Genomic DNA, 108,915 nt, shown 5'->3' with positions numbered 1-108,915 from the left:
ACTCTTAACTAACTTTTCTTCCCTTTCTGACACCTTTCCACTTACCTTACCACTCCTTACCCTGATTATGTTTAAATATAATAAATTATATTTATTCCTCTTACTGGCTCTAAATTTTACATCTCATCCCAAAGAATTCCCTCTGTGGGGACTGATACAGATGTAGCCAACTGTTCTTCTCAAGAGATGAACTTCAAACTTGGAGGCAAAGTATAAAAACTTGAATGAATCCTTGTTCTGCAGAAGTGGCAATACCACCTTTGGGTATTTCCCCACCCCAAACAGCATGAACAAGGCTGTCCATGGCACTGTTCTGCTGCTGCCTTCACTGCCCATTTTAATGGAAAAATATGCAGGGGGAAGTTCTGATTTCTGTTACCATGCTGCACAAGAGCTCATGAACAAGACTTCATTTGCAGGATAACTATATATAGAACAAAAGACAATCAGGGCTCCGAGGAATTTACAATTAGAGATGAGACACAACACATGTAAATTTTCTACAAGGAAAGTAATGAGATAATAATATTGGCCAACATGAGAAGTGCTAATCATACAATTATGACCAAGATTTTTGTCCGCATTGCTGTAAGAATTCATTACAGAACTTTCAAAAAATGACCATGAAAACAAACAGTTTGATCCAAATAATATAATTCTTTGCAATTAAGGGGGAAAATCTTGTTGGTGATAGTAACTTTGACTGCAATGCAAGTTCTAAAGATTAAGGATGCTTTTTTTACTGTATCTGACATAATGTAAAGCTTTATGCACAAAACAGCTAGCAGAGAACAGCAGTAAAATTTATGTGAAGGAAAACCTGGATCCTTCAAAAGATGTGATAAATACAAATGTCAGGTCAGCCAATCAATTTTAATTAACTGGAAATCAGAATTGCAAGGACAGACTGCATTAAGTCTACAGAGTGTTCATGTTCTGGTACTGATGAAATAAAACTGATAGCTATGAGATCAAAGTACAATGAAGAGGTAATGTTAAGAACTAAGAAGTACTTATTTTTCACCAGTGTTAAGCTTAAAGACATTTCAGTAACAAGTTCTTTGAACAGCTTTGATAAAGTGATCAATACCACAAATGCAGTTATAGAAATGTGGGGAGGTGTGTGGGGTTGTGCTTTTTTCATTTCACTATCTGTCTTCCCTACTTGGTAAAGCAGCTACCAGGAGATTTCTGATTTGGGAGGCAAGAGCCCCCAAGCCACAGAGCTTGATCTCCTGAGAGCCCAGGGGAGGAGAAGCCCTGAGTGCTGGCAGTGGCTCCTCGAGGTCCCGCTGCTCGTGTGTGCCAGAGCGCTTTGAGCAGATGAGGCCTCATCCCAAGCTCAGCAGGTAAAGGCACCTGCATGAACCTGCAGGCACGCCCTTCCAGGAGGATATCAACACTCTGCAGTGCCTGGCACCTCATTCCATCTGCTCATCCCCTGCAAACGCCAAGAGAGGGAAAGGAGCTGCTCCAAATGGGAAGCTCAGAAAGCAGCATAACTGCAGTGATGGAAGGAGCCTCTGGCACCGTTCTGTACAACAAGGGCAAATATCTTCTCTGAAACACGTACCAATATTCTCCCTCTCTTTCCTCCACCCTTTCCACAGCCCTTGGGAAATCTCTCTCCTCCCACTCCTCACAGTTTCCTCCTGTTGTTCCTCTGCTGCTGAATGATCCTGTTGCCTGAGCAACGGCAGCTGAGGAGGGGAGCAGGGAGAGGAGCCTGGCCCAGCCGTGTGCTCTGGCAGCAGCTCTGACCCCTCAGCAGCAGCCTCAGGAAATGAGCGGCTCGGCTAAGTGAGGTACAACACCCTTATTAGGTGCTGGGCATTTTGCAACTACCTTATATTTTTGTGCAATTATCAATAAAATAACCTAACACTCATGGCTGTCAAGAAAGTAGTTGTTAAGCTTATCTACACATCCAGATTACATTCATAATGCAACCATATTTGTTAGTCTTTAATTTTGGTCCTAGTAGAACTCAGATGTACAAATTAACCAGCAATTAATCTCTGGAGTCAGAATGTGATCTAAAAAATTCAAATTATTATGCAGTGTCTCTCTCCCCCTCTGCTCCTTTCATTGTGTATTTTAGAATTCAGAAAAGTAACCAGAACAAAAGTGTCTATCAATGACCTTTCCAGATGTACTTCAATATTTGTAGTGTGCTTTCCTTTCATCTTTGCTGTCTGTCTCTTGGTATTTGAGCAATATCTGGTGAAATGAGAATGTCGTCTCGGTGCTACAGCTCTGCAAGAAATAATAATCTCTGCAAGATATCCAGCAGAGATTTCTTTTCTAATATTGTTTTATTGCAAGAAATCCTTTTTTTTTTTTTTTTTTTTTTTTTAATAGCCTTCCTCCTACATGGTTTTGTGTTTCTGCAGTTTATGAAACTCCATGGGCTGCTGCCCCTCCCTTGATGGTTTATGAACAAAATGCTTGTAATTGGCTACTTGATGCTCTGGTGATGCCAGGAAGGAGGGTTGTGCAGGTTTTCCTGCTTTGGAGCAACCCTCACTTGCAACATCCAAGCCTGGAATAGCCTGTGCTGACACGTCTTAAATGACACTTCACTGTCTTTTTAATAGAATTTAATTTAATTAATTACATTTAATTTATATAATTTATCATTTAATTTTTACTCTGAAATAGAAGCACACTTAGGTGTTCCAGTTGCATCAGGCACTAATGGGGAGTTACTGGGAAATTATTTGGCCTTTACAATTTCATATCAATATAAACTTCATTCAAAAGTAATTTACTCCATCTTATCCAAATGCCTTCAGCAGCTGCATGCTTACTAATCCTGTCCCCTGCACTGTATTTATAGAACTTTTTAAAAAACTTTTAGACTATGCTTATTTTTGCAGAGCATGAAACAGAGAACAACTGGAGTTCAAGGCCGACAGACCCAACCACAAAAAGCTCAGAAGATAATCCTTCATTTTTTGCTCTGCTTTCTCCAGAGATAACCTACTTCCCTTTTCAGCTCTCCAGCAGAATAGTCAAACTGAGTATCATCAGAGCAAAACACAGTCCAGAATTTATGGCTTACTAAATTCAGGGAGAAGCTTTAATTAATGAAGTCTCGAGCACTGTGACTAGACAGCAGATTCCATCAATTAATTTGGAATAAAACGACCGGGATTTCTCAGCACATCTGGAAGTTTCAAAATGATCTGTCACAAGTGTTACTGTCTCTAGGCTTGGGAGAGCCTGGATCGTTGCAGGCGATCCAGGCTCCATCCTTTTCCATGGCTCTGACCAATGGCTTCAACAAATCAGGTGGTTGTATCCAGCTTTGAGAGCAAAAAAAGTCATGGAGTTCAGGGAAGGAAAGGGACTAAGGCCAAACATCCTCAGTGTGACTCATGGATTTCAATGGGATTACAGAGGGATGGAAATAGACCACATTTACCCTATTAGGTCACCATGCTAATATCATTAATCTTCTGTCAGGGAAAGATTGCTCCTCCCATGATGAGATTTCAAGTATAAGGATAATTTGCCTGTGGGGATACAAGGAAGGTAGAAGAAAAAAAGTGAAACAATGGTAAGAGCTTGAAGAAACAACATAAAATTTGAATATCCTGATTTCCCTTAAAAGGTCCTAATGAACATCACTTATAGATTCTTATCAATATAAATCCTCATCAATACATTTATCATTTATCTGTCAACACAAATTCTTTTATACAGATAACCCTCTACCCATGATTTTCATTTGGTAAAAGCTGTAGTAACTCTCACATCACATAAGAGATTTGTGATTAAAGCATGCAAAAGGCTTAGTTATGCCCATCTCCACTCCATAAAACTTGTCAGAGTAATATTAAAAAAAACCCAAAAAACTCATAAAGACAAGAGTTTAATAAGAAGGATATTATCACTTCCTCAAGCTCTAATGAAATTTCTCAATGAGGGGGTGGAGCAAAACCATCTTCAGTGTGGTAAGGGCACTCAGCTGGCAGTGGTTCTGGGATGGGCTTTGTACTTTTTCCAGTGAATAATGAATAAAAGACAGAAGATGAATAATGAATTAATTTTAAATCAGAAGAATTCCATGAAGCAGGAAGAACAGCTTATGACTTCCTCCTTCAGGTAAGTGTCCTGGGTAACAGACACTTAATGGAAATAATCTCCCATTTCCTCTCATTCCCATAGCTTTGATCTCCCATTGAGCAAGATCTTGTTAATTAGCAGCCTAATTTCTGCATAAATCAAGGTATAATGCTGTGGCTGACCTTTGGGAGTGACTGCAGCACACCAGTCATGTATAGACAGGAAGAAATTCAGCTTCTCACAGGTTGGCAGTAATAAATTGCATAGGACCATGATGCTGTGCACCTGTACATTTTGTTCATTCTTCAAGCATTTTAGAAACTCACAACTACTTTATCATATTTTGACCAGACAGTTTCATCCAAGTCAGTCAGACACTGAGAAAATGATAAATTCTAAGTTTGATTACTAAAAAAGAAAAAAGAAATGAGTACTGCCAGTATCCAAAATGTTTCAGAATCTCTCTTACCAGTGAGGTGACAAGACAGCTCTCATGCTTCTCCTGCTGCAAAACCTACTTTTCCTTCAAAATAATATCTGAGATTGGAGGCAAAGCTCTGCAAGGCATGGATCTTTAAACTTGTTTGTGCATTTACAGATGTCTCTAGCTTTTATAGCTTTCCATTTCTTCTTTATACTTAACTTTGGGTGTTTGAATATTGCTAAAATACCACTTGGTTTTTATGGACAGTCTGGGTAAAAGTATCTTGACATCTTGCTAGAGAATTTTTTAGGGAGTTTTTTTTTTTCAAGATGAAGTGACTGAAAATTCTTGAGGTTACTGATTAAAGCATGCATCTAAATTGGTTTAAATCTCAATGGATGATTAGCAACTGAGTCTTGGATTGGGAGACACCAAGTTCTTCTGAAGGAAAAAGAGGCACACAGGGCCACACTAACACAATCCTTCCCAGTCTGCTTTAGGTACTGTTCATTTGACACTGCACCTGCACTTTCTTATGGAGCTTGATTTCTGAAACTTCCAGAGGGTGCTGAATACAAAACAACTAACAAGTAAATAGGTCAACAACAGAAGCACCTAACTCAAGCCTGCCATTTGGTCACACATCCCTCCTAGAAATCCCTGCTGCACAGTGAAAATGGCTACAAAGGGGAAAAAAAATAAAAATAAAACTTTGGTTTGGTCCACCACTGTCTTGTTTGACTTAACAAGCACTTTCATTTTGCAATGAAATTAAACAAAAACCATGAAATCACTCTGGGGAGCGTGGCAGAGACATCTGCACTGCTTTCTTGCATGGTCAGCTTCTGTGCAGTAACAAAGTCAGTGAGTGATCTTTCTTTCACTGTTTTCACTCTTTTGGTCAAAATCTGATCTATATTACATTGTAAATTCAGTTACCTTTTAAGGGTTAGATACTTAAGGGCATATCACTCTACATATTGAAAAGTGAACTTCCATACTTTTCTCAATTCCTAAACCACACAATATCTGTACACTAGTAATTCTTCTTTTAACTACAGTTCTCTTGTGAATCCTAACTGCAGATTTATCCATATAATAAATACGCTTTTAAAGAGAGCCAAAATGTATTAAAACTGAAACAAACCAGCAGTAGCTACATGTAGCTCAATTACTGAGATAAATGTTATTTGGGAACATGTAGCACAGTTACAAGAGCAAATGACATTCAGTATTCTTCCTGTTGATACTGGCTGTGGGCTGAGAGCTAGGAAGAGGCTCTGCCAACAGGCACGCAGGGAATCTGCAGTTGGGCATCTTCCCTTCCTTAAGGCTGAATTAGCCATGTTTTAAGGCTCAGCCTGGGCCAAGCTCTCATACTGGCTCTCACAGTTCAATATGATCCACAACCCAGGCAGTTCCCACAGCAGCCCAAGGAGCAGGTGGATGCACGAGACCACAGCCTACATTTGTTCTAGGCAGCATTTGTGATCTGGACAGGATTGGTTAGATTACCCTGACAATCTGCTTTGCACTGAGACTCCAGCAATGACCTAGCAGGGAGCAAACCAAAAAGACCAAGCACAGGGACATGCCTACACTGCATCCCCCTTGTCCAGCTCCCTAACGAGGGCTCACTCAGAGAAGTTCACTCACACTGACTCTAAACCCTTGTGCAGACTACAGCAAGGACAGACCTGATGGACTGAAGCCGGCAACACAGATACATAAACCATTTCCATACCATTCCAGAGCTTTTTTCTCCACGGAGAATACACTTCCAGTTAAAATACAAACATGCACACATTCTCACCCAAATAACCGATATTTGTTGGTAGCAGCAATCCCAGCACTGTTTGAGATGCTCAGTATTTCCTACAGCTCATCCCGAGCCAGGATTCTCCACTTGCCTGCTGTAAGCGCTCCCTCTGTTGTTGTGCAGAGGAACTATCAGCCAACACGTTCCAATGGCATCTTTCTCAGCTTCAACTACTCCATCCTCAGATAACTTTTCATGCTTATTTTCTCCACAAGCAACCTCTGTCTTGGCCCAGCCTTACAAAGTACCAGTGGTATCATTTAGAATAACAATGCATGTAAGAAAAAGTAAAACCCACATTTCAATATCCTGAATTTGCCCTAAAAAACTTTTTACCATTCATGTTAAGCATACTGCAGAACTCACCGATTTGGATTAGAAATCCAAAGACTGAGTTGAAAAATATTAAGGTGATGAAATTAACGACACTTAAGAGAAATAGTGTTTATTTTAATTTAAAAGCTTTAAAGGCCAAACTCCCTGCTTGCACTCAAAACCATTCCTGAAACCCACAACAGTGACAGAATGACAGAGGAGCTGCAGGCACAGAAGTCAAGGGCAGTTTATTGGAACAAGACACAAAAACCACATTAGATGCAAATAACTGTGTGTGGATGCCAAGAACCTAATTTTCAGAAATTTTGTCTTTAAATTGAAGCACTTCTCTTAGCTAAGTCCAGGCAGATATGTGTTAGCTTGTCTGCAGAGTGCTTTCCTGGCACTTGTTGCCCATGTGATTTGCTGCAGCTGTCTGCCCTTGGCCTGGGCTCCTGCTGCCTGGACAGCTTCTGCCCCTGGGTCTGGCAGTGCAAGAAAAAGCCTCTCTGAAAACCTCCAGACCTTGGAACCAAGCAGGACTCTGTTTATTTTTGTGTGTCCCGAGCACTGAGTGCTGAGGTTGCAGCTTGCCCAAGAGTCAGCTCATAAAAGCCAAGTGCCTGCAGAGCTCTCTCCATGGAAAGTTGCCCAAAGGAGCAATGAATCCAAAGTAGTTTGTAGGCTGGAATGGGAGCCAAGTTAAAATTTCAAGTTTCAAAGTTTGTTATTAAAATTTTGTTTTAACAGCCCAAACCCATCCTTTTTGTGATGGCCTGAGGTAAAAAACAGTTCCCATAAATGAAAATCCTAGTTTTCAATCCACTGTTAACTGAGACAGTGAATTAATGCAGTTTTAAGACAGTTTTCCAATGGAAAGAAGCAATCATCTGAAAAATCAACTAGCAAGATTATTCTGTATTTGTGTTATGATTACCTCTCCCTTTCCCCACCATATAGCCCCACAATGATCCTGACTGATTTCCCTGAACACTGTGGAAAAGCTGGAGGTGACAGTAAAATCTAAGTTTTCACCTGAAAACATAGATACAAAGAACAATTTTTTCCTGTAAATAGAAATATCCCAGAATGACAACATCAAGAAACACCAGAAGAGATGGGAACCTGAAAATCCTCCTGTAAAATGGTCTGAAATACGGTGAGGAAATAAAATAAGAATTAAAAATGGTATCATGATGAAGCAACAACAGTCCAAGGAAGAGAACATATAGAAGGAAGGAAAGGACACATTTTACCATTGACAGGTAAATCTCAAGGGGCTGGAAGTCCTTAGAATATACTGCTTTTCAAGTGAAATTACAGAAAATATAGCGTCTGTGATTTGGGGAGAATTAATCTAATTAATCAATGGCCAGAAACAGGAGAGAGCTATTTTTGAGTAGCAGTTACTCAGCAGGCTATAGGAGATGAGTTAATGAACTAATCTGTGTTTGATATCCAGGGATTACATTAGCAATGAGATCTCAGCACCCAGAAATAGACTGCTGCATTACTGGGGTTTTCAGCAGCATCTAATGCCCAATTCCTTCCAGGACTCTGGATTCTCTTGGAAAAGCCTCAAGTTGTACATTTTCATCTGTACACACAGAAATAGATTTAAGAGTTGCTTGTCAGTTTTCACAACACACAGAACAGCTGAGCTCTGCAATTTCAGTTGCTTTAGAGAAAGGGCCAAGGAAGAAGCTCTGAAAATGCATAAAAATGGACTCCACGTGCATGGCTGCCACAGCAGCACCTTTATTAAATTATTTATACATATATATATATATATATATATATATTTATATATATTATATTTTATTATAAACACCAAAAGAACGTGCCCTGCAAGGGCTGCCTTCAGTGTGATGGGTGAACCGTGATATTTCAAATTGCTACAGCACAGCACACAAACTTTTCTTCTTTCCTTTCCAAATATCCAAGTGACTCTTCAGCTGTTTTACCAGGAACATCACAAAATACAAGATATGGCAGGGCAGGATTAACCCCTGTACAATCTCATCAGAGTCAAAATTGCTAAAGCCTTTAAAAAATAGTAATAAAAAAAACCCCCAAACCAAACAATCACAAATTTATAAGCTAATATACATATATGAAAATATATTTTCTAAAACTGAGGATATTTTTTTAAGAACTGGAAAAATCCCCTCAGGCAGACAATTTTTTTACGAAACATCTTTTGCAGCATCAGTTAAATTCACGTTTTCACGTTAGCAAGGTTTTACACAATCATTAGCAGCTGCCATATAAAAACAAAACAAGAATGGAAACATTTAAAAATATAAAAGGAAGAACCCAGAGACAATTAAATTATCAATGTCTTAATTAAAATAACATATTTTGCACGTATTTTAAACATTAATAATTTAGTTCAAGCTCCATTGCTCTTTTCCCATAGCACAACAGAGCTGAGGCCTCAGATTCCAGAGTTTATAATCTCCTGGGAAGAAAAAAGTGCATTCCTTTAACCATTCTTGATTCTGGCAATAATCACCTCACATTCCCACTTGGCTGAAGTGAGGATATCCTTGCACACAGTAACATACTGCATTATCCACGGATTTATTATTGGAAATGATGTTTACAGAGAGAGAATGAACATGAAAACAACTTTCTGGAATACTCTAATAATACGGCAGAATGAAAATAAAATGAATAGAGACTATAATAGAACAAGCTCCTTGGTGCTGCTCCAAGATAACAAAAAAAGCCCCAAAAGTCAAGTAACATTGTTCAAAATGAAGAAAATGCAGAAAAATTTTCATTACGAGGCAGTCTCTAAATTCACCTGAGATTAAATAATCACCAATATTGTTTAAAACTAAGGTAACCAGCACTTATTTCAACAGCTGCAGCAGCATATAATACATATTTTTCTCTAGGTGGGCGCTCAACATCCTTTGCACTTACAGCTGTGGAAAACCAAGAGAGCAAGGGCTGTGCACTTTAGTAGCTTAAAATACCAATCCAACTCAAGATTTAAAAGCAGAACCATTATCCTTTATTCCTATCCATCTCAAAAACCAGAAATCTTGATTTATTCGAGGCTTTTCCCCTCTCAGACATAGGCAGGCAGGCAGGAATCCCTCAGGAATTTCAGCAATAACCTTTGCACAGAAGGGCTGGTAATGCTAACACAGGGCATGTAAATAGATAAATGTCATGGGTCTTTTTAGTTTTGTTGATTTTCTACTAGTTTAGGACAGCTTTATAATTTCAAAACTTCCATAAAGTTACGAAAAATGGTTTTCAAGCATGAAGCCTACTGTTATTCCTGGGATTATGAATTCATTGCAGTGACCCTGACTCTACTGCAGTGATCACAAGGGCACAAAAAGCAGCTGAAAATGTACCAATCCTTGATTTCTGTAACAACACAGAGGTCACAACTGGTCTGCTTGTGCCAACTGGAGACAAAAAAACAGCAAACCACTTTCTACATGCTGCCAAGTGCTTATTTACTTGAAAACTATTTGTTATCTTTCAAAACACATTACTGCATACAATGTAACACTCCTCAGATAGCCCTTACCCAATAGAACCCACTTTTTCATCAAAACACTCAAGGGTTGAAATTGTTAAAATGACCCCAGCTGATTTATTCAAGCAGGTCCCGATTCTGCTTTCGCCTTTCCCATATTCGACTCATAAGCATAAAACCACCTAACAAGTCATTTCCAAATCGTGACTCAGGGCTCCTTTATTCCCAATTTACCTACGATTTTTTTATTTAAAAAAAAAGAAAAAAAATATTTAAAAATCTTTGCCCACATAGAAACCTGGAATTAATATCGATGAATCTGCAGGTGGAAAAGTGCCTGTGAGGCGTGTTTAAACTGCCTCCTCAGGAACCAGGACATCGAATTCTGGGATTGCACTCTGCGGAAAATCACAGAATCCCAGAACGGTTTGGGTGGGAAAGGACCTTAAAGCTCACCCAGCTCCATCCCCAGCTATGGGCAGGGACACCTCCCACTAGACCAGGTTGCTCCAAATCGTGTCCAACCTGGCCTTGGCAAAGATCCAGGTACATCAAAAACACGCTATCCCTAAAAAATAATAATCCCACCGACGGCCACTACAATGCACAGGAGAACTGAGTCACGCAGCTGAAGAACCCCGTCCTCACGGCGAGTCCTACTCCTCCTGCTCCTCCCCTCACGGCGGCCCCGCCTCACTCGCCATGGCGGCTCCTCCTCCTTCCCTCACGGCGGCCCCGCCTCACCCGCCATGGTGGCTCCTCCTCCTTCCCTCACGGCGGCCCCGCCTCACTCGCCATGGCAGCTCCTCCTCCTCCCCTCACGGCGGCCCCGCCTCACCCGCCATGGCGGCTCCTCCTCCTTCCCTCACGGCGGCCCCGCCTCACCCGCCATGGCGGCTCCTCCTCCCCTCACGGCGGCTCCACCTCCCTCGTCATGGCGGCTCCTCCTCCTTCCCTCACGGCGGCCCCGCCTCACCCGCCATGGTGGCTCCTCCTCCTTCCCTCACGGCGGCCCCGCCTCACCCGCCATGGCGGCTCCTCCTCCTCCCCTCACGGCAGATCCTCCTCATCCGTCACGGCGGCTCCACCTCCCTCGTCATGGCGGCTCCTCCTCCCCTCACGACGGACACCGCGATGCACTGTGGGAGCCGCAGTTCCCGCCCACGCCTCCCGTGGCGGGACTACATTTCCCAGCAGGCGCTGACGCTGCGGCCGCTGGCGGAGCATGCCGGGAGCTGTAGTCCCGGCGTGGCGCACGCCCCTCCCCGCGGCGCGCACGGAAACCCCGTGCGTGTGGGCGCGGCGCTCTCTCGGGCCGCCGCCGCCATTCCGCGAGCAGCGCGGGCAGCCCGCGCTCCGGCCCCGCCGCCCCTGCCCGCCTCACCATGCAGATCTTCGTGAAGACCCTCACGGGGAAAACCATCACCCTCGAGGTGAGCCCCGGGCCGCGCCGGGAGAGCCCGCCATGTGTGGGGAAACGCGGCCCTGCGCTGCCTGCGGCGGCTCCGACCACGCGGCGGGGACCGGAATGGCCGTGGCAACACCGGGAGCTCCTCGTGGTCTTTCGACCTATCTGGGCTAATTAAAATGTGCAGCGCGTTTTGATTCTGCGATTCTGTTTCCTAATAGGTTGAACCTTCTGATACTATAGAAAATGTGAAAGCGAAGATCCAGGATAAGGAGGGTAAGCTCTAAAGGCACTTTTTGTCTATATATATTGATATCAATCGGTGTATGTTGTACATGTTGTGTGCTCCACTCTTGTGGATTGATGTGTGTCTTGCACGGATGTAATTTTCTGCAGCAATCTTGGTTTTATTACAGCATGCCGTAGCTCACGTCCCTCATTTATTCCCGATTTGTGTCACCCTTAGGCATCCCTCCGGATCAGCAGCGGCTGATCTTTGCTGGGAAGCAGCTGGAGGATGGACGCACACTGTCCGACTACAACATTCAAAAAGTGAGTAGGAAAGGCAGGACACTGCAGTGCAGCACCCAGGAACTGGCCCGGGCAGAACTGACTGACCTTTGCTGCTGAGACTAAGAAATGTTTCTAATAAATTCAGCCAGATGAAGGGATTGGAGTAATGCTGATGCTGGGAGCTTGGGATGCCACCTTAACAGCAAATAATCCTTTTAAAGCTTTCCTAACTGCCTGGCACTTGGGATTTAGTTTCAATGCTGCACTTACCTTGAGAAAGCATTTTGAGTCTATTTCATGTGCTTTACAAACAGGAATCAACCCTTCACCTGGTGCTGAGACTCCGTGGTGGTGCTAAGAAAAGGAAGAAGAAGTCTTACACGACTCCCAAGAAGAACAAGCATAAGAGAAAGAAGGTTAAGCTTGCAGTGCTCAAGTACTACAAGGTAGGTGGAACTAGCTCAAGGAGAAACTTGATGGAAACTCAGCTCTCACCAGAGAGGATGTGGAGCCTCTAACTGGTCTGCACAGATTCTGGTGCATTTAATATTTAAACTCCTCCTGTTGGTAAATACTCCACTTGTTAAATTAAAGACACACTATCTGTTGCAATTGGGCACTTCAGACACGTGCCTCCAGAAGTTTGATGTAGTTGCTGTTACAAAACCTGTGATGCCAGTGGAAAATAGATATTATTGTTGCTAAAAGGTGGAGTGTGTATGTGATCCATGGGCTGTTTGTCCTTCCCAGGTGGATGAGAACGGCAAGATCAGCCGCCTGCGCCGGGAGTGCCCCTCGGAGGAGTGTGGGGCTGGAGTCTTCATGGCCAGTCACTTTGACAGACACTACTGTGGCAAGTGCTGTCTGACATACTGCTTCAATAAGCCAGAAGACAAGTAAATGTACCAGACAATAAAAATCTGAGCTTCTGTACGCTTGAAGGATTTATTTCTGTGGCGCTGTGTTTCCTCTCTGCTGATCAGTGAGAGAAAATCTGTGCACCTTTGGGTGCTGCCTGCCAGATAGGGTGAAATACTTGGGTATAGAACTGAAGCAGCAATTTGATTTAAAGAATACTGGGTATCAGTTGTAAAAGGTAAAAAAAAAAACCCAGCACCCAAACTAACCTTAGAACTGGTCTCTGTAACGTGAGACAGTTCTGATCTGGAAAAATAGCAAATTCAGAGGTCCAGAGCGGGTCACCAGGAGTCCTGGTGACAAAATGCAGTCAGCACGCTGAAATACTGCACAGCAGCACTGGGAGGGGAGGGAGGAGAGGGCACAGCTACTTTGGAACCAAGAGATTGTCATCAGGAACACTTCACCATGCTGGTTTTACACACTTGAAGTGCTCGTAGTTACCCTGGTTGTTTATCCAGTGAGGGCAGCTGTTTGCTTGACGTGATAAAAAAGCAGAACATTCTGGATATGAAATGTATCTGAAATGCTCTGATGTAAAGAACAGCTCCTGTGCATCTCTGAAAGTTCATTTAATGTCAAGAGTTAAAGGCCAGCCAGAAACATCATGTATTGTCCTTTAGTGTTCACGTGTTAAAATGTCTTTTAAAATCCTGGGTCCCAGGAAGTTGTCTGTTGAACTTCTTTTTCTTCATAACAGATGATTTCATCTCCAATACTGAACTCCAGATTTTTGTCCAGACTCAATCCACAATCCATTCCCGTTTTTATTACCTGAACATCATCTTTATGGTGCTTCAGTGATGACAAACATCCTACAAAGAGAAAATGCATGAAAGAGAGGCCACCAGCCGCAGAGCAGAGCAGTGGTTTGGTTTAATCCTGCAGGATTGATGTTTCACTTTGTGTCTCTACAAGGAAAGCAGGAAAATGCAGGGATTGGGGGTGGTTGTGGTTAATGGAAATCATCCTGTGATGCTCCCATTTGGCTACCAGAATGGGTCGTTGGAAAAAGGTGGATTTTAGTGGCTTTCCATCCTGCACAGAATTCAGGATTTCTCTAGGACCCTTTGCAATGACTTCCCAGGGAACTGGGATTTTTTTAGCAATATCTAAAAACACACAAATCCATGTTTTGTGGCACTCACCTTTCCAAATAACATCCCTGTTACGGATTAGCTTAAACTTCATTTTTCTGTCCAGGAGCCCCTTGTGCACTCTGCACCCAGCCACTGGAATTTTGTTCTTTCCTACTGTGACAGAGAAGGTGTCAAGAACAGAAGCTTCCCCTAAAAGTAAAAAGGAAAGTTGAAGTCCACAGGAATAACAAACTGGCACAAGGTAGAACCAGGCTGCATTTTTCTGCTTGCCATGCTTTTAAGATAAAATAGTGGTTAGAGAAGAGTATAGAATTTGCCACATTTTGAGGCAAAAACATATCAATGAAAACTCACCTACTGTAGTCTCCACCACAGCTGGGGGAAGCCTGCTGCTCAGTTCATCCTTCAAGTCTTCTATAAGTTTGTAGATAATGTTGTGAAGTTTAATTTTTATTCCCTTTTTATCAGCCAGCTTTTTGATACTTTCAGTGGCTTTCACACCGAATCCAAATATTACGCCTGAAAAATGAAATGACTGTAAAGGATGAGTCTTTGAACAGTTGAAGTGAAATTCTGCAGCACAGGGTACATTTCATTCCTGCTTCTCTTTTAAGGGGGGGACCATTTGCCTCTCCCACTATGGCACATGGACTGCTACAAAACTATCAAAATAAATGGCCCAAAAAGGCCCACAGACAGTCCCTGATGACAGAGCTGGAGGTATCAAAGCAGAAAGTAACACACAGAGCTCAAGTAAACGACACAGATCTCTCTTTCTGGGCTGGAAAACCAACTTGGTTGTCCAAATAAAGCTGGAAGTGAATTCTAAATGATTCTTGTGGGCTATGGCAGGTGCACTGACCTCACTCTGCAGCAGGTGAGAATTAGAGGGTATGAACAGCAACAACTGACTCAGCCCTAGATCCAGCCGCCTCCCTGAGCAAAAGGAAATGATTTTGTAACCTGCTTTTCTAGCTTTGCCCTGTGTGAGCATCATAAAGCAGCCCAAGTGAAGAGCCAGAGTTTAACAACTGAATTTCTGGTAAGAGCTTTTCCAGAGTCCTTCCATTTCCATGAGACTTCCAGCCTCCCCTCCTGCACCAGTCTGATGTTCAAGGAAACATTTTCAAGATTCACAACAATTTACCTTGTTGATGCTGCTAATTATTATTGAGAAAACAAAACCTGACTGAGGCCTACCCATTCCAGTAAGCCAGTAATTTCAAAACTGTAAAATGATTTTTTAAACACACACCGTTAAATGATTCAGCAAGACTGATATCGTTTTCACTGATATCTCCCATTCCAAAGTAGACAATATCCAGTTTGCATTCATCCTCACAATCATAGCTGTCCAGAATGTTCAGGATAGCTTCAACAGATCCATCCACATCACCTGCACAGAGAAATGGAAGTGCTGCTGGCTTTGTGTAAGTCACAGACACAGAAATACAGCTGATGTCAACTGCACACTGTGCAACAGAAAGTGCTCTCACATACTCTTAGTATATTTTGAGTAATATGCTAAAACCCACCCAAAAAGTCTGTTAATTAAAAATAAACTGGATAAATACAGAAGGGCCAGAGGCTCTACATCTGCTGTCACTGTCAGGTCAAGTTTGCAGGTTTTCAACTACAGTCTGCTTGAGTATCACTGAAAGAGGTTAAACCAAGTTCCTCCTATCAAACTTTAATAAATAATTGTCATTCTCCTCTATTTTGCTGATACAAAATGCTTACAATGTGGGAGTTTTTTTAGGTTTTTTTTTTTAATGTATAGAGGGTTTTATATATAGATAGTGTAGATATACATTTATATAGGGGTTTATATGTATGGGTTTTACTCAGGAGCTCCTGGGTGTGTTGGGCATGTTAAGTTTTCCTGTTGCTCTGGCCCTGCTGGCAGCGCATCCTCCTGACCACTGGATGTTTTCTGATGCCCCTGCTCTTATGAGAGAAGTCCAATAACCAGTTTTAAACTGATCAAACTTTTGGTAACAGAAACTCTGTTCAGAGCTCTGTTTCAGACTGAGCATTTGAGAAGCCCAGACCCAAAGGAGCAGCACACAGACAGGGACAGCACCTTTAACTATTAAAGAGAGCGTGTTCTCATCCATCTCTGTTCTCTCCTTAGGCCTTGAGAACATCAGATGTTTATTGGCCTTGTACAGCGCTGCCTTCTTCTGTCTCCAGGTCAGGTGGGCCAGCTTCTGCTGCTGCTTCTCATACTCCAACCTGTGTTCCTTTTGCTTTGCTTCAATAACTTCCAGATCCTTCTTCATCTTCTCCTGTTGTTCAACGTAGGTCCTCCAAGCCACAACTTCCTGTGCCCTTTGCTGGGCAGGAAGACAGAAACATTAAAGCACTGCATCAGAACACTGCAATTTCATCTTTTTGCATCTTCTCTGCAGGCTCACTCATTTTCCTTCACTTTTAACTATAAGTTTTGCTGCACAGATGGCAGAGAACGAGACAAGAGCTTTTCCTCCCTGAGCTACCACATGACTCAAGGCCTATTTTTATAGTATCTCTGCATTGCAGAAGAGAATTATTGTTCATTCTTTCATTGGTGTTTTCCCAGCTCTCACAACACCTATTTCATGCTGTATTTTATGCATTTTCTTTTTGTCAGACCAGAGTTATGTCTTTCTCAAATCAAAACACCAATCTCCTCAAGTACTGGATTGTTCCAGTGGAGGTGAGGAGAGTCCAGCAGGGGAAAGGTGGAAAAGAAAGAGGCAAAATGCAAACCCTCATTCCACTTCCAGAGCATCCAGCTCAGGTCCCTTAATCCCCATGCTCGACCTTTCATGGGATTATCCAGGTGATTAAAAGCTCTCACTTATTTTATTACTCAGCTCCTTCCCATCCTTGGAGCACTGTGAGCTTTTCACTGAAGAGTTCTTTCTGTACCTCAGACTCTACTTCAAGGATTTCATCTCCTGCTGAAGGGGATTCCTTCCAGCCCATGATTTCCACGGGGATGCCTGGTGAGGCTGCATCCACAGCTTTGCCATTCTCATCGAACAGGAAACGCACTTTTGCCCAGGTCTTCCCTGCAACCAGAACACAGCCTTTCCTCAGAGTCCCTCTCTGGATGATGGCTGTGGTGAGTGGACTGGTGAAGAACAGAGGAGAAAAATAACAGACAAAATTCAAGTGATGTTTCTCCCTGTCTTCATGGCCAGTGTAGGCACAACACAACCAGAATAGATTCGTGATCCATCACAGGCAGAGTATTCCTGTGATGATGTACTAGAGCACTCACCAAATTCTTCAGTGAGTTAAAAAGCCCCAAAATCTGTACTGTACTCTTCATTTGTGAACCCAACAACAGGATGATTTTACACATTAAGTGAACCCCCACCAAAAAAACCCCAACCAACAAATCCAAACAACTTTGTAGAATTCAGCTCATTTTTAAGGAGGGCAGAACACACCTTGTTCATAGAACCTGCAAATGGACTAAGATATTTAAGAGTGTCATGTTACACTAAACTTGTCAAGAATTTTGTATGTATTGAGTGTCAACTTCATCATTCCTACTTTTTAAATGACATTTAAAAAAAACCAAACACATCAGTTCTACCATTTTAAACTATTTCCCATTACAGGATTCTCATTTCAGGATGTGTTGAATTTTGCCCCATCACTTTTATAACCTCTAGTGTTTCAGAGTAGTATTTCAAGCCTTTGGCTAGGAACACTGCAAAGGAAGTGTTCCAGCGTTATTTACTGACACACAACTCCCCTGCTCAGTGTGTCTGTGTTGTTACAAAGTGTTTCACTGAAGCTGCAGAGGTGGCACTTGACTCACCCTTTCCCTCTGTCCTTCCGAGACTCAATGACTGTCCCCTCCACCAGCCCTGTGGCATCTGCCTTCAGTTCCAACATCTCTGCCAGAGCAACAGTTGCCTCTGCCAAAACCATCAGGTTTTCCCCCTGCACAAAACCACACAAAATAAAAGAAGTGCCCAAGTGAAGTGAGATCAGAAGTTCAGCCCTTAGTGCCCCACTGAAATGTGAAGACATTTAACACCCAGGCAGGACTTCAGGACATCAGACACAAAACTGTCAGACTGAATTACCAGTAGAAAAATGTGGTATTATTGCTTGCTGGAAGTCTGAGCCTCAAAATACATTTCAGTATTCAAATCATTCTGGCAGGAGCCAGGAGCACTGAGCTCATGGCAAGATATCAAATACCAGGAAGAGAAGCATTTTGTTTGCCAGCTGCCAAATAAAAATGCATTTCTGTGCACACATTAGACACCCATGGACACCATCATTTTTTCTACCACAGTCTTACCTTGAGTGCAGAAATATTTACAGCCTGAACATCACCTCCAAACTCTTCACAGACCACATCATGAGCCAGCAATTCCTTCTTTACTCTTTCAGGATCAGCTTCAGGTTTGTCACATTTATTAATGGCCAGGATAAGAGGAACTAAAAAGAGAACACACAAATTCAGCACCAACCTAACCAAAAGTTGCTGCTACCAGCACAGAAAAGGTTAGAGCAAGTTAGGGTCACTTAGAACAGATCATCTCACTTCGTGCCTCTTTCCTGAGCTGCCACAGAGATCTGAAGAAGCTGGAGAAGTTATCCATGTAGAGAAGGTAAAAAACCCTGAGCAATGAACCCCTGTCTTGCTAAATATTCGTATTTTAGGATCTTTTTGTATCACTGCAACATTCAGTACATTTTCAAACATCACAGGGGATGATGAATGGGACAGTTACTTCCCAAGTTCTGTGGATTCCAGTCCCAGGAGGTTTTTTTTGAGGGGTAAAAGCAAGGTTCCCAAAGCCCCCCACTCTGTACCTCCTGCATTTTTGGCGTGCTGGATGGACTCTATGGTTTGCTGCATCACTCCATCCTCTGCTGCCACCACCAGAATGACGATGTCGGTGACGTTGGTGCCTCTCGCCCGCATGGCTGAAAAGGCTGCGTGGCCAGGAGTGTCAAGGAAGGTTATCTTCTCCCCAGAAGGCATGTGCACTATGAACAGATGGTACAGCTCAACATCAGCATTTCACCCAGCTCTGTTGGATGGGCTGCAGATCAGGCATCACTCCTTTGAGAACATTTTAATAATAATGACAGGGTTTAGGCAGCCAGCTAATTGTTGGCATGAAGGTCAAAGGTTCTAGTGGAGCTGTTAAATCCTCAGGAACAAAGTGTCCTGGGATCTTCCATAACCCCAAATAGTCTAATGTCAACTTGTGCAGACAATTCATTTCAAAGTTCTACGTACATAGTTATGACAGCTATCAGCAGCAGACATTTTATGTTATGGTTTCCCTTCTCACCATTTATGTGGCAACTTTTTTTTCCCCAATGAACTGGCAGCAAGTCAGCCTGCTGTGTGAGATGGAGAGGAAATTGTGTTACACCTGAGCACAGGGACTTGGATCATACCAATAAAAGCCCCAATGTGTTGTGTGATGCCTCCTGCTTCCATCGACGCCACTTGGGTTTTCCGCAGGCTGTCCAGCAAGGTTGTTTTCCCGTGATCCACGTGTCCCAGGATGGTGACAACTGGGGGCCTTGGGGTCAGTGCTGCTGGGTCTGCAGGAGGTCTGGAATTGCAGCAAAAATAGGGGTTGTAAATGCCAAAATAAAACTTCACTGTGCCATGCCACCACAGCACTCGGGCCGCAAAGTCGAGGCTGCCTCCTCCCCAAACACCTGCAGAAAGAAAAAGATTAAAAAGAGCAAAAAAGAACAGCTCATAACTTGCCTCTTCACAGCATCTGTGTTTTTTCTTTCCTTCTCCTCTTTCAGTTTTGCTGATTTATACTTCATTCCTGATTTTTGAACAATCATCTTGATGTGGTCTTCACTTAAGATGGAATCTGGTTCTACTGAGCCAAGGTTAATGTCTGTGTACAGCAGCGCTTCATAAATATGATCTGTAGCAAACATAAACACACTTAACAATTACATCCACAAAAACATGTGGGACAAAAAAACCCAACCCACTTCATCAGACTTTTTCATTATTCTCTTTGTGCTAATAATAATTATTCATCAAGCAGTTTTCCTTTAGTTAGATTTATCTAGAAATTGCCATTAATCTACATACTTGCAGAAAATAACTTTTTGCAGATTTACTGGAAACTACTACTCTGTTAGCTGCTACAATCTTATTTTTCACTCAGAAATTCACAGCTTACCTTTCCACTAACTCCAAAAGTGAAAACAACTGAAACCCCTCTAAAACAAACAGCAAAGGAGTGATTCAAGGAGGAAAGATATTTGATAAATCTGATCACATGCTCATTCCTTTGGTTGTAGAAACACAGAACATACTACAGTAGTTAAAAATTGTTACAGGGAATAATTCCAGACAAGTCTTGCCACTCCAAATTAATCAAATGACTGTTCTAATGAAACACAAATTGCTCCTAAACCCAAGATTCCTACTCCTACTCTGGATTTTGGGCTGAAGCTCTTTAGCTGTGAGTTCTTAACTCACAGGGGTCTGGCTCTCACAAACCAGGGTGCAGTGTTTTCCCTCTGGAATAACTTAGCTCCTGGGAATCCCAGCCACAAGGAGCAGCCTGCATGGATCTGAGGCCTTGCTGCTGGAGAGGGCACACAGACCTGGCTTCTTCACATTTAAATGGCTGGGAATTTGGCTGGCCCAACTTCTTTTCTCTTTAGTCTGCACTGTGTCTCCCAACATTTCCCAAGGGATGGATCCACAACCACTAAGGCCACTGAAGAGATCTTTGCCCTTCCCACTGGTGGAAGGAAGGGGTGTGACAGATGTTTCAGACCCCAGAGCAGGCTCTCACCTATGTCTTTGCCCATAGCTTGTGCCAGTTCCTCCACAGTCATCTTCGGCTTTATCTCCACTTCACCTCTTGTCAGGGGACTCTTCTTTTTCTTCTTTTTTGTCTCCTGCATGAATGAGACACATACACAGGAATATAAACTAAGAAATAACAAAAATACTGAAAAAACAATGGTCTTAAGCCATATGGGGTAAACACATCCTCTTTACTGTAATACCAATTAATTACAACTAATACTGAAAAAACAATGGTCTTAAGCCATATGGGGTAAACACATCCTCTTTACTGTAATACCAATTAATTACAACTAATGAATGAGTTAACACAACATAATGAACATTTCAAATATATAGCACACTGCCCTTAATATTTTTTCATTTTTAATCTTTAAGAACAAGGACAAAAATCAATAAAACCATTTCCATTTCTGCTTGGAATAATTTCCCCCAGTATTAGCAAAAATTCTTTATGTTATTGGTCTAAGACAGTATTTGAGAGGGAATGGTAAAAAAAAATTATACATTAAGTACACTTTGTCTTACAGATTTATAACAACTTCTCTGTACTCATGAATAAAGCGCTTTTCTTTTTTAATTAAAATGTTCAAACTGAGCTCTTGTACCTTCCACACAAACCCAGGGATTACTGGATGCCCTTAATTACCTCCTTTGTGGCTAGATGTCTGCACTGTGATAAGGCAGCACTGAATAATCTGTGTTTTGGCCAGAGCTGTGGATGCAGGAGGAGGGACCCCACAGGATGTGCAGACAACTGCACAGGCTTCCATTGTGCTCCACAAACTTTCCTGGAGGACAGGGCACGCAGCTGCCAGCAGCCACCACGGAGCTGCAGCAGATTTTCAAACTTCAGCAGCAACCCTCGGTTCATTTCCCCACTGAAAACACAAAGCACACATTGAGATCAGCCTCGAGGCTCAAAGATCCTCCTTCTCAGGATAAAACAGACAGGAACACAAGGCACAGATGTTATGTTTCCAAACAGGCTTTTTAACACTGAAAAAATGAAATTATTTAGGAACTGTTCCAGTTTTTCCATTTCCTTCTGCATCTCACCTTTCTCCACTATCCCACTGCAGACACACAGATCTACTAAGAACTTACAGATCTTTCATCTTTCTCCACTGATCTCTGATATAAACTAATTCCCCCACTGCAGGTTCTTTGACATCTCCTACAAAACCCCCACATTTGCACTCCTCGTGCTATACTGACAGAATTATCCAGGTGTCAGCTACCTCTCTAAGCCAGCAAAACACACCTGTAAAATGCCCTTTACCTGAGCACTTCCAGACAAAAGCACCACTGAAAGACCCAGCACGGCAGTGACACCAGTGCTGTCCTGTGGTCAGAGACTTTCTGTGAGGCTAAGACCTGGCTCAGCGATTAAGCTGCTGTCAGATCATCCCACATCTTGTTTTAACCATCTTAATTTTGGCTTGAGTCGTTTTGCCAATTATACAATAGTCTCCTCCCCTGAGCTTCTCCTCTGCTCAGAAGGCACAGGCTGCCCAGAGAAGCTGTGGCTGCCACAACCCTGGAAGTGTTCAAGGCCAGGTTGGATGTGGTTCCTTGGGATAGTGGGAGGTGTCCCTGCCCATGTCAGGGGGTGAAGCAGGATGGTCTTTAAGGTCCCTTCCAACCCAAACCATTCTGTGACTCCGTCCTGCTCAGGGATGGACTCTGTACCTTCCATGTCCCCTCTCACAGGTATCCTGGTGTCACCCTGCCCGCAGCTCCACACGCGGGGAATGCTCCGGGCTCCTCTCAGAATGCCTGCGGGCCCTTTAAAACCTCCCTTGCACCCGGGCACCTGCAGGAAGTGAGCACATGACAAACTAACCAACCAAGCCCAGCTATTTCGGTGGGGTTTTTAACCCTAAAGAGAACCTTAAAGGGACTGAATCGGCACAACCCAGGGAGCCGCGGAGCTGCCACAAGGCGCTACGCACACACGAACACAAGGTCAAGGCGACACTGGCCCAGCTCACAGCGGGCCAGAAACCCACGCCAGGCTCTGATTGAGGAAAACCCTTCCCAGCTCCCAGGGTGAGGAACACTCCCGCTCCTGCTGCTCCCCTGCCCATCGCTCCGGCTGATTAATACCTGTCAGCTGCAGCCCGCCCTCCCCGCGGGGCCAGCGCCTTTCTCCGAGCCCCCGGGTCCCGGCCTTGACAGCCCAAGGAATGAAGGAAGGAATGAGGGAGGAAAATAAGGAAGGGAAAAGGGGAAAGACCCCGCGTCCCCTCCGTACCTCACGCCGGGCGCGCCGCTCTCTGCGCACGCGCCGCGAGGGGTGTGGGGGGGGTGCGAGGGCACCGCGCAGGCGCAGCTGAGAGCCTCGCGCTGCCCGGGCGGGGGCGGGGCCTCGCCCCACGGGAGGCGGGAAATCCCCTCAGGAGAGGCGGGGCATGGATCCCCTGACGGGAGGCGGGAAATCCCTCAGGGTAAGGGGAGACATGGATCCCCTCACGGGAGGCGGGAAATCCCCTCAGGGGAGAAGGGACATACCCGTCACGGGACAGATTTCCTGAGTTTATGCCCATTCTAGGGTTCTGAAACTTATTTTTAAAACGATCTATTTGTCTATCTACACACTTAGATTTGTTTTATTCCTCCGTGCCAGGAGACAGCAGCTTAATCTTTGCAAAGCCCTCCCACCCACATCCAATCTAAAGCTTTAACGTGTCTGATTTTTAAGTCCTCTCTAATTTGGCGTCTCTAAAACAGCCACTTAATGGAGTAGAGAAAACAAAATTCTAAGAGGAAGCTCTACAAATGAAAAATTCTTAATGTTACCTGGTTAATGCTGGTTGTAAAATGCAGAGATAATGCCAAGGGTTTGCCTAGGACAGCGCTGATGCTCTGGCGATCCCTGTCCAGACACTGCAAATTGTGTGTGACGAGTAATGATCATAATTTCCTTTACATATATTTGAGCTGTGTATTTCACACTCTTTGCCCATAATGTGGGACCCGTGATAATTCACATACGTTTGCAAGAGCCATAATTACGTGTTTTGCTGCCCTCAGTATCTTTTCTACAAGTATATTCGCTCATTTCTGACACTGTGTGTTGGAAAAAAGCAGCATTCTGCATTTCAAAGGCAGGGTACTGACACCTTGAAATGCACAGGGCCCTTGAATGTTTCTCCACGGGTAAAATGGGAAAAATCATCTCAGACCACAGTAAAATAAAAAGATTAAATACCAAAAGTTGTGCAAAGTGCATTAAAAGCGGTCAATGTTCTAGGACAGGAAGACAGGTTGGGAAGGAAGGGCTGGCATGGGGACATTACGAGGGCAAAACATCCTGGGACTGACCTGAAAAAGCTTTATTGGAAAGATAGATTTAGCATGAGGAACAATCATCAGAGTTTACTGCAAATCTGCTTTTTGAGTTGATCTTCCACTGGGTCCTGCCTGGAAATCTTCCTGTGTAAGGCTCATTTTATCCACATGTCTCTTAACCACAGAGTCATACTATTTTAATTTAAAGCTTATTACAGATTGCCCGTTTTTCTGAAGGGCAAACTGAAAACAAATAATTATTGATGTCATAGGTCAGGATGATGGTTTGGGTTGCAGAAATATTTTCCAGTTGTGTGGCCATTAATGTTTGGTTTTGTCCCTTAGTTGTAATTCCTGATTATTATTTGCTGCCTTAAAAAAAAAAAAATACAAATGATGCAGTTTTTGTTTTTAGGGTGTATCATGTATTTTGATTTTCATTTTAGCTTTGAATTTTTCGTAACTTTCTTATCTAGCAGTGTTTTCAGCAAAACTATGTAAGGAGCATGCCAGGAACCTGGAATTAGAGTAAGGGCACGTACAAAAAAAAATTAATAGGTTAAATGTTGACAAATACCTGTTTGAAACCAACATCTGAACCAAACAGTTCACACGGAACGCGCTTGGAACCAACGCGTTAATGTCTCTGTCTGAGAAGGAAATCGCTTTAAGGAACATGAAATATAGAGCTGGGCGGGAGGGGAGGCTCAGGTGGGATGGAGACATTTTATCCCCACGGCGCGCCCCGCGGGGCCCGTTCCTCAGCCGAAACGAGGGGAAATGCAGTGGATTGAGGCGTTTTTGGTGTTTTTGGGCGCCGCTCGGCGCAGGAGCCGCCCGGGGGCCGGGCGGGCGGGCGGCAGGGGCGGAGCGCGGCGGGCGCGATGGCGGCCGAGCTGCGGGAGGCGCTGCAGCAGCGGCTGCGGGAGCTGGGCATCGCCACCGTCACCGCCGAGCACCCGCAGGTACGGCAGCTCCTGAAAACCCGCGGGTGAAGCCCTCAGGGCCAGCGGGATCAGGGCGGGATGAGGTCCTCAGCGCGGGGTTTTAGAGGAAGTACCAACGTGGAAGTTCTCGCAGGGCCTGGCAGAATGTTTGGCTCTGCCTCCAGATCCACCCCCTTTCCCCCCGTGGTGTGAGGAGCGGCTCACTCCTTTTCCCTGAATTCGGCGGCATCCGAGATGCTTCCCAAACTTTTACTCGCTCCCAGTTACACGCCAGGTCATTCCAAGTGTGTGGAGTCGCAAACGGGAGCGCTCCCAGCGCTGCCTTTAAAGCCAGAGAGAGACACATTGCTGCACACACGAGACACAAACGATTCTCAAAGTGTGCCGGAGCAGTTCGTCACATTTTATTCGTGTTCTGTTAAAATCCCTTAATAAAAGGGTACAGCTTTTAGGCCGAGTAGAACATTCAGTATTCTCTAAATATTTAACAAAAGATACCTGCCAGCACACGACTGGGAGTCTAATGGGATATAGAGTCTGACACCGGTGCTGTTTTCCAGGTGTTCACTGTCGAAGAAATGATGCCGCACGTCCAACACATGAAAGGAGGTCATAGTAAAAACCTGTTTCTTAAAGACAAAAAGAAGAAAGGGTTCTGGCTGGTGACGGTCCTGCACAACAGGCAGGTCAATTTAAACGATCTGGCTAAAAAACTGGGTGTTGGAAGTGGAAACCTAAGATTTGCTGATGAAAATGCCATGCTGGAAAAGCTGAAAGTGGGCCAGGGCTGTGCCACGCCGCTCGCCCTCTTCTGTGACCAGGGAGATGTGAGGCTGGTGCTGGATGCTGCCTTGCTCCAAGGGGGCCACGAAATGGTGTATTTTCATCCAATGACAAATTCTGCAACCATGGGCTTAAGCCCCGACGACTTCCTGAAGTTTGTGAAGTCGACAGGCCATGATCCCATCATCGTACACTTTGATGAAGACGTTAAGTAGAGGATGTTCATTTTTCTACTGCTATTCGTAGATTTTGTACAGCAAAAGTGGTGGAAAATCTCATCACAAATAAAACTTGAAAAAAAATGGCTTACTCCTTTTTAATCTGTTTCAATTATGTGAATTTGTACCGTATAATCTGGTGAGAAAAAATATTGCCTTTCAGTTATTAGAAGTTTAACAATGTTCTTAAAAAGACATTTTGCAATCTACCTCTAAGTAGCTAGTAAGTAGAAAAGGCATTATTTAAATACTCTTATAGTCTTTATCAGTAAATGGATAAAACTAGAATTTCCCAGGCATTGGACTGGCCTTGAAGGTTTAAACTTGACATCACTAGGAAAGAACAAATTCCAAGTTGTAGAACACCTGTCAATACCCCCAGGACAGAATGACTGTCCCTGCATCCATCTATGCCCTGCTACACATTGCTTTCTTTTTATTCTTTTCACCTAAAAAAACAACTTGCCTACACTACAGGAAATGCATTTGATTGTCATTTTTCAGTCATGGTGTGCTGAAGACAGAAGCAGCAGAAACTCCCTCAAGTCCAGTAAACATCCCACGGCAACGAGCACCCCCCAAAACCCAAAGCCAGGGGAGCAGTGAGTGAGGGATGGAATCTGAAGGTGATGGGGGTAAAGGCTTTTGGATGCAGCTCAAGGAAAATGTCACTACAAACAATGCCTCAGGGCAAGAGCAATCAGCACAGGCTGGGATGAACTGACACCAAAACTACAGGAGCATGAATTAAAAACACGTAAAAGGATTTGTGATCTTGGGTGAATGAACAATTACTATTAACTGAGTATGAAAAATCATCTACAGTAAGGCAAGTTCCTTCACTCACAGCCTCAGCACCGTTTCCTTCATCTGGAAGGATCTGGTACCTGTTCTCAGAGCTCTTAGTGACAGAACCCTTCACCATCCAGCAGTTTCGGTTCTCTACCTCTGGCAGACATAAACCAACCCCATCGATCCTGGGAGTCATGTCCAGAGGGAAGGAAGCCACCAAAAAATGCTGCAGCTGTAGGGAGAGTCACTAGAGAGATGTCCAGGAACACGTGATTTTACAGACTGAAGGGAACATCTGGTGTTTAGGAATACTGGGTTGATCAATGAGCTCTGGATTGACAAATGCACCACTAAATTAGCTCCACACTGATACAGTAGGATGTGTCTTTAAAAGTAATGTTTATCTTGCTCTCTCTCTCTGCCATTCACTCTCACTCCTCTCCTTAAAGTTCTTTCTTTGTGGTACCCCAAAATCCCTTATCACTTCAGAAAAGGAGTATTAGATTTGACTTGCCAAGGTTTTTACATCTGGAATGTTTTAAATGTGACAAATTGTTTGAAGGACGTGCACAATCCTGGAATCTGCACTGCCTGAAGTGTGACTAATTTTATCCTCAGAAGGGATCCTGAGACTCGTCTCAGCAAAAATAACTACCAGGCTTCAAATACTACATTTGGCAAATCTAGAATGATTTCTTTTTGCATTTACTTATGAAATCAGTGTCTTCTTTTTTTTTTTTTAATAATAGTATCAAAATAGTTTACAATTAAAAGCTACCCAGCTCTACACAAATCACACAGAACAAACTACACGTGGTCCAGAAAAATTCTGCTACAGTTTTATCAGTTTCCTTCCAGAAGAAATACTCACTGCACACATCACCACGACACCAATACCCTTCCAGTAACATCAGTTTCCAGAAAAAGTGTGTATAAATATACACACACAAAATAAGAATAAAAATTATTTGGTTTGGCATTTTAATAACATCATTAATAAATGTATACAATGGCAAACATTAAAAAAATTAATATGTAAAGGAAATTACAGTTTTAAATAAGAGCTTTTTAAGTTCTGTTTCACACCTCGGTACATTCCTTTAAGGCAGTTTTATTAATATCAAAGCATTATTTACATATACATCATCAGCTACCCCTAAAAATCACACATGAGCTCCTTTGTTAGGCTGCATCATGTCCTGGACAAAATTTAGAAATAATAATAATAATAATAATAATAATCATAGGTGTTGGGAATGTTACTAAATCCTCAGAGATTATCAGAAAAGTAAATAGAACACAGACATTGTATGGCATGAGAACCTCCTTTGTAACCTGGAAATGGCAGTGCTGGGTTTGGGATTCCTGGGGTACAAAGGGGGTTTGTGTGCTCCTGTGTCCATGGGGCCACAGCTGCCGTGTGCATCCCTGGAACTGAGCAGCTCCCAAGTTCAATTTGCCTTTTTTCCTTCCCTTTAATGCACAGACTGGGAAGATTGAGAAAGGAAGAAGAAGAGGGGGAAGCAGCAGAGCACAGAGAGCCACTGGAGCGCCGCACGGAACCTCTGTGCGAAGCCAAGCAGGCAGCTTGAGAAGGGCTGAGCTGGTCAGGGGCAGGGGCAGGGATCCCTGGGCGATGGAAAGGACACAGGCAGCTGTGGGGAGGGCAGTGATGTGTGCCCAGCAGCGCTCCACACACAGGAGTGTGTGCCAGAGCCACCACAGCGTCCCCAGACACAGCCACCAGCTCGGGTTCGGGCAGCATTTGGCACTGCACTTCCAATCTCTCGGTTCAAGCCACCCACTGGAACAGTAACAAAAGGTTCTGGCTGGGGGCTTCGAGCTGCATCAGTCCTCTGTCAGCAGAGAGTGAGGAGAAGCCAGGCACAGGCCCTGAAATGAGCCTTAACACGCTGTCATTCAGAGTGTCAGAAGAGAGATTTGCCTCATTTTTATGGCATTTGAATTGTCTGTCATACCTGCCACGCCCTCAGTATAGATCTTTTAGCCCATTTTATCATGAAAAAACATTCAGAAGAAACTCATTTCAAAGAAAAGAAACAGAAAATGTCCTTTTCTAAAGCTTATTGCGCACACCTCCATTTTCCCCTTTTGGGAAAGCTTTTTCAAGCTTTCCAATCTGTGGAACTGCTCCTCAGCACCTTCGCTGAGGAAGCTGCAGGTGACATTGTGCACCTGCCTGATGGACAGAGGTGACACAGGGAACTCAACCCTTTACATGAATTCCTTTACAGGAATGTGCTTACTGGCTTTAATAAAATAAAACAACTCATTTTGGGTCTGTCTCAGTTCCTGTCCACTTCCTCTGAGCTCACTGCCAATCTTTCCAGACAAATATATGCAACCACCAAACGTACCAATAACATTTGTTGACTTTAATATAAATCAATAATGAACAAAATGTGTCTAGTAAAAGATAACCTTAAAGGGAACTGATTGTAAAATGCATATGATATTATTTACATTTCTTTTTGCCATCAAGAAACCTCCTAAGCCACAATTAGCTCGTGACAAAAGACAAACAGTAAAAAAAAAAAATATATAAAAAAAAAATTAGTCAATACACAAACATTGTAAGACAGTCTTATCCTGGAAATGGCATTTGTGGAAAACAGCCTTATATTAAAATAAAAGTTATAGAAAAACCATACCCGACAGTTTCCTGTCAGAAACATCTGAACATACATATGCAGAGTAACTCGGGAATGTGAAAAACACAAAGGACAAACAATGTCTCTATAACACCATTATCCCATGACTCCCACTTCTGTTAGTTACCAAGCTTTTCCATGGATGTAAACAAATTTTTCTCTTGCAGTATGCAACAAAAATCAGCATAAACTTTCTTAAGAGCAATTTCATGCAGATTATGCTAACCAAATAAGGCAGTGAAGTGCCAGTAGCTGTGAGGTTTTTGTATCTGTATATACAGTCCATTTGAACAAAACTCTACAGCATTTCCTTTAGATTTACAGACGTAAATAGAAACTGCTAGTTTTGGGGGTTTTTGGCTAATTATTAGCAGAAGCTTAAGCAAATCAGTGGCTAATTTCAAAAACAGAAGATGAAAGATGTTTTGTTTTTTTTTTCCCTGGAGTAATTCTTGAGACCTTAAAATCCTTGGTCCTTAGGGAGATGAGAACTGTCCTTTATTCAGTAGATCTTAACAGTGCAATGTGCAATAATTCCTAAGACCATCTACACATTTTCGGCAGCAGACTCCAGTAGAGCTCCTTGATTCAAGGAAGGAAGGAAGGTAGGTAGGTAGGTTTTTATTTCTTGCCTGCTCTAGTCACGAAGAATGTAAAAAATTCCCTTAAATTTATTAATGATTCCTACAGCCGCTGTCTTGTTACTTCAGATATAAAGGCTTCACACTGAGATACTGAAGGACACTTTTCTCTCTGTGTTCAGTCGAAAGGCAGAAAGAGAAAAGAATGTAAGAAAAAGCTTCAGGTGTAGAGGCACAACACACAGAGTTCAGTTACTAACAGCACTAACAGCATGCACCAAAGGGGCTCAGGGAAGTTGAGAAGAGGACAGAACACCAAAACCAAGCTTTATAAAAAAAGGCAGATTCTGTGGGGTGCTGAATACTCTGAGTTTTGTTCAACTGTTCTTTCAAATTTACCTGTCCCTGTCTAAGAACTGACATCAGTATTGTTTCTTAACGAGATTTCTTTGAACTTTTTTCTTTAGGAGAAATAAAATGGAAAAATAAAAATAAAAAAAAGCTAAGCAGGATGAGGTTCCCTGCCTCTGGAAGAGGCTCTGGAGAGCCACCGGCCCCGGCCTAAGGAGTGAGCGTGAGAGAAGCCAGGTAAGCAAGCAGGATTTACATCTGGTTAATGCAATGTGCTCTGGGGCTGAGATGGAATGCTGTTAGTTTGTTGTAAATGAAATTCATCTCATTTACAGGTTGGGCAGGAAACTCACCACTTGGCCCACAGCTCAGGTAGTGGGTAATAGAATTAGGAGCTTTGTTGCTCCCTAGACCTGCTTTTTGAATTTCTGCTTTCTGGGATAGCTTCCACATCTGCAGAGAAAAGCATTTCAGGTTATTCATTGTGTTTATCAGGACATGAAAAAAAACCCCTCATGCATTAAAACACATTCTACTCATTAGGAGAGCAAAAGGATACATAAACACTTTCTGGTTGTTTTTAAGAGGAAAGGACAGAGGAGAGGGACAGAAGAAACTCACTGCAAGTGCCTGCTCAGCTACACTCACTGACATTCATCTCAGCATTTACAACAGCCAGGTGTTATTGCTAAAGCCACAGTCCTTGATATGTCACCTTTAGCTACACCAACCCTTATGTTTCTGCATGATTGGAAAGAAAAAGCAATAGTGAGGTGCAATCACAGCTGACTGACCCTAGCAGAGAACTTCCTATGTGGTATTTTGACCTGCTGCACACCGACAGAAACATTCACATTCAGTTCCACAAACCACAAAATTGTCTTTGCATGCAACAGCTTGAACATGCAAAATGCAGCATCTGAATTCACCAGTCACTGAAAGCAAAGCATCAAGCAAACCCTGAGCCAGGCAAACCTCAACTGTGAGCAAATGGCTGAGCCTGAACAGCAAAAGCTTTCTGGGCAGCAGCCACGTGTTATTTAGTGTTTATTGGGATCATGCAGAGTCCTCACTTAGCACTGTCCAAGGCAGCAGGAACCGAGGAATGAGCAAGGGCTCCACGTGTTTCACAGCCTGCCATGCACATGGCTGAGGAGCAGCCGGGATTGGGAACGGAAAGAATCCCATGGAACCTTCCACTATTTGAACACAGAATCCACGAACTTCTTGTTAAAGACCAAGAAGTGGAGGAAAAAAAAAGATCTTTCTGTCCATGACATTTTCTTTCTTTCATATGTAACCAATGTTGGTAAGTCATTATTCAGAGACATTAGACACACTTGCAGAACACTTCTGCTGAACTCAGTGGAGAAAAACAAGTTACTCTCTCAGAACTGAAATGCAATTCATTGCTATTTTATAAACCAGTGCAGAGTGGCTTCAGCTGCACAAGGTTAGTCTCCAACTCCAGCAGACTGGAGACACCAGTGGCTCCAGGACACTCATGTGTGGCTATTCCAAAGCCCTTGGGGTTTAAGAGGGAAGCTGGGGACAACACTGGAAGTTTTTGTAGGTGTGACTGTGTAAGGTGTGACCTAAGCAAGAGGAGGAGGCAACAGCACACCCGAGACTTCTGCAGCGAGAGCTGATCTAAAACAGCTCCACACCTCGTTCTGACCAGTGTCTCTGCAGGGCACAGGGAAGAAAAGCCAGACCCTGGCAGCACAGGATGAGTTTGTATTAAATGCTCTCAGAGCTAGGACTGTAACTCCTTAAATAACTCGCAAGATGCCTTGTGTGACATTGCTTGGGATACCGGTGCTCTTCACCTCCAGCCTAATCCCAACCCAACTGCAGATGAACTGCAGTCAAATGGCCTGACCCAAGACCAGAACACTGCTCTTGCTCTGTGAGAGTAAATGTGTGTGGAATGAAGATTACAGATCAGATTTCTCATGCTTTTGCTGCTGAGATAGTTCCAGAGGGAACACAGCAAGAACTGACCGCTCGCTGTGCCCAGCACTGGGAGAAGTGAGAGATTTATCAGCCCAGTGACAACGAGTGGTGCAGAGCTGGGGAAGGAGTGTGCCACATCCTGAAACAGCCATTTTATTCTCCACAGATATTCCATATCCTCCTCTTCTTCCTGAAACACAGGGATTCCCATCCCATGTAACACTTCCACACTCCCACGTGGGATATCTGCTGCTCTTCCTCCGGGAACTATGGATTCACTGCTCCTCCCTAATAATTAAGTACTAGGGAATTAAAAGTTCAGCCCACACAGTGCTTCTGTGACTGCCACAAAATTGCTGGCAGAATAAATGCACCTGTACAAAATAGAATGTGGCATTTGTTATTTTCAATAGATATTTTCAATTTTAATTATTTTCCCTCTAGCTATAATGTCACTCAAATTTTTTATAATGGATTTTAGCTCCCACAACTGGTATAACCAAAGTCCACTTGCAAAGAAGTGCTCATGTCTAAAGCCTAATTATAGCTTAAATCTGATACAATTTTAAACTCTGTTTAAATTTACTACTGTGAGGTTTCAAGCACGTGCAGAAACAGTGGCACATTAAATAATTATTTTACAACATTTCTCTTTTGTGCTTATCTGGAATTTAAGGAGTTATTTGCTGAAGTGTTCATATCCTCTCACAACCTTGCAAGCAACTCTGTTATTTTCTCTTTTATTTATCTGTGTTAATTTACCATTTTCTGTTACTTTGTTCACCACTTGTTTTCTATTATATCAGTGGTACTTCCATTGACAAGAAAAAATGAATTTCCACCATACTTAAGACAGTTTTTTATTCCTATACATCACAAGGAGCCTGTTATTTGACCCTTGATAAAACCAAACACTTCACCACAGCTGTACCCACAAATGGAAAGACAAAGCAGACCAAAGGGAAAAGGTGGAAAAGGTCATTTTTTCATGACAAGTGCTGTGTATTATGTGACTATTTATCACCTCTTTGTAAGAATTATCATTTCTGTTTAGGATTATGAATGGTCTGTGTGTTTATTACTCAGTAGGGACAGTAATTAATATTTACTGTGCAAACTAGAGGCACTCAATTATTTGGAGTACTGGGCACTTGTTTCTCATGCATAAATGAGAAGAGTAAGAAGACACTGAGATCTCTCCAAATGCTTTTTTCCATTAGTACCTCCTTTTTCAAAGAAGTGGGGGGGAAAAAAAGGGTTTTCTCCCTCCAAGTAGATGATGAGTGTGTTACTGAGAGGCGGAGCAGCGCTGCCAGTGCTGTCCTTGTCCCAGGAATGCTGTTCCCTGCGCCGTTCCGGGCATGCGCTCCGTTTAACATGCAGCGGTAACCAACAGGAAAACACCAAAATATTTGCAATGTGTGACAAATAAAAATAGAGCTTGTATTATAAAGGCATGCAAAATATACACAGTGCAATTAATGTTTCATGCAGACTTTGGTGGGGTTACAATTCCACATTCAAACATGCCACAGTCCACAGGCGCCGTCCGCAGGGAACAACCACCCCGTGGATAAACCGGGAACGATTCCTTCATCGGAGGGAAGTTTTCCCCATCATCCAGCGGACATGGAGAACACCTCTATGGCATGTTAGACACACATTTAATAACACAACTTTCCTTCATACACAGCCATACTCATACCACAGGGTCTGGTTATCTTCCGAGACCAGCAGCGGGGACTGCGCCTCGCCGGGGCCGGGGGCAGGGACAGGGTCCCTGCTCAGAGCCACCCGCGGGTCACCCTGAGCCTTTGGAGCAGCACAAGGCTGGTCCTGGCTCCTCAGCACCGCCCTGAACGCCGACACGTTTGCCTGATCGGCTGCTTTGGAGGTGGATCTCGGGGGCAATCCACTGATATTGCTGACTAACTCGGTGTTGAGGGATAAAAACGGCTGGGGCGCAGCGAAGGACCCCGCGCTGCCATTCCCAGCTCCGCCGGCTTTATCCCAGAACACACCCGAGCTCGGCAAAGTCCTCTCACGACAACCTGGCCTTTCCGTCCTGGAAGGCTTGGGAAGCTCGGAGTCAGCTCCTAAAAGGCGCGGGGTGGGCGAGGGGCCGCGCTCCCCCCTGCCAGGCACACAGCCAACACAAGCAGAGGACACCCGCAGTGCCGAGTACTCACTGGAGCCGGGCGGAGCGCTCCTGTCAGCCGGGGCTGCATCCACGGACACGGGCGGCCTACTGTCCTTAGACAAAAAATCATGGATGCTTGTCCTTCGGGTGCTTCCTTCTGCCGTGGAAATGACGCTGCTGGCACGAGGTAAGGTGGCGTAGGGGTTGCAGTCCCTGGATTGTCGCTGGCTCACAGTCGCTTGGATCTTTTCTTTCACGGAGCGGGCCTTGCCCTGGGCGCCGGGGGTGAATTTGATCGGAGAGCTACTGAAGTAGAGATCTTCATTCTTCCGGAGGCTGGGCCTTACCAGCTGCTCTGGTTTGAGGGATCGTCCATCTGAGAAATCAACCGTGTTCCTGACGCTCAGGGATCTCACGATGCCACAGCCAGCCGCCGGCTGCTTTCGGAGCTTCTCCCTCCCTGCCAGCTCCGCAGACTCCGACAAGCTTCTCATCACTTCATCTAAAAGGTTCTCTTCGCTTGCAGATTTCATCTGTGAAAACACAAAACCTAAGTTTCGAAATTGCAATTTTTATCTTTTCTTCAGCGATTTTTGTGGACATAAATGAAAAACAATTTTACCGAGATTTGTTTTTTTTTTTAAATTTCTCAGCTCTCAAAGCAGTATCAAACATTTATGATGCAGACTTAGGAGTTTTCTGTACAGTTTACAAAAAAAATAGTTTAGGTGAATAATATTCAGACCCAGTGAAGAAAGACTGGAGCTGTTTTCAAGATGGCACCAGAGACAACTGGGGAAGAATTCAGCTAAAGGCATTAGGGAAACGTTCTGGCAGAAGACTGGAAAGAAACCCTTTGAATACCCTTCCACCCAGAATGGGTCTGTGGGGCTATGAAGAGGATTCTGGGATTTGTGAATAGCAGTGGACCTGCCTTGATGACTTAAGCAGGGTTTTTTATTTCCTATTGCCAGTAGAGTATTGTCTAGTGCTTAAACTCCAAAAATCCTTCTCAAGGAGACCATGGGTGAGAGCCATTTTAAGTATCTAACCAAAAAATGCAGAATCTTCTCCAGGAGATGTGTCACCTGTCCCAGGCAAGCCTGGATCCTCACTCCTGAGAGGCCCCAGTCACAGTGACTGGCTGGCTTTATCCTACAGCAGGATATCCTACAGGAGTTTGGGCAGAGCTGAAGGACCTGGGATGCAGAACCTGGAATACCAGCAGAGATGAGGTGATTTGGGGCTTCTAAGAAACTGTCACTGATTTACAGAAACATCCCCTTCACCTCACTCCTCTCAGATTTCAGTAAGCTCCAAGGTCACTTTTTGTTTCCCAGTACTGCTAAGAAGATGAAACTGAAGCAGACAAGAGTCTCCTCAGGGAATGAAATCACACATTTTCCCTGCTCTTGATGCAGGACAGATGTGACAGCAGCTGCTGCTGGACTGGAAGAAGAGGAGTGAGCCCTGGTGTCCCACACACCTGACAGCTTTGGCAGCACAGGGTGACTTTTCCCTACACCCAGGGACGACAGAGGGTCAAGCTCCACAATTCCACAGATTTCCTGCTGGTGGAATCAGAGAGTGCATCAGGAGATGGTGCCTGTGACCTCTCAATGCAGGTGTGACAGTTCCAAGAAATCTTTAAGGAATTCTACTCACTGTGCCTCACATGAATTCTGAGCCCACGGATGGGACCTAACCCTTACTGACCTCACTGGAGTTACTCTTGTTGCTCTCCTCCAGGAACTGCTGCAGGGTGACAACTTCGCTGCCAGGGGAGCCCGTTTTGGTCTGTTTGCCGCGACTCTCCGGCGCCTCGGGTGTCCTGTGCTGGAGCACAGGGCTGGACCTGGTGTGTCCCTTCAGGTACTGGATGGGGCTGCTGCTGCTGCTGGACCAGGCCTCGTGCTCGTGGAGCAGGCTGAACTCCCCACTGCTGTGGCTCTGGGGCCTGCTCTGGCTGTTCACTGCACCTGCTTTTGGGGGGGAAGGCAGTGTTTCCATTAGAAATACACCAAAAAGCTGTACACCTGTATAACCCCACTCAAATCTGCCATGTTACCAGATTCAGGTAACATTCATTCTATTTAAAGGACTTAAAAAGAGAAAGTCCAGTTGTTATTTTTTACTCCCTGAAATTGCCCTCCCCTGACTTACCTTTTGCAGCTCTTCAAACATGGCAAGATTTTTTTTTAAAATAAAATCTACCTTTCACTTATAATCTGGGCCTCCACCTTACATAATACTCCAAGAGGCTAAAGAGACCTCTCCACTCTTGTTCAGCATCCCTGGAGGCACAGGGTAATTAAATGTTAAAGGAAATACAAAGAATTGAGCAGAAATAAAATCTTTTCTCCGACAAGAGCTACTCAGGAATGCTTCCCCAACAATTCCTGCTGTTCCTTCCTAGTTTGTACAGCTGAAGGAAGCACGTGGTGTCAGATGTAAAATAAATTCCACAACACCACTTCATTTTATTTGTCAGTAACTGTGAATTGCTTCAAAAATACTGATGGATAATCAAGTATTTCCAGCTTCATGTTACTCCTAAGAAATGAAATGAAATTTGAACCAAGATAAATTGGTGGAAATGCCTAATCCTGTATAGACATAGGGTGAGGAGGACCTCAAGGGATCTTGTACAGAAAGCAGCAATGTAACAGATATAAAATAAACTATTAGAAATACTCAGCTAGCATTCATTCCTAAATTTCCAAACAAGCAGACACCATTTAAGAGATGCAAGCCATGAATATTAAATGAAGTCTCGAGCTGGCAGTGCTCTAGTCTGGTCTGTACAACAGTCTCCAGCTAAAAGAGCCACGAGATACAAAAATATACCAGGGTTCTTCATACATCAAATTTAGAGAATCCTGACAAATCCAAGGACGTTAATAATCTATTAAAACCAAAATGTAAGGGTTTCTAGCATGAATCACATGTGCCACTCTGTGCAGTTGTACAGCACACAGCTCACAGCGGTAGTGCAGTGCAGGAGGATGCTTGGAGAAGAAAAAAATATAAAAAAGGAGCAATTTCTCAGCTAAAAAAGCTTTTAAAGTAATTTGGGGGGGAATTCTTATTTTGTAACAATGTTATTCGGGTTAGGTTTGGTTTAAAATAGACAGAAACTTAAAAACTAACACCGCTCTTTTAATATTTATTAAAACTATAAAATACCTGTGCTTCTAATTTGGGGAATGAAGGCTGTGAAACACTCAAGGAAGCACATGCTGAGCTGTGCAGTGGGAGTTTTTTTGGTTGTGGGGGTTTTTGAACCTCTACAGATGATTTTACAGAGAAAAGAATGGAAATGAAGCACCGATGTGAATTCACCCCCAGCATACCTTTGACTTCATGGAGTGAAGCATTGTTATTGCTATTGCTAGTGGATGTCCTGCCACTATCAAGGCTGGCTGGTCTGGAAGCTGAATGGAAAATTAGGAGACACTGTGATGAACAACATTTTAGCAGAGGACACGGCACCTTGACATTCTGCTGACAGAATGCTCAGAGGATCATGCACGACCTCCCAGGCTGAGCATGCCCGTGGGAACAAAGTGGTTTCTTACAGATCAGAAAGCGAAGGAATTTCCAGGCGGTCCAAGAGGACACTTTGGAAAAGGGCACTAGAGGAATAGCGAGGTACAGAGGAGAGGAAAAGAGAAAGAGTGTAGTTTAGAATTGAAACTGAGTGTTCAGTGAGGAAGCAGGGCTCAGACAGGGGCATGCAGGGGCTGCTGTGGTCAGGTCACTTACAACAGATCTGACAGGGAACCCTGCACAGGGCTGGAATGCCACGGACAGGAGGAGCAAGAGCATCTGCACAGATAAAGTCCTGTACTCCTAAGCCAATACAAGGGAAATGCACTGTTAGTAGCCTCAAAAATGTTTGCTGCTCGTACTCATTGTAAATGTTTACAGTACAGTTAAAACTTCACTTCTATTAATAGATTATTTTTCACTTCAAAGCTTTGCTTGAAGGAACATGTAATGATTTTGTAAACTACAGCACATGGCAAATTTGGGGTTCACTGAACAATAAACATTGAAAACTCACACCAGATTTGGATTTGATTTTTTTAGGACCGAAACACTAACTTCCTTTATTTACAATTAACTCCAAATAGAAGTTAAAACATTTTCCCACTAAAAGGGAAAATGTTTTCATCCTGTTCAGATGCACTTCACAAATACTTTCTACCAGAGATACAGAACATCTGTCTGATGTAGTAGTTAAGAGAGAAAGGAGAATCTGAAGAAATGATACAGTAGTTTGGAGAGATATGAAAATCAGAGAGAGCATGCTCATTGCAATGATGCCATTCACTGTATTTTCACAAATTCATTAACATTCACATCATATATCCTTAATTCATTTAATTTAAGCTCACATCTTACCATGAACTCTTGATCCTGTACTAGAATCATCACTAATACCTTGCGGACTTACATCTTCAAAGGATGTAGTATCTACACACAGAGACATAAAGGAAGATGTAAAATAAAATAAAGTGGAAAGATTATTAAAATACTTATCATTGATAAAAATTAAAATATTTTTCAAAGCAATCAATTTCTAGGAAAAGGAAAAACCTTGAAACATTTTATAACTGCAGTTATTAAGCCAGTTCATTATCTTAGCACTGCAACTCGATTATTAAGATTGAAAAACTTAAAAACATTAAGTCAAACCAATATTTACACAGTTACATCACGGTGCAAAAAGCTTCTACCTATACCTTTATTATTTAGCAACTGCTTGGATCTGAAGCCTGTGGAGGAGTTGACAGTGGCAAAGTTGATAGCTGTAGTAGAGAAGGCCATAGCTCCCAATTCCTTCCTCCTTTTACCCGTGGATATATCATCAGGACCCTCCAGATGCTCAGAACTACCTGTCCATTGTCCTCCTGCCAGGACCATGGACTGCACCAGGTCATTCATGGCTGGGATGCAAATGAAAGCAAATGATCAGCGAGGGCAACGTACCTGGTGGGTTGTTAATCTGCATTGCAAAGGTCGGACAGTTTTCTAAGCATTAAAGCGCCCGCAGGCAGCCGGCAGGAGCAGACCGCACCCCGGGTACCGCATGCAACCGGGACAGAGGGAGGGAGGAGGCTCAGGCTGCTGAGCCCAGGGAGGTGTTGCTCAAAACAGGCTGCTCAGGGATCGCCATGCCATGCCAGGTGCTGTTAGAGGCTCTGCCAGCTGCTTGCCGTGAGAAAATGGGATGAGCGGGGACAAAACGGGCACGGGTGCTCATACAACGGAGTGCCAGCGCTCACACGGGATCCTTGTACAGTGCAGGTTACTGCAGGCACACTGGGGTTTACAGAGCAACAGAGAGAGGATCTGAAAAATACCACATCTGATGATATTCACCTTCACTTCCCCAAACTCGAGAAAACACTCCACCCCTCATTAGAAAATAAAACGAAACAAAAGAAATCAATGCAGCGTTCTGGCAACGAGAACTGATGAACACTCGCAGAGTGACAGACCACCAGAGAGCCTCGCACAATCTCCTACACTCGCTTTAAACAACAACAAAAAAAGAAATTACAGTGACTTCTGAACAAAAGGCTTATGAAACGTGTCCTTTAGAACCATTTCCGTTAACACAGTGCACTGTAAATTCATATACACATGGGGCCATGTGTATATAGACAGCCATGTATACAAATATATGCAGTCACGAGGCACTGAATAGATTATACGCGTGTGCATGGGAACGTGTGGCTACGTGTGTGTGCACAGGCATAAAGTATTCAGTGCCAAAGTTTCTTCAAAAGTAAAAATAAAAAAGGGGGGTGGGGTGGGGAGGGTAAAAAGTAAAAAGCTCCAGCTCCTTGTACCGTAGCAGGACTTGCACATTGCAAAAGAGGAGGAAAAATAGAGCGCAGTCCAGGGAGAGGTTAGTGAAAAATTAGTAACGGAAGCCAGTGTAGCCATTGAGAAGAAGCTGAACTGTCATAAAGTCTTACACATGGAGCGACGGTAGAAGGCCTTCATTTTGTCTTTTTCCTTCGGTCTGTTCCTCAAAAAGGGCAGTCTTTTCAGTGCACCCACTTTTATGTCATAGCATGAGGAAAAACGGAAACAGGGAAATGAAAGAAAAAAAGGGAGAAGAACAGATGGAAGTTAAATGTTGAAACTAAGGACAGAAATGAATGTCTGAGTTTAAGCTAGGTATGCTATGCTAAAAGCTATCATCCTCCTGCTTCTGGGTGATCATGAAATATGGAAGTACACTGGAACAGGAAAACTGCGCTAGGAAAACTTCCATAGGTAACTCAGAAATGCACTGAAAATTACAGTGCAGAGGGTAATACAGTCTGAAGCTCTTGAAAAAAAATAAATGTAACTTCTTTGCAGGGGATTACAGGAATTGACCACTATGTAATTTTTACTGTGAAAAATAACATTGTTTTTGAACATAAAGAAAAATGTGAAGCAAAAAAAGCTGAAAATGAAAGCAACTCTACGTACAATTTCTATGTTAAAATATGTTCATATCCTTAATTTTTGGGGCTTAATAAGTTCTGTGATGCTTTGCCTGCACATCTAAGAGGACAGAGTCTTTTATCAGTCTTCAGTTCTTTTATTTTGTGCTCAGTAATACATTTGGTCATCTACTGTCTCATAGAAAACCTGCAAGGATCAATGGAATTTGTGGGCATTATTTTGGCAAAATACTAATTTTAATCTGCTTCAAATGTGCAAATATTTTAGCTCAAAAAAAAACACCAAAGGAAAAAAAAAACCAAAACAGCAAAAGAAAATCCAAATGTGAGTGTTGCTGTAACGTTTTGGGAGGGCCCAAGGAAAACCGAGTTAAAGTCTACCAGGAGAATTACAGAGTTAAAATTACAAATAGTATTAAAAGAGGGAGGAGGGGGAAGTCACGAGTTAATCTTGTCCTTGGAGTCAGGAACTCTGCATCAGGAACTGCTGACCTGCCTTGGGTAAGTCTGGGGGCTGATGCCAGGCACAGGAGCCACCATGGAAAGATCCAGAAGGGGACACGGGATGGAATTCCCAGAGTGGTGATTCCTGCAGAGATGGCAGCAGCTCTGCTTTCTGCAGGGGTCTGCCAGACCATGCTCTGCCTGCTTTGTCTCTGCAGCCCCTTTTGGGAGGTGTGCCCTGCTCCCCCAGCCTGGCACACAGCAGTTCTGTGTACAGAGCAGTGCATATATATCATATATACCATTTACAAGTGCACATCAGCTACCCTGGCACTGAAATATTCCCTATTCCTCCTGTCAGCTCTTCCTGTGCCTGCACCCACAGGAACAGGTTCACAAACCAATCTAACCACACAGGTCATTCTGTTCTACTTTTTGTCATCAAGATGACACAGAAAAAAAAATTAAATTTCTTCTGTAACTTCTATAATCCTTTACATACAAAATAACTCATCCCTCTGTAATCCTTTATGGAAGGTAACTGTCTCCTCTTCACTAAAAACTCCTTAATCTTATGAAAAAGTAACCAGAGGATGCTCAAGAAGCATTTGAGTCATCTGTCCTTCCTGTCCATTAACAAAGATCCCCTCCAAAAGGGCTGATTTATGGCTCTCAGCAACTGTGCCCACCAGGAAACTCCTCTGCAACCACTGATGTCCTGGAAATCCTGCATCAGAAAGGCAAAATGTTTGGAGGGGAAACCACATCAGTAGGATCTGCACAGAATTCACCTCAGGAAATGTCCTGGAATAGCAATAATAATAATTAATACTGGGATGGTGGAGCTACAGCAGAAATCAGCTATTCTTTTTCTTTTCAGTATTCCATGAACACCTTTTTGCTTTCTGAGAATGAATGATGAGTATTGCAGAATTCCTCAAATGAGCAGGAAAGATCCCACTTTGTAACTCTCCTGCTTGCCTGAAATCCTCTGGGGAATTCTCTGTTCAAATCCTGACATTGTTTTGTTCATGCACAGAAGAAAATAGGAGGCAGAGATCTTTAAAATGCCTCGGCATTGGAAAATGGAGTGCAGAGCACTCCTTTTATTCCCTCTGTGACGTGGTGTGCCTGCTACTGGTGTTCCTTGTGGAGATGACTGTTTACTAACAGCCCTAATTCCTTGGGAATTTGTTGATCTCATGAAATAGCTAAAGTGGAAGCAAGGGCTATATGTATTTCTCTACAGAAAACAAAAATCTCCTCTGCCTGCCTTGGGTTTCCTCTGGGAAAGCTCAGAATGGCTCCATCCAGAGGAAAAGCTCTGAGGTGCTCACCTGATCATTAGGGGTGGTCAATAATCATTTGTGGGCAGTACCTGGGCAGAAGGAGGCTGTACATCCAGCAGGCATGAAAAGCCAAGGTGTCCAGTCAGGAGCACACACCTCCTGCAGGATCAACTTGTGCTGGGACAGCAAAAGCCCTCCAGGCACCCCCTCCTTCCCACAGGGATCAGACACAGGCTCTGGCCACGCTGTGAGACCTCAATTGGTGCTCTCTGAGAACAGGGTAACCTCACTTTTGTGCCAAGATCACCTTTCCCAGGGAGATAAGAGCTCTCCTGGAAACATTTACATGAATAAGTGGCCTGTGTTGGGAAAACACGATCTCCATCACCACCCAGAAAAGAGGGAAAACTACAGATGTCACACCCAGCAAACCCTTTTGAACTCAGTATCTCTGACAGGGATGGGGAGTGTGAGCCCTGTGTTTTGAACTCAGTATCTCTGACAGGGATGGGGAGTGTGAGCCCTGTGTTTTGAACTCAGTATCTCTGACAGGGATGGGGAGTGTGAGCCCTGTGTTTTGAACTCAGTATCTCTGACAGGGATGGGGAGTGTGAGCCCTGTGTTTTGAACTCAGTATCTCTGACAGGGATGGGGAGTGTGAGCCCTGTGTTTTGAACTCAGTATCTCTGACAGGGATGGGGAGTGTGAGCCCTGTGTATCCTGCAGATCTCTGACAGACACTCAGTCCTCCAGCTCAGAACCTCGCTGGTTTGTGCCAGGGAAGGTGAGCTGCCTTCTCCTGCCTCCTCAAGGACACGCAGGACATTCCAGCTCGGCAGCTCCCGCTGGAAGCAGCTCCTTCCCCAGATGCTGGAGGTCAGGGTGGCACAGAACTCCTCCAGAGCCAGAGCTGCCTTCAGCCAGCACAGAGAGCTCCAGCACCTGAGCACTGGCTCACCCAGGCGGCGCTCACGCGTTTGCTCCCTCCTGGAGCTCCAGTGGAAGCTGCCAAAGTGCTTCCCACGGAAAAGAAAGGACCCCAAATCCCGGGATTTAGGACTTACAGTCACTCTAGGAGCGGAAGAAATAGACTGCAAAATGTGCACCATCACCAGCACTCGTCACACTGAGATATCCTCTCTGCTCTGGGAGGTACAAACCGTCTCAGATCTCTGTCTCAGAGCTGAGCTGGCACAAAATGCATCCGGATTCTCTCCAAAACTGTGGTTTCCACGGCGACGTGTGTAATGGAGGAAGGTTGGGATCCGGAATTAGATCAGCCCTTCCAGTTTGTGGATAAATACACTGGGATTAAGGGGAACATGAACAAGGTCCATGGAGTAGAAAATTAATGAGGTCTGAAGAGCTTTCAAACCTCTTTTGAGGCTCAGCCACCGTAACTGCAGCCGTGGCTCCCCAGGAGGGTAACTGCACACTACAAGGTCCCAAGGATCATGCAAAGAAAACTGTCACAGAAAAAGCCCTTCCAGGACATGACATTGCTGACACGGATGCAGATGGGCTGAACCACAGCGTGCACACTCTCTGACACCACTGACACACACCCAGCACAGCTTCAGCCACTCCCCAGTCCCACACCACTCAGGGTTTGGATGTAAAAGCAACAGTTGCTTTTTTAAAAAGTGTAAAATACCTGTTTGGAAGCTTCCACTGAAAGAGGCTGAGCTCCCCAAAGGGATAAAGTTAGTAACAAAAGTGCTAAAACGTACCCTCCAACTATTCTCTTCAGTTATTAAAAAAAATCCAGATCCGATTTTAACTTCCCCTGAAATAGCATTTTTTGGGATGTTTTTAACTTTGACTAAGCTTCTGCAAGAAGCACAGAGGAAAAAAAACACATCATAATGGCTGCAATAATTCACAGCTGGCACAAACCCCAGACCTGCTGTCTTTTGAAACCCAATACATTAAATTTAAAAGCAGTAGTGCAAAGATTGGAAGTGACTGTTAATGCACATGGATTCTGATGCTTTTACATGCACAGCCAAAATGCTTTTGGTGCATAGTTATTAAATAGAACCATTACATCCTGATAACTTGGCTATAATTATCTCTCAAGTTGTGAGAAACTGGGCAATTTATGATTCATGCCAAGAGCGGAGAACAAAAAACATTGATAATAAATAATAATAAACAGAATCTGGCCTTAAATATCATAGGCACCCTAATGGGATGGCTATCAAATCTTTCAAGGTCAGCAAATTCTGCCTGGAATAGTCTGTCTAATCACACTTCTCTAAGTCCTCATTCTCCCTCTTAACCAGTTCACTCCAATTTTAGGATCACTAACAGTTTCTGTATTTTTAACAGGTCGTGTTTCTACATTAACACTTCCTGCTGCATATCCAAATTTCATCGTTGGTTTTGTGAGATGCTGGGGGAACACCTTCATACAGAAGGCGTTTTTAGCAACTCAAGGATGTCAGCACAGTCACAGCTTGGAAAACACCTCCAAGACAAGGGGAAAGAGTCATGCTGGGACAAGAGGGAGAAACAAAAGGGGTCCTTGTGGTGACACCTGACATTCCATCCCAAATCCTGCTCACCTGACCCAGTACCAGTGCCTGCTTTATTTACCCAGGCGCTGTGAGTGCATTTTAACACTTGCATTTTGAGATACAGAAATGCCCAAAACTAGTTCTGCCTGAACACTCCAGGGAGGTGCAAGACATTCCGTCCTTAATAAATTATTTCAGGCTTCATTCCTACAGACTCAGAAATGATCTTCACAAATCCTCCACAACACACAGTCTTTTCCAACGCTTAGCCAAGGTTTATTCACGGAATGAAGTGGTTTGCAGTACTCACTACTACTCTTTTTGGTGCCCAGGGTCTGCCCATCCTCCAGGGAGTTGGAGCCCACGGAGGAGCTGTCCTGGCTGTCCTGGTGGGGCAGCTGCAGGAATCCCTCGCTGGACTCGGAGCGCGTGGGCGTCAGCGTCACCGACTTGAGGCGCTCGCGGTTCCCGTCCTTCTTGGACTTGATCAGCTTCCTCATCTTCAGGGTGATCCAGTTGCCCCTTCTGTCATCAATAACACAGCACATTCACTGCATTTATAACATGTTGCTTAGGCCTGCAGAATCTCCTAATGTTTATGTCAGACACAGACATGATTCTGATCCCACGAACGTAACGCAATTTCGATTTTCAGTGGGAACAGAACAGGTCTGCCGTGCTTCAGAGCTGTGTTTTATTTTACATCGTGTTCATCAGTACCTTCTTGGTGGAGATGGCTCATAAAATTTATACTGATCCATTATCTTCTCCTCCAGTTTCTCCTTCTGCCGCCTCAGTTCATTCAGTTTGTCACTGCAAACAGAAATTAATGATAATTTATGCTTCAAAAATGTATACAGGGTGCGTGGGCAGCACGTTCCTCTGGGAACCTGCTATCTGAAAACTGGCACGTTTTGTGAGGAATTCTTACATAACACTGGTTTCTCACTGAAAAAGCAAGAGATACAGCAAACAATCAGCCTTAGGCTTAACTTCATGACATAACATGGAATAAAATTCCACTTGCCTTTATTACACATTCCTCCTTCCTAAATAAAGTGCTCTGTCATTTAGATAAGCACATTTGCTCTTCTCTCAAGTCCACCAAAGAAATTTAGATTACAAATCTACAAATTAATCTACTATGTATGTAGATTCATGTATGAATGTATCAATCTGCAAGTACAGTGATTACAAATCTAAACTTTGACAGTAGTAGAATGAGGAATAAATATCATTTTTATTCCTTACTTCCATCATCAGGAAAGAACACAGTTGCACTGATCCTTTAGAACCATAAATATAAAGCTCATATTTTGAGTTAACTGCTTTATCATTTATCACTGAAATTCTTATTTTAGAAAGAAACATTTCAGAAGCAGCACATGTGTTAAATTCTTTATGTAACAGAAGCTCTGCTTTAAAAATGCAGGTATTGGTGGCATTGTCCTAATCACAGTGATTTGTTTTCACAACTCACATGTACTGCCTTTGCTCTACGTGAAAGAGATCCTTGCTTTCCATGTTCTGCTCCAGTAATGTCCTGTTCTGCAGCATTAAGGTCTGGATTTGATCCAGCAGGTGTCTGTTCTCCTCCTCCAGGTTCCCTTTAAGTTGGCTGAGCAGCTGTTAGAACAGATTAAATTGCCCATGCATTTATATGTGAGTGCATTTTACACACAGATCGTGAGATTATCAAGAAAACTGAGGTCTACAGAGGGATTCTGAGAGCCAAATCAAACTCAAAATTAAATCACAAATCAAATTATAAAAGCCTCTTTGATGCTTTAAATAATTTAAATCAGTTTCCCAGATATGAGCCTGAAATTGTGTATTGCCTGTACAGCAGGCAAATTAATTAGTCTTTGGATTCACTTCATTATCTAGCAATAACTGATATTCCAGCATTATTATTATTATTTATATGAACCTATAAATCCAGTTATAAAAATACTCCAATGATTCCAGACATTACAAACAGCAGAATTCCCACATACCTCACACTGATTATTTAGCTTTGTTGATGTGATATCCAATTGCTGGTACTGTTCTTTGAGTTTGGAAAACTCAGCTTCCAACCGTGTTTGTTCCAGTTTGGAATTGTTCAATAATGTTTTCAGATTCTTGTGGTCAGTTTGGAGCACTTCATTCTCCCTCAGGAGCTGATTGTATGTGTGAGTGAGCCTGGGATGCAAAGACACCATCAAAGAGTGCTGGAAATGAATCTGTTACCCACACTCCCTCTGAAACATGAAATTTCCAACTACTCCATAAAATACATATAGAAATTCCTTACTGTCACATACTGTAAGTTATCCCAGACTAATTTTCCTAGGAATGTGTGCTGCCTTTGAGCCAAGCACTGCTCTCTCTATATTTAAACACAAAGCAGCACCTCTACATCATGATTAGTTTTAAGATTTCACTTTTCAGAATAAAAGAATCTTACAGAACAGCCAGGATTTCTTGCCAACACAAAATAGGAATGGCCCAAACTTAAGCAGTCATGGAGGTTACACATACCCATTCCTGAGCTCCCTTTGTCCCACATGTTATATTTTATATATATTTATATATATATATATATATATAATAATTATATATTATTCCTTCAGGATATAATGATTGTTTTTGTGGGATCATGAGTATTTGGAATAGCAGCATCAGGTGTCAAAGAACTGGGAAGAACACACCACTTGTTTAGGCTGCACTGGCAAGTGCTCAGGTTCCAGAATTCTCTTTACCTTTCATTTTCATCCCGAAGTTTTTTATATTCTGCTGCCACAGTTTCATGTTTCTCACTTTGCTGCAGCATTTTGTCCTGCTCTGTCTTGAGAACCTTCTCCAGCTCTTCCAGCTGCACTTTCTGTTTCAGCAACTGATTGTACCTGCAAAGACAGCATTTACACTTCCTTTTGGGGAATGACAAAAAAAGAAAGGAATTTTGGTGAAATGGCCTCTGTTGAAGTTTCAAATCTTAGCCATTAAGTGAGGATGATTTTATTCATTCTATCATTTTATTAGAGAGCGATTCCCGCTGAATGGCAGACTCCTTTTCCTGCGTGTTTACCTGTCCTCCAAGTCCTTGTGCTCCACCTCCAGGTTTTTGTGCGCGGACTTGAGGCTGCCGTGCTTGGCGATGAGCGACTCGTACTCGGCGGCCTGGCGCTCGTGCAGCTGCTCCAGGCGCTCGTGGTCCTTGAGCAGAGCCTCGTAGAGCCCCTTCAGGTCCTCGCGCTCCTTCAGCACCGCCTCGTTCTCGTTCTCCAGGGCCGACTGCTGGATCAGCAGCTGCGCGTTCTGGTTCATCAGGGACGTGCTCTGCGAGTTGAGCGTGGAGTTCTCCACCTGCAGCCACAGACAGCGGGGAATCCGTGCAGAGAGGTGAGGACTGACAAACACAGGGTCAAGAGAACCTCCCAAAGTGACTTGGCTCCTCATCTAACAGGCCACTGCTGGCTACAGGAAAGAGAATAAATCTGTTTTCTGCCTAGGTCAGCACCAGCTTATTTTCACCAATTTGCTCAGTTATCTCCCTTGCTTTGCATCTGGAAGTTGCATCTACACATGAATAAACACAAATTCCACATATTCTTAAGAAGGACACAAATATTGACAGATGTTTTGTTTTCAGTTCTCTGGAAAGGACAAACCCATAAGAAATAATGTTTGAGCCCCACTTGCTGTTGGACAGATAGACAGTAAAATAAAAAGAAATTCTAGAAGAAGTCTGGTACTTACAGCAGAGGAAAAATAATTACAGGCTTAATCTTGAGTGCAGAGTCCCCATATGTTGTGCAGTCTGGGTTATTTTACCTCCCACTTAAAGATTTCTTGGGTTTAACCCTTCTGGTTGTTCCACTGACAACCTTTGCTTATATCCCAGGAGACAGCTCCAATTCAAAATGTTCCAACAATATTTTTTAGCAGAAAGCATTGACATTTGTGATTAAATTGACAGGGATGGATCAAATTCTTATTTACCTTTCAACATCTGTTAAAATGTTATCTTGCTGACAGGGCCATTTTCCTCTAGCACCAAGATACCCTGGAGAAATGGATCACCAGTGATCCTAATAAAAGCCAAATCTGTGACATGACTAAAATAAAAGGAACTTTCACACTGGCGTGGAGATTCATTTTTTAAAAAATTCTGTTCTGTCAGCATGAAATTTTCATGGTATGCACACATTCCTTCAGGATGAGAGTTCCAACAGGAGCATCCATTTAACAGAGAGAGGGAGATAAATAACAGCACCTGAAGGAACTAGCCATGTTCTGTTCTGTGCTCTTTTGTGGAACAGCACCAAATGAACGCCCCAGAACAGCATTAATGTGGATTAATGCACAATAGCCTTTAATGTTAGACAGCTTAAAAAAGCCCCAACCAACAACTTCACTTTTTGTGCCTCTGGAGAAATCCTTGGGTATCTTAAAGAATAGGTGCTTGTCACCTGATCTGTACCAGCTTCCTTCTCTTTCCTGTTCAAGAGATGAAAACCACGAACTACTGAGCTTTCTAATACCCTCGGGGTATCTATTAAGGAAAAAAAATTCCATCTCTCACTCCAGTTCCCGCTGTTACCAGGGAACAAATCCCTTCCTGCTGGAACTGCAGTGCTCTTTGTGAGAGATGAGAAAGCTGAATCCTTCTCTGGAAATGAAGTCATGTCTGATGGCATGGGTGTGCTGGGAAACTTCCCAGGCTGAATCCTGAGTTTGGTTAGGTCAGAATTCCCAGTTACCCTTTCAGACATGCTTTCCCTTGGCTGCTCCTTATGGCTATCAGGAGGAAGAGAACAATGAGCTGCCCAGGAACAGTTTTGGCACAGTCCAGGTAGAGCAGCTCAGTCTGCACTTCGGATTTAGCCAACAGTTCATCACTTTGATTTTCCTGAACATATTTGGATCTGCAGTTCATGGAGAATTGTCCTGCCAGAGAGAAAAGGCCTGTGCTGCTGGGCATGAGGCAAAAAAGGAACTACACAGATACTCCTGGGGTTTTTTTGATGAAGGGAATTACAAAGTGCTCTGAGAGCTCCGAATCCCAGCAATCCCCTCTCAGCTGGTTAAATGGGGTATTTCCATGCCATACCCACTGTTTGTAACAACCAGAGGAGGCCCAGGGTGTGCACCAATGTCCTGTTTTACTGGAGTGCACTAATGACATTTCAACGTGGCAGCAGAAAGTGCATCCATGGAACAACAACATTCTGCTTTCCAGGAAGGGCCAGAAGGAGACTCCAGGCATCCACCAAATGCATTATTTGTTTCATTTTAACAGTCCTTGACATCTTGATTTCCATCAGCCCTCCGTCCTTGCTGACACTTTTTACTATTTCTGCTGCATTGTGGGGTTTTCATCTCCTCTTGAAGGAGTTTTGATTCTTAGAACTCCAAAAAGCATTAATTCCACTAACAAGAATATTTTATGTTTAAAGAAAAAAGATACACATCTAATAACCTCATTAAACTATAAGGGCAACATCTGAATTTTGGCCAGAAGAGCTGCAAAGACTCTGGGGAGAACCATTTTTATAATTTCCCTGGTCACACATTACCTTTTTTACTGCCTCTCAATTATTTATATTCAGGCCTTCACATATATAAGTACCTTTCCATTTTCTTTTTGTTTTTGTTTTTAATATTCTGCATCTAAGTATCTTCATTTTCCTCTTGGGCAAGGCTTTACTTTTATTTTTTTATATATTTATAAAAACAGATAAAATTTTTTAGAATACTGCTGGACACATTACTTCCCTGACCTAATTTAGATGTATAAACACAAGCAAAAAACACAAATAATGTTGGAAGACTGGGTAAGAGACTCTTTTCCACTTCTAAGTATAAAGTCAAGATTTTACACTGGACAAAGGATTAAAACCAATTTCTAAAAACGCAATTATTCATATAGCAAACACACTGTTATTTGACTGCTGAGTGCAGATTATTTTCACATCACCTTCCTTCCCATGTCTCTCTGGGAAGCCAAACGTGATTTTAAAGTTAACGATAATTATGTATTTTAAGTTTTCCTTTGGAAAAAACCCCTTTGGTTTTATTTTTGAAAGCAAACTAAGGCAGCATTACCTGCAGCTTGGCATTCTGAGTTTGCAGAGTGGTGTTTTGCTCCTGCAGGGACACAGTCTGTCTCTGCAGGGCCAGGATCTGGGCCTGCAGGTTGTTGTTCTGTGTCTCCAGCTGCTTGAGCTGCGTTTTCAGCGCCTGCTTCTCCGCCTGCAGCGTCGCGTTCTGGGGGGTTAAAACCACACAAAACCTCAGCTCAGCTGCTCCAGGAACTCCAAGATAAACCAAAAGTGTTTCCTAGACCATAGAAAGCAGCAGGACTGTGCAGAGATTTACAGGGTGGGATAACACTGCAGAACAAACACACTTTGGGGGGATTTATCACTGGAAAAACAGGTAAGGGATGTTGCACCTGTGGAGAAACAGGAGAGGAACCTCCAGAACTGCTGGAAATAGAGATTATATAACAGGGATTTGAGAGAGAGATGTGGATTCAAAAGGGCAAATTCAGGTTTTCACATTTCCTTTTTAAATGCCTGACAAGTGCTTTATGGCATCCCACAGAGCAGAATCCAGCTGCTCCATGCACTGTATTTAATTCAGATTCTGCCTGGGATGGAAACGAGGTGATAAATTAAAGTGTCTTAACAGCACCCTCATTTGCATTACTGGAACAGCTCACCACAAATAATTACCACCAGAATCATATTTAAGATTTAAATATGTATTTAAAACACATCTTACATTCCTTTCCACCTCGATTAATCTATCTTTAACTTTCAATAATTCTCTAGTAGTCTCCTGATTTTCTTTCTCCCACTTATTGACAGACTGATTTTCTTCTCCACTTCTTGGAGGAGAATTCTGAACCATCCTTTCCTCTTCTTGCCTTTGCTTGAGAGCTTCATAGTTCTTCTTTACCTGGAATTATTTAGGACAACTTAGGTTAGGTTAGAATTTTCCATTTTGTATTAAATTTATTGACTGATTACCAGACCATGCCCCTTCTCAAAGAACAGGAAGCGCTGTTACTGTATTTGTAAATTTGTTTTTTGTACATGTTTGGGGAAATTATTTATTAATAATAATTTAAAAACCAATAATTCAATAAATAAATAAAAAATAATTTATACCAATTATTCATGGATATGGACAGTTTAACCCCAACAAACAGCAGGCCTCTATTTTCTATTTTATTTCAGCATTTTTAACTGTATCCTCCAACTTTTATACTAAAATTCTACAACCAAGGTGATAGAATTTCCTTTTTTTAACCAATCTACTCAGGCTGCTCAAGGTAGGCCAGAAAATGTAACTGGAAATGATATCCCAAATCAAATCAACTCCAGGTTATTTATCCAGCTGATGTTTTCACGGCCTGTGAATAAACTCAACAACTTTTCATGTGATTTCAACAGAGTCTTAAAAGCATTCACACCTTTGTCCTGCTTTCCATCACCTGAATAATGCCCATTTTTTGCTGTCTTACCCAAAAAGTGTAGAAAACATTAACATTATAGAGAAACACCCTTTTCCTTACTGTTTTCAGTTCCTGACGCAGCTGCTGGTTTAGATTTGTTGATTCTTCCAAACGAGCCTCCAAAGCAGCAATTTTTTCTTCTTTTATTTCCAGAGACTTCTTGAGTGTGGATTCTAATTTGGACTCCAAAAGCTTGTACCTACTGGCCAACAACAAAAAAGAGTCTGTATTTCAAATGATTATTCCAGGTATTTAAATTCTAAAATGTTCTAGAACAGACTTATAGCTACATTCAAAAATCCCTGAGAGCTGTGGTCAAAAATATGAAGACACCTCAGCACCCCCAGCAAATCCTATGTTAAAATAACCAGAAGATGGTTGTCAAAATCATTTTTGACTCCTCCTTTCTTTTAAAACACGTTAGACCCAGAAAAAGACCCCTTCAAGCACACCAGGGGTGTGCTGGGTTTCTCTGCATCATTAGTGAGTGGTGTCTGCACTCCTCCTTCTGGCTCCACTCCAGCGAATCCAGCGGGGACCTGAACTCAATTAGAATGTGAAGTATTTGGAGAGCAAGATTTTCATCAGTTCCCATTTCCTGCCAGCTCCAAAGGGGAGGACAGGGAAGGAGATGGAGCACAGGATTTTGCAGGTGCACGCTCGTTTGGTGCATCAATGTGCAAATTGCTCACTCAGCCCAGCTGCTGATATTTTAAGACTGTTACCACCCTTGATGTGCAAAGCTTCCATTTTTAACCGTATTCACGATATTGGAAACCCTCCCAAAATGTCAGTTTGAGAGAGAAGTGGTGAGATCAAACTGGATTGGTTCAGAACTGCACATCCTTCATGGGAAACACCAAAACCCACGCTCATGGATCACTTCTAAGCAGTTCAGTCCCTGTGTGCTGCTCAGAATCTGGAGAACACCCCGCTCCTCCCCACAGCTGGATAAAATAAACCCAGCCTCTGATATCCCCCCTTCCCAATCCTGGCTGCTGAAGGATCCATCAGTTCAGTGAAGGGAATAAACTGCAGGAGACTCCTGAATGGACAATGGCATCAGATCCAGTCAGGAACTGGAGCAGAAGACCAATGGGAAGAGAATTAATAAGCAGAAAGCTGTCCAGTAGCATCATGCAGCAGGAGGAGAATCCGAGATTTTCAGATATGACAACAAATTCCCAAGGATTTACAGAATAGCAGGCAGCCTGTGACTAGTAGAATATACAGTATTTCATCTTATTGAGTTGAAGGTAGCCACAAGTAATTTCTGCTACTGAAAAATGACACAATTCTACAGAAAACGAAAGAAGGAAAAACAGCAATAGCAGAAATAAAATACTCACTTCCACTTTGAACAATGAAAGATGGTACAAATTTTTTATTCTAACTGTAACCTGGGTTATTTTGGATTCAGAGTGAAAAGCCATAAATCTGTTTGTCCAAGGACAGCAGGCAAGAGAAAACGGAAAACACTTCAAAGTTAACTCATAAAATGTGGCCAGCTTAGACCTCAATAAAAAGACTCTGAGGTGCTACCAAGATCATTTCTTAAAAACCACAAGCAGCTCTTTCCAATCTGGATGAGGAAAATGGTACATTTTTAATTTCCATCATCAAAATGCCAGAGGCAGATGAAAAGCTACACTGAGAAGTAATTTTATCCCTAATGAACTCAGCTCTTCATAGCCCTGATGAAAGAGCTGGTAATGACTCACCTATGCATTGTTATGTAAGGGAAGTAATCCAGGTATCTTTGGGATGAATGACAAAGTTGAGAACAACAGAAAAACAGGATATTTACTGGCACAGCAGAATTTCAAACCAATCCTAGTTTTTCCTTTGAAAACAAACACTGTCCTTTCATGATCCTCCAGCTCTACATGGAGCTTGGGAAGAATCTCAGGGCAGCAGCAGAGCCCAACCACTTCTAACCTGGAACTTGATTAAATGTTGCTCCATTTGGGCTTCATCTAAGTTTAAGCTTCGCCTTGGATCAAGGACTGGTGGTTTTTTGTTGGGTGTATTTATGTAAGGACACACCAAATGCTGTATGTGACACAGAAATGCTTAAATCAGAAGAAATCCAACCGGTCCAAGTTCTGAGAACTTTCCCTGAACTCATCTGGGAGCTGAGAATTGCAGGTGAAAGCCACCAGCAGAAACCAAGAGGGGGTAACGCATTCACCCACAGCACCCTGGCACCAGCCCTGTGACAGAGCACTGGGAAAGGGAAGCTGGATTCAAACCCCAAGCCTAATTTGGGTTCCTTTGGACACAGAAGGCCCCAGCTCAATCTCCAGGCTCACGACAATCAGTTGTAATAACAGCTCATGACAGCAGAACTGCTCTGGGAAGCAAAGCTTGGCCAGAACCCCACGCTGCCTGCTTTGCTCCTGTCACCAATTTTCCCTAAATCCCTGCAGGATAAGGCAGAGGAGGAAAATGCAGCAGAGGAAACAGATGTCAGGGCAGCAGCTGCTTCCCAGTGGCAGGTGTGGAGGAGTGATGGAGCCACCACCAAGTTCTGGAGACAAGCACTGGATACTTCCCAGCCAGGGGAAGTGGGAATGCAGTTTCCTTTAGGATGGAAGAATTAGAAGGAAATGGTTGCAAGGAAAAAGTGAGACAGTTTCAGGTAATCACTATGTAATAAAAAACCATTTGTGTCAGACAGGCGGACAAAAAGGAAAAAAAAAGACTACTTTAAGCTAATTATCTTTTACTGCTACTGTTGCTGCTGCTGACTAGAGCATAAAACATTTTAATTATAATTAACTATATCTCCTGACATACTTCAACCAGTCTCTTAGCAACAAAAAGTGGCAAGTCACTGTCACAGTCAGCTGAACGTGAAAGCACATCAACTAATTAACTTCCAAAAATATCAAGTTCCTTTTTGGATCTATGAGTGTGCCTTAAAAATCTAAGAGTATGCACAGAATCAGTCTGCAAAAGCACTTTATGAATAAAAAAGAGCCTCATTTTTCCTCTTTGTCATGCAGGCCCTGCCATTCTCACCTGTCATCGCTGCTCTGCTCATCGTGCAGGAGACGCTCCTTGTTCAAGCCAATTTTCTCAAGCTCGTGGGCCAGTTTCTCCAGATCATTGTTCATCTGTTGGGTCTTCAATTTCTCATTCACCAAATCCTTGCACAGAAAAAACTACAGTCAGTATTTTCAGCGAAATCAAGCAATGTAGTCTTAGTTCTAGGAGTGCTGGGACAAGGGTGTTTTATTACTACATGACTGGAATAATTCAACTTCAATTCTTCTTGCAGTTGTCAGCTTTCAGCTGTATCAGACCTTACATTGTAACTAAAACAGGATTTCTCTGTGCTCTCTCTCCCTTTCCCTGTAGAATTTCCCTTGAAATTTGGGCTGGAACATGACAGCGAAACATTCCAGCAATGATATTCTTCTTTTTCATGACTATGATTATAGAAATTTTGATTATCCAATAGTGTTAATAGTGCACATATTGAACTAGAAAAAAAACCCCAAATCAGAAACCCAGATATAATTTCTGTACATTATAAACAGACTATGATGGGAATGGAAACTCCTCTGTGTTTACCTCTCTCAAAGTGACCAGGGTTTTCTTATCAATGGTAGCTCTTTTCACCAGTTCTTTGTTTTCCTTTTCCAGCTCTTTCAGGCGCAGACACGACTCTTTATATACAACAATTTCTTTAAATAAAGATTTATTTTCCCTTTCCAGATTACTGATTTTGACATTATTTTCTTCTAAGGTACTATCTTTAATTTCTGCTTGCTGTCGAAGCCTTTTATTTTCCTTTTCCAGCTGTTTCTTATCCTTTTCCAGTTGAGAAGTCTCTTGTTCTAACAACTTGTTCTCCTTTTCCAACTGCTCCAGGCGCTTACTAGAGATTTTTAACTCTTCCAAGTTCTTTTGCAGGGTCTGATTTTCAGTCTCTAAATCTTGTAATTCGCTCTCTAATTGCTGAATCTTCTTATTGCTGTTTTCCAGGGCTTTCTGAAGCCTTTGGTTTTCCGTGTCCAGGCCTTGGTAACTGACTTCCAAGCGTTCAGTCTTCTTAAAAGAGGCTTTCATCAGCTCAAGGCTTTTTTTGAGCTGCTCCTTTTCACTCTCCAGCTCCTTATTTTCTAATTGTAACTGTGCCACTTTAATGCTTGTACACTTCAAGGACTCAATTGTCCTCCGTAACTCTAAATTTTCTTCGTCGAGTTGGGAATTCTCCTTTTCTAAGGATTCTAATTGAAAAGTGAGGTTTTTCAGGCTATCCAAGGTTTTTTTCAGCTTTCTGCTCTCCGTCTCCAGGTCAGAGTTCTCTTGTTCTAAGGCCTCAATCTTCTCACAAGTGATTTTTAGGTTGGTGATTTTCTTCTGTAATAACTCATTTTCCTTCTCCAGACGATGCAGCTCGTTCTCTAATTCTTCTGCCCTCTCCCCTTTCTCTTTGTAGTGTTCCAGTTCTTTCCTGACTTGTTTTTTTTCAAATTCCATCTTATTTAACTTACTGCTGGTCTCTTTGATAGACTCATGGAGGATTTTATTTTCCTTCTCAATTTCTTTCATTCTCGCCTCAGCACTGATTTGTGAGCGCTGCCTTAGAGAAGCCACAGTTTGATTCAAGTGTTCATTTTCTTGTTCTAAGAGTTTAATCTAATTTGGGTAGAAAAATGATAAAGCGATAAACAACGTGCCAACAAGGAATTGCTCCTATATATAAACTAAAAAATACTCAACATAGCATATTTATATTTTAAGTTTAAAAAACTCTTTTACTCTGCTAATATTTATGTGAAGAATTACAAACATTATTTCAAGTTTGACAACTAAGTTTATCTTCAAATCTCTTCCTCTTGCATATTAGTAGATAAATGTAAAACCAAAACTAATAAAACACAAATCAAAGTAAAGCTTTACCTACTTCCTAGCAAAATTAATTTTCACTTCTTGTTTAACCCTCATTTAGATTGTTTTTTCTCAGATTTCCAGAGCTGTGTGTCCAGGAAGAACAGCACTGCAAGTTCTAAATCAAACCTGAGATGGAGTGGCATGTGAGAACCACAAAAATATATTTATTTCATTTGGAAGAAGTAGAGGTGATGGGTGGGAGATGAGGGAATCCTGATCATAATCAACAACAATCTGAGAAGAAACACACTGAAGTTATACTGATTTTTGAGTTTAAAATATTTAGATATTGAATATTCTGTCCCAAACCAGCCTCAGAGGAAAGCAAAGCATATTGGAATTATTCTCCTAGGAAACATTTTCAAGGATAAAGGCAGACTTACACCTTAATTTTTAGTATTTCTTGACTTTTTAGGTTGCTCCAAATCATTTGGATTATTTGGGCTTGTAACACCAGACAGCAAAATCCAGCAAAACTGTTTGGATCAATATTTAAGTGTACACTAATAACCCAGTGTAAGGGATGTTTCAACAATAAACTGTTTGGGAGAAAAGCAAAATCCCTGCTTGCAATGAAAAACAGACTGAGAAAATTATAGGCTGTTCTTCCATAGTGAAATCTGAATGAAACTATTAATTACAGATCCACAGCTCTGCTCCCAGCAATGACAAACTGCTCTGGAATATTCACCAGAAACTCATTAACAGGTGCCTAAAAACATAACTCTGGAGCACCTGGCATGGTACTGAATTGCTGTCTAGGAATTCTGCCTCTGTAATTCCAATTCTACAGAAATTCCTGATAGATGCCTCTGTGATTTAGGATGAGATCAAATCAACCTCCTACAGCCAACTCCAGTAAGTGTCAGCACTGGATTTTGGAAGGGAAACAGAATATGCTGTTGACCCATCAGCCCTTAAGTGTATTATTTTTAAGCAGAAATAGTCCCACTGAAATATCAGTCCTAAAACAAGATATCTATCTTTAAAAGAAAGCAAACCTTCCCTGGCAAACTTTTTTTTCCCCCCCTCCCTTTTTTTTCTTCCTTCTGGAATTTCATTTACTGATTAAACAGGGCCTTTAAAAATACTCAGCATTTTTTGAAATATAATATTCTGCATTTCAAAATACTGTGTGCTTCAAATTAAACTAAATGGCCACGCTACCAGGAGGTATAAATAGAATTTATAAAAGCTAACGGCAGTTCTGAAGGACTCAATTCCTAAATCTGGGATTTCCAGAACTCTTTTTCCTGGTGGCTGCTCTGCAGACACCTCAGAAGGTGCCAGTGTCCATGGCTACATCTTTTACAAAGATTCAGGTGCCAGTTTTAGGCAGTCACAAATAAATCCAGGTGTTCACAGCAGGAACCCATCCCAGCTCAGGGCAGAATTACGGAGCTGGACCCGGGGCTGCTGGAATTCCCATCAATACTCCAGCATTTCTCCATGCACTGCCAGCTGTTCTCCCCCTCTGGGAGGTGTCTGGCCTCCCTCCAAAGTTCCCAATTTTCTCTCCTGGCTGAGCTACACCCTCCACAGCTCCAGCAGACACCCACGGAAGCGTTACAAGCACCACAAAGCTCTAAACCCACCAGGAAAGCCCCAGCCAGAAATGAGTCACGTCTCTCACTGGCTGCAGATCCCAGCAAAGCTGTTTTCCTGCAGGAACCTCCTTCTGGCAAATCCACTACATTCACAATCCCTTTATGTCTGTAAAATCCTACAAAAGGAGACCAGCAGAGCCCACTGCAGCGTTCACACTTTTGGTTCTGCTACTCACTTGTCGCTCGGAGTTCTCTCGAAGTGCTTCAAGTGTCTTTTCAAGCTGTGCTTTTTCTTTCATCAAATCTTTACTCTGATTTTGACTGTTCTGAAGACTTTGTTTCTCTTGGCTAATTTCATTCTCCAGCTCTTCAAGCTGGGAAGGGAAACAAAAGTTTTAAAATGTACTTAAAAATGACAGTCTTAGCTGGGCTGAAGGCACCCTTACAGAAATGAATAAAGAAGCTTAAGGGAAAGAATAAAACAGAATTTTCTAATCTTTAATTGAAACATTAATTTCTTCTGGGAATACATTTACTCCTGCCAGAGTTTTCTCTCTGGCTCAGAACACTGTATCTATAAAGTACTTTGGTGTAAAAAAGGGCTCAAATATTCTCAGGCTCTGGATATTTCCTCAAGCATCTTTTTTTTTTCCTCTCAAAATTCCATTTTAGTGAGTTTTATACTGCTCCTCTAAGACCCTTTCAATTTAGGAAGGTTGAATGTTGTTTGATCTTACTTAACTATTCCAAAAGATAATTAAGATGATTCCTTGGGAATTAAATATATGGGTTTGTTTTGTCAAATGGTTCCAACTTGCAGAGAGCAAAACTATTTAAAATTTAAAATGCCCAAGCATGATTCCTCTGTCACATTTAAGTTGTAACAAGTTGACCTGAACAATGTTTGTGTGTTTCTTACACCCTTTGTACCTCCCAGCTTTCTTTTGGGCACAGCACAGAGGCTGCTCCAAAAAACACCAGCTTCTCAGGAATGAGAAAACTTAGGGAAGCATGGAATACAGTAGGGATTTCTTTAATTTTCTTTCTTTTTTTTAATCATCTGTTAGCCACTCTAAGAATAGTCTTTCACCTGAAGTAACTGCTGAAGTCAAAGCTATTTCAGGAACTTGAGACATTTTTCACTCCATTGTAATTAGTCCCAGCTTTTTGGTTTTTTCTTTTTTCTAGTTTTTATTCTCTATAAATACCACTGACTAAATTATTCTATTTGATACATTTAACTCGAGGAGTAAAGCACTGCAGCTCAGCACAGTTAACACCTGACAAACTCCCCTCTTGAGCTGTTTATCAATTCCTTGACCCAGCTTCTCCCTTCCTCAGCTAAAACCAGGACACAGGACCAAATTTTCAGCCCAGACTCATCTCTCACTCTCCACCTCTGCACACACACTTTCTTCTGCTTCAGAATTACCAAAATTAATGCTCTCCAGTACTCTAAACCACTTTCATTACTCATCATATCCCCAGTACATTATTTTCTTTTCCCCTCCCCTGCTCTAAGACCTTTCTGAATAAACTGGTCACACACTCACATAACAAAAGAGAAAAAAAACCTCTTGGAGGTGGTTTTATTTTATACCATAAACTTACAAACACTCTTTAACACGCTTAACTCCACTCAGACCCTTGGAGTGCCTTACCCAAATTAACAGCAATTCATAAAATTACCCTTTAGGAAGAGAACATCAAAGAACATCAGGCAGCTCTCACACGATCCAAGCACACCCTGACCTTTACCTTCTTGCTAAGTCTTTGGTTTTCTTTTTCCATTTTCAGAATCCTTGAACTGCTGCCTTCCACAGAGCCCACTGCACTTTGCAGCTCTTCCACTGTCTTCAGCAAACTTTGGTTTTCCATTTCCAGCTTCAGTAACCTGCTGGATGTCAGCTCATTCACCTCATGGCCCAGGGATTTCTGGGGCACTGTGGGAGAAAAACACCATTATTAAAATAAAAGGTGACTTGTTAGCCAGAGTTCTTGGGATTTTGCATTTTAAACTTTAGAGAATTTAACAGCCTTTGAAGGTCCTTCCAGTGCCTTCTTGGTGATCAGAGCTGATTAGGATTAGAAATATGAGAAATTAAAATATGTTCTACTCTCCTCATGTTCCTAATCACAGCACAGATTCGTTTCCCACAGCTCAGGATGTCTCTCCAAATTCCACAAGTGCTTTGCACAGAACCCAGTTTATATCCAAGCATGTTATACTGGAAGATTCAAAATTTTTACTACAGCCCTTCTTAACTTTGAGAACAGCAAAGCAAGAAGCCTCATGATTTGTGCTGCAGAGTACAGAAGTCTGAATGACAAAATAATGCAATTTCAAGGTATTTATGGGCTTTATTTAACTGAAAAAGAACCACAAGAACAGACTTCTAGGCTGTATCTCCATGGATACATGGGAATCAGTGTTTCTCCAGAGGACAACATGCTCAGTACTTCAGAAATAAGGATATTTAATTTCCTAATGCTCTCCAGCCTCTGGGATTTCCATTTCAATTGCCTTCCAAGCAGTAACTGTTTACTTCAGTAATGTTTACCTTCAGAAAGTTCAGTAGTCCTGTTTATCTGCTCCAGCTCCCAGCCAAGATGCAGAGACTCATCCATACTTTGTTTCTGAGCCATTTCTAGGGTCATATTTTCCTCCATGAGCTCCTCAATTTTCTTTCTGTCCATATCACGCTCCTTGAAAATGATTTCACAGGTTAAAAGAGAAGTCTCAAAACATGCAAAGTGTTTTATTACCTATATTCTATTAATATCTGCATTCTATTATCTTTACTGTGCTGTTACAGGGAATGGCAAAGTGCTTTTTCTGATCTGCCCAGACAGTCAGATGGGGAGCAACTGGCAAGAATTGGGAGAATTTTGAATGGAAGAGCAAAAAGAAGATTATAAAGAACCTCTTCTTCTCATGACCTACAGCAATCACTCCTTACTCTTCTGAAGTTTACTCCTCTCTGAATATTAGGAAGCAAAGTGCATGGGGTAAATACAGTATTTATAATCAATTCACATCCAAAAAATCAATCCTATTGCTCTTGAGTCTCTGCATTTATCATCACATTCCTTCTTTTCCCCGCTATTCTGAAGGCTTTTATTAAAAATGGAAATGAAATTCAGTGTGTATCAGTTGTCTTTGCCATCCTCCCCTGACACTCACCATCTCCATATCATGCAGTTTAGCTTTTAGCTGTAAATTCTCTTTTTCTAACTCGTGCAGCTTGTCTGAACGGGCTCGGGTTCCCTCTAACTGATCTTCCAACATTGTCTTGGTTTCCAGCAACACTTGATTGTCTTCCTTTAACTCCTGCCAAAATGGAGCAACAACAGCAAATAAATCCCAAACCAGAAGTATTCCCCTGCTCTTACAGACTCTGATACGCATCACAAGCAGTTTCAGAAACCTAAACTAACACTAAACCATAAAAAAGTACATTTACAGCAATTCCACAGAAATGCAACTAGTGAATTTCTGTGAAAATAAAATTTGACATAAATTAAGTTAAATACTTCCTAAGCCATTAAGAACAAATAAGGTGTTGATAATTACAATCAAATCATCAGAATCCCTGTAATTTGGGCTGTGATCTAGAAAGAGGTACTGCATGTACAGCCCAAAATTAGGTTTATAGGCCACTGGGCCCAAAGTCAGGCCATGATGCTGAAAATGCAACCACAACCTTAAAATACAAGCAGCCACTCTCAAAGGGTCTGAGCAGCTTTAATTTTGGTACATACACAGAGGATTTTTTAATAGCATCTGAGGAAAGTAATGTGTAAAATACATAATTGGCAATTTTCCTTGTGATATAAAGACAAAACTTTTCCAACTTCAGCACGCAGTCAGCTGCAAAATCTGAAAAAAGATCACATAAATATCCTTCACACTCCTCCCTACACAAATATTAAGCTAACTTAAAATTATTATGAAGCAAACCCAACTAATTAACATCTGTCTGTACTGAAGCATGCTTGAAATATCCGGTATTTTACAAGCTATGAAAGCACATAAACCATTTTTAGGGTTTATTAGTTTAAATATTCTATGAAAATGAAACTTTCACTGTTGTCAAATCCCATTTACTAATCTGTTTTTCTTTACTGATTTTTATGCCATATGGCACTTGCCCATCAAATTTGGCATTTACAGACAGAATGATGGCCTGATAAATTCCTGCATGTTGGTTTGCCTCCTAAGTTACTAATTCATGCCAGAACTCTAAGTTCCCCTCCCCTGATGCTGGTACATCTATTTTTAGTGTATTTTATGCCATTGTCCTGTACTCAGTTATGTGAACAGCCTTCATTTCCTCAACACTCGACTTAGAAAATTGCTTTCCCTTAGGAGAAAGGAATTATTACATTATAAGGAATCCTACAGAAGGAGGAAGGAATTATTACATTTATAGCATTTTTAAAATTAATTCTCTGTGGATTTCTCAATTCATCCTTCACAGAGGCTTCCACTGGCCTTGCTAGCTTAGAGCTCTGGTGAACACTGCTGACTGCCATGCCATTAGACACGGAGACAACTCCCTAAAAACTGGAATTTGTCACCAAAACCTGACTGCCATATCCCAGAGCAAGAAGCTGCAACCCTTTAAAATCTCCAAATCCACTTTGAAAAAGCCAAGAGGAGAATGGTGGGCTCTGGGTGACTTTTCCCCTGGATTTCCTCACCTCCACCCTGGCTTTGTAGAACTCAATGTCATGGAGCCTCTCTTTGTAGCGGCTGACTTCGCTCTCCAGCTTGTCGACGCGGATCGCCTTTTCCCGGAGCGCGTCCAGCTCGTCCCGGTACACCCTGGCAGAGCGCGCGTCCGACAGCAGGTTCATGTTCTGGGACAAAGGGAGACACAGCAACACAACATGCTCAAGGGTAACACAGCTCCTTCCTTGCTTAAATCAAGGGAATGCACAGAGGGAGTTCTGAGAGATACAAAGAAAAAAATCTAATATATTGGAGAGGATTGTAGATTATTTATTTCCAAGGAAATTGTACTGGCCTTTTTTCAAGGACTTGCTGTAATTACATAGATATTGTATATTTATATATATATATTTATATGTATTTAGGGGTTTTCCCCTCATTATCAGCAAAGTATAAAGAAAAACCAGACAAAATTGGAGCACTTTCATTTTAAGAAGATCCTTTCAGAGGATGCACTGGTGGCAAATTGCTTGAATGAAGAAAGAAAAAGAATAGAGAAGGAATACTAACCTAAGTCAGGGCATTTTTCTCCATCACAATACACCAAATGAGGTATAAAGGAATGAATCACACAAGGTCAGTTTCAGAGTGCAAAATAAAACACATGAAAACATATTTAATATCAGATAAAGAGTGGTGAATTGTTCTGGTGGTGGCAGATTTTTTTAAAAGAATAAAATGATTAAACCCACACCTCTTGCTGAAGTCTCTTCAGTTCAGATTCCATCTGTTCCAGTTCTTGTTTACAGTCAAGCAGCTGCTCAGTCTTTTCCTCACTTGAAGGAGAAAACACAAACCAGTTCAACATGGCCACAGAACCTGCTAATGATCACCAGGTTTGACAACAAAATGCTGAGATTTGTGAGGCTTCTACTTTTAACCCACAATTTCAGGGACATCAGAGGGTAAAATTTAGAGTTGCCATTAAAACTTAGTTATTCTTTTGGTTTTAGTCTTTAGCTAATAACATTTTAAATGTTGTTAGACTTTTCATAATGCTTTAAATTGTTGTTTCCTACCCAGGCAGGGTAGAAAATGGGGTGTAAAATAAGAGAATTTTTGCAGTAAGGGATTTTATGGAAAAAAACACAGACAATACACATGAATGTGTACGAGGAGATCCCCATCTAAAAGTCAACTCAGAATAATTTCAAATTACACATCCAAAAGGTCCAAATTCTTTCCAGGAGAACCAGACACTGACCCCCTGTCACAATGAAGTAAAGCCAATTTTAAAAGCATTTTTATAGTTCTGTAATTTTTCCTTTTCTTGCAGAGAAGATTTATTAAGGGTTTTAGGTGTCTTTACTCAATTGAAGAAGATACTGCTTAATAAGCTCAGTAATTTCATGAAACACACAATGAATTTTAATTTTATGGAAACAACACAGTGTCTGTTTTAGTCTACTCAGAAACCTGTGATAAAAGCAATTTGACAAAGAATGCTACAATTCTTACAGGACTCATTCTGTAACTTCCAACTCATTTCCCTAGCCTCAAAAAATGAGTTTGTTAAACCATGAGCATGTGCAAAGGAAATATTTAATTCTCTCACAGACAAAGAACACCTGATGTTCAAAATTCAACTGCACTTCAGAACAAACAGTATTTACTGCTGAAAAACTTGCCAATATTAAAAGATATATTGCATATCCAAATGTGTTACTGTATTATTCCACATTCCAGAAGACAAGGAAGAAACAAAAATAGGAAAGGGGGAAATAAGAAAATTTAACGGACTGAAATGGATAATACTATCTCAAAGCAATCATGCCAACAAAAAATAGGTTTGTTTTAAACAAAACTAGAGCAGTTGTTTTTAAGAATGAGCCAATTTCACCATGAATGATCTTTTTGGAAAAGGATTGTTTGGAAAAGGTCACTGAGCCTACAAGCACAGGAGGCTCAGCTCTGCACAGCTCAGTGCAACATCCCTGTCACAGCTTTCCCCCTCCAGAGGTGCTCAGAAACCAGGCACAAACACAAATTTATTCCTGATTTCTGTAACTTTTCCTTATTCCTGTTATTGTTCTACATGGGAACACACAGAACTCAACATTCAGAAAATGAGGTGTGCAATTTCCAGCTTGGGAGTTTCTGTATTCCCTGGTTTGCATCCAACAGAAAAATAATCTTTACAGACCTTTTATACAAAATTACATCAGCTACACTGCATATTAAACCAGGTATGAAGGTTCACTGCCAAAACCAGATTATAAATAAATTTTATGCTGAGTATTTTCAAGTCTGGAATTAATGTAATTTCAAATTTATCAAATAAATGCAGCATTTAACACTAAATGCTGCAGACAGAAGTTAATTCATCCAAGTCTGGTATTTTAAGATACTCCTACACGTAAAGGAAAATTATTTACCAACTGAATTCAAATAAGAGTGCAGAATGTGGACTGTTCTGAGCCATCAGTGTTGCCCTAATTGCACGCTTCAGCTACAGACTGGAGAGGATTGGACTAAATTATACAGAACATACCAGTGTTCACTGTTTAGGCTATCTATTAACTGTCAATCAAACTAATAACAGCAATTTTTTCACTAATTTTCTTGGTGCAGCTGTTTATAGAATATCCTGGGCGGGCTCATTGCAGGAGACACATAATAATACAGACATCAGGAAAAAAGAGCCCCATCTTTTGTCCTCTGCTCCTCATGAAGACCACGCTGTAGTGGGGGAAGGGGATCCTCGGAGTAAATCAACACGATCCTTAATCCAGCCAGCTAGAAATGATCTGATCAAAATTGTGACTTATGCTACCTTCAGCTTGTGATTAAATTTACCTGTCTCCTCTTTCCATTGTTGAATTAAAAAAAAAAATCTTTATTTTTGCTGTTTCTACACATATTGAATCTCTTCAGATTGAGCATTTTCATTCAGAACACACACACTTCCCTCTGCTAAAACAACTGACACATTGCTACAGGGAGAAGCAGATTCTCCACAGGGCTGTTATTGATCTTCTCTTTAAATAACTCCTCACTCTGCTCAGATTTTTTCCTTGACTATGAAGACAAAGTGCCCACAAAAACCCACAGAATCAGGAGCAGTTTTCAGGAGCAAGTAAGTGTTGTGCAGACAAGAAATCTTTTACACAGGAACAATGAGGTGGGAGACAGGAAAGCATTCTAATTGAATTTTTTTGTCCTCTCTGCAATGAATTTAAACATGAATTCACCATAGGTGAGTATTTCTTGTTGGAAACAGATCACCTAATTGTGCTGCTGGGAAAGAATCACTCCTGCACCATCTCCTTTTAATGATCACCTGGTTTGAGAACAAAACACTGAGATTTGTGAGACTTCCACCTTTAATCCATCATTTCAGGGACATCAGAGTGAAAAATTTAGGTCAAAACATCATTATGAATACAAACAGAGGCAAACACAGATGAAAAGTTGTATTTGTCCCATGGGTCCACAAATCTTCTTGTGTGATAAAAATACCCCTCCTGGGGAGCAATAACTAAAAAAAGCATTCGGAAGGATGAGGAACTGGTCTGAAGAGGACTAGAAGTGCGCTGAGGCAGCGTGTGGCAAGGATTTGAGTGTGAATTGGTACTCACAGCTCCTGCCGAAGCCTCCTGATCTTGGCCTTGGCGTCGGCGAGCTCCACGCTCAGGTGCTGCCGGCTCTCGGTGCGCTTCATGCCGGGGGAGCCGCACGGGGACTGCGCCGCCGATGCGTGCGGCAGGAAACGGAGACAGTCCCGCTCCTCCGACAGCTCAATGATGGTCTGGGGAGGCAGAGCACAGGAAAAAATCCAGAGTGGCACTCACAGAGCCACCTCTGGGTGTGTCATTCACACAAACACCGCAACGGCACAAGAACGATGGAAAGGTTTTGGCCGTCCAACAAGTCAAAAGCTCTCCCTGCACCTTCACACCTAAAGGAAAGAGCCACAGCTCTTGAACAGGACCTTCTGCTGTTTTATATTTTATTTTTCACTTTAGGTTTTCAAGGCCACAAAATGACCAGTGCTCAGAATGGACAGGCAATGAAAGGTGTGTTGAAAACCACCACCTCTTGAAAATAAAGATGAACGTGTATCTCTAAGCAAAGATGTGTTCCTCAGCGAGCAGCAGCATCCTTGACAACTGAATAAAGCATCAGATCTACAGGAATATTCCTATTTTCCCCTATAAATAAAGGTGTTAGCCAAACATGAACATATCTCATAGTTTAAAGTACTTTTTCTTTGCTTTGCACAAAGGCATCAGCACCATCCTCTACCCTCTGTTTCACTCTGATCAAGGCTGTGATCCTGAAAAACCGTCAAAGGAATATCTGCAATAATTGCAACACTGACACATCCACTCTACTGAGGGGCAAATCTGGGAGCACCAAGATGATTCACAACTCGTAATTTTTATTAAATACAGTTCTGTTCCTTGATTCTAACGCAGTACAACCACTGTGCCTCATGATAAGCCTGCAAAAGCTCTTCTCCTGGTATGGATTCTGCTTTATCCCCCTCAAACCTGGACAATAGGACATGGGAATAGAACAGGCAGTTTCCAGTGATTAGCCTGCGAATTGATGGGTTATTGATTCCTGGTAAATGCAGCTGATACAGCTTCAGATTCTCTGTTTTCAGCTACTGATCAATGCTGAAGTTGTTTCCCACTCTGGCTACGTGGAATAGATCATCTCTTATCTTTCCTGCTTTATTCCTACTTCATCTTTCCTACATTTGTTAACAAATGTGCACAAAAGAACCCCTTGAAACAATGTTCTGGCAGTCAGGAATCCTTGCTTTAACATGTCAGCACAAAATTCAACTGTTAGTTATAAAAATCCTGAAAATCCTAAAAATCCTTTGCATTATATCAAAAATAAAATAGATTTCTTGTATTCCTCTTCAGCACCAACCCACACCATACCTCTGAGTGCTCATCTCTTTCATCTATAAGTCTTTTTAAATGCAATGCCATATTTTTCAGGAGAGGCTCAACATACTCTTGTGTCAGCACAATGACATCCATCCACTGCAGGTCAAACACATTTTCCTGATTATGAGTTACCTACATGGGGTGAAATGAAAGAGAAGAAACATCCTCTTGAAATTTTAAAAGTAGAAAGGAAGCATAAAGAAAAATAAAGCTGCCACTCTACAGGTTAAATTCTCTGGACAAAGGTGAAAAAATATTTAAAATATATTTAATTGTATATAAAGGAAGAGTTTTTTGTCTACCTGGAAGCAGCAACTTGTCCTTCTGGTGAGGTGACAATAACATTATAAATTACCTACCACACACTGGAATTATATTTTATAAAGAAATTTGCATATAAAGATTTCACTAAACTAAATTTGCTGTATGTAACTAAGAAATCCTTGAAGCAACAAATTTGCTTTCTGGTACTGCTCTAAAAATATAACCCAAAAACGCTCAATCATGAAATCTTTTTGTGAATCAAGTGAAAAAAATAAAGCCTTTTTTGCTTACTACAACCACTCAATATGCAAATCACGTATGTGATTTACTTGCCATTGAACACGTGCAACTCCCCTTCCTGCAATACAATATTCCACCTCAAAAAATCCACAAAATTAAAAGCAAAAAACCCCCAAAATACCTCCTGAATATGGGCTGCAACAGCTGCTCTGGTATCAAAATCCAGACTTTGGATTCTTTCAATAAATTCTTCTTTTTTCTGACACTAAAAATAGAGACATCTATTTTATACATATTTTTATATACAATCACAAATATTTTCATTCCTCTTTTGTATTTCTTAAGAGCTAAAACTTATAAAGCCGACATTGCAATGGCCACATGGCTAAATTGCTATCCAATACTTCTGGTCCCAATAAATCTGTGGTTTATGCCACGTTACAGCAATTACAGCTCTTAGAACTAATTAAGTGATACAAGGAAAAACAAGTTGAAATGGGACAAGGAAAAGGTTTCTTAAAACTGCTACTTATTCAAATTTAGTGAATGATGAACATGGACTATTGCTATTTATTTGAATTTATTAAATAAATTTGAAATAAGATAAATTATTATAAAATTATTATTATAAAAAAATAAATTGAATTTATTAAATATTTATTAAATTTATAAAATAGTGCAGTGAGTTAATATTCAGTGCTTTACCATTTCCTTCCTTTCTTTACAATATCAGGTAAATTAACATTATTGAAGTTAATAACCCATTTGAAGGTTATGATGGTATTGGAGGTATTTGTGCAATAACAGGTATAGGGTTGTAGCCATTTAATTAAAAATCAGAATATTCCAATTTTTCAAGGAATGCAATTGTACCACCAAAGGAAGAAGAGTTTTATACCATCCCAAGTACTAAAATATTAAGAAAAGAGATCAATAACTCAAAAGATTCATAGAGACAAACATAATTAAACTCACCTGAACTGCACAACCAAGCAAAAGGAGGAGAAGCTTTTTTACTTCTTCAGTACCTGGCTCTAAGAAGAAAACGAGAAAAAATGGTAACTGTAAAATTATAATTAGTTTCTTCCCCTATACCTCAGAAAACATGAAGTTTCATCGTTATTTCCATGTCATTTTTGTTAAGCTAGTTTTAAAATAACCAGATGAGCTTTCAGCTCAATCCTTTTTGCCATTTAACTGCTGACTCCCAGAGGTACCAAACACCTTAACAACCTAAATAACAATTAAAATAAAGTTCAGCTCTTCAAAAAGCAAAACTTCAGAGTGGCATTTTTAGAAATGCTTTGGAGACCTTCACTCAAGTTTTCAATGGTAATCTCAGGTATCTCAAGATAGTTACAAAATTGCTGAAATTATCTGTCTCTCCCAAGATGGAAGAGTTTAGGTGACAAGTTCACCTTACAAAGCTGTGTTAGATCTTCATCTGCACATCCAAAAAATCAAAATGTATTTCCAAATCTGGCCTTAAGCATCTTAATCTCCTAAAGAAGCTTAAGTTAAAGAACTCTGCTTACAGATTAATAAATATGTTTCTTACTTTTTATGTTCAGTGTCCTCATCTTGCTACTAAATACAGAAATATATTCTATATCTAGAACATAAATTCCATGAAGCAAATGCTTCAAGGATGACAAAACAGTTTAGGCATTGACTCAAGCTGCTGCTTTTGGAGGGAGCTACATAATGTGTATAATCCCAATGAACATGAAATATTGCAATTTTTCAAGAGGTTTTTCAGGTAGATAAATACATTACAAAAAACATAGTATCAAATGGGAGATTTTTAATCATTTATTCAGATTTCTTGTATCCCAAAGGCTCGAGCTGTGAAGTCTTTTATGGAGAAATAGAAAAAGCATCAAGGAATGTGTTTCACCAGAAGCTGCTTCAGCTGAAGAAGGGGAATTCCACCTGGCTGTCTGTCTTATCAATAAAGGTTAACAGGAATACTGCAACAGGAGGAATCTATGCCAACAGCTCATAGCCTACATTCACTTATCCCAATAAATTAATCACACTTTTTTCATTTTTAAGCAATCCCTGAGCTCCTTTTCACTCTTCATCTCCTGACTGCCTTTCAAACACCTGCCTGAATATTAATTCCTTGTCTCTCTCCCACGTTCCCTGAAGGAACAGGGCAAAACACTGAACCATCTCAGCTTCCCTCATCTTATTTTTCTTCCTTCACCTCCATCAGAAATACAGAAATAGATGATTCTCTTCTACACCCTTCACCCTGCTGCTGAACTTTGTCCCTACCCTGTGCCACTGTTTGATCTTGCCTGTGTTCACCCCAATCCCTGACTTTCACACCCTCTGCAGGCTTCCATCCTCCCCTGCCTTGCTGCCTTCTATATGAACTTGCTTTCATCTTTCCCCTTTGCCTCATCATTATCCCTTTGTAATTTAATTTAATATTTACAGTCACAGGCTGTAGCTCTCCTCCAACTGCCTTTCCAGCCAATCAGCTCAGGAAATATTTCCTGATAAAATCCCTGCTGACCTGTTTTACCAAACCTCAGCTCCAGCCTTTCCCTGCATTTTCCTCCATGAGCCAACTGCCTCTGGAATCTGCTCCTGCCATCTGCAATTTGGCATCTTCTGGGATTTCTCTCCTAATCATTCCTTAAGTGTAAAGGGGAAAATCTGGGAGACATCCCTGTGAAAAATCACACCTCCAGTCTAAGCTTCAGTGGACCGAATCCAAGTCTTTATCAGGGATTGACTTTTACTCCAGGGCTTGCCTTGATGCAACCAGATTTACACAGCAAGCGTCTCCAAAGGTCACTGAGGTTTCATTTCCCTGCACCTGCCCAAAAAAAGCTTAAAAATCCATGTAGGGATGAGATCCTTTTCCAAGCTGACACACTAAGAGCAGTCCAAACTTTCAAAGGAGAAAGGTTCTGGACAGAACCCAAAAAAAGCAGGTCTATATTCTAGTTCAAACCAAACTCTGTGATTGAACTCCAGCAGGCAGCTGAAACACCTTCAAGAATCTTGTCCAAGCATAACAATTTTTTTTTTTTTTTAATGTGAGGGCTACACTACAAGAAAGTCCAAATTTTCTCACAAATCCAACAAAATCCCCGGAGAAGAGCAAAGCACACACCCACAGAGCTGCCAAACCACAGATCCCAAAACATAAGGACATCTCCTTAAAAATGACCAAACCATAAAATTAAATGTATACAACTGAATGCAGTATTATCTCTCTGTGGGTTTGATAGTGCATTATCAATAAAATGTCATCTTATGCTACACAATATTGTTAAGACATTTTCTCTCAGTATCTTGAGCAGAAGAAAAAATGTCACTACAAAACAATACTATGACCTGGGGTTTTTTTAAAATCTGTTTTTCCAGTAAATCTGGTTTCTAGGCAAATCCTTTCAGTCTTTTGAAAACCTTAAGAAAGTCTGGAATCAAAATTATAAAAGCACGATGCATTCTGTTCTTTTGGAAAGGAAGAGACCACATTCACATTTCTTGGTGCATATGACAGCAGCTGCACATATGAAAACTGAAAAAGCTGTGACCTCGGAAGCAAAAGCAGCAATATCCAAAAGCAGAAAGTAAAACTCAAAAGAATTAAAAGCAAGATACCTACAGAGATGGGATATGTGCAGATGGAATATGGAAAATACCAATGTTATGAGCCCTGGGATCGGGAAGTGAGGAAACACAGATGGTTCTTCTGGGTCATGAGGAACCCCCTGTCCCACAGACACGGAAGCGTGGCAGAGAAGACATCCCAAAGAAATAAAAACAGCCAGGGGAAGCTACACAGCCTGTTAGAGCAGTTCCTGACCTCTCTGCTGAGGTGTCAGAACGTCAGGAGGAGAACACCTGGGGCACACTAGACCCAAGTAAATAAACTCTGCCCAATCCATAGTGGCTCCATGCAGGCCAGGTGTGTCTGCTCCGTGCTTCTGGAATTGAGAGCATGGTGCAGAGATTCCCAAGAGGCTGTGGATAGTCAGCTGGCTCCACACAGGCTAATTTTCTTGGTCTGAAAATTGCAACTCTCAGAGCTGGAAGCAGAGAAGGTGGGAGCATGGAGAAGACAGTGTCAGTTCAGGGGAGAAAACAAGAAGGTAAGTGCAGTATTTTTCAGGTAAGGATGCAAGAGAAGCAGGAGAGTTTGGGGGAAGGAGAAACAAGGATCAGGAGCTGGATCAAGTGAGATGCACTGAACTGCCAATTCCCTCAGCGGTGACACAGGTAAAGAAAGTTGAAAGTGCAGTAGCTGGGAGTACATGAAACTTTAATTTGTGCCATCAGTGGTTCACTGGATGCAGGGAAATGCACTTGGGCTCAGTAAAAATCCTACTGAGAGCCAGGGCTGAGGGACAGAACACATTTTTTAGAGTGTGGACAAAGAAAATCACTGTTAAATCACTACTCATCATTATTAAACCACTTATTTAATAAAGTATTTACACAATCTTCTGTTGAAAGGCTCAACCCTACAGGAATTTTATTTCCAGTGAAATAATATAAATTATCACACCAGTATACATTTTTTATCTTGGTCAAAAATAAACTTACCAGAAAAAGGATTTTTGCCAATTATTAGCACATTTGGCAAAGACATCATGATCAACTGCTGCAAAGTCTCCTATAAAAGTTAATTAAAACATTATTTACATCATACATACTGAATGAAAGCAAACATCAAATACCAAGAGCCACTGAAGAGAAATCAGTATTAATTAAACAGATTTAACATTTTTTAGGACTTCATACATACAATTTGTACACTACTTAATTATTTGCCTTATAATTTAAAAAAATAACTTACAAATGTGAGTTACTTCTATAGAACCTTTGTTTTACTGGTTTGCACAATCATCTCACACAGCAAAATCCTCTCGTGGCAATGAGCTGGCTCAGGAATCTTAAGCCAACGAGATCCTGAGTCTCAGAATGCAGCAAAACCCTTTACATTTATTATGTTCATGTTTCCCTGACTAACTTATTGATACATATTGGTTTTATTGGCTCTAAGGTGCATTTCTACTGCAAAAAACTCAATTTCCTTTCTGTCATGGTTTCTTTGGCCTCACCAAAATCTGGATGTGAAGATCCCAGGGGGTTTTTGCTGCAGTGACACTGGGCAAGCTGTGAATATAAAGGTGCAAACCCCTGTCTGCACAACCCACATGGAATTTTAGCTTGGAAGTGCCACTCTCCTGGCAGCAGCTCTGCCTATCTGTTCCATGGATTCCATCAATGGAGCTCCTGTAATGGCTGTAATCGGGTCAAATCCCCAGTCTAGACAGAGCCTAATTCTCCTGAAACAGTATTTCTCCTGTTCCCAGATGTTTATTCCCAGCAGATGCCATCCTATAGTCAGGCTTCTTATTTTTCCACAGTGACAGATCCATTACTACAGAAAATGCTCTTCCTCCAAAGCAATATATTCCAGAAGAGCCCAAGGCACACATCAGGTGTCACAATGTAAGCAACAACCACTTTCTTTAGGTCAAATTGAAAAAACCACAATATTTCTTGAAAAATACCTGTAGAAATTATTAGCTACAGCTACACTTGGAAGTTCCCACCATTTAATACTCAACATCAAAATTATATCTGAATTGATTAACAGTAGACAGCAAAATAGAAATTCTCTCTGGACGCACCTAAGACAAACTGTAAGGAGGGAGAAAACAGCTCTGACCTCCTCAAATATCATGAAATTCTACCAACTGTGACACCTGTACTTCTCAGACTTTGAAAAAGATGACGTTCAAATAAAATAAGACATGAAGTGCACCACAGGATGTTTTAAATCAATATGAAACCAATAAAATATAATTAATTTAATGAGTATCGACAGCTGCTGTGAAAGAAAATCACGTATTTTTCAAGTGGCTTTCTGTTGTTTTTTGGGGGTGTTTTTTTGGTAGCATCACAAATAATTCCATGCTGCTATCATAAAGCTGATCATGTATCAAAGCAGAGTATGAACAGCAGTAACCAAGATATGTCTCCTGAATGGACATGATCACCTGTTTCCTTACAACACCTCTGCCTCGCCCCAGAGATGTCTGACACCTTTTCTGTCACTTGGTGTTAACCTCAGCACTGCCTTGGCTTGCACAAACTTTTCCAGTTCATTAGCATTTATTTTACTGAAGATTTTCACATCCTCAGTCAAATCTGCTCAGAGTCATGGACGCTCACTGGATTAAATCTCTCGAGCCCAAAATTTCTCCAAAATTTAGAATCACTTGTCTGAAATTAACTGCTGAGAACAGTTCCACACTCTTACACTGCCCAGAAATGTTCACACTCAGATTACTGGTTCAGGACCAGAATTGTAATTCCAGAGAATAACAAAGATGATGCAGGAACAAAAAATATTGACTGATCTAATGTAACACCTTGATTTTGACTGTTATATTCTACTAGTGCAGGTTTTTTTGACAAATACATCCACAGCACTGATGCAGTTTTTCACTAAACTGAGAGAAGGTTTTCCCCAGATGTTGTAGAACCACAGGGAACAAACCAGCATGGACAAGCTCACAGTGAGAAGTGTTAAGAGTTACATTAAAACAATGCGAAAAATTCCAAATTCCCACATTCATCAGTGTCTAACATCCAGTAAAATCCTCTCTCCTGTCCCCTCCCCTGGGATTCCCCAGGGAACACCCCCAGGCCTGTCCCCTCTGCTTTCAGGAGCACTGGAGTGTGAGGCTCCTGCCTCACCCCAGGCTAAGGGAGGCCTCTCAGTTCGATTCCAATACATCCATCAAGCCCCAGCTTTCCTGCCTTAGGGAATTTCACAGGTGAGAGGAACTCATCTGACCCCTCTGTGAAACAGCCCATCCTTTAACACTTCAACCACCACGAAGCACAAACCTCCCTGCAGGCACTGAAGGGAGTGAATAGCTACACATGCAAAAAGCAATTTTAAATGAAAAGGAGCTCTCCAGTTCAGAGAGTAAAGGCCTTTACTCCTGCTAGAAACACCAGCTCTTCAATGTTTGCATGGTGACCAAAACCCTGAAAAACTGGGGAGGGAAAGGGGAGACAAGTGTATAAAATAGTTAAAAGGGCAGCTGGACCATTAAAGGCATGGTGGCTGCTTTCATTTCTTAAAAATTAGTACTTTTTTATTTTAAAAAAGTTCTAATAAACTTATTTCTATCACAAAGGTTTGGAGCAACATCCACAATCCTGAATCATCCAAAGATAGCTAAATGCCAGCAATTCTGCCTGGTACTGGAGCACTTGGACTGGTGCTAGGGTGAGGCCAGTGCAGGACAGGGAATGCTTTGTGCTCCAATAAAGATCAATCCTGTCAGTGCCTTCTGCTGCACCTGTTGTGGAGCACTAATGCCTGGTGGAAAATACTTCCAGGAAAAGGAAAAGCATATGGGCCTTAGCAGGCAGCACATATATCCATGGGCAGAGGCTGCCAAGGAGAGAGGGCAGTGCTGGGGAGAAGCACGGAATTCTCACTGTGCTCGGATTTTTGGGAAGCACACACTGTGTGTGGACACAGGAGGAGCAGCAGATTTCAGCAAAGGTTTTCTCCCAGGTGTGGGTTCTCCTGGCAGGAAGGAGCAGGGGAGTGTGAAGGGCACTAAAAGCCACGCTAAAGGGACACTGGTGGCAGCTGCAGTGCCCAGCTGTGGTGTGTCCATGTCCTCTCCAGCTGAGCATCCAGCAGGCACAGCTCCTACTGCTGCATCAAACTCCAGTGGCTCTTTTACAGCTCTTAGATCCTCCTCACTACATTTACTGCAAATTCCCAAATTAATTCTAAGCCCAGTAAATTGCATCACCTTTTTCTAACAAAAATTCCACTTACAAGACTAAATGCATATGTAATAATCTCTCCCACTGGCACAAAACTTGCTTCAACTCAGAAAATACCAACCAATAATACTTAATGCACCACAGGAACAACTGAACACACAGAATATTTATTCTATAAACAGATCATCATTCATATAAAAGTGTGTCCACACCACCTTTATACCTGTAAATAGTGATAAAAAAAATCTCACCAGATATCTAAACAATCATCCATACAAATAGCTCTTGCTGATCTTATTCCTGTTACCCTTAAAACCGTAACAATAGAAGAAAATTCAGAAATAATTCCAGGCAAAACACAACAAACAATTACTGACCTGATAGTAAGTTTTAATTTGTTTCACCAAAATGGACAAATTTTGAATCCTTAATGATGCATCATTGTTTACTTTTTTGTTTATCCTCTGATTAGCAGACTTTGGATTGCTGCAAAAAGAAAAGAAAGAAGAATACCTTAAACATGGTCAACATTAATCTTTAAAGCTTTCTCTGTAAAACAAATGGGATAGTTAATGTGCCAGCACAGCCATTTCTTGTCTTGATTACCATACCTTGTTTTTCCCCCCACAAATCAATGAGTTGTGGAAGATGGAAAGAGCTTGAAATGTGTCTCTGACACAGCCAGGCAGCCCCACATTCTCGTCTGCCACCAATGCAGCCCGAAACTGGGAGCACCCAGCAGAATTCCCAAGGAATGGGTCTGACAGGAAAGATTTTGTGGCTATATGATGGCATTTCACTACCATGAGGCACAAGGAACAAAATGCAATTTTTAACTTTTAGAACAATGATGAATATGAAACACATCGTGCTAACACACACTGACTGTTTTAAATATATTTACAGACTGTTGAAATGTGTCAACAAAGATATTATTAATCGGAGTTTTTGTCATGTATTATCATATACTACCAGATTTTTCTCTGGTTTCTCTTGGCTTCAGGGAGGAAATCAATCACTTTTTCCTTCCCAAAGCAGAAAGGATCTGAGGAAATGCAGATGAGTCACCCTTTTTCAATACCTCATAACACACACAGGACAGCATGACAACCATTCACTGGGATTTCTCATGGAAAACCATCCAGAACCAAAGCACCCCCCATAAAACTCTCTGAAATGTTTAAAGAATTCCTAAGGGATGGCCAATGTGAAGTTTCTCACTTTTACAGATTCTTGATACAGTTGCACAACGCAGCTTTTGATATGTAATGGTATTATTGTATTGTTTAATGATATTATTATTATTATTACCAGATAAATGAGAGCTGGCTGGGATGCTGCACTCAAAAACAAACTACCAACTTTTCCCTGTCAAACCAGGGCTCCCTGCAGGGCTATGTGTCTGCTGGCTCTGGTTTTATTCAACACTGTCATTAATGATTTAAACAATGGAATACAGAATACACTTTCCAGAACAGCCACTGGCGAACTTTGGGAGGAAAAAAACAAAACCAAAAAACCTTCAAAAAAACACTATGGCAATGGGGAATGATCCTGGTAATGTGCAAAAGTAATGGAATTCAATAACTCACAGGCAAAGGATTAGAGTCAGAATCAAATGCAGAAAGAGGAATTATTTGCTATAAAACAAAAATGACCTGATTATTGTCGTATCATGACTTACTCTGATGGAATTTATCCCTTTGATTATACTCTCTGTACAAAAATGACATATTTTTCATTTATATATGTTACCTACACAAACTTTATTTGCCTTTTACAGCTTGCTTAACTTTTAGCATATTAGACTTTTTTTTTAAAGATACATTTATGTCTTTTCTTTGGTTTATTACAATCAGCATTTCCTGTCTTGTAAGCACAAACAGAAATAATAGAAAAAACTGCAGGGAAAGGAAGTCAGGTCATATAAAAATGCACCTCCAACACACAGACATTTCTAAAAGAAAAGCAGTAGGCACAGTATCTTTTTTCTGTATTTATTATTATAAATACCTAGGAAAATTAGGACAGGGGCAATTGCCTCATTCCTAAATGCTCATCATCATGTTCCTAAAAATATTACAAACCATTAAAATACATTTTAGAACATATTAGCCAAACCATGTGACTAAGCTGTGACCTTGGGTTTATTAGTTCAGCCAACCTGTAGCTGTAAAAGCAACTAAATGGGCTAAAAATAATTATGCTTTGCAGATGCACAGAACTGGACTCCTTTCCACAGTGAATTCATTCAAATTTGTTGAAATCACAAGAGAAAATCCACAATAAATCCTGCTGACCTACAGAGATCAGCTGAAGTCTCCTATTTCTACATGCATATCTCCAAAAGGCCGATTTGGGCCCTTAATCTTCATCTTTAATCTTAATGACCATGGGATTATCTCTGGGCTTTTTCATCATCTTCAGCAGCATTTCTACAGCCACACATTTCAGATGCCTCTCCCTTTAGAGCTCTCAAAACAGGGCACAGGGGTTTCCTGGATATTGTGCCAGCTCTTATTTTAGCATCAACACCAAAATTAGTGTGCAACCACAAGAACTCAAAACACAAACGTCATAAAAGCTCAGGCTTTCCATTTTCTCATTTCTAAAGCTGTATTAGGATATTGAGATTGATCCTGGATGAACAAAACTTTAACATTTGCATAGCACTGGATCTTCATGACACCAGGGGATCAGCCCAGCCAGCAGGGAAGGTTGGGAACCAGCCTCACCTCCCTCTATGACAAACTGAACTGCTTAGTGCCAAAATGATTCATGCCTGTAGCTTGAAACAGAGTTGGGGTTTTGTTTTATTTTGGCTTTCTGTTGTTGGCTTAAATTGCAGGAAGTAGTTTACTGAGATTGGGCATTTTTGCTGGGAAAACTTGGGCCACAGATGTGCTCTGGAAGTGTGTTTTTACCACTTGGAAAAATTCCACTGTCCAGTATCAAGATGCTCTGCTACTGCAGATGATCAACAATTAAAATCAGAATACCAGCCTTGGGACAACCTGGTGCACAGAAAAAAACTCATTTTAGTAATTTTAAACTCTTCCAAAAAGATTTTGGCAAAGGGTCCAACAGAAACATCAAGCTCCAAGTTCCCTCAACATTTTTCAGCAGAACTTCAAAAGTATGAAGTGGTAACAAGAAGTTTAACCCACTGTTTTTAAGGTTCAATAAAAGCAAGCTAGTGAGATATCATTACTTACACTACTAATCTCTACCAGTCATTTTTAATTTAATTAAACATGCACCCTCAATAACTCACTATTGGTAGCAGATTCCTTTTTCTGGCTTTTTGGTAATGAATGTCCTCTTGGCTCATTATTCTTCAACCATGGGAGGTCAGCTGTCTTTCACACTCTCAATTAATACATGCTAGCCATGACTAGGATGAGTGACTTGGACAGAAATTTATTTCCAATGCTTCCCAGAGTGAAATTCTGCTCTCTGCACCTTCCAGGGTGAACAGGACTTCACCTTCACTGTGCATCAGTAATTGAGATCTTTCTAACCACATCATGTCATTAAATGATTACAAACACAGACTGTTTATAGGCTACCTACTAAAATGACCCCTGTGCTGAAAAGTCAATGTTGAGAACTGAGGGATTCTTCCACCAAGCAGCCTCTGTGCTGGTGTTTAGCACAGCTCCCGTATCTTCAGCCACTGATTTATTTCTACCTTTCAGATTGTGTTAGAACTGTCAGGTTTGTGTATGGAACAGCCAAGCAAAGACCTGACAGATCCCTCCTCACACCACTGCTATGAAAGGACCATGAGCAGGTCCTTGAACAGGAGATTCCTTATTTAAAAAAATAACTAAACCCACCTTCACTTCCAGTACTGATAACTAGCTCTCATTTTCTCAAGGACTCCAACCTGAATGCTCAGCAGTCTCCTAAATCCACTAAACAGCATTTTAAACATTAATTTAGTCACTATAGTTCCTCATCTTATTGATGTCTTAATTTGTCCCTCTCAAAGAGGAAATAATATAGCAGGTTGCTGGCTATACATTTCCATTTTATGTTTTTTTTGTAGAACTGTGTTTTTTAGGCTGGTCCAAATCATGGCATACTAATATTTTTTACTAAGCATGAAGTCTGATGTGTAACTATTTCTCATCCAGAAAGAGAGAATTCTAAACATGAACTGTCAAAACCTTCTGAGAGCATCTTTAAACTCGTTTACAGTTCTTGAAAACTAATTTATTAAAGATTTTAATGAAGTACTTGTACACATATGTTGAACTGTTGAATTTTTATGACCAGTAAAATGTTTATAATGATAATATCTTTATTAACGCAAAACAATTCTATTTATTAGAATACATTAGGTTTAATGACACTCAAATAAACTAGTGGAAATACAGGATGCAAATTAAATAATTTTGAAGATAAAAAGGCCTATTTAGAACCAATTTAAGACACAGCTTTAAAAACCAGCTTTTTAAAACCCTAAGATTCTGATGGCTGCTATAAACATTTTTAAGGCCATCCATGCTCTGAACTGCTCCTTTTATGAGGTGGGGATACTGAGCTGCTTCAGTGGCAAACAGCCCAGCAAAATAGGGCAAATCTGTCTAGAAGTCGATAGGAAGCAGAGCGGTAAAAGATACCCTTAAGCAATTTTACATTTAAGAGCAACCTACTTATGACAAGATACATTAATTTCAATAGCAATAAAACCAGACAGGAGCATCTCTCCCAATAATGCATTAGTTTAAAAACTCCTGATTACAGAGAGAACTTCAGTGATTTTGAAATACTACCAGTGTCATGAATCACAGATTGAGACTTCATATAATCAGGGATTATGTGTCTTTAATTTTTCATTGACCAAAATCTATCAGAAATGGGAATGTGATAGCTTAATGGCCTCATGCTTAAATCTATGCAGACTGCAAACCAGTTGTGTCCTCCCTTGCCATCTGTTCCTTGATGGTACTTAATGATTAAGTCTGGTATCATAACGCACCCTAATTTGAAATATACCATTGTTTGAATGTATTTGGTGAGTTCAGTGAAATGCTACCCTGTGGTTTAGCTTACAGCAGCACAGCTTTCACTTGTACAAATAAATACTGCATGCCTAATAAAGTTTATTTTCTGCAAAGTCCTTTTAACTGGAATGCTGAGGTTCACTCTTGGTATCTGTCAAATATTTCAGTAATTCCTGATAACAGAATTATGGGATAGACTTCAACTAATAAAGCAGAATCTTCATTATTTACTGCTGGCGAGAACATGTTTTACAAAGAGATTTAATACAACAGTGTCCTTTTACTGACAGAACAATAAAAAGTCAAAACAAAACTGGAGAAAAATTGATAATCTTCAAACTGCTTAAACACTTGACAATCCACTTTTAGGCTGTACAACACCTGTATTTCTACCCTCAAGGCTGAGCTCAACAACTGAGGTCCAGCTGAAATGGTTAATTCTGCAGCCATCTGCTCAAACATCTGAAGATATCCCAAACACTGAGACACCCTCTGCCACAAAATCACTACTGACACCTCAGTTTTAGGGCACTCTGCTAACTCTGCACGCAGCAAGGACTGACTGTGTGTGCCACAAGCTCAACAGCTGTACCCAACCTTTTCTGCCTCGTGACCATGGGAGCTTTAGGGAGCAGGCCTAAGATCAAGTCTTTTGGCCCTTGCACAAAACCCCACTTCCTAGGATTATGTCCAACATCATAAACTGCAAGGAGGCTGAAGCCCAATGCCTACTTAAAAATAAAAAAACAACCAAACCACGACCAACTGGCCTAACCCAAACAGAGTGGCTGGTGGGATCACGGGGAGCACTGCCAAGAACATTTCCGTGGATACTGAGCATAGCATGGGCAAAATCATGGTACATTCAACAGGTCTGCTGACTGATCTTTCATTTCTTCCTCACAGGGTTTAAAAAAAAAAACCAAAACAAAGTCCAGAACAGCCCAGATTTATTTTTGTTTTCTCTTCCCTAACTGCAGGAAGGAAGATATATGCAGCTGAGTAAAATGTATGAAAAAACAAGAAAGGAGGTAAAACAGTTCACCTGTCATTGACTAATCACACCCTTGTGGAAAAGACCAAAAACCCCCAAAAACCCTTAAGTTCCAAGTTTAGGGAGCAACCACCTGCATCATCAAATACAAAGAAATAACTTTATTACTATTGTTGAACCTTGACTATTTTTTTCCCATCACACTAAAAGGTAGTATGCAAAAAAAAAAAATAAAGCTTTCTGCCAAAAATTGAACCTAGTGAGTCACTGCTGCCTCTGCTCCACAGCTGGCAAAAGGTAACCTGGCTGCCACCAAATGAACAAGTGTCACTCACAGAAAGGAAAATCTATAGGATTCAGAGCAGCACAGAACACTTAATACACAAAATAAACACACCTAGGTATTAAAAATTTGAGAATTCCTAAAAGAAACATCAACAAACAATTTATTTTTTTTTATTGAGGGGAAAAAAGCCATGAGAACCAGAAAGTCTGACAAACACACTCTACTCCAACAAATCTAAATGCCTTTCAGAGGACATCTTGTTGGTTTGCTTGGTTGGTTTTGGAGAGTTTTTTTAACTACAGAAAGTTTAGCAGGAAATACTTGAAAAGGGAGAATTAAACTGCTGTAGTACTTGCACCACACAATTTTCCAAATGAAACTAAACCCAAGAGGTGCCCAAGGATGCAAGAGTGTACAGGACATAGGTCAGGAAAACAAGAAGATGGACGTGCCACAAAAGCAAAATAATGAGGGTCATGAAGTCTGAAGTTTTGACTTCCACTTCAAGCACTGCGTGTTATTCTCCCTCTCAGAGCCAACATTTTTTAGTTCTGAAATGAGTCCAGATTTTCAAGACCTATTTCAGGACCAATTAACAGAGCAGTTGAGAACTACTTGACTTTGGGATTAACACCTCAAAGCAACTGACCACGAGAACGCAGCACACATTGCCACCCCCAGTAATCCTGTGACAACAGTAAGAGCAGCTTTACTCACAAGCACTGCCAGATCTGCATCACAAGATGCAGCATGACTTGGCACCAAACATCCCAGGGCACTGCAGCCAGGAAATGTTTCCACAGAGCACCTTGGGAGGATCATTCTGCAAACATGCAGGTATTGGTTTGGAAGAAATATCAAGTTATAAAAGAAGCAGCATGGGGCCAGCAAGTTGTCACCACTGTCAAGAAGCAGCAAGCACAACAGAAGACAATGAACACTTACTGCCCTGAGCAAATGACATTTGTGGAGCTAACATACTTTCTAAGACATTTAAAATATTAATATAAGGGAGAATTACTACGTAGGATTTAAAAGCAATACACAATTATACAGTCTCCTTTATTTAAGAAAAAACTTTTAAGAGGAATTTGTAAGTACAAGTTTTTTTCTTCTATCCTAACTAACAGCACCACAGCAGCACATACTTTGCTTTATTTGATAATCACAAAATTATTTATCCTTTGAAAGACTTGGGAAAATGTTCATTTCACTTTTGACTTTAAAGTTGGCTGAAGCTACAAATTCTCAAAAAAATTTAGTTCTTACTTCGGAGTCACAATAGTCTGACCACAGGCAAACACCTCGGCATTAAGAACTACAGGAAATACTGATTTGTTATCAGCCAAGTGAGATGGCATCAAAGCTACTCAAATATTGCAGTTTTAGTGACTAGAAAGATCTTCAGTTGTAAAAATAGTACAACACAGATTTCAATAAAATACTTCTGGCTGGAACACCATGACTGTAGATAATTTCCTTTCTTATGAAACAAACCCTCTATAAGAAAATTATTAATAATAAAATACATGTTTTCATCTTTCTCTACACCCATTTTTAGACTAGTTGGCAATGTGACATCTGTCTGCATTCTCTCCTACATCTCACAGTATCTGTATTCTGGTTTTTCCCAGCACACACAATACTCCAAATATACAGCAAGTGTATTCCCAAGCTACCAGGAAATTCCAGCAGACACTTTTTGCTCAGGGGCTTATTTAAGAAAAACAAAGATACCACACAGAGAAAAACTAGAGCAAATATTCCCCTGAAGCTTAAACCAAGATAAAATTCTGTAATAAACCTAAGTGGACTGTCTTCTGTCACAACAGAAAAGGAAGCAAGTATTGGAGTGTCTCTAAATGTGCAACACAAAGATTGACTCAATGGTCAGGAATATGACAGACACCATTTATGAGTTCATCCCTTACAATTTCCCATCCAAAAATACAACATCAGGCAATTTTTGCTTGGGTCAAGCAGTAGCCTTGCTTCAATTCAAAGCCTTGGCATCAATTAATCCCATGAAACCAAAGGGACGCATTTTACAAACAGTAACAACTGTCTCTGGAGCATCTACAGGATAAAGCCAACAAACACAGAGACTCTCACACAGTTATTCCCAAATAATCTTTGCCCACTGAAGTCATGTGCTCTAGCAAAGCAGCATTTTGGAAAAATGTCTTGATCCCTAAATAATTACTACCTAGGGAAAAGTGGTGCGTTATGGAAGACAAGGAAGGCAACAAATTGCCATTTAGCTTAGAGGAAAAAAAAAGAGGAGGAATCAAAAATAAAGGAACATATGAACAAACACAAAACTCTAAAGTCTCTCTTAACAGAAGAAACAAATGTGAAAAATCTAGAAGTAAATCTCAAATTTGGTGTAGGAGGAGATGAGCTTGATTTAGCACCCAAATTCAGTTAACTAGGTTAGCTTTTAAATAAAGATGAGAGCACAGCAATATTTTGCAAAGGTTGTAGTAGAGAGATCCCCAGACCAGCCATGAAATCTGAAGCAGCACACCTTGATATTGAAGAATACAAGCTGATCAGCCAGGTGTCTGTGGCTAACTTAAAACTCTGGATTTTACTGCTGCTGCTATTCTCATGGAGTGCTTTGCAACAGCATGTAAAATGTGAAATGCAAAATTCTCTGAAAAAGAAACTGCAAAGCCATAGTGAATGTATGTTCTTTCCTTGCCAGAATGCTTTCAATGCTGAGACAAGTTATTTTGATTTTAGATCTAAGATCACTATTTATGGAACAGGTTGACAAGCTTAACAGAAACCTCTGAATGTATTAAAATATAGTTTTGAATTCAGTTTTCATTCCCTGGCCCAAGGTACTAGCCTAGAGTAAGAAGGATGGGGTCAGTAGCAGGCTACCAAAGGATATAAGGAGACAGAGTCAAAGAAATATAAAACCAAGATGGCACATGAAGGAGAGAGGAAAGAAGTGGATGTGCACATGTAAAGGAAGGTTGGATTATTTAATTCCTAATCATCAAAATTTTGCAAGGAACAAGAGTGAACTACAGAGTAGTTTCCTGCTCAGAAATAAATCGGGGTAGCCAGGATGAAGGAAAGTGGACATCAGCAGGAAAAGGGTACAAAAGCATAACAAAAACTAGTAAACCAGGGACAAACCAAGATCAAGCACTTCAAGCACTCCATGTTCAACCCATGCATTTTCCTCCTTTATCTATCAAAAACTCAAGCACCTCACAAGTGCCTGTGTCCACCTCACCTGCTCAGTTCAGAGCTCACTGCAGGCTGATGGTCCTGTCAAAAATTATTCATCTTTACACTAAGAACTAAGTTTTCCTCTTCTCTAATCAAAAGGGTTTAATTTCAAAAGTCATGGGGCACTTTGTGCTGGACCATTTATTAAAGAATTTGCTTCTTTACAAAGAAAGTGACTGCTACAAATTCAGCTTTCCTGAAAAAAAAAAAAATCTCAGCCCTGTTGCACAGAACTACTCTTGGGAGCAGAAACTCTCACCAAGTCCGAGTGACAGCCTGCATCTGTGGAAAACCTGACAAGAGCACACCTGGGAAGTGAATCTATACTATGAAGTGATAAAGGTGTGGACTTAATATCTGACCATTTTCTAAAATACACGTTCCTACTTCTGCTGCCGAAGTTGCTGATTTCCTTTTCCTCAAAACTCTTTTCCATTTCCCCACCCAGGCAGAGCCTGGCTGAAGCTGTCTCTCCCTCCTTGGCCTTCCCAAGAAGGAGTTAATGGGATTGAGTGGCTGCTGCTGCACTCTTTCACAGACCAGGCAGCTGGCTCCAGCACTGGAGACCGAGTCCAGTTTTCAGGGGAAGATATAGGCAAGCCAGAAGTATGGGCTGGCAAGCTCAAGTGCTCGGAAAAAAGCACACAAGGAAGGCTGAGAGCTCAGAACAGGAGCCAAGGAAGCTGTCCACATTCTAGGCACACACCACCAGCGTGCTGGGAGGAAACAGGCAGCCAGTCCACCTGGAAAATGTGATGGTGTGAAAGGCCTGCAAGTGGATCCAGTCAGTGAGAAACGGTGGGAGAATGGTAAAAGGGGAAAAACCCAGGAGAAGAATAAAAGACTTGATCTTTGAAGCAGTTTTCAGCATGTCTGGATGCAAAGACTGATATGGAAAGTATCACTTAATTTATGTAATTAAGACCAAAGTTATAAATGGCACACTGGGATGAAAGCAGCCAGGTTTTCCAGACAGTGGATTAAATTAATTCAGTTCCAGAGTTTGGTTCTGTACATTTCCAACTCTGCATACAGTCTGGGTCCAACAGTTCCTTTAAAACAGATTTATTTCCACAAATATAAAGCACAGTAAAATAAAACAATTAAAGCTAAAATACTGTTTCAAGTCTTTGTTGCTTGACCAAATATTAATGGTGGTGGTAAATGTAATGAAAGCTCCCAATCTTGTAACTACTTGCAGCTGTCTCTTTTTATTCAAAAGAACCAGCAAGACTCTTGTCAGTTTGGGAACCACACAGCTCATACTAAAAGACTTTCATCATTTCTTACCCAATCCTATTGGAATTCAGTTAACAAGTATCAGAGAACAAGACCTATCAAAAATGGAAATAAATAACACTCAGAAAATGAGTATTTCTGTAAAAATACTGCAATTTTTTTTTGGGATCAGAAGAGTTTATAAACAGTACAGTGCTAAGACTACTAAAAAAAAAACCTGAGGTGATGTTAATCAGGTTCTGGAAAAATATCTCCAGGACAACTGAGTATTATTTTACTGCAGTTGTACTTGGGTGTGCAACAGGTGACTAATCCATTTATACTGGTTCACCGATTTCAGTACCACACACAACAGATTCTACTCAAGCCTATGAGCACTTGATAAATATAATGTTAGAAGCATTATGACACAGAGGTGCAGTGAAGGTATGAAACATTCCTGGCATGCTCCTCCACCTCCCTGCCACGGCAGAACCCTGCTGCAGTGATCTCTCATGCTCTGATTTATTTCCAAGAAGCATGACCCCTTTTTTGTATCAAAGAGCACAAAGATAAAGGCTCAGATTTAGAAAGACAGATGGGTTTCTATCCACAAGTATCAGATACTGACTGATCCCAGCAGAAGGTAAGTAACCCGATACTTCTGAAGAACGGGACCTAAATTTAAACAGGAAATTAGAGACATTCTCCCAAGTTAGGAGCTAATATTATAAACACTGGGACTCTCCTTAAATAAAAATAAAATTTAAAAAATAATATTAATTGGCCTGTAGCATCTCCAGCAAGGAAGAGCCCTTCAGATGTAACTGGACACTGAACAGAACCTATGCAATTTTCACATGTCCCAAAACATCCAAAGGTAAAAAACATACAAAGAATGTGATAAATTCTCTCATGGATGAGGGACTAATCAATGCAATGCTGATAAACCCCACAACCTCAGCACCATCAGCACCCTGCAACTATTCCAATGCTGACACCTCTTTCCCCTGAGCCCTTACAATTGCTGAAAATAAAGTTGATCCAGACAAGCACGAGGAGAAACAAATGCTGGACTGACAAACTCTCACTTGTAGATGATGGAGGGCAGGATTAACTCTTTTCTAACTGAACAAAAAACCTTCTCTAACTAACAAAGCCACTTTTTTTTTTTGACTGTGTAACTGTTTACAAACCATGCCTAATCCAATATTAACACTCACTTCCACGGTCACAGAATTTGTTTTTTCAACATTTGGCAAGAATAAAAGTAAGTATTAAAGTATATGTGCTGCAGGACCACAGCACCTCTAACAGCCCCCACTGCCATAGCTCCTAACCACAGACCTCTAGTTCTCATGTGAAGTAATTGAGCTTTAAAAAAAAAAACCAAAACAAACAACCAAAAAAAATTCCCCAGCATTCTGAAGAAAAACACTTTTCTTTTGAAGTCACATGACAATTTTTTCTGCCACATTTCCTCAATATATGGTAGTAAAGAATGAAAGGAAAATAGAATAAAAATGGAAATCACTGGAAATAATCTGTATTGATGATAACTTAGAACCAGATCTTTTAAATGTTTTTGCAAATGAAGACGCTTGCTTTAATAGGTGGATATTCAAAGTGAACAGGACTAAAAGTTAACACAGGTTTCCACAGTGACTTCACCACAGACCAACACTGCAAAACATGAAACAATTTTTCCCCTATTTCAATCCTGGCACAAAACCCAAAACAAACTGAACTTTCCCAAAATATGAACAGAGTTCTAAGAGGCAATTCTAAGTGGTAACCAGCCATGATACATCTCAGCTCCCAAAAGACCTTCCAGCGTAGTGACATATTTCTAAAATGCATTTTATTTGTATGCCAATGCTTTTCCAGCACCTCCAGTTCGAGGTAATTTTCACTCTTTTGTTTTAAAACTTACATCTCCAGTGTGTATTTTTTACACATGCACACCCAATGCTTCCTAAGTACAGTAATCATGGCAGGGGGTCAAGGATGCACAAAGTCACAGCCAAATTCAACACACAGTGCCTTAGGCATGGGAATGTTCCTTCTCAACAGTTTTCCATTTTATATATGTGCATCAGGTATCAATTTATACTCAGTATTAAAATATTGACTGAAAAAAGCTTAACATTAAGACTGTATTCTTCAAAATCACACTGTTCCAGTGCTAAATTTGCCTTCCAGCTGTCAAACTTTTTTATCCCATAGAAGCTCTGCATATCAAATGTGTGGCCACAGCTGAAAATCTACTCACTTTATGCAGTCCAAGAATAAAATAAAAGAAGACATAAAATAAAAACAGTATTCTTCAGTGAAATGCATCACTTAAAATGCTTATTGAAGTGTGCCAGAATCCACTCCGATTTTTTTTTTCTCTAAAAGTTCTTTTCCACCAAGTTTTCCAATTTCAAGAGTGAATACTTGGGAGTCCCAGTCGTACAGAAGTAGGTGACAAAGAAAATATTGGTTTCAACAGGCTGTGAATTCACACTTAAATGGGGCAAAGCGTTGCTCTTTAGACACAGATTAGTTACACAAGCTGAATACCAAGGCTAAAAACTTTTAAAACACTAAATATAAATAAAAGCTATAAACAGAGCAAGAGGATGCCCATCCCTGAGCAGTGTTCCTGAGGAACAGCTGCCAACACAAGCTGCTCACACACTGATGGATGCATCCAGCCAACCATAAGCCCACAGCTTTTCATACCTATACAGAAAATAGATGTATTTCTCTACAGAGACTCAAAATATCAAAAAAAAAAAAAAAGGATGTAGAAATTTTTGCACTAGTAACACTTTTAGGATTATATCACCAGACACCTGACAAGTGTTACTCCCCAGCATGACAGTAGTGGGCAACATTCCAGTCAAAATTATGATTAACAGAGGGCCACTGTAAAGGACTTTTTCTGACAACCAGAGTTTTCAATAAACAGTTTAAAATCCCATGTAAAAACGTTTCTTCTGTCGCCTATAGCCGAAAAACACTCTACACTCACAATTAAAGCATCAGCTTTACTGCTCAACTGCTATCTACTCTAATTTGGAAGCGTGGAAAATGAAGAGGAAGGAGTTTAAGGGCAGTCCCCTGACTCAGTGAACAACCCTGTGTGAGTTGCATGCCATCCTTAAGTTGCATGTCACGTGCACCAAGATATGGATTAGAACCTTATTAGCCAAGCAAATTTATTCAAAATTTTCCTTATGAGCACTACTTACAGCAGGATGAACCTTTTCTATACCTCTCAGTGGAAATCTGGGAAACTATTTACAGTCATCCCATTTTCCAGTAAGTTCTACAATGATGATTCAGCCTGTATCACACTGTACATCCTGCAAATAAATTGCTCGGACATTCAGCTGTGCAGAGTCGCGATCCTCCACGATCCCAAGTCTCCTCTTAAATCCCACATGACCGTGTCATGCATAAATGAAAGTAATTTACCAAGGTCAATACGGGGAGAAGGGGGAGAAAGGATTTTTCATGAGGCAGCAAAAAAATCCAAGAGAAACGAACCAGCAAAAAATTACCCCAAGGCAGCTCTTGCCCACACTCACATTTGCAGCATGACTTCGTTCAGATACACTCCATCCACCAGCGCCACATATTCCTCCAGGTTGGTCCCATTTCCTCCAGCCAGAGGTCCGAACGTCTTCACCTGGAACAGAACCAGCAGCAGCACCGTGACACCAACTCCACCTCGCTCCCCTGCCGCAAGGCTCTTCTCAAACAATGAGCAAATAAAACCAGGAACGTGTGAGGGGAAAATGAACGCTTACCCAGGTGACAAGAGGGCTCGACATGAACTGCTCCAGAAGGGGTGTGAAGATCTCGTTCTCCATTTTACAAAAAAATGGTTAACATCAATGCAGCTCCTCTGATGCAAAAAATAAAGATAAGTCCTTCACTGCAGCAACTCTCTGGAATGCTCCAAGGATTCAGCTGGAGTGAGTGAACCCCATTTTTACCAAGGGATGCAACAGCAACAAAAGTCAGTGCACTGGCAAGCGGGATTTATCTTCCTCTTTCAAGAAAAAATGCATCCGAAAGTCCATCTACGCGTATTTCAGCCTTTCCATTGATGCCTCTCCCTTCCTACATAGCGAAGGGGTGGAAGGAAGGAAGGAAGGAAAGAAAAGAGGGAGGCTGCCTAGCTACTGGGATTCTGCATCAGACAAAAAAAAAAAAAAGAGAGGAAGGAAAAATCTGCTTCAGCAGCGGCAGCGCCTCAGAAAGGAAGGAGAAATTCCAGCGAAACTCCGCAAGCTCATCCTGCCCCTTCCCCACAAAAAAAGCCCCAAGCCCGGGCGAGGGGAGCAGCGAGGGCAGCGACCCCCGCCCCTCTCGCGGCCAAGCCCCCCGGGCTGCGGCTGCACCAGAGCCCCGCTGCCCCCCCGCACTGGCACCGACAGGGAACCGGCCCCCGGAGGGATCGGGGGCTATTTTAAATCAGTTCCCTTTTCTATCCCTTCCCTTTTCCACTTAACTACGACGCCAGAGAGCGGCAGGACCGGCACACGCCGCCCGGCCCCGCAGCCTCGCCCTTCCCCCGCGCTGGCCGCTCCCCTCAGGCTCCGCTCTCCCCTCGCCGCTCCCGGAGCGCCCCCCGACCCCTCCCCAGCTGTTCTCCTGCCGCTCCGCCACCGCTGCCGCGGCACCAGCTCCGCTCCCCACCCCCGTCCTCCCCAACTGCGGGGCCACCTCGCCTCAACCAGCGCGGCCGCGCCGCATCGCTCGCCCCGTCCTCGTCCTCCTTCCCTCCCTGCCTGCCTCCCGCTCTCCCTGCCCGGCGGCCGGCCCCAGCGTGCGGATCCCTCCGCCCGGAGCCGGGTATCCCTCCGCCGCCGCTCGGGGATGGCGGCGCGATTGGAAAGGGGCGGGGCCGCGGCCAAACCGCTGCAGGACTCGCGCCCGGCGCGCGCGCGCGCGCGCGATGCGGCTGCGGGCACCGCTCAGCCTTCGGTGTGAGGGGGAGAGAGCCTCGTCCCTTCCCCGCGCCGGGAATAAAGGTGCCCCTGAGCGATGATAATGCTCTTCCAATCCCCCTTTTGGGGGAATAGAGGTCCTCGTGAGGGAGATGCTCTTCCGTTCCCCTCTTGTGGTATAAAGATGCCCGTGAGGGGAAAACTCAGCGCGGAAGGGATATTCTCCATTTCCCTTAAGAGAATAAAGATGCCCGTGAGGGGAAAACTTAGCGCGGGAGGGATATTCTCCATTTACCTTAAGAGAATAAAGATGCCCGTGAGGGAAAAAGTGTGGGAGGGAAAGGTGCTCTTCCATTCTCCTTTGAGGAACGAAGGTGCCCGCGAGGGGAAAACTCAAGAACCCAGAAGAATAAATGTGCCCATAAGGGGAAAAGCACGTGAGGGAGGGAGAGGCTCTTCCAATCACTTCTTGCTCAATGAAGGTGCCGTAGGGGGAAAGGGCGGGAACGAGATGCCCGTCCTTTCCCGTGAGGGGAAAAGCGTGTGAGGGAGGCAGATGCTCTTCCATTCCTCTCCTAGGGAATAAAAGTGTAAAAGTGCCCGTGAGGGGAAAACTCATGGCAGGAGGATATTCTTCATTTCCCTTAGGAGAATAAATGTGCCCGTAAAGGGAAAAGCACGTGAGGGAGGAGAGAGAAACTCTCCCTCTCCCCTTTGCGGGTGCCGTGAGGGAAGGGAAAAGCGCGGGAGGGAGAGGCTCTTCCCATCACCTCTTGGGGAATTAAAGTGCCTATGAGGGGAGAAGGGCTGGAAGGAGATGCTCTTCCTTTCCCCTTTGAAGAATAAAGGTGCGTGTGAGGGAGGGAAATGCTCTTCCATTCCCACCTTAGGGAATAAAGGTGCCGGTGAGGGAAAACTCGGCACGGGAGGGATAGTCTCCATTTCCTTTAGGAGAATAAAGGTGCCCCTGAGGAAAAAAGCACGGAAGGGAGAGAAAGGAGGGAGGGCGATTCTCTTCCATTCCCCTCATATGGAATAAAGACACCCGTGAGGAGAGAAGGGTGGGAAGGAGACGCTCTTCCATTCCCCTCTTGGGTAATAAAGACACCCATGAGGGAAAAGCTCGGCGTGGGAGATGACTTTCCATTCCCCTTTTAGGGATTAAAGGTATCCGTGAGGGGAAGAGTGTGGTAAGAAAAGATGGTCTTTCATTCTCCTTAGGGGAATAAAAGTGCCCATGAGGGAAAAACCTCAGTGCAGGACTGAGATGTTCTTCCGTTTTCCTTTTTTTGAGAATAAAGGTGCCTGTGATGGGGAAAACTCATACCCTCAGGAAGTGGAATCCAGAAGCAGGGCAGGTTTTCCCCTCAGGAAGTGGAATCTAGAAGCAGGACGGGTTTTCTCCTCAGAAGGTGGGATCCAGACACACCCATGTTAAGGCAAAATCCAGTTTTCTGGAGGGGTTTTGTGGGAAGTCAGAGGATGACAAGCAGTGTGCTGGCCTGATCCATTGTCCCTTCTCTGCGCCTTCTCCTGCTACTTTTGCTTCCAGTATTCAATCCTGTATTAATATGCATGGATATATCTGCTTAATACATTATATGGTTCACTGACAAAGCATTTTACAAAATCTCTAACTAAATCCAGCTTCTCTTCTGCGTGTTATAAATTAAATTGTGCCAGCACTTTTTCAAATACCATTAGTTTTGCACACTCAATTAAAAAAAAAAAAATCCCACAAAACATTGCAATAGAAGTGACTGAAATTAAGTGATTTTGAAAACAGATAAGGTTTCTCTTAACCCAAATACTGGATACACATTTTTTCTAATGTCCAAGATTGGGAAAAAACCCAATTCCAATTGTGACTTGTTTCCCATGAAGAATACCTAAGTAACAGATTAGAAAAATTAATTATGGACCTTGTAATATTAGTCTGTCTTTTGCATTCTAAGGATTTTTTTTTAAATTTAGACAATGTTGCGTAGTTAAATGACTTTGATTCTCACAGTTTTATTATTTCAGCAAAAAATCATGTTTTTCCCTCCCAAACCAGATCTCTAGAGTGAACTCAACCCTCCTGTGAAACAAAAGAAATAAGAAAGGGCAAAGGAAAACTCAGCAGCCTTGGTTCTGAGTAAGAACCTGGTGATCCATGGGTGAAACAACTGCCAATAAATTCCCAGCCCTTAAAGGCAGCCACAAAAGCATTTTTGTACAAGCCTGACCAACCAACCGCTCCGCTCGCTGCGTCTGGCAGCAGTCTGTAAACATGCGATTGTGCCCACAAAGCCATGGAACTTCCCTGGCTCATCCCCTTGTTTCTTGCGGGCTCTAATTAGGCAGTAATGACTTTGGCATAAAGCAATTTCTAGGAATTAGAGCCCAGCCAGTAGAAGTTGATAGCCCATGTAGTAGTAACAGCAGCTGGCTCACAGAAACCATTTTATACTGAGATTCCCTAGCATTAAAAATGGAATTAAATGGTTTTAGATGTTTTTGCTTCCATCCCCATCGTGCAGTTGGCCTGTGTGCTCAGCATGGCTGTTGATCACCGTTCCTGCAGAAAGACTGCTATGTTTTAGATATGAAATGCACTGTCAGCTGTTTTATCTCCAGATGATTTACAGTTTCTTATTTCAACTGGAGATTAGTACAAAATAAAATTTCAGAAAAGGTATCCAGATGCAGTCAGAGGAGTTTTGTTTTCAGTTTTGGTTTGGGTTGGGTTTTGTTTCCTTTTTTTTTTTCCCCAAAGACTAAGAGCCCTGAAAACCTATGAAGAAGTTTCTTCTAATTAGCTGCCACTTTGTCCCACCAAGTGTGAGAATATTTCCCTCCTTTTCAGGTACACACAGACACGCACCAGGATGAACCGCTGCCAGGGCAGATGTTTGCAGTGGAGTCAGAGCCAGAAGAACCTGGACTGCAGCCACCTCAGCGAGGTGAGACAACTTGCCCTAGGACAGGAAGCTGTCAGCCTTTGATTGCTGAGCCCTTGTTTGACAGACAACCCTTAAAATGAATTAAAATGTTTGTCTTTCGAGTTACTTCTCTGATCCCAAACTGAATACGGAAGGGTTTCATTTTCAGCGTAGCTGTCAGGAGTCCCATGAGTATTGTTCTAGGAAATACTTAGAAGTCACAGCTCTACAGGGCTACATTACTGTAACCTGCAACTTGTGATATATTTGGCTGCATTGTTTTAGCACTTTTTACCTGGGAAGGCTCCAAAAAGAAAGTTTGAATACTGCACTTACAGTGGTAAATCCCAGAAGCTGAGGAAGTTGACAACTGAAGTTAGCTGACCCAGAAACAGAGAAGAAACATTATTATAAAACTGAAGTTTTAATGGTTTTAACTATTCTAAGACTGTACATTCAGGAATATTTTGGAACTAAAAAAAGTATCTTTTTTATAATTTGAAAAAATGCATAGAGAACAATCTTATTCTTTCACATCTCATTTTCTGGAGCAGCACTATCAGTATTTAATACAGAGTGTGCCCTACTGCTTTTGAAAAAACTGATTTAGAGATTACCTTGTTGTTTGAAGTGCAGTATTTGTTCTTGTACAGGTAAAGCTTCTTTCTTTTGCATCCCCCATGTACCACAAAGACTCTACACAGAAGACATGGAAATTACAAATTATCTGTGCCTAGGTCCCAGATCTACAAATTACAGTTACTTCATCTCAGTGAACTTTTTTTGCTCGTGGCATCACTTCCTGTACCTACTATTAGCAATTTTTGCAACTATTTAGCAACTTTTGCTATTGCAAAAATAAAAATTGAAAAAGAATATCTAGAAAAACCCTGATGCCTTGAATCCACAGACAGCAGGAAAGTGTGACCATGTACAGCCCCTCTTACCTTGCCAGGGTTTGTCCAAACCTTTCTGGTCAGCCCTGCCTGCAGTGAGCCAAGGGAGGGGACAGTCTGGGGAGTAGATGACAACCAACCTGCCCTTTTTAGCTGATGCAAGGCGCGGTGGTTTTCTCTTCCTCTCACACAGCAGCAAAGGAAAGAGGTGACGCTGCTCTCGCCGCCGCCTCTGCCTCCCAGTCAGCACTGCTGGGTTAACGCCCTTTGCCTGATGGGACTTCAGAACACAGGAGAAACAGGGACCAAGTGTGGATGCAGGGCTATGAAACCACAGCCAAAGCTGGAATGTTCTGGATAAGTCAGTGTTTAGTGAGAACTGCAAGCCAATGACAAGGACAGCCACCTTCTTTGTCCTGTTTGCTCCCAGAAAATCCCATTTCCCTATCAAACCAAGACTATAGGAATAGATGGGGCAATAAAGAGTAAGGGCACTGAGGGGTTGTGCCTTCTTAAGTATGACTATGAATTCCTAAAGGTGCCATAAATACAGCAGACTAAAAGTTACTTTTTGTCTCACAGGAGTGGAAAGAAGGGAAAATCCCCCTCTAACATTAGTAAAGAACTGAAAATTCCACAGCAGTTCTTGAAGATTTCTTCCCTGCTACAGGGTCTGCTCTGATGTGACCAAAATTCCCCATCAACTTTAAGGGAACTTCCTGAGAAAATTGTAAGTAACCTCAATATGAGGGTATTTTGAGTGAAAAATTAAGAAGGAAAACAGTAGGGGCCTGGGCAAAGTTGGTGGTGTCCATTTGAAATTTTTTACAGATCCCAGACAGTTTGTGTCCAATTGTAGCAAATAGCAAGAAATTAGTACAGAGACAGCAAACAAAGAATACCCTGTATGGGTACCAGTGTCAAATGCAGCAGAATTTCCTGTCAGGCACAATGTTCATTGCAAGAACAGCTATTGACCTTTCCTAGCCATGCCTACCTAACATATCCACACTTTCCTTGGAGGACCACATGGATTTAGAAGGTGAAATGGATTTAAAAGGTGACTACAGTATTTAAAAGGTGAAACACTTGGTTAAAGTGTCACATTTAATGCTGGGATTCATCTGAGGAGGGAGGAGCCCACAGATTTTTGTTACTCTTCAATCAGTTGGACAGGCAGGAAGAATGTTACTGTGGCAGGCCAAGTGATGTGATCAGAAATAAACCAAGTATTTATCTTGACTTTTAAATTTAATAGCTGTTCCTAAGATTTTTCATAGGTTTTAGACTCTTAACAGTGTGTCACAGAAATACACCCTTTCAAAGAAAATTCATTTGAACTAAGCATTACAATTCAGCTCTTTTTCCTGTTTAGCCAATAAAACATTTATCCGTTTCCAACTCTCATCTGTGACCTACAAGGCTGTCTGATAACGCTGTTTGTGAATTTCCCTTTGTTATTTGCTGAATATAAAGGAAATAGATTGCTGTTTTCCTAAAAGCAAGCATTAAGTATTACAGCAAGAGCAGCAGTTACCAGGACAATAGCTTTGGTACTCACTTCTGTTGTGGCCAGTGGAGTGAGACTGAGCAAAAGCTCTTGCTGACATGCCTTCTGTCAGAGGAGATCCTGCCAGTACGAGCAGCGTTTCTTCTGAACTGGGTCAGAAAGATGAATTACAGAGCACGCTCTGCATTTCCTCTGATGAGGAGCAAAGTGCAGCCCAGGCTGCTCATTGTTAGCAGCCACAGCTGCCTGGGGATCTGCACATCTTAGGAAAGCAAGACACTGGAATTGTATCAACAACACTAGGCCATCTCGAATCCCTGATGTACAGAAATGTTGAGCTGGTTTTCTTCTCTGCTGTTTTCCTTCAGCATGGAGCACTCTCCCCATTCTGCTTCACAAAACAGAAGAGGTTTTGTATCCCCAGGAAAGACTTTTGTACCTCTTAAGACTCCATTTGCCTGAGTTTTGCTTTATTATGACATCAAGCTTGCTTTCCTTCACACAACACCACGTTCCTGGTAATTGGCTCCCTGTCCTTTGCCATGGACTCTTGCTGGTGCCTCCCTACTTTCACCCACATTTTGCAGTCTTGATGTCACTTGACCCCAGTAGCTTGGGCAGTGCTGCCATGGGACCCAGATTTCTGAGCTCAGGAGAGGTTGTTAAGTTCCAGAGCCCTGCATCACCTTTGATGTTAGCATGTCTCATTAGAGAGGCATTCCTCAGCAGCTGGAGGTGGATCTTCCCAAGGTCAGGAAATAATGAACTGGGTGGAGAACATTTCTGTCCCTGAGATTTCCATTTGTGTACGTTGACTTAGTTATGAAAAAATATACAGCACTAAGAATGCAGCTGTAGTAGAATCATTTCTGTTCAAACCTCTTCTCTTCTGAGCTCCCTCCCTCAGGATTATCCTATTCAATTTTATGTTTGATTTTACCCCTGGTTATTTGTCAAATTATTTATGTCTGAAAACAGCTTTTCTCTCCATGAAATACCGGTGAAACAATTAAAAGCTTTTAAGATATCCCTATTTTGCCTTTGGGAAAATAATTTGACAAGCTAATAGAACAAGAAAACACAAGTTATTTACAGCATTACACTAAAAAGACTGATATTAAAATAGATGAACTAATTAACAGAAAAAAACTATAGGTCATGAAAAAGTAATTAAAGCTGGATTTAAAAATTGGTAATTATACTTATTAGATAGCATTCCTGATGAAGCTTCTTGGAAGAGGGTGGATTCCTGAGTCACCTAAAACTGGGAACAACCTACTCACTCACAGCTCTTTCAGACACCACTGTTAACTGTAGGACCCCTCTGTTTGCACTAAGTCCAGAGGGTCCAATTCACTGTGACACCAGCTGAATTGTGAATTTAATTGGAGATGAACACAAAATTGGGATTCTTACCTATGTTCATCTCATATGCCATTTTTTTCTCCAAATCTACCACCCTTTAAATTTTCTTATTGAAGTATTTTTCTTCACAACAGGTAATTTTTCTTCTGCTAAAACCTACAGTGGTACCTTTGGTCATTTTATTTAGGCTTTTCCAAACCACTGTCATCAACAGCTATTTCCTGCCTATCCCTTTCCAGGGCCTAAATATCTCCCTTGGTGGATTCTTCTTGCCAGCTTTATGTACCTACAAAATGCTCTATTTTTTCCTAAGGTTGTCATACAATATTGAAATTCTTCATGATTTTTACATTCCATTCTGCAAAACAATTTCTGAATTAAGGGTCAGGGTGCAGTGGCTGAAAGGTCAAAGGATGGTTCAACAAAATACTAAATTTCCTTCTAATTTCAGAGTTAGATGTCAATTGTCTGATTTTGGTTTTTTTTAATCTATTACGAAGCAATTTAACACACTCCTGATTTTTAATGCTTCAATTAATAAACAATTACTTAAAATTACTACAGAAACAGGGTGCCCAGGAGAGTGGTGGAGTCCCAGTCCCTGGAGGGATTTAAGCCATGCAGATGTGGCACTTGAGGACGTGGTTTAGTGGTGGTGTTGGAAGGGCTGGGGGAATGGTTGGACCCAAAGACCTTTCCCAGTCTAAAGGAGTCTGTGATTTTATTATTTTTTTTTTTAATAACCTGGGTAAGATTAGAATTCTGATCACTATGAGTATCAGTCTTGATTTCAGTGCTTGATAATTCTCACGTGGGCCAGAAAAGGTTTAATTTTTCTTAAGGTTATTATTTTTAAATATTACTAACAGGTCAAAAATATATAAAATATTAAAATATAATAGATTTATTTAATATGCAATGTAGAAGATCATAGCCCTTTTCACACAGAAAATATTCTACTAAAATAATGAACAGTTTGACATTTATTCCTTCCTGCTATTATGATCTATAGGACATTTTTGATCCTAGAATTAGTCCACCTTAACAGTCTGCCTTAAAAGGATGAGATTATTCAGCTAATTCAGGCTGTATCTCTGCAAAAGGAAAACACCTTAACAAAGAATGGTTTGTTGCTGACCTGCAGCTGGTTATGGTATTTCATCTGAAAGCCTATTTAAGTCCTTAATGGTAACATTTATTCCCTCTCCCTCAGAGGAGTATTTTACAAACAAAATTAATTAACGAACGAGGACAGCCAATTTTGTGCTACAGTTGAGGCTGACAGTCACCCAAAAGGGGTGTTGGCAGAAATAATAATCATTATCCCAAAGCATGGAGAGGTCTCCTGCCTCTGCTGAGATCCCTGCTGGAGCTGCAGCTCCCAGCCTGGGTGCCTGTGGAGGACAGAGGACACGGAGCTGCTGGCAGGAAAGCAGAGGCTGCTGCAGAGGGCTGGTGTTCTCCTAGTGGAAATAGCCCACGAGTAACCTCTGACTCAAATTTCCCCCCTCTGCTCCCTGGAGACTTCCCCAGTTCATCCACACTTCCATTAAAAAGATGACTGACATGCTTCCTGCTCGTGAGGCTTTTTTTAACATTTCAGAGCTGATCCTTCCACACTGAGTGGAAATACACATTGCAAATGATTCAGATTGACTTGACTTCATAACTGCTCCGAGCTCAGATCTTCTGCCCTGTCTAGTTCTTTCTTTTACTGCTTCTGTCCTGATGCAGTTAAGTGGAAGCAGGGAACAGTGAAGTATTGGGAGTTCTGCAGTTCCCTTTGTACCAGCGACATGGACTGTGTTGAAGAAATTAGTCAGGCATTTAGGGACTGCTAATCCTTCTTGTGAAGAATACAAGGCTTGTTTCTTCCAAGGAATTCCTCACTCAAGAGCCCATGACACAGTTCAGTTTTACCTACTAAATGTTCTTGCAGCAAGACAAAACCAGCGAAAATAGGTGTTTAATGTATACCCGCTAATTTTTCTTGGGCTGTTTTGTGATGGCGTTGTTATGATAGATAATATATTTATATGTCTGCTCTTTGAACAAGTAAAAATTGTGCTTATTAATAATGATAACAAAGAGAACTCCAACTGGTCAGGAAGGTTAGCAGCATACAAATGTAGAAATAATTTCAGTTCAATTCAATTATTGTGGGCTTGGGAAGTGGACACAAGCAGTAAGCTTCCTCCAAATTACCAAATGTATTCTTGCCATAGGTATCTTGGATTTCCCCGTCCCCGGGGGTTGTACTTTATAACCTGTAACAGCAGGAAAGCCACAACATCACATACAGTGACAGTTTGTCTCCCCCCTCCTTTTACACACCAAAAAAGTAATGGCTGCAAAAGAAATACGAAAAGCAATGAGACAGGTAAGTCAACTAAACCCCAAATTTCTAAATAATGACCTTTCTTTCCTACTATGACCCTATTTTAAGTGAAAGTCAAAATTCTATCAGTAGGGATTATATAACTAGATTTGCTTTATACCAGAATTACAGAATTGAAGCTCCTTTGCCTTATGTAACACTTATTTTAGCTTATTTTTAACTGTGACTTGAAAGACATCCTAGGAGCTCCTTAAGCTTTTTTTGTCAGGCTACTACAAAGGAAAATCAAGATGAAGCAGCACCTCCTCTACGTTGTGCTCAAACCAAGAGTGCCCCCATGAGGATTTTATATATATATATGTATGTATATATGCATAGGAGTAGACAGCTTGAGGGTGACTGTTCAGCTACGAGGGAAATTAAATTCAGTACTTTTTCCTACAAATGAGGCACATGGTATTTCTACAGGTTTTTTTAATAAGCTGATGTGGATCCAAACAGGCCTTGTTGCTTCCAAATTTCTCTGTCATTTTGGCTAATCCTAAAACTACGTAATTGAAATGCCCACCTCCACAAAGCAATAAAAAAATCTACCAAACCTTAACAAAAATAACAGTGCTGGTTTGCAGTAAAGACCAACGTAAATTGCTTTGATTCAAAGGATGAAAATGGGGAAAAAAATCCTCAGAAATAATGGCAGGCAAGAAATATTTCAGAAATAAACAAGATTTGTTATGATATACCACATTATGAGCAGAAAAAGTGAAAGTATGTTAAAACAAAAGTTCCCTGACATTGAAAAAGTATAAGAGGAACAGCATATGAGAAATTCTGAAAGTGTCCTGTATATAAAATCTCATAAGAGAGCTGCTGATTTGAAAATCAAAGAGTTGCTTCTGTTCCAGGGTGTGCCCACATAGGGGAATGGAACAAATGAATTGTACTGAGCTCAGTTACTGCTGATTGGAACGATCTGGATCCATAGGATGCAGTCAGGGACTGGCACAATATCACACAGCTGCTTCTGTACAAAGTGGGGATCTGAAGGCGCAGTGAGCTGCTACTGCCTTTGATATCGATGCCTCAGAGCTGTACTTCAGTTTGCAGTGCTCCTGGTGCTCTGCCACCCAGCCTGCCTCCTCAGCAGCCCAGGCAGCTTGCTCTGGGATCTGCTGTCACCCTTAGAGCCCCAGTGTCCTTGCTACTGGCAGCGCTGGCATTAGACTCAAAGAGCCTTATGCAAGGGACTGGCCGAGCCCTGAGGAGCAGCAAGTGCTCGAGTGGGCCTTGATAACAAATCTCTCAGCCCTTTTATCTGCCAGCTCTCCGCTCCTGTGCACACCCAGAGATGCAGACCTGCAATTGAGATGTTGGTGATTATCCTGTGGCTGTGTGCCATCAACTTTATACTTCACTCAATATGCACCTGAAAAAAATAACCCTTGCCCTGTGTATCTCCAGCCACCTGCTCCTAACCAACCCAAACGCCACTCAGCCTGTCACAAACTGTCACCTTCTCTTTCCAAGCTCCCTGTCATGACTTCTTAGTGCCAGACCTCCTCACTCATGTATTTTGTGGTGAACAGTGAAGGCCTGGCAGAAAAACCCACTTAATTCATTTGCACCTTTTGCTCAACAACTCCCTTATCTCATTCCTTCGTGTTGGTTCAGCTTCAGAGTTTGCTACTCTGGAAGTACTTCTTTTTCCCATCCATTATTCCCCCTGGCACCCTGGATTTACAAATGAAAACCCTACCACAGAAAGTGTTCACTCAGCTAAACACTTTGTGAAGGTCAGTCTGAATCACTCCATCCTATTATAGATTAATACACAGCACCACATGAGACCTTCTGGAGGCATTTTCCAAGTGAAGTGTATGCTGTTTCATCCCTACAAAAGCTTTCAGGACATATTTTTCTCATATAAAAGTATTCTGGCACAAAAACGCATACAAACAGCAAGGAGCCAGTAATATTAATACCAAACATGCTAAACTCTATTTATTTCAGTGAAAACCATGTGTATTTCTGCAGGGAATGTAAAATTGAATTTCAAGTACAGGAAGTGCTCTATTGCTACTCTGGCACCACAATGCTGAGCTGCTTTGTTGTTTGCTCTAAAATAGTAAACTAAGCCTGTCCAGCCAAGCAAAGTGTCAGGAAGGAGCCTTCTGATCCCTTGCTCCAAAATGGATCTGGCTGGTCTCTTGTCAGCTTTCCCAGCAAGCACTTTTTCCTACTTTATCACAGTGAACACATTACCAGTATTAAGACTCCCAGCAGAGCCTTAAATGCAATTTCCAACCTCCCCCCGACCCTTGTCCTCCATCCAACTCCCCTCATGGCCTAAAGTCCTGCCAGGAATTCTGCCAAGAGTGCAGGAGCACGGATTAGCTTCACCCCGTGAGCCTCAGAGCCCCGTTTGCCAGCCCACCATGGGCATATGCAAACCAGCAGAACTCCAGAAAACCTCGCAGAGAATCATCAGGGCAAACACTTGAGAACAGACACTGAACTCTGAGGGGCCAGTACCAGGAGCTGGCTAAGAAAGCATCACAGTCACCACCCCCAAAAACCCCAGCCCTAAGAGAATAAAACCCCAGGAGCCCTAACCACCAACAAACAGAGTGATAATCCTGGTCTGCCAAGATCCCCAAAGCTCCTTCATTTTGAGGACAGCGGTTTATCCCCAAGGCTGTCCAGTCAGCCTTTCTCCCTGCAGGCTATTGAAAACAAAAGCTCATGGCTGACTTCTGAGCCCTTCAGCTGAGAGCACGTGTGGCTTTCACTCCTCTCCAGAAAGTAGAGCTAACACTGGACAGAAAAAAACAGGGCAAAAAGCTTTGTGCAGTGGTAATGTTTCACTGTCTGCCTTCCATTGCCAAACTAATTTGAAATAATAATTTTTTGTACTACTCATTTCACCTCATTCCCTGTCTTTGTTTCCTACAAAATCTAACGTTTCATACATTTGATATATTTGGCAAGTTTTTCAAGGTTAAAAAGCATGAGCAAGACATGCAGGGGGTGCAATGACAGCATAGCCCCCAGCTCTGAGCTCGACTGTGAGGTAATCCATGATTCAGTCACAAAATAACCCACAATTACACACAGCATCATTTGATAATGAAAATTCTATAAAAGCATAGTTGCCAAATGGGTTATTTCTTAATTTTAACATTAAAGCACAAGTAAAAATCCCATAGTCCACAAATACAAACTGCTTAATAAATAACTCATGGTGCTTTCATAAAAATCAACTATTAAGAGTTACAGAGCCTAATGAAAACCATGCACACACTGGAATCCTACAGTGTCTCCTCCAAGTAAGAACAGGAGCAGCCCCGCTTACGCTGCTATCATTTAACCTGTTCATGAAGCTGTGAAAAGCTCCACTCTTCGTCTCTCAGCTCTGGTTTTTATGCCTTCCTGAGGTCACACCTACTGGTGTGGCAGCTGTATCCAGATATTCAGGGAGATACAGCTCAGCAGCCACGTCCAGCTCTTCCTCTGCTCCAAACAGAGCCTCTGCGATGAGCCTGAGTAGGTGGCACCTGAGAAAATAGAAAGGAAATAGCACACAGCAAGAGGGAAGCACCACAGCAGCACCTCTATTCTCCCCAGTGCTGGCTGTGGTGGCAAAAGCCCTCACTGAACCCCTCACTCCAACCTGCAAGCTGCTGGAAGGCCAATGGCAGCAGTGAGGAGAGTTCATGGGGTGGTGTGAGGAGTCTGGGATTGCTGGGCTCAGATCTCAGAACAAGTGATCCTGTGTCACCTGAACACAGGGCTCCATCACATCAATGAGCTGCGAGAGTGAGTGGAGTCCCTTCTGCCCCTGGCAGCCAGGTAACACACCCTGGAAAATGGGATGAGCTGCTGCTCTCCAGCAGATGCACTCTGCTCACCTAATGTGTGTAATTCTTCCAATATCTGACTTGCTACAAGTCCTATACACCTGAAATCCATGGAATGGGACAGATGAGGCTCTCTACAAAGCACTTCCATCTGTATCTCCATGGAAGTATTTCTTTCTTGTACATCCAACTGATTTTTCTGTTTCAGCAGCAGAAAGCACAGTTTCTGTGAGGCACTCCAGTGCATTGTCTTCCTTGGGGTTTTTCTTTGGCTTTAATAATCAACAATACAATGCAATTAGCCAAAGTTCTTAGGGGCAACTGAAACATGTGGGTAATAAAACTCAGAAATGCAAACTGCAGCTCTTCCCCAGAGCCCCCGGAACCAGCACTTTGTCTGTAAATGCCTTCTTGAAAGCCAAGCCCTGAGGTAACACTAAATGACTCAAACCAAACTCATGTCTCAAATAAATTCTCTCTTGCACTGTGCAGTCGAGGAAACTCCAAGGCTGGGCAGCCTCCAGATCTCTTCTAGTCCCACTCCCCACACAGCCCCAGGTACCACTTCAGTAATCCTAATATCGAGGAGTTGTTTTTAAGGGAAGTTCTGCAAAGAAATTAAAAATGCATAATTCTCACAGTGGTAAAAGCTGAAGAGAAATTGAAACGAGAAGTCTTTCTGCATAGCTTTCATGACTCTTGGCTGAAGATGTTAGAACCTGGACTTAGACTTACTTTCTACTTAGAAAGTATCCTAAGCTCAGAAATAAAGATATTTCCCCCAAATCCATAGGTAATATTTTTATTTTTTTTAACTATTATTATCACGGACTTGTGACAACCACGTTCCCTGACTCTCTCCCACTCTTATCATGCAACAAATAAAATGCCCATGCACCTGCCAATTTATTATTTTACTATTTCTAACCATCTCATACCCTCTGATACCATTTCATACCCCACAGATGCTGCCTTTCCTGGTTCAGTGAAACTCTCCACTTCCAAAGAAAGGTCACAAGGCTTTTTCTTTTTCCTTTTCTAACCTGCTCATGGCTGCAGAACTCCATGCCAGAAGAGATTAGAATAACAAAGCTCACAGGCTTCAGATCAAACCACAGACTTCACCTTGCTGCAGTTCATCTTCCATCAATAACAATCACCTGAAATAGGACAGAAAAATCTAAATCTTTACAAGGCTTTTAAGAATTCAAGAGATGCAGACACCACAGGGAAAAAAAAACAATGGTAAAAGCACTGCAGCAATTACTGAAACACCATTTGTGTGGAGAAAATTCCTATGAAAAGCATATATGGGAATAAATCCTATTGTTGCTAAGTAAAGAACAAAATTTGCTTCAGGAAAATACATGAAATTTTGTTTATGGACAGACTTTTGGATAAATGTGTGGGTAAAAGGTGCAAGGATATAAATGAAAAAATAATCTAAAAAATAGAGAAGAAAGAATATTCTTGTAATTCCATCATCTCTTATTTTCACAAGCTATAAAGAGAAAGCATTAGATGTTGGACACTGGAGATGCTTTTAAGATTAGATAATTCAGCTAAGAAGCATTATTACAGGAAAAGCAATGGCATATGCTTATTATTAGACAATTATATTAGGAATGGCCTCTCAGGCAGAATGGATTCTGTGAAACAGCCTTACATTTGTATAAAACCTTCAAGTCACAAGAGAAAAGAACAGCTTTATAAAATGAAAGAAAATGACCTAAATAGGAAGATCTTTACAAGTTCCTGTAGTAGCTCAATATCCCAAAGGGGAGGAAAATGAAGAGCTCACAATTCCTTACTTGACTTTAAGCATTTCTTCAATGTGTCTGCATTGCTCAGAACCAATTTCTCTCCTAGTTTAGCTTTGACTAAAGTACAGTGAAGTCCCTGAAGTATAGCGTATTTAACCAGAAAATCTCCACAATAAATTGTTGCAAATAAACCTAAACTGATTAATATTTTAATTTTCAACCTTTTGTACAGAAGTCACGTTCAATTTTGTCTACTGGACTGAAAGAAAAGGCTTTTGCAGCACAGGTTTTCAGAAGCTTGAGCTCAGTGTTCTCTTTGAGGTCAGATTTATTAAAAAAAATCCCTCCCAAATGGAAATCTATGAAAACAAACTGGAAAAGTTGCATTAAGTTTACTAAGGTGAAAATATGTACAGCTGTTGCAGCAGTAATATTATTACAAACTAGGTGGATGGGAGAATTAAAGCCTAAACAAAAGAGTAATTAAAAATAATAATGTTTAACTGTTAATCTGTCAAAATATCTGAAGTAGCAAGAAAATCAAGAAAGAAATGCTTTTTGTGAGTTGGAAAAGGGAGTAAGTGAATATCCTGTTGTACCACTGATGCTCTCAGACCACAAAACTGGCTCTAGAAATGAAAGTGGTGAAAAAAAAGTGTCCTGCAAAAGGAAAATTTGAAGTTTTTCCAGTGCTGATTCTTATTTAAATGATGATGAGGTACTTCTCTGCAGTTCTGAGGGCATAGAATTGTTACTTTTGAGAAAAAAAAACGAGAAAATAAATTAGCCTTCACCAAGCACTGAAACTTTGTACAGGTAAAATCTCATTAATGGCTACAAGAGCTCTTGAGCAAGAAGCCCAAACCTGATGTAACAAACTGGAACTGCCACCACCGTTTGTGGGCATTAAAATCTTTCAAAAAGAATTTTTTTTTGCACCAGTGAGGAGAGCAATCACCCAATATTAGAAAGAACACAAATTTAAACATTCGGGAAAACTTTTCACTTTGTCAGCAGCGCAAGAGATGAGGACAGTAAGGGAAATTACTTTAATTCAGTGGAGAAAAGGAATATGCCACCACCATTAACCTTAAGAAATATCCAAATGATTAAAACCTTCTAACCCATTGCCTTGTAAATCATTTCCTAATTCTAGCTCTGTAGGGTTTCTGCACTATCGCTAAGTTAAATATTATCCGTGTTCCTGCGAAGGCCTGATGAGTTATTAACATTACAATTAGAGCTTCAGCTGCTAACGAGGAACACACGAGTTATGTGTTTGCTCCACAACGTCACTGCACGCCATAAAATCGGGAATATC

At 41.7% G+C, this 108,915-nt stretch overlaps 4 protein-coding genes across 13 annotated transcripts; 2 read left to right on the top strand and 2 right to left on the bottom strand.

The window, feature by feature from the left end:
- Window positions 1-11,406: 11,406 nt before the first annotated feature.
- Window positions 11,407-12,985, top strand: RPS27A (ribosomal protein S27a). The gene is made up of 5 exons (XM_058834117.1): window positions 11,407-11,564; window positions 11,761-11,815; window positions 12,006-12,091; window positions 12,367-12,498; window positions 12,803-12,985. Exons 1-5 carry the CDS (start codon window positions 11,517-11,519, stop codon window positions 12,950-12,952), a joined length of 471 nt encoding a protein of 156 aa, XP_058690100.1. The 5' UTR covers window positions 11,407-11,516; the 3' UTR covers window positions 12,953-12,985.
- Window positions 12,986-13,525: 540 nt separating this feature from the next.
- Window positions 13,526-23,196, bottom strand: MTIF2 (mitochondrial translational initiation factor 2). Of its 2 annotated transcripts, XM_058834114.1 has the most exons (15): window positions 23,000-23,196; window positions 22,583-22,706; window positions 21,540-21,771; window positions 20,877-20,982; window positions 19,817-19,988; window positions 19,495-19,655; window positions 18,898-19,074; window positions 18,380-18,519; window positions 17,888-18,012; window positions 16,984-17,188; window positions 16,154-16,406; window positions 15,326-15,466; window positions 14,425-14,589; window positions 14,119-14,259; window positions 13,526-13,785 (listed from the first exon to the last, which is right to left on the bottom strand). In XM_058834114.1, exons 3-15 carry the CDS (start codon window positions 21,762-21,764, stop codon window positions 13,616-13,618), a joined length of 2,181 nt encoding a protein of 726 aa, XP_058690097.1. In that variant the 5' UTR covers window positions 21,765-21,771; window positions 22,583-22,706; window positions 23,000-23,196; the 3' UTR covers window positions 13,526-13,615. The 2 variants fall into 2 exon arrangements, with proteins under 2 accessions (XP_058690097.1, XP_058690098.1); XM_058834115.1 differs by lacking the exon at window positions 22,583-22,706.
- A 1,652-nt stretch (window positions 23,197-24,848) lies between these two features.
- Window positions 24,849-26,146, top strand: LOC131576949 (prolyl-tRNA synthetase associated domain-containing protein 1-like). The gene is made up of 2 exons (XM_058834116.1): window positions 24,849-25,149; window positions 25,692-26,146. Exons 1-2 carry the CDS (start codon window positions 25,069-25,071, stop codon window positions 26,127-26,129), a joined length of 519 nt encoding a protein of 172 aa, XP_058690099.1. The 5' UTR covers window positions 24,849-25,068; the 3' UTR covers window positions 26,130-26,146.
- Window positions 26,147-30,209: 4,063 nt separating this feature from the next.
- On the bottom strand, window positions 30,210-92,577 carry CCDC88A (coiled-coil domain containing 88A). Of its 9 annotated transcripts, none has more exons than XM_058834112.1 (33): window positions 91,796-92,307; window positions 91,574-91,674; window positions 77,617-77,725; window positions 74,018-74,087; window positions 70,424-70,482; window positions 69,630-69,713; window positions 68,936-69,076; window positions 67,619-67,788; window positions 64,735-64,816; window positions 64,010-64,168; window positions 62,490-62,636; window positions 61,867-62,011; window positions 61,064-61,248; window positions 59,542-59,679; window positions 56,433-57,503; window positions 55,878-56,005; window positions 52,914-53,055; window positions 52,118-52,294; window positions 51,437-51,598; window positions 48,417-48,694; window positions 48,091-48,234; window positions 47,344-47,530; window positions 46,827-46,972; window positions 46,067-46,159; window positions 45,657-45,871; window positions 40,615-40,698; window positions 39,373-39,576; window positions 39,032-39,103; window positions 37,978-38,058; window positions 36,341-36,606; window positions 34,674-35,157; window positions 30,882-30,981; window positions 30,210-30,349 (listed from the first exon to the last, which is right to left on the bottom strand). In XM_058834112.1, exons 1-32 carry the CDS (start codon window positions 91,856-91,858, stop codon window positions 30,917-30,919), a joined length of 5,652 nt encoding a protein of 1,883 aa, XP_058690095.1. In that variant the 5' UTR covers window positions 91,859-92,307; the 3' UTR covers window positions 30,210-30,349; window positions 30,882-30,916. The 9 variants fall into 9 exon arrangements, with proteins under 9 accessions (XP_058690095.1, XP_058690096.1, XP_058690088.1 ...); XM_058834113.1 differs by having other exon boundaries at window positions 52,914-53,052; XM_058834105.1 differs by lacking the exons at window positions 30,210-30,349; window positions 30,882-30,981 and adding exons at window positions 38,203-38,259; window positions 38,390-38,476 and having other exon boundaries at window positions 30,988-35,157; window positions 36,341-36,603; window positions 91,796-92,577.
- Window positions 92,578-108,915: the final 16,338 nt, after the last annotated feature.

Source organism: Poecile atricapillus, chromosome 3 (genome assembly GCF_030490865.1).
Source record: "Poecile atricapillus isolate bPoeAtr1 chromosome 3, bPoeAtr1.hap1, whole genome shotgun sequence".
Classification (NCBI taxonomy): Eukaryota; Metazoa; Chordata; class Aves; order Passeriformes; family Paridae; genus Poecile; species Poecile atricapillus.
The sequence above is the reverse complement of the archived record's forward strand: the minus strand, read 5'-3'. Positions and strand labels throughout refer to the sequence as shown.

Excerpts from the sequence above, each read along its gene's own strand:
- RPS27A (XM_058834117.1), top strand. The coding sequence starts at position 11,517 with ATGCAGATCTTCGTGAAGACCCTCACGGGGAAAACCATCACCCTCGAG. Across the intron at positions 11,565-11,760 it reads GGAAAACCATCACCCTCGAG|GTTGAACCTTCTGATACTAT; the intron begins GTGAGCCCCGGG and ends GTTTCCTAATAG. Across the intron at positions 11,816-12,005 it reads GAAGATCCAGGATAAGGAGG|GCATCCCTCCGGATCAGCAG; the intron begins GTAAGCTCTAAA and ends TGTCACCCTTAG.
- MTIF2 (XM_058834114.1), bottom strand. The coding sequence starts at position 21,764 with ATGAACCGAGGGTTGCTGCTGAAGTTTGAAAATCTGCTGCAGCTCCGT. Across the intron at positions 19,989-20,876 it reads AGCTATGGGCAAAGACATAG|ATCATATTTATGAAGCGCTG; the intron begins GTGAGAGCCTGC and ends TGTTTGCTACAG. Across the intron at positions 13,786-14,118 it reads CAGGGATGTTATTTGGAAAG|GATGTTTGTCATCACTGAAG; the intron begins GTGAGTGCCACA and ends TTCTCTTTGTAG.
- LOC131576949 (XM_058834116.1), top strand. The coding sequence starts at position 25,069 with ATGGCGGCCGAGCTGCGGGAGGCGCTGCAGCAGCGGCTGCGGGAGCTG. Across the intron at positions 25,150-25,691 it reads TCACCGCCGAGCACCCGCAG|GTGTTCACTGTCGAAGAAAT; the intron begins GTACGGCAGCTC and ends GCTGTTTTCCAG.
- CCDC88A (XM_058834105.1), bottom strand. The coding sequence starts at position 91,858 with ATGGAGAACGAGATCTTCACACCCCTTCTGGAGCAGTTCATGTCGAGC. Across the intron at positions 64,817-67,618 it reads AGGAGGCTTCGGCAGGAGCT|TGAGGAAAAGACTGAGCAGC; the intron begins GTGAGTACCAAT and ends TTCTCCTTCAAG. Across the intron at positions 46,973-47,343 it reads AGCTAAATAATCAGTGTGAG|CTGCTCAGCCAACTTAAAGG; the intron begins GTATGTGGGAAT and ends CTGTTCTAACAG.